This window comes from Platichthys flesus, chromosome 4 (genome assembly GCF_949316205.1).
Source record: "Platichthys flesus chromosome 4, fPlaFle2.1, whole genome shotgun sequence".
Classification (NCBI taxonomy): domain Eukaryota; kingdom Metazoa; phylum Chordata; class Actinopteri; order Pleuronectiformes; family Pleuronectidae; genus Platichthys; species Platichthys flesus.
Window position 1 is genome coordinate 14000996 of NC_084948.1, and position 144179 is coordinate 14145174.

General features: G+C 41.2%; 4 protein-coding genes across 4 annotated transcripts in view; 3 read left to right on the forward strand and 1 right to left on the reverse strand.

Annotated features, from left to right (window-relative positions):
• Positions 1-14029: 14029 nt before the first annotated feature.
• lekr1 (leucine, glutamate and lysine rich 1) lies at positions 14030-87625 on the forward strand. The gene is made up of 11 exons (XM_062386037.1): positions 14030-14132; positions 34182-34699; positions 44942-45019; positions 48587-48750; positions 58992-59073; positions 66396-66473; positions 68211-68414; positions 76121-76196; positions 79457-79621; positions 80980-81192; positions 85813-87625. The coding sequence occupies exons 1-11, from the start codon at positions 14049-14051 to the stop codon at positions 86257-86259; spliced, it is 2109 nt and encodes a 702-aa protein (XP_062242021.1). The 5' UTR covers positions 14030-14048; the 3' UTR covers positions 86260-87625.
• A 6847-nt stretch (positions 87626-94472) lies between these two features.
• On the forward strand, positions 94473-101126 carry LOC133951350 (cyclin-L1-like). Its single transcript, XM_062385236.1, has 7 exons — positions 94473-94797; positions 95048-95122; positions 95760-95869; positions 97637-97757; positions 97922-97986; positions 98437-98450; positions 101027-101126. Exons 1-7 carry the CDS (start codon positions 94558-94560, stop codon positions 101035-101037), a joined length of 636 nt encoding a protein of 211 aa, XP_062241220.1. The 5' UTR covers positions 94473-94557; the 3' UTR covers positions 101038-101126.
• Positions 98466-103734, forward strand: LOC133951349 (cyclin-L1-like). The gene is made up of 5 exons (XM_062385235.1): positions 98466-101126; positions 101219-101323; positions 101524-101777; positions 101847-101945; positions 102041-103734. The coding sequence occupies exons 1-5, from the start codon at positions 100962-100964 to the stop codon at positions 102501-102503; spliced, it is 1086 nt and encodes a 361-aa protein (XP_062241219.1). The 5' UTR covers positions 98466-100961; the 3' UTR covers positions 102504-103734.
• Positions 103735-105447: 1713 nt separating this feature from the next.
• Positions 105448-144179, reverse strand: part of veph1 (ventricular zone expressed PH domain-containing 1) — a 75646-nt gene continuing 36914 nt past the window's right edge. The window contains exons 7-15 of the mRNA XM_062386622.1: positions 142333-142553; positions 140585-140815; positions 139725-140101; positions 136774-136913; positions 135810-135944; positions 127198-127315; positions 117029-117165; positions 113133-113186; positions 105448-112560 (exon numbers count right to left, since the gene is read on the reverse strand). Coding sequence (XP_062242606.1) covers positions 112378-112560; positions 113133-113186; positions 117029-117165; positions 127198-127315; positions 135810-135944; positions 136774-136913; positions 139725-140101; positions 140585-140815; positions 142333-142553 — 1596 coding nt within the window. The 3' untranslated portion in view covers positions 105448-112377. The remainder of the gene's footprint in view (positions 112561-113132; positions 113187-117028; positions 117166-127197; positions 127316-135809; positions 135945-136773; positions 136914-139724; positions 140102-140584; positions 140816-142332; positions 142554-144179) is intronic.

Sequence of the window (144179 nt, forward strand, 5' to 3'; positions counted from 1 at the left end):
CACACGCCCCTGTGAAGGGCCGGACCAACTCCTTATCTCACAGCAAGGAAGTGAGGAAGGAACCATCAACACTCACACAAAGGGTGGGCCACTTGCAACGTGAGACCACCTTGTTTGGGTGTACGCAGTTTTTCCATTAGCTTTGAGGTGTAGAATTTAGGTATATTGCATGTACCTGAATATGATGAAAAATAAATCCTATCAAATGATTTGACATTCAATGAAAATATTTGTAAAAAAATCTAACATGTATATCTGTACACATGAAGTGCATATGATTTCTGTTTATTATTAAAGTGATAAAGTTATGAATTACATACAAAACCTCAATCTGCATTTAGAAACTTTCAATTTATGTTCTAATCATTCCGCACTTTCGGTTAAGATCATACATGATCTGCATATTGGCTTGTCCAATAAACATTAAGTTAAAACAAGGAGTTTGTTTGGCTTAGCTTCACTTAACTTAGCGTTAAGCCTGGGAGCTGCTACTTTAACAGTCCTCCGGCTGTGGCCTCATGAGAGTGGCATCGATCTTCCTATAAAACTCTCAAAAAGTACAGGATGTGTGTGAATGAAACACGAGTTGCAGTTAGACAATAAATATAGAGCAAAAGGGGGAAATATAAGGAGAGTGTGGCAAATGTTTAGGAATGATTAAAAAAAGCATAATAAGAAGTGGGAATAGAGATTTTAAAAACGCTTGTAGGCCGAGTGGTGCTCTGGTGTTGCACTTGTCTTCCTTTCAGCAGGGGTGGTCCTCTGGCGAGATAACTCCAGCCAGACAGCCATGGGTGATAGAGATCAGATTGAGATGACAGACTGGAGTGCTGCCCAGACGCAAACACACACACGCACACGCACGCACGCACACACACACACACACATACACACACACACACACACACACACACACACACACACACAAAGCAATGAGAAGGAAATTAAAAAAGGCATTCTGTAGAAAGAAAAGAAAAATCTGTCATTCTTTCATAGGAGGGAGAGAAGAAGTGAGTGAAAACAGAAGGCCGTAAGTCCTTTGTTCTGACAAACAAACACACCATGTTCCCAGAGCTGTCTGCTGAACCTGTAACATGAGTTCTTATTCACTGCACTGACACATGCTTTTTTTTTTGCTCATACCCACTGTATCTTTTTTAAGTATCAGAGTATATAGCCTTAATCTTAACAAACAATAAATGTCAGTGTATGGCTCATTCCACTAGAGAAAACAGAAAGACACAGGGATGTAATGGTTGTCTTAGGCTTATAGGCCTAGTTTGAGAGTACATTGTTTTCCTTAGTTTACTCATTTCTTATTTCGGTGTGCCCCAGGGTTCAGTCCGTTGCCTTTTTCTTTATGACTGCATATGAGGACATCAGTTTATAAAACCTGCAAACATTACATCTGTCTTCACTTCTTCGCAGATGACAAACATCTCTATATATACAAAATGAGTGACTTCCTTACACGTTACTTTATGTTCCCACAGATCCCTGAGTTCTGCTCCCTCTCTCTAAACTATTCCCTTTTCAAGTAGTAAAGTCTGCAATGACTCCCTGCTTAGTCCAAAGTACCTCAAACTCTGTAAAGCCATTTTCAGACATGAACTCTGGGGTACAGATTTTTCCTTTTACATATTGAGAAAGCAGCCCGATTTTCCAGTCAGATGTGTTCACAACAGTGGAAACATCTCCGTAGCATTCAGGGGAAAGGTGGAGCTGCATGCAGGAGCGAGGTCATAACCGCTTTGGTGATCACATGTTTCTGTTTACAGCATAGCACAGCCAGCTTCGGCCCGTATCAAAAAAGCCTAATTTCTCGTTGTCTGTCCAAGTTGACATCTTTAATCGGTGTCTTGTATGTGTGCGGTACCTCTTTTTTATTTTTATGATAATTGTATGATTAGCACTTTCAGTTCATTGTTCCGTTGCGTGTTAGAAATATATTTAAACCGGGCACCTGCCCATGGTAAATTCTCCGGATAATCTCCTGCTGTGTTCTCACATGGGCTCATTCAGACATTATCTGGAGTTTTCAATAAGAGGGCCGGCAGAAAAATGTCTCTGATTCAGACATTTGCATTTTCACATAGTCCCTCCACATAATTTCATTATCCAATTCAGTACATGCCTGTAAGCAGAGTCTTCCTGTGTTTATGAAAACATGCACCAAACCTTCAATTTTCAACAGAATGCTAACTTTTTGTAGTATTAAATATGAAAGGCAAATTTTTTGTTTTGAATATTTTCATTTGAAATAAACAATGTAAAACAAGCCTCGTGAACAAACAAGGTAAAAAACAAATACAACATACAAACTGAAATTTGTATAATGACATTATTTCTGTAAATGTTCACCTATGCAAACAAATGGGCCCTTGCATGAGCCCTGAAGGACTCTGATTCATCTCCAAGTCTGTGTATATGCAGTATTTTCTGTGAAAGAGGCTCCAGATGTTCAGATTGGACAACAGGGGCGTTGATGACAGATCTCAGTTTCAGTTAGTTCACTTAATGTTGCATTTTCATTGAAGCAAAGCAACTGTCACACCAGATTCACTGGAGATACATCCAGAAACCACATTTAACACTGTAGCAGCCTCTTCTAGCACATGTGAACCATGTGCATGTGAGTCTGAGACCTTACAGGTCCACATCTACTGATGATTCACCAAAGTGGCCTAATTTCTTATCGTTGTACCACAGATGTTATTCACGTCGGAACTTTGCTATACTTCTGGGATTCACAAAGTGACAAACTAGCTGACGGGCTCAGCTCCGGTTGGAATTTACAGGCAGGAGATAAGCGTGTAGATACCTGGTAGTTTTTCCACTTAACTCTGTCTTTTTATGAGGATCTTGAGAAGAGTGTGTGTGTGTGTGTGTGTGTGTGCTCTTAACTCTCGGTATAGGGACCTGTTTACCATATAGGGGGATAAAAGGAAGTCCTCATAAAGCAATTAACATTGATTTCTCAGGTGGAAATTCCGGTTAGGTTAGGCAAGTAGTAGTTGAGTTGAAAGTAAATCTCCAGGAAATGATGTGTATGTATGTGTGTGTGAGAGACAGAGTGCGTCATTCCCAGAGGTCATTGTCTCTGGGTCCAGACGGCTGCGACTCAGGTTCTCAGTGTGGCTTCACTAATCTGCCGTAATTATGTCTCACAGTCAGCTCACTCACAGTCACACCCATACATCGACTCCCTCTCTCTCTCTCTCTCTCTCTCTCTCTCTCTCTCTCTCTTTTCTCTTCCTCACGCCTCTCTTGTGGAGTCGTGATTGCCTCAGGATGGCAGGAAATCCATGTGTGTGTGTGTGTGTGTGTGTGTATGACAAGGTGTAACTGCAGGAAGAAAAAAAAGACACATTCGTGACTCGCCATACAGTGAAAGAGTTTTCCAATCCGCGAGTCATCCACTGCACACATCCTGCTCATCTCCCCGGTCCTGCCACTGTGACGCATTTCTTCCGTGTTTTTCATCAGCCGTCACGCCTCTTGGTGTGTAGTGACGCAGGTCCTTTGTGGGGAGCCTAAATCAAGACTACCTGGCTGGGTTCATGGAGTTCAGGATAAAGGGAATCATCATGGTTCATGGTTTGGATCCAGGATTTTTTTTCTCTTTCTTAAACATTGGGAGTTGGGCTTTTTCGATATTTTCATTAATTTCTCATAGAATAATTCACAGATCTTCAAGAAAAAAAAAATCAGGCGTGTTTTGATGAATGCTCTTTATGAGCATGTGCAATTTGATACAGATCCAAGTAAACATCTAGATGTAGTGAATTTAAATGTGGTCTAATAAGTAGGCTGTCGGGCCTTTGCAGAGGTATGTGCTGTACTGAGTAAAATCCTAGTTTTCATTGGTTTTAAATAGAAAATAACTATTTGAGATTCTGCTAATTTAAGAGTGTGATCTGAAAATGCAGCTAAAGCTAAATCAGCTTATGCTATTCAATCTACACACGAATGACCCCACTAACACTTTCAAACTGTGAGTAGTTCAAAGTCCAAATACAACAATGACACAATTGTTTTAATTGTGGTACAACAATCCTTCCCTGCGTGTACTTGCATTTGGGTGCTGGCAATAGAGACTGGAACCATCCTTTTAAAATCCCATGAGAAGAATACCTAATATGCAGTATATTACTCTATAGCTTTTTCTTTCACTACGTTGCCCCCCCCCCCCCATCTCCCTGCACATTACAATATTTTGCATCATCCAATACTTTTTGCACAATAGTAAGTAATTACCATAATATAACTAAATTACCATGGATTCGTTTGATGAAAAAAAGCTGAACCTGCAGTTTACATCCTCGTTGTCTTTGTGCAGAAACCTCCTTAAACCACTCCCTCTGCCTGACCAGAAGCATACCACCTGAAAGTATTAATCTTTGGTTTTGCAACCGATACAAACACTTTTCACAGTACATTACATCTAAAAGTAGAAAATGCAGTAACACTGCCGCAAGGACAAAAACTGTAAGCATCATAAAGTATGCGAATACACATTTGTATGGCAACTTCCCCACAGTTGTAAGGCAACAGTAAACCACAGCTACGACACAAACACACACTGATGATACGCTTGAAAATACGACTGTCAGCAGACAGGGAAATGAGACAGTAAGCTATCATAGCTCAATCTTGTTGTACATTATTAAATTATCTAGATAGTCCATCCCGTGATGTATCAACTATAGTTTGGTTACCTATACTCATTAAGAACAGTATATTATTTAACACTAGCACATGAGCTTGTTCTAAACCGGCCTGTTTGGTCTGTGTTTATGCTCCGGAGTTACTTCATAATTATTCCTTGTCATTAGTGAGTCCTCTTCAAACTGTTTGACAATATACTGTCACTTCTTTTATTGTTGGAAGTTGGCGAACTGCAGTTGTTTGCAAATCTTTTAAAAGAAAGTAGTGATTGTGTTAATGTGTGATACTCACAGTTAAACATACTGTAGCTAGCATTATTGTCATCGTATCCAGCTACAATGACATTTTAAGAGGCTTCAATCTCCAGTCAAAAATAGATATATAAAAGTGTAAAAATATAGAGAACTATAAGGAAGAATATGGAAACATTTCTGCATGTACATAGAAAAATATAAGCTTGAAATAGAAAACATAAAAAAAGAGAATTTACATGATTTTAACTGACAGAATAGGAGCGTGCAGATAAGTAAATATGACATAAAGTGAACCTGTGTTTAGGAATACAATCCAAAAATAATTAACTTAATTATATCTAACATTTTGTAAGTCCCTGAGTGCACCTTCCCAAACAACAAGTCTCTTTATGACTCCACTGAAGTGTTCTAATTCCTAACTGTGGCTGGCACTCATCAACACTGCAGTGATGTATGCTGGGGTGAACTCTGTTTCACCCTGCGACAGCCTTCATTTATTTACAATCAGATTGGCCTTTCAGGACAAACCTGTTCCTTTCCAAAGCAACTCTGTGGTGGAGTGTTTGGCCTGATACACACACACACACACACACACACAGAGAGAGACACAGAGCTCATTAACTGTTAATATAACTGACTTTATATTCACAAAAACTCATAAGCTACTGCCTGTTCATAGGTTGAAACAACACACACATCCACACAGACACACACAGACCCTCACATATACGCACATACAAAGCCCTGCAAAGCTTTTCTCACTAAATGCGTGCCTGGCTGCTTGCTTAAACACACTCACACACACTCACACTTACACACATGCGCGCGGCTGCAGCACAGCACTCGTATTTAAACTGATGTGAGTGCTGTCACGACATCCGACTAGTCCTATTTGTTCCACAGAAGCCTTGGCGTGAGAGAGCAGGGTCACCCCACTGGCTCTCATGCAAATCCATTCAGTACACACACAGCAGACACACACACACACACACACGCACTTAATAGTCCTGCAGATAAGCAAAAAGACTGGGAGAGAGACAGGCAGGCAAGCAGAGAGCAGTGTAGAGATTCAAGCAGAGAGAGAGAGACAGACAGACAGACTAAAGGACAGAAAAACAGGCAGACATACCGACAGACATACCGACAGACAGACAGACAGACAGACTGAAGGACAGAACGACAGAACGACAGACAGACACAGAAAGAAGGATAAAAGACAGATAGGCAGACAGACAGACTAAAGGACAGACAGACAGACAGACAGACAGACAGACAGACAGACAGACAGACAGACAGACAGACTGAAGGACAGAAAGAACAGACAGAAACAGACAGAAACAGAATGAAGGAGAAAAAACCGATAGGCAGACAGACAGACAGACAGACAGACAGACAGACAGACAGACAGACAGACAGACAGACAGACTGACTGACTGAAGGACAGAAAGACAGACCGACAGAATGAAGGATAAAAGACAGATAGGCAGATAGACAGACAGACTAAAGGACAGACAGACAGACAAACAGACAGACAGAGAGACAGACAGACTGACTGACTGACTGACTGACTGACTGACAAACCAGCCTGAAGACAACATCAGCCACCGCACTCACTAGTGGCCCCTCATGGTAGCAAGATGTATTGCACCTGTTTGACGTGTGAACATAGCAACCACGTCATTTTTAGAAAACAGGCCTTCCCTCATTAGCTGATGCGAGTATCGGTTGCGTCAGGTCAGGGAACAACTGAAAAATACTACCACGAAAAATGTATTTCGGACAGTCACATCCAAAATTCGATTATCGCTCGGATATGAATATCTTTTTTTTTCACCTCTTATCACATTCAACATTCATAATCTTACACTTGTTTGTATATATGAAAAAAGAATGCAATATAAAAAGAAAAGGGCACACTTCTTGCTTGCTGGATCATCTCACAAAGTACGATTTACATAGCGTAATATTTGGGGAATTTGTTTTTACACCCCTCTCCCAAAATCTGCCTCAGGAAAGATGTGAGGACTGATGCCCTTATTTAGGAATATTTAGACATTCACACAAACCATTGACGAGTTAGAATGTGTGGGAACGATCTTTCAGCAAATGTCTCATGAATCACACGTGGGATTTTTTACTAAAAAGGGAAAAACAAAAAAAAACATTTCCAACTGAGGCCCACTGGGTAGCTGGCAAAACAGAAAGCAGGGCACTCCACTCTATTACGCAACATGACAGGTGGACAAGTCTTACATTCACATGGAGTGGACAGGGGCTTGTACAGTAGAGCGTTGCGTGCACAAGAGTTTGGTGCTATCCAAAGAAATACCAAGAAAAACAGCTCTTATCCGAGGAGCACTGTGAAAGTGGAGGGAGGGTGATGGGTCTGTTGGAGGCTTATGTCATAAAAATTGTATCGTAACGCACAAAGAAGAAAGACTTAACATAAATAAAATTCAAAGTCTGTATGTTCTGAGCACCTTTTGTCATCTGTCACAGGTTTGAACTGGTCCTTTTTGTCCAACCTGCGTATTTGGCCATTGGATTTGTCCCTGCATGCACAGCCTACACCAAATATGTCATGCGTGACAATATTAGTCATTTCATTCCAAAAAGAGAATAGTGGGTCATACTCAACCCTCCTCCATCCTCTTAAATTTGTGCATGCACACACGCACACACTTTCGCCCGCCGCCCATCCCCCTCCTTCTCATTCCTCCCTCTCTTCCTCACTCTCTTACACACGCACGCAAGCACACACTCAGCATGCTTCATTATACACTTGCCCACACAGCATAGCGTGCCGGAAACAGACTCAATAGATGCCAAGCTCCCGGTCCCTGGAGGCTCAGTGCCCCTAAAACACTGGATGCACCTTCCCCAAATTAGGTTAATTTGCTTTTGCCACAGAGACTGCCCACAAATACAGTCTAGTGGTTCCACAAACAATTATGACAAAGCCATTACAGTGTGTTTTGTTTCTTTAGCAAATTAAAGCTCTCATTAATCATTAACAGCTGAGATTCAATTAAAACCAGCTGAAATGAAATGGATATGAATGCTGCATTAAAATGATGTTATGATCAGTCTAATAGAGCCAAATCCTTTACATGCAACCAGACTATTTGCAAAGGAGGTTAAGCTTTAACTGTTTGATTTAGGCTCCTTAAAAGAAAACCCAGATAAACTACATGTGACACAATGATTTACAACTGTGACCCAAATACACTGCTTTGCATACGATACTGCCTTAAATGTACAAAATGTTCGCAGCTCCTTCTTTTGTCCTTGCCAGGGGGGTGTTTGAGGACATGACCGATTTCAGGGAGGGAGCGACGCAGAAAGAGGAGGGGGGAGACACAGAGAGAAGGGTTGTCTTCCTCTCTCTGCTGCTCAGCAGGGTGCAAGGTTTGATTACTGTCTCTGCCTGAGTGCAACAAACAAACGTTCACCAATTTCCTTCTTTCTGCTGTGGAGGCAGATTAACTAACACGGAAGGTAGGCTAGACTTGAGTGGGCAAGTGCCATTTGCATCAGAGCGACTGAGTCGGCACGATTCATTGACGGCCCCATAAATAGCACGGCGTGCGTCCCAAATGAAATCATACCAAGGATCTCTCTGTCCCTTGCATCTCTCGCACACTCTACATGCTACATTCAGTCACAGGTTTGCTTTGAGTCAGCAGCAGAAAAAACGAGAGCAATGATATCACGTAGGAGAAGACAAAAGTGTGTCGAGAAACATTTGTTAACAATCTATTACCACAAACGATTGGTCCTGTAAAAGCCCCTGCGGTAATGTCTGGCCGTTATTTCACATTACTTCTGAGGCAATGAATTAAATGCACACTAACCCAAACAGAGCATGGAGTTTGACCTGTGCATGCATGCAGGCAAAGCTTAGCAAATGTGACTTCAAGGCATTGTCAGTCTGCATTTTGTGTGTGCAATATCCTGTTCCTGCTTTATCTTAACAAATAATATATATGTATATATATATATATATATATATTTTTTTTTTGTTATTAACTTGTATTCAATGTATTCTCACCAGCTTTTTTGTGTGTTTCTCTGCAGGCACTGTTATTTGACAACTGTACTTGTTAACATATAGTTGCATCATGTGTAATATAATATAATAAAAACTATAAATGTATAAAGACATACAAAACTCCCCACCTCATATAAATGTCATGGAATAGCTGTGGCCTGTCTGTCCTGGATCTGCTCGCTACGTGACATGTTAAGTGCCAAAGCACCAAATTGAGGTGACTTGCATTAGCAACTAAAGCTTCTCCCCCCCGGAGACTGAGGGCAGCTGAGGCGGTTGTGGTGAAGAATAACTGTTGCTCAAGAGGAGAAAAAGAGAAGCTGCCATACCAGTGGCTGACAGCTGAGATGTTTATATTTTTTGTGTAAGAAAAACATTCTTACACAAAAACATGTGTCTTTGTTAGTTGTGTATGTCATATATAGATCCTTCACTTAGACAAAAGTAGTAATATAACACTATTTAACTACTTGTTAAATAGTGCCTTGGCGTGTGTAAAATAGTCTGTGTGTTTGACATATTACAAACTGTATTATAATATTGGATTATTAGTGACCGAGCAATGACAGAGACTGACAGACAGTGAGGCCCAATTGAAATTGTGAGGATTATTATTTTGTTTTTCAGCCAACTGAATTGGATTTTTGAGATCAAGCTCAAATTCTGAGGTCAAGCTCAAATTCTTACAAAACTTTGAGGAAAATTAGAAAGTGGTGTATATTGAAGTATCCTGGAGGAATTTTCAATTGGAGTGGCAAAATGGCTCAACGGTGCCTCCCGAGACCCCCGGAACGTGTTCACATTGCCAATCTTGGAAATTTAGAAATTTATTTTATAGTGGGTACTTTCAAGGGTTGAAGTATCCTGGTTATTATTACTTAATTTTTTTTTTTTACATTTTGTAAACGTATTTACCTCCTGTAAATTTACCTTGCATCTCCTGTGCAGAAACGTACTGCGCACCTCCTGCGCAGAAGTGGACTGCGCAGGATACATTTAATCTAATTTATTTTAATTTAATTAAATTTTTTAGGGCCCGAGTACAGACTATTGAAATTGAAGGATTATTCTTATTATTATATATTATAAATTATTCTTACCAAAATTAGCTAGTTTTTCTGTTCTATTTCCTTTTCTTTTAACATGTTCTTATGTTACTTCAAATGTGTTCTCTTATATGACATCATTTATTTAGTAGTAGTAGTATCACTGCTTTTATTATTATTATTATGTAGAGCATGTGAGACACCAAAAGACAACATGTGGAGGTGAACATATAATAGCTGTGTGGGCTATTCAGGACACAAAGGTAAACAGCAAAGACTTTACGGCATCAAATATGGCGTCGCACTTTAGCGGTGTGCTGCAGCTGACCGATCTGGATGATTTTATCCCCCCCTCAGGTTGTGGAACTTGTTATAACACATTGCAACGCAGCTAACAGCGGACAAACATACAGAAGTAGCGGACAGGCTTGCTAGCTGTTAGCGGTTGTTGTCGGTGTCTGTTGTGTAAGAGAATTCAAGCCTGTAACTTACCCCCCCCCCCCCCCACACACACACACCACCAAGTGAAGCCAATATAGTTGTGATTTTAACTACTTGGTTCAATTGTTACTGGTATTATGTATCGTTGCAGTACTACTAAATAGTGTACTTAATATACCAATTTTCTATTTTATTTAATATAAATGTCTGTGATTTATATTTAATCTACAGTACAAGAAGATGCTGTTAGTATTTCTACCTAAAATATAATGGTGTAGGCAAAGTTTACCTGGAACTTACTAACTTGAAGAAGTAAATCGAAGCTGCACAGGAAAGCAGAACATGACTGATACACTCACTACCGACAAAAAATCGCACCCATATTCAAACTATATACCATGCTTTTATTTGGAAAAGAAAGGCAACATCCGGTGCTCGCCCTGGCCGTTCCGCTCTACGTGTCCACGTTCCAGTGTTACGTCGTAGCCATGGCAACAGTCAGAGCGAGGCTCACAGCGGGAGAAACGCGAGTTTAGAGTTTGTTGTGAATATTTTGACCTTCAGTCGGATCGATACTGTTGATAATGGGTACGTAAAGATTGATTGAAAATTAATACAGGTCCAAACAGGAAGTAGCATTTGGGACTGTTAGCTTTAGATGCTAAGCCAGCTGAGAGAGGTCTCTCCGATTTGTTGACATGTCGACTAAGTTTCTTCTGCTTAGTTTGTCACAAAGCTCCTGTCCCCCAATTCATATACAACGACTTTAACACATGTAGAGTTTACACCAGGTCATGTTTACTGAGGTAAATAACCAGCGCGACCAAACAGAAGTTAGTGTACAGACTAGTTCAGGTAATGAATTTATGCTTTTAACTTCTCTTTCCTAAAATGCCTGTATAGGCCTACATGTTGTTGTTATGTTTTCAAGGATTATATTTACATGGATAGACATTGAATCTGTATGTTAGAACTTTATGTTTATGTGCTTCAGTTGTGCTAGTGATGCTGCAAAATTAGATGCAGCTACTTTCAGCAATTATGCTCATGAACCTAAATTTAAAATCAACCTTTTTAATCTGGCTTTTATGCAGTGTTTTATGCTTTTTGTGATTTTAATTGCCTGTATCTTATTTAATCTTAATACATAATTTATATCGTATAGTATAATTTATTTTAGGTAGTACGGTAGTTTGTATTTGTTGACTTTACTGCATGCTTACTGCAGCGTTTATTATCTTCTAGTGTTCTCTTTTCTAATCTTTAATGCTCTGGTAAGAAATAGTCCTTAAATCCAAGTGTTTAATTCATTTCTAATTCATTTTTAACATCCCATGTTTCAATCAATCAAACACCTTTAAAACACTTGATTAGTTTGAAAGGTACAACATCTATGTGATTGATCCATACTAATTAAAGTAAAGGAAATACTCTTAGTGGTTTGACATGACCCCAACAATATATAATGCTGCTGAACTGCTTTACTAAAATTAAAGTATTAGATATTCCTCCAGGATGAGGAGGGTTAGGGTCATTTCTGTTTCTTTGTTTCGCCGCTCCCTAGTGGCTAAATGCTTTTTCATCCTGCTGTGCCCGTATTGTAGCTTATGCCAAACTGTTGGCCCTCATGAGTTTACATGTTCGTGCATGTTCTCCTCTCACGACTCAGGCATGCGTCCATGCAGAATAGATGAGTTTCTGAACAGCTTGCCTCTCTCACATTAGACTGATTAATAGTTCAATCAGGGCTAAAACGGACAAAATGTCACAAGGGAACAGTTGTCATGCAAAATCCGCCCTTTATATCTGCATCCATCTAAAGGGATAGGCCTGCTTAATGCTGTCACGGGCAGTTACTAATTTATCTGCGTTGTGTGAGCCAACGGAGGATCTCTGTTGTGTTTTAAGTGCAGGGCCTGGAGACAGTAGGGGGGCAATCAGGCTATTAGTGTGCGTGAGCATGGAGCCTGCTCTTTGATTGGGCAGGGTTTGTGTGCCTGCACTGGTGTGTGTGAGAAAGGCAGAGAGAATACACAAGCTTGTTAAACCTGCATGTTTTTGCATGAATTCTCGGGCTTTGTGTCTGTGTGCAGTGTGTTTGTGGCCAAATTCTTGTGTGTTTGTGCTGTGCATTCTCATGCATGTGTGTCCTCTCACTCTACTTCCCTCAGATTGTCTGCGAGGGCATTTACTGTCTGGCATGCAGGCGTGCATCAGGAACCATCTGATAGGGGTGACCTCTGGCCCTAAGTTAGCCAGAGGTATTTAATCTGAGGTCAACTGTTGAGATGGCGTGATGCTTTCCCCGCAGTAATCGTGAGCTGATAGATAAATGCCGTACACACATTGATAGACAAACAGAGGCTGGGATGGGCTGCCATTAATGTTCTCCTTGCTTGACCTGCTGCACCCATGTTCACATAACTGACTGTACCTCTGTCGCCACTGTTACAACAGAGCAGAAACCTAGAACACATTGTTCAAGTAAACTATCACATCCATCATTACTTAACAACAACACACACAAAAGAGGTTATTAGAACATTGTTCTGTGCAAAGTTCCCTCACTTGAAGGTAGAATCAGACCTTGTTAAACCATCTGTTACCCTGTGGTAGAGGACAAGCTAATGTATGGCTGTGAAGTCAAAATACCCTCAGCTGTGAAATGCCATAATCTACAGTCTATAAGCTTAATGCCATAAGCCTGACTGATTAATCTATTGAATAGAGTGTACAGCAAATGGATTTAATATGGTGGATATCACGCTAAGGGATTTACCCCTTATATTAACCTCAGAGGCTAAGTCATCAATTTAAAAGTTCCACCAGTTTCACTCAAAAGAGTAGACAATATTCCTGGGTATGATATCAGGTAGAAATACTCTGATGAGTTAATTTTAGTGATTATTGGTAAAGTTATTGTTTTTACACACCTACATTTTTGCGTGATATACAGTTTCCCCTCTTAAAGTTCAGTTCATCTCCACAAAAAAACGAAATATGCTTATACAATGTATTTAGCATTTTACACTACCTCCGCCAATGCTTTCATTCCTGTCCATTGGTTTGTTGGCTGGTTTGTTTGTAAACAAGATGACACAAAAAACTACTGGATGGATTTCAATGAAACTTGGTGGTAGGATATGGGTCAGGGGAGAACCCATCACATTTTGAATTGGGCAGATCTGTCTTTTAAAAATGCTCACTGATCTCCATGGGAATCATTCATTGATCTTGATAAAAAAAAACATCAGGCATATTTAGAGATAGATAGTTAGATATCTATGGGTGTGTGCAATTTGGTGCAGCTTGAATTTAAGGGGATCGTTTGGCCTTGGCTTTACTGAGTGCCATTCTAATTCTGAATTAGTTTGAAGTCAAATGTGTCAGAAAAATCAAATACTCGTTTAGCTAAATTAACCTGCAACAATTTTATTGATCAATTGTTGTTATTATAAATTACAAAATTTCTTAGCTAGATAAACTATAACAACATGTATGAAAATAATTGTTTGCTGCCTTGAATGAAATCCCATAACACACTGTATTCTGCTGGACCTCTGCTTGTTTCCAGGAGACAAGGAGAGAATGATGGAGGAGGAGAAGGAGAGGGATTTCACAATGGTTCATCACTGTCCTCCAATGTATCCACTGCCTGAAGAAATAAAGAAGGTAAGCAGTGATGTGAAAATAAATAAAAAAGCACCTAAAAACACTTTGCAGGTACCTCGCTGGTTTTGTATGTATCTGTCATATCTGAACACAAAGAGTCCTCTCTCAGGAGAACCAGTATGACTTCCTATTCAGCACACACACACACACACACACACCCATACAGACACGTTTTTGGCCCATGCTGCACACGCTACCTTTCAAACAACATGTCAGGCCATACTGACACAACATATGTTGCTAAGAGACATGATGGTTTTTTACATCCCAGGAATACAAATGTGTTGAAAAGACATTTGTTACATCTCGATGAGTATGTCAACACTACACTTTTTACATATGCTGCATTAATCCATATGACTTGAATAAGAAACAGGACAAAGTCTCCTCTTTTAATCTTCCATCTGTTTTTCAGATGATGCACAGAGGAAGTAACATGGGAATGATTGCATGTTGCTTCATGTCCTGGTCCATGTCAGGTGGCAGTAACAGATTCCCCATATGATGCTCCATATGGTTTGAATATAAATTAGCAGAGAATATCTTTCGCTTTTCATCTTTTAAAGGAGGCCCATAGCTTATCTACTAAACCAGTTAATATCTGTGTAAAATTATATTACCATTTCCTAAAACCATTAAACTGTGGGTTTTGAAAAAGGAGTTTTGCTTTTACCGCCCTGCAGTATGCTTCCACCAACCAGTGCAGTTTCAGTCCACATTAACTTTTTTTCTAGACACACGTGGAGTCATCATGGCATTTGACGTCTGGCCACTGAAATCTAATCAGTTCATCTTTGAGTCAAAAAGTGACAGCTGGTCCAAATTTGAAGAAACTCCCTTAAGGCAGACATGAGGTATCATGTTCGTTAGGCCACTGTGACCTTGACCTTTGACCTCCAGATATATTCAGTTAAATCAATAGTCTGAGCGGAAATTTATGCAATATTTTAAAGGATTCTCTTGAGGCATTCTTAGGATACAAAATTCATGAGGCAGAAGGTGGTCTAGTGAGGTGACTGTGACTTTGAACTTTGCACTTAGACCACCAGATCCTAATCAGGTGATCTGTCAGTTCAAGGGAATGTTTTAATTACATTTGAAGAAAATATCAAGACGATCTTAAGAGATCTTTCTAGCATTAATATGATGGACGAGCGTATTGCTGACCCAAAATGTATAATGCCACTGGCTGTCGCCGGCGTGGAGGCATAAATATACTGAGCACATACAAAGCAAAGAGAGGGGTTCCTAACCCTAACTGTCACAAAACCAGTTGAAAGAGCATTTCCCCACATTAAAAATGAATTTTGTAGCAGCTGGCTGGCTACGAGAGGGAGCTCTGTGACTGCTTTGTGTGCAGCTCTCCAAAAAGGATGCCAGAATAAGACAATAAATTTCTGTCTTTAACAATCTATCCTTCGCTTGCTGAAGTAGAAGTGCATCTGTTTTTTGCATCTCTGAACATTGATACTATCAAACACAAAACTTCGCAAAGTGGAATCAGCAGCTACCTCTCTTTAGGTTTTTAGCTTTGCTTGTTTCTGCTGCGCAGTTGTGATGTAAATAATTCAGAACTTTGCAAAATCATTAGGATCATAGCATGACTATAATATGAAATATGAATACAGCTTGTTTACAACTTGTCTTTTTCCTCCCACTTCAAGTGCATTGTAGTAAGATTACTGAAGGGATCACTGAGGTCTCTCTCGCTCTGTGTTTGGCCCCCTCTTCCTGTCTGTCTCTGTTCCTCTGTCTGTTGCTCTCTAGTTATCTCTGGAATTTCTCATTGAGGCCAGTAGATGGCTGTAAACAATACACCCAGTGGCATTATGACACACATACACACACAAACACAAACACACAAACAAACACACACAGACACACACACACACTCCATTCTCGCATTAGTGCATTTGTCCATCTATCCTTCTGCACGGCCGACAGACGCAAATGGGAATCCATTTTATTGATTGATTCCTGTAGTGGACTTCCATTTCTCCCCTTTGTGTGTGTTTGTGTGTGTGTGTTTGTGTGTGTGTTTCTGCGTATGCTTCAGTCCGACTATGATTTTACACAAGCTGAATCTTATAACCAGACACAGAGCAAAGGTCAGAGAGAAAGAGAGACAATAACTAAGAATGAAAGAGGGAGGGAGAGACTGACATTTCGATCATAGCACATCTGGTTCAGTCTCAGGATATACCTCACTCCCTTCCTCTTTTCCTCCCCCCTGTCATCCACTCAGATTCAAAAAAAGTCTGTAAAATAGAGGATGTTCTGGGCTTAGCCCCCCGCTGAGAACACACAAGCACCATTTATAAGAGGAGGCTTAGGTGGCTGGGGCTGAGCGGAGAACAAAAAACAACAGAGGCGGTGCGTTAGGTGCTCAAAGCTCCGGGCAGCACCATGAGCAGCAGTCGGTGTGGGAGGCATCGAGGAGGTGGTGTACTAACAGGCCCATTTAAGTGCTGTTAATCCTGGTGTGCTGGGAGAGGGCTGGCACAGAGGTTTAATGGTGGGCTGCTGAGAAGGGGAGCACACACAAACACACACACACACACACAAAAACACCTATTCATTCATTGCAAGACAGTAGTTGGATTAAATCTCATTGTTAAAAATGTTATTATGGGTGTGAAACATCCAAATCACCATTCATCAATCATCATGTCTTTTAGCTTTTCTCACAGATCTCAAAAACATAAACCATCATTTAAAATGTTGAATTATATTATTTGTTAAATGGTTTTGTATTTATATAGCGCATTTCTAGTCTGATGGTGACCACTCAAAGCTCTTTACAGTACAGTTTTACATTCACCCATTCACACACATTCATACAGTGCATCTATAAGCAGCATTTTGTTGTTCTATGAGGGGCAATTCGGGGTTCAGATTCTTGCCTAAGGACACTTGCATGCTGGGGATCGAACTGCCGACCTTCAGGTTGGAAGTCGACCGCTCTACCCCTCAGCACCAGCCGCCCACTGTTACCATTCTTTAATGGTGGCATGGTGGAGCAAGGGTTCTTGCACTGATGCCACAAAACAAAAATGTTCCCACATCAGCCGGGGTCTTTCTGTGCGGTGTTTGCATGTTAACATGGGTTTTCCCTGCATAGTCTGGCTTCCTCCCACATTCCAAAGACATGAAGATTGGATTTAGGCTAATTTGAGACTCTACATTGACAGGAGTTGTGTAGTTGAGAATAAATGGTTGTTTGACTTTGCATGTTGGCCCTGTGATGGACTGGCGACCTGTCCAGGGTGTATGCAGCCTCTCGACATCACTAAACACAGATTTCTTTGAACGGTTATTATTAACTATTCAAAAATGTACATTTACTTCACCTTTGTACCAACAGTCTGCTGCTCTTGCTGTTGTATTGTAGCTTCCTACACACTTTATTAGTAAATTGAGTTTAATGGGATGGTGGGAACCAGTTTCACTCTTTTCTTCCATATTTCTGTGGAGCAAAACCAATGCCCTAATCCTCATGCTGACATTTTTTCTCAGTATTTAGACTGTATGTCAAATATGCTGAGAATGCATGCTGCTTCATACTTTCACCTAGTGTCATCTGCATGCAGTCATACTTCCCCCAGTCTCTCAATTTGTCTTTATCAAGGGCACATGAGCACTTATTATTCAAGGAGGCAAGAGCATTACTCAAACGTGCCTCTCTGAGCAGGTGGTCAGACTAAAAATAGTGCTGAATAAAAAAAAAAGCAAGGGGCTGCGTTGGCGTGTTGCTAAAGGTAACGGTGGGAAGATGAAATATGATCCAGGAGGTCAGTTTGATTAAATAATCCATTAATTGAAGGTTTATAAGTAAAACAAGTTGTTGCTGTGGCTATGAATCTGATTCATCTTAGGTTTTTACATATGATGCCCTCCCAGATGCAACCCGAGTTTGCAGGAGCCAGGGATCCATCTGGGAGAGGCGGTGGTCTAGTGGCAGAAACTTGGACAATGGGCAGAAAAGGTCTGAGGATTCTCCCTACCCTGTCTAGTGCCCCTGAGCAAGGCACCTTACTCCCCCAACATCTGCTCCCCGGGCGCCGAACATGGTCGCCCAATGCTCTGTGTGTCCTGCACCAGATGGGTCAAAGCAGAGGTTAAATTTCCCTACCTGCATGAGTGTGCCTGTGCATGTCTGTGCATGTGCTTGGGACTAATAAATGCATCTTAATCTTAATCTTAATCAAAAGCAGGATGTTGTTAGCACTGTTGCCTCACAGAAAGTCTTTCTGTTCTGGGTTTGCATAAATCCCATTGTTTGCAGAGGATTTCTCCAGTTACTGTGAATGTGAGTGTGACTGGTTGTTTGTCTCTGTGTGCTGGCCCTGTGATACGCTGGTGACTTGGACAAAGTGTGTTCCCTGCCTCTCACACAATGTCGGTTGGGATTGGCTTCAAGCCTCAAAGGATAAGCGGTATAGATGATGGATGAAAGGATAGATGGATAGTTGCAGTTAGTGTATCATGTCAGCAATCATATAATCTCCTCCTTTGACACTAAAAGTAGAATATAAGGTCATGTGATAAAGTAATCTGTGGATGTTTTCCTTGTATTCATTTGATTGGTCCACACAGTGGTATTTGCCCTCTGCTTCCGGACCCCTGCTGTTTTTTAATCCAGTGACGCAGTCGTACTGTCAGTCTGAATGTAGCATAAGGTTTTAGCTGTTTTCAGGACAGACACCGAACTCAGCAAATTATCTTGAAATGTTCTCAGTCAGTAGCTCTTGACGTTTCCCGGGAGGTAGAGGTGTTATACAAGACGCAGATGAAGATCACCTTCGAAACAACCACGCTGTAAACAAAAACATCTGGGGTAGAGTTAGTGGAATTTATAATTCGTGTCCTGCCTCTTGCATGCTCTACCCAGACACCACCCCTCGCCTGAATGTCCCGGACTTTTCTCTGTTGTTGTAAACACGTCTGACCCCATCCTCTCCTGCTGTGTTCCTCATATTGAACAGTGAGGAGTTCATGTCTGAAAACTGTGTTTGTGGATGTTATGCTTGTACTCATTTGATTGGTCCACAGAGTGCACTGCTGGACAACCCTGCATTTAATTTGCCCTCTGCTTCTGGACCCCTGCTGTGCTAATGCAGGGACACAGTGCTGCGTCAGTCTGCATGCAGCCTTTGTCTTCTGCCCCCTCACAACTCAAAACAAAGCTGTTTCACACTCTCTTGACAACTAACAGGATTGGTTGTCAAAGTGACACTCAAACTTAGAAGATGGGTTCCCTCTCTCCCCAGCATGGTGTTCCAGTCCAAATGTGACTAAAGGACTGGTTGTTTTAAGTGCAGCACCGCGAAGAGTGCACCGCAGCCTTTTTATGCAACTGCCGAGCTCCTCTTGTTCTCCACGAGTTGCTGATACTACCTATTCACTCTTCAAGTGTCACCGTCTGTAACAAAGTCAAACACACGGTGTAATAGGACAAGACGTTCACCTCCAGGAGAGAGAGAGAGGGGAGCGCAGGCAGAGAGAGAGAGTGACAGATGGAGAGAAGATGCGAGAAAAGCGAGCCAAGAAAAAGACAGGAGGGACACTACTCCCTGTTAACTTCTCTAATGTTGTGGAATGTGAGGAGCTCTGAAACACAATGTAACAGGACAAGACGTCCGCTTCAGAGATAATTAGAGAGTGAGCGGAGAGAGGGAGGGAGGGAGAGACAGGGAGAGAATTGGATGCATCCCACTGTGTGTGAGAGAGAGATAAGTGAAAGATTTTCTGTTTCATTTTCTTCAGAGAGAGAATCAATGATGAGAAGAGGAGGAGAAAAAACAATAATGAGGAGATTTTCTCACACACGCGCACACGTACAGGCATACACAAACACACACACACACACACACAAACACACACACACACACACACACACACACACACTCTAACTGTCTGACAATAGTTTCATTTATAATGGAGGAGGTACTCAGTTCTTTTAGTCGTTGCAATCAGATTATAGTGTGTTCCAGCCTGAGGCTCCCATCCATACTCCAGTGTCTCAGCAACATGCTGCTTCTCCTCGTTCTCCTCTCCTTCTCTTACTCTCTCATTCCCTCTCTGTCTTTCTATATACTGTATGAGCTATCTGTGGAAAGCTGACAGAGCGGAGATGCAAGGCTGTGTCACAGTTGGGCCTGTAATTCTGGATGACTGCTGACTGTAAAAGTGTGAAAAGGAGGTAGAAGTACATGTATTGTGTGTGTGTACGTGGGTGTTTGTGTGTATGTGTGTGTATGTATCTCTGTGCTCTTATATTATGATATAGTTAAGGTAACACAATGTTTACATAGTCTGCGTCGCATTAGCTGTGAATCAGCAGCAGGTGCCTCATTGGACTCAGGAAGCGTTCAGGGACAACACTGAGTGTATTGACATTTAAATACGTTTTGATTTATCAGTGAATATAGTTCAGACAGTTGTCTCCCCTTTGCTGTGCACACGTGGTAACAAATGGAAATAAGAGTTATTTGCTCCACCTAAACGCCTGCTTGGGAACTCCACGTTTTCGTCAGTTACATTTTTAGCTTTTCCCGACTGCAGGCAGACTGTCATCACATGTGACTTGTGTAATAAATGTAACAGTCACAGTTCCACATGTCCGAGCTGCTGATGTGATCAGAGTCGATACTGTGACCACACTGCCCTCTGTTTGTTGACAATCATCTTCATTACTTGTGTTTCTCAAAACTGAAAAATTACCTCTTTAAGTTACCACTTCACTTCTGGTTGAATGAAGCTCAAAAGCCCTTGAAGTTAATTTGTTGTTGTTTGTACTTCTCTGTGAATAAGATGTTACATTAGTCAGACATTATGTTTACTGTCATTCTGAGGGATATTTTGTTTCTCCACATTCGCCAAATTGGTGCTCATTGTGGGAACTGTTGGCTTTCTCTCTAATGTTTAAGGTCTTGACCTTCTAGATAGATAGATAGATTACTTTATTCATCCCCGTAGGGAAATTAAGTCGTCATAGCAGCCGGTACATTTGAATAAAATAAAATAAAATAAAATAAAATAAAATAAAATAAAATAAAATAAAATAAAATAAAATAAAATAAAATAAAATAAAATAAAATAAAATAAAATAAAATAAAATAAAATAAAATAAAATAAAATAAAATAAAATAAAATAAAATAAAATAAAATAAAATAAAATAAAATAAAATAAAATATAAAATATTGCGGTAGAAACAATAAAAACAGAAACACAAGATAAATGGGTAGATAAGGTGCAGTGGCAGATGATGGTAAGTACTGATGATATGATAATATGATAATGTTGTTGTTAGACAGTATATAAAAATAGTACAGTATATATAGTATATAATATATATTTATATATGAAGGTAATTATACCAATATAATAATAGCAGTATATAGTAATAATAGCAGCAACAGTATATATAATAATAATAATAGTAAAATATAATAATAATAACAACAACATGTACACATGTATAAATGCCTTGAGATGATGTATATTATGATTTGGCGCTATACAAATACAATTCATTCTGATTTACCTTTTTAAAAGGATGTACTAAATACATATAATGTAATAATTGTAGTGGGAAAACAATAAGGAAATAAGGCATTGGGGTATATCTAAATAGAGCACAACCTTTATTGATGTGATTAGTAACACATGCTGTGATGAAAAGGGTCCCTAAATAGAATATATGTAGCATCCCTCATAATGTGGTTGAAACAGGCTTATACACTACTAGCACACTCTTGGTTGTGGAATATCAATTGCTGCTTTTGTGCCAGTTTGGCGACATGGCGAAATCGTAAACTTTAAACAGAGCTGTGTGTTTGAAATACTTTCGGCCCAGCAGTGTGTGTAGTGGGTCTAAAGTACTCAGGTGTTTGAAACCATCTCTCTCAAACACTTAAACATCTTTTGTGGTAGGCGAATTGATAACAGTGTTTGTTATGCCTCGCCGCCTGTTGGTTTCCTTGTCAGAAGGCTTTTATGTATTTTTTTGGCAGAATTAGCATGTTTTGTGCTAGTACCTTAGCTGGTTTAGACCTGACGTTTTTCTTATTCCTGCTGTGGCTCACTTCCAGGTGGTGAAGGTGATGCAGCTGTCTGTAACAACAACCGATGTCCGATATACTTTTTAGATTTCTGTCTTTTGAGCAACCAAACCGCCTCCATGCAATAGAAGTTGATCTCCGTCTAGTAATTAAATCGAATGAAAGACTGCGAGCCCGGTAGTGCCTGTCGTCTTTGTTTGTTCAATAATTTTAAGACATGCAGTTGTAGGGAGCTACAGTATTTTAGCTTTACTTGTGGTGCAGTGACCATGGCTATAGCCCAGTTCAGGTGTCTCCATGGGACACGTAGAATGCAAAGGCCGAACCAAAATGAGAAGATCTGGTCTAAAGAGGCTTTCTGTGATCTGCAGCGTCAACAGCTTCTCTCGCTAGCAACAGAGTTGAAGCTGGCGGTGACGAAAGAGTTCTAATGCCCATTGGTTTTTAAACATGTGTACTGTAGCTGTTTGGAAGAGTCCAAGCATGATGCTCAAGCATTGGATGTCTTGTCACTTGTCACAGTAAAAAAAAATATTTTTGTAATCGAATCAAATGAATCCTTGGATAGGTTTGATGACCCACTGGAGACTTTGTTTCTCTGGGATGAAAGTCACGTTTGCTGAAGCCTCGACAGGAAGCAGCCCAGTCAAACTAATGTGATGCAATCAGTCTTCAAATGCAGTCTTCCGAGGATGCAGGATCTTAAATGAGACACACCTCATCATCAAACAAAGTATAAACAAAAAACTGTGGAAACAAAGTCTAAAAAGTATTTAATTGTATATTGACTCTTAAAGAGTATTTTTGATTTGCTTTTGGTTCTGAGTGACATACCGGACACACTCATTAATGTCAACTCCTACACACGTATCATTAAAAAAGACAATTTTGGAGACAAACTTTACCACAGAACACTACCTTTGTATAATCTGTAGTATAATATGAACATCAGAACAGTGTGTTCTTTTAAACACCTCACCAGAGGCTCAGCGGTTTCAGTAACCAGACAAAACTGACATCTCGTTGACGACTGTAGTGCCTAATTCTGGAAACAATCTTCAACTCTGTTAAGCGTAAACGAGCAAATCGAAATCCTGACTCGTCTCCATCGTGTCTTTTCGTGTGTCTGACTGATGACTGTGGGCTCTCTGCTCCCTGTCTCCCTCTGCCTCCCTCCATCCGTCCATTATTAATGTGAGCACAGCAAAATCTTCTAGAAGAAGTGGAGAGGAGAGACAAGCCACATGTCTCAGGTAGCTACACCGTACTACTCATTTCTCCTCCTTTCTTTTTCTGTCTTACTTTCTTTCTCTCTCATTCTTTCAGTCCCCCCCCCACACTTGAATAATGGATAGTTTCAAACCAGACGCACCCTTCCCTTCTTCTCAGACAATCGGGAAGTCACTTGATAGTGGCAGCACATGTGTTGGCTGTTCACTGTCATCAGTGTATCTCAGACTTGCTCTCGTCCTGTTCCTCCTCCCTTTGCATTCCTTCTCCTCCTAGGTTGTTTCTCCTGTTACCTTTCCTGCCTCTTCTCCAATCTGTTTTCTTAAATCTGGGCGAAGAGAGAGAGAGATTAAACAAGGGTAGGAGAGGGGGAGGTTTCATCAGGTTAATGCTGATCTGCAGTAATTACTGAGAGACAGTGGGGGGATTATTGTGCAATATTGTCACGGGTGTTGTCTGGGCCCTGGTAATACAAAGTGACAATATTGCATGGTAATCCAGGGGTCATTACTAGGTCACTGTTGCTTTTGTGAGATGTTCTTCGTGCCAGCCACTGTGGAAGCTGTTTTTGAATGATACAGATTAATCAGGTGGGCAGACAATCTATCCCTGAACCCAAGACCATAAACTCAAAAACATGATTTATTAATGTTTCTCCTTGCACACTGGTGGTGTGTGACGAAAATACCCAACTGACTTTTATAACACACCATTAAATAAGATCTATTTCTTTTTATCCATGCAACTTTTTGGACTGATTATTTAACAGTCCTATAGAAATGAATTAACTTCAAACAGAGTTCAGGCCAGAGGCATCAGGAAAGTATTATCCATCATATCCACAAAGATATTTGTTTTTAGCCAGAGGTACAAATCTCACATTAAGAAAATTAAGAAATCTCTATTGCATAACACTTCTTCTTTACATCAGAGACTGAAAACAATTATATTTGTACAATATTCCATGTGCAATATTACCTCTCAACATGTACAATATTGCTGCTCATCATAATGGGCAATGTCACTCTTTCATTTTCATATGCAATATATTTAGTTTCATTATTATCATGTACAGTATTATTAATATCTTGTGCAAATACATACTTCTCATTTTACATTTTCCAATAATATTTCTATTCTTATTTTAGTCCAGTTTTTAATTTATTATTTTATACTTTTATATTTTTGGAACTTATCTTGCCTGCCTGAGAGGACGGAATCTAAGCATCTCACTCAACTTATGGCTGATTGGCTGGCGTTGGCTGCTTGTCCCGCTCATCCAAATGGCGGAGGCTACATCCAAGCATGGCCACTGACTTGTTGTTTTATTGATACATGTCGAATTTACCTCTAAATGCATATTTGGTGGAGAAGCTAAGTCATGGGGAAGATTGTGATTATGTGAATATACAGCATATAGCTCGACAGCCATTTATAGTGATTGCTCTGACAAATGCACAAATATTAGTGAAGTAGTCTAATTCATAATGAATTTAGAAATTCAAATTTAATTAAAACTTTTCATGTAGAAAATTGAATAGATAATTGTGGACCAATGTGGGTAATACTGAAATGCAACCACTCACCAACCCATCATACCTCATCTACAGTGAACGTGGTTGAGATTTGATTGTAGACATCATATTAACTTGAACTTTGTGCCTAGCTGAGGTTCAGTGATGTAAAGCTTTAGGTTTTAGTGCATTCAAACTGAATTAGATTGAACCTGCTTAATTCATTCATATGTATCTGATTCAGCACAGAGTTAAGCACCGCAGGCGACAGCACTTGTTTTCTCTTGTTGGAGAAGGTTAAATGAGGTTGCATTTTTCTTCGTGCCACTGACTTTCATCTCGTCAGACAGAATGCTATCTACTTCCACCTGGTTTACACTGCAGATGAAGAATTTAAGAAAACAGCATGCTATTATTCATAAATTGGACCGCAAGTGAAAAATCCACATTTCAGAGATAGACAGGTGGTTAAGCAGACAAACACACAAACACACACACACACAGAAACACGCACAGTTCAGCCGGTGTTACCTCCTCTGGCCTCTCTTGGCTTAGTGTGCCGTGCCATGTTGTGCCGAGTCGCGTGTTGTGATGCGTGGTCTAGTGGGGCTAACGGAAGCACATGTGTTGTCTGCTAACTCTGATTAATGTAACAGACTATACTCCCCCTTCTCTCTCTGGCTCTTTTTTTTTTTCACTGGCTGCCCTGCTGTCCTGCCTTCACCTCTTATGTCTGCACTGTGTTTCAAACCTGGACCATGAGGAACTGTAATATAATATGATATAATATAATAATCAATAAAATATCAACCACTACATTACTTAACTGGTTTACAAAATTAGGTTTAAATCACATTAGTGATGGTTCGGTATTCACTCTTTCAAAACAGGCTTGTGATAAACATTGGTCAGTGATAGCAATAAAACCAATGTTGTGGCTGACTGACATACCGGAGTGTGGAAAGTGAACAATCGAGGTTAAAAACATCAACTGTAGCTCAGATTTAATCCTTCTACATACAGTTTATTATCAGTCAGCACAACTGCTGGGACATTAAATCACGAGGCTGAGGGGCATATTGTGCAGCAGGATGTATCATAGCCTGTGTCAAACTTGTGATTAAGTTCATGGGGCTGCAGCAATAAAACTTAAATCTAGTGAAGACTGTGTGTAATTGGTTGATAGGATTTACCTGCAGCTCTACCCAGTCAAGAATGTAAACAGTGAGTCCCTGCAACACCACCACTACTGCTACTACTACTACTACTACCTCTATTACTAGCACCACTGCTACTACTATATGTACCACTTTTACTTTATTACTATTACTGCTACTACTTTCTCTATTCGATTGTATTGTGTATATTTTCAGTATGATTTTCTCATTTTCAGTGCTATGATTGGTTGAAAAATCATCCTAGCTCTGCTTGTGTTTTGTCTGTTTGCATGAGTTTTCTTAAGCTGCAGTGTGCAGAGCTCTAGGACCGCTGTATATAAAAAGCTAGTGTACCATCAAAATTATTTTCAAGCTGTTAAGATAAAAATAGTTTAATAGTGTTGCTTTAAATAAGTTTGATTTTGCCAGGAGCTAATGCAACCATCTTCATTATGTCTATTGTGGACTTTGTGCAACTGATACTGTGGCGTCTTATTCTTTGTCTTGTGCTTGATGAGATTTGGAGAATGATTAATCACAGAGCTGCCGTAAATGTATTAATCACCCAGTTCTGGAGGCTTAGCTAACTGTGATGAAAATATGTCAAGACATCTAGACTGATTTGTCAGCATACCCCCCCACCCCCCCCCCCCCCCGCTCTTCAGGCTATGTTGTTTGTGTCTGCTGTGCTGTGCCATGCCACACCGCACCATGCTGTGATGTGCCATGCCATGCCTCGCCATGTGCTTGGATGTGATGTGATGCGTGACCAAGTGCCGGTCGAGGCAGCCATAGGTGATTTATTTCCCTGCCACTGCCCACTGAAGTGGGCAGCCAGGCAGACGGGGGAAGGCAACGAAAGAGATTTGCAAACGGGAGGACAGCCAGTGAAGCAACAGACATGCAACCCTGGATAATGCCTCCTGCAAGCTCTCATTTTTTATCATAGTGCCTATTGTCTTTTTACTGTCCCTCTGGCACAATCACTCCATCCAACACTTGGTTGTCAGCTCTGTCGACTTTGTCCTGACTTTTGAGAGACTATTGCTGATCGTTCCTGCGTCTGCGTTGTGCATGTAAAAATCTGTGCCTGTGAGCGAATGGGGAAACCTTAGTGCTACTGCTCCACACAGACACACAGCCCAGACACTGACCATCTCACACACTTTGATTCATCCACCACAGCACAGTATGTCCCTGATCTGTCTTCACCCCATCTTCTTTCTCCTATCTGCTACTAGCACGCCTCGGCTCCCCTTTTAGACTTCCCTTTATCCCTTGTGACTGCTGTGTCCCTGCCCTTTTCCCTGCTCCACACTCACACACACTCACAGAAAAGATAATCTTTCACGCACACCATACCAATGTCAAGGAGGTTATACATGCACACAAATATTCACACACCCCCGAAATCTACACTCATGGTATTATGGGTGTGAGTTCATAAACTCGTAGACGCCTGTCATGTGATGTGTGCTGCGCCATGGGGTCCAGATGAGTGGAATCTCAATGTTGGCTCTCGCTACACTGAGCACCACAGGGGGTCTTTATCGTCACAAAAATCAACAAAGCCGCAGTCACGAAGCGCTGTCTCGATCGCACACACAATCAAGAGCACACGCATACATATATGATGTACACACATGTGCCCAGACATATTCGTACACGCAAAAGGAAAAAAAACAGATCCAAAAAAACTTAAGCTTTAAAATGCGCACGCTACGTGATAAAAAGCTCCAAAAAAACATTCTCCCTTTGACACGCAAACAGAAGAGCACAGCTGGACAGTGTTTTTAGGACACACACACACAAACCCCCACACACACAGTCACGCTCTACAAGCTCTCATGCACTGTCACAGTCCAAAAAAGAAAATGATTTGGGTAAATTAGTGGAAAAAATAACGTGGATAAGTCCCTTAACTACTTAATCCCCTCTTAAATGCTGGCGTGATCTCTCGTGTGTGTGATTTCACAGACAGACGGAGAGAGAGAGGAGTGGGAGCTCAGAGGACAAAAAGAAGAAAGCATTTGTTAGATTGAAAGAATGAGAGAGAGAGAGAGAGAGAGAGAGAGAGAGAGAGCTCAGAATGATCCAGGTATGATGTACGAGGCTGCTCTCCTGCCTTTGTTTTTCCTCCCTAAATCCGCTGCCCATCATCATATCACTTGATTAGACCTAATCCTAATGCCTCCAATCCCCCGGGCACCCACAAAAAAGCCGAAATGCCTTGTACTCCCTCCATAACATCTCTAAACAGATTTCAATGTGCGCTTAGCTGTGCTTCTATGACTGTAATTGTTAGTGTGTATTGTAGTTTATTGAGCCTCCCGTCTCCCAAAATTACACAAAGGCGTTCAGGTTTTTCATGTACTGGGGATTAGCAGAAATAAATATTTTTGTATGTGTGCTTGTGAAGATCTGTGCTGGCCTCCAGCTCCTCTGTATTCTGCCTGCTGTGTACAGTCTGCACACCATCTCTGCCTCATTAGAGGTTTTGACCTTCTGCTGATCTGATAAATAAGATTAAGGGACAAATGATTTTTTTGTCTGATTTTGGCCAGGCTGCTGTGTCTGATAAGTACCGAAGTAAACGTTCACGAGGCAAAGAGAGATTTTTGTTCACTAATCCTCAAAGAAACCCTGTAAATGTAGACATCCCTAATTGGGTTTAGGACAAAAGGACAGGACTTTTTGTGTGACTTTAAGTGTCTGTCTTTCTAAAGTAATGCGTCTATAGCGTCTGTAAAATATGCTATGCTACAAACATGTTGTGCACCATGTGATTTTTGGATGTGTGTTATGCTGTATAGACAGGGGTACATACGTTGTGTGCGCAGTGTCTCGTGTGTGCCGCATGCCTTCTGGGTTTGTTTTTGGTCACGGAATGTGTGTTTTGGTGTGCGCATGGACATGGGGGGCTGGGGGGAGAGAAATATACTGTGCGTGTGTGTGTAAAATGAAGGGTCCGTGTTCGTGACAGTGACCCACTTCTGGTGTTTTGATGAGGCAGATGGGTCACGGCAGCTGTAGCCGAGGAGGCGGAGGTGGACGAGCGAGAAGAGCAGGAAGATGAGGAGAAGAGCGAGGGAAAGGGCAGTTGTTTTTTCGGCAGAGGAAGGAGGAAGGAGAGGGGGAGGGGGCAAACACGAGGAAAAGGGATTCGCAGAGGAAGTGGGAGATTATGGAAAGATCGATGGGGCAGAGAGGGGTGGAGTGATTGTGAAAGTAGTGGATTCGTGAAACTGGGGGGAAATTAGATTTTTTTTTTTGTGTGTGTCTTGTCTGTGTAGCGGTCCACCTCCACCCTCGGTGCATGAGACAATGAAGACACACACGCAGACAGTAAGGGAGCTAAAAAGGCATCACATAAATTAATGATGCCTCTCATCCTGGCAAGACACCAACCAGCCAGAAAATGTCCTCACCCTGCACCCACTCCACCCCTCCTAAATGTTTCACATCAGGCGAGAGGTAATAGCCCAATGTTTAATTGATGGAGCACGGAGGCATTGTGGTGATAACATGGAGTGTAGAGGGGTTCCCAGTCAGAAAACACAGACACACACACGCTCACACACAGAGCGGCCCCGGTACCTGCTAGGTGTAGACACATGCTGGAGCTTCAGTTACAGTAGGAGGTGGAGGATTCACTGTCAGTGCTCTGTGGTTGTTGACTGAAGATGCAGACCCCCCCCCCCCCCTCCACACACACACACACACAGCCACATCGCTGACATACCCCAAGGCATTATACATGTTTTGCATATTTACATTTAGCTTGTTGACGTTATAATAAGCTCTTTGTAATAGATATTTATTAGCTGGATATATAATTGAATCACCATTACCGGATGAATTGAAGCAGTGTGAGTGTAAGAGCCGCATGTGCCTTCAAATTAATGTTTGAAACTGCTTTTGGCAGCGGTTCAGCATACTAATGGAGTCAATCAAGAGACTGACTGAAAAAGAGATAGGAGACGCACAAGGGGAGCCATAGAAGTGGTGCGTGCACTAGAGGACAAAGAGGGTTGGTGTGTAGGAGAGGAGCATCAATTGGATGCTGGCATGCAACATTTAAAGGACAACACAACTCTCCTCCGCTCCCTAATTCCTTCCCTCTATTCCTGGGCACGTCCTTGTTTCATTCAAACCCACTCCTCTTTTCTCTCCTTCACCTCGCAGGTATTTTCTGCAAGCGTGTGTGTGCGTTTGTACATCTGTGTGCGAGTGAATGTGTTAGCATGTGGAGGGGGCTAGTTTTGTGGTTTGAATGCTAAGTGAACCTGTCAGTGCCGAGGGCAAGGGGTCTCCCCACGGGGACGAATTCAGTCACGGGAGCACACAACTGACTGGTGGTGCAGACATTCTGCCCTCAGGGTGTGTATATGTGTGTGAGTGTGTAGTGAAGAGTGAATGACTGTGTGGGTTTTGTTTGTCAGAAGATGCTTATGCAAGTAAACTTTACTTTGTATGTGTCTGTCTATGTCTGTGTCTTTTGTTTGTAATCATGGACATGTTTGTGATTTTAATATGCGTGTATGTTTGTCAGTCTGTCCTTGGGTGTGTGTGTGTGCTTCTGTCTTTGTTTTGTATCTAACCCCTGCTTTTGAGTGGGTTTGTGCTGTGGATTGTGCGAGTGGGAGAAAGGTTCCCTGTGTTTGTGTCGTCTGGACAAATTGTAGTTTGAATCCATTGTTGTGATGACATGTTGACATTGTGAGGACATGCAAAGAGCTGTTTGATGGTCAAGACTTGGCTCAGGTTAGAATATTGTTCAGCTCATCAGTGTCGTCACATTCAAGACATACGTTTGTGAGTGTGAGTGTGTGTGTGTGTGTGTGTGTGTGTGTGTGTGTGTGTGTGTGTGTGTGTGAGTGTGTGAGTGTGTGTGTGAGAGAGTGAGGGTTCTCTATGTGTGAGATCTAGTCATGAAGACAGACATCTAGGGGTCAATACACACTGTTAAAGTGACCAGAGGGCTGAATCGTGCCTCAGCTATGGTTTGACACACACACGCACACACACAAATGCACTTTGACACATCCATAGGGGAAAGGACGGATATACACTTTTTGGGACAAAATATAACCCCCCACTTACAAACAAAGTCTGTCTCTATCTCTCTCTCACACACACACACACGGACACGCACACTCAATCTTTTTTTTTTTAAGTCTCTATCCCTGCAGAAACTACATGGACATCTGAACAGTAAACATCGAAACCCCCTGAGCCCAGTCCTAAATATTACACACTTTTGCACGCACTCACAATCAGTCTCTTTCTTCCGTCCCTGCTGCCCCATTTTTTTCCTGTACGTCTCATCAGGACAAATGTCCGACACAAAGGAATACAATACCTTACTGTATAGTGAAAAAAACCATCACCATCTAGATGACTTTATTTGTTGAAGGTTATGGGGACATCAGGAGGGTTTCAACAAAGAAAGAGACAAATTACCAACCCTACCTCAACGTGCAGCATCACATTACCACTAATACACCACTAGTATAGCCTCCATTCACTCTTGTATTTAATTTTCCTGCACTGGATCCAAGTTTGCACAGCGTTCTCTTCTTCTTTGTGAGTGCAGCACTCTGTCTCTCTGTCTGTCTGTCACGGCTGTGGGAATACGGACTCCCGCTGTCCTGAAGACACAAAACAGACATGATCTGCACCTTGACCTGACACAGAGAGACAAGATGCTAACACAGAGTAAGAAGGCACCGTGATAGGTGGGAACACAGAGAGACAGAGATAGACAGAGAGAGACAGAGAGAGAGAGAGCCGTTATCTTCTTGAAAGCGTTACCTGTCCATCATTTGTCTCATCAAAAGCACTTCCAAGTAATGCTGTGTGTTTTGTCTGTCTGTCTCATTTACCGCCCGTCACTTCTCTCTAACTCCTCACAGAGGGGGGAAAAAAGAGCATCTTTCAGGAAATTGACTTTGTAGGCAATAGCTGCCATTCTCTTGATCCATCTGTCTTTTCATGTTGAGGCTCTCGTCAGTATTTTTTCAATCTGTTTGTAGATTGTCAGAAGGAAGAGACAAAGACAACTTTCAAACAGTATTTGACATTGATCTGAGTATAGATTTATGTTTCAGCTCCTGTTTTTAATCTATTAATGTATTCCAAATATCAAAAAATAGTCTATATTTAGATTTGTATTTTCATTTGCTAGAGTCAGAGAGCTTATTTGTCCTCTCACATTTGTATTTAGGTCAAGGCTGACTACCTCAGGTCAAGGCTGGCTGCTCAAGGTGACCGGGCTTTCTTTGTCAGGGCCCCGAGTCTCTGGAACTCCCTGTCTGACGAGATTAGGCTCGCCAACTCACTGCTTATCTTAATATGTTATTGTTTGGAGCTTAAAATTGAATTGAATTGAATACCTTTTATTTTTATTCATTAATTTTTTGCCATGGATTTTGTAAAAACTTTATAACCTTGTTTAGATAAGCGTTATAAAGTTATTATTATTTTAAGAAGAACTAATGAACTTATATAGTATACTGTTAAATCTCCTTAACCTGCGTGCTTCTTTTTACTATACATTCAGCTGCTGTCATCTTTTATCCTCTCAAAATAATGAGTCCCATCAAAAACTCCATATAATCCACCATCAGTATATAGCACAGTGAGCCTTGTGGAAATAGAGAAAGAGGAAAGACCATGCAGGGCCAACAAAATTATTAGGCCCCAACCTGGTTTAACCTCTTTTTGACTGTTCAGATATGACATTGGCCTGAGCAGGAGAGAGCTTGGGTAAGGAGAAACTGAATGACAAATAAAATATCATTATCATCATTATGTGATGAATAGTGTTGATATTGTGGCGTGGGTTGCAACCTCTTCAATGTATGTTTACTGAGAAGGGCAAGAATATTTGGTAAATTGGGAATATAGCAGGTCAGAAGACATCAGCAAAGTAGATAGTCCTTTATATGAGGCCTAGGATGCATTTGCGTTCACACAGTAAAAAGAACGATTTGCGTCCCAGACCACCTGCACATCTCTCACACATTGTGGACGTATTTGGTTGCGTTCAGACCCGAAGTAGTTTGATCAGATGGGATTAACAGGTCTGAAATGGCTTATGGTTAATTTTAGATATAAATATCCACAGAATGTCCACATATATAAAATGACTTGTTAGAGTGTGGAAAGGGAGAAAGAGAAAAAGGCTTCACCAAAGTCAGTCAATTTCACCATTCAATTCACTCCAAACTTCATTGTATGATATATTCTGGTCACACAAAGGCGATCATATGATTCCTGTGCGAGGATGGCAGTAATTATATGAACTGAACGGTTAGTTTTTGTCTTCTCAAGCAAGAGAGCTTTGTTTGAAAGTATATTTCACCTTGTTTACATCATGCAGCAGTCTATTTGTCTGTTTGGAGCTGTTTTGAAACAGGAGCTGTCAGCATGCCACACAAATATCATCTGACACATATTATCACAGAGATGAAAAGCTTGGGGGATGTGATCTCATCCCCTCATAAGCCTTAAAGAGGTGAGAACAGCTCAGAGAGAATGCATTGACATGCACAGAAAAAAAGAGATAATTTGGGAAGATGTTTTTTCTCCTAACAGAAAGCAGTAAAAGCAATATCTGTAGGATTAGAGGTTCCGTGTTCTTCTGCTGTGAACTGCTGACAGATAAAAGGAAAATGCCTCTAACATCAGCGACTGAAACAGATTTGGATGGATAAAGCGGGCCTGTAGTTGTCGGTTTAAATGTTTTTATAGACAGCTCACCGTTTTCTCTCCTCGTACAATGCATCATTCATCCAGAATATGTTTATCTTCCTCGGTGACATTGACGTGAACATGTAATTTGGACTTAAAGTTGTTACTAAGGGACGAAATGATAAAAAAGCTTAAAAGCTGATGTATAGCATAACAGAGAATCTGAGATTTTCTGTGTTTAAACCAGAATGGAGTAGGTCAGGTGGGGGGGATTTAAAGCTCCTTAAAGAAAGAGATGTGGCTGTGTATGTGCCGAAATGCTAAGTTGTTCCTCTGTAGCTGCTTCTTAACTAATATATTACAACTAATTGTATGCATTTCCCCCTCAGATGGATCGCAGTGAGACAGTGTGTCGTTACTGTGGTGTCAGTTACCTCATTTACCACGAGTTCCATCAGCTCAACACCCAACTGGCTCAGTTGGAGACAGAGCTCCAGGAACTGAGAGAGGCCGGCCAGAGAGAGAAGGCCCAGCGAGAGGCCCTGGAGCTGAGCAGGCTGGAGTGGGAGACGGCACTTCACCTGGAGGTGCAAAGGAAAGCAGAGGAGCGAGAAACCAGCATGAAAGAAGAGCTGGAAGAGAAGCGCAGAGACACAGAGAGGCTTCTGAGTCAGGAAAATGACAGGAGGAGGAGAGAGATGGAGGAGGACTTTGATAAAATCATTGAAGACAAAGAGAAAAAACTTAGAGTCGAGCTGGGAGACTTGGAGGTGGAGAGACTGAGAAGGCAGAGAGAGGAGCTGGAGAGAAGGAATGAGGAGAGAGAGAAGGTTCTGAGTGACGCACTTCATAAGGCCAATACAAATTTAGACGAGCTGAGAAAATACCTTCAAGAAGTGGAAGAGAGGTGAGGTCTGTATTTGTTTGTCTGTGCTTCCTTTCCCTGGTGTGAAATGGTCTCTAATGCCAGCCTTCATGTGGGCAATTATCCCATGAGTCATGCTGTTCACACAAAAACACACAAGCTCACCCAACACACAAATCTGACCATCATGTGTTTACCATATGTGCACCGATACAATAACCCTCCTGTGGTTGAATGCCTTTGCCAACCAGTGCAGTTTTAGTTTACATACTTTTTTCTCTCCGTAGGAGGTCACCATGACCTTTGACCATCAACCCCCGAAATCAAACCTGTTAATCTTTGAGTCCAATTGACAAATGGTCAACAATTTTAGTTTGAAGCCACTGTGATCTTGATGTTGGACCTTTTACCAACAAATGGGCAGTATTTTTCTGCCGAATCTGTCCGAGCCCAAGATAAAAACTGACCCAGCACGATCCAGTTGAAGTAGAAAAACTGAATTCATGAGGGGGCAGGCTCTCAAGTTGTATATGTAGTGGAGGAGAACCGCATGGTGTCATAAGATTGCAATTAGAAATATATATCATTCAGGAACACTTTACCATGATTTAACCATTTATTACACAAATGGGAATTCAGTTATGCTTGGCGCTGATGGCTCCTTTCTTTGGATGTTCCCTGGATTAGTCAAGCAGCATGCTAAGATAAACCAGGGAACATGTGCAAAATCCCCCAGTGGGCGTAGCAGGCAAGATACATTGTTCAAGATGAATACAATTTACTGCAACCATGTTTGGACTCAGTGTTAAAAGGTGGAGGCTGGGGTGATGGAGGGCAAATTGCCGGCAGCAGGGCGTGGGTGGGAGTGTAGCTTGGCAGGGATCAGTGAGGAGGAGGTCGTATTTAAAGGAACCGCTTTTTTGGGAGAATGGGCTGTGATTGTTGAGTGACTGACGAGCACCCATGAACCTGTAACTGACACATAAATCAGTAGCTGACAGCTTATGACAGCTGAGCATCTCTGTGTCCTGCATTAACTAACACAATGCTTCATTTGTTGTAGGATTTTTATCCTGAACTACAATGGGTCGTTTTAACTCTTTAGTCATATAAGGAACCTTTTGCCTAATGGTCTCGTTGCTTTTTAAGCAACTAAAGTGTTTTACCCTTCGCAGATCATCATGTTGTGTAACCAGACTGTCTTGTCTACTCAGGCTTATGCACGACTCTAAACTCTTCAAAACACCAACACACCCAACAGCACCTGCATCTGTTCATCACTATGACCATAAACCATAACCAACCCATATCATAAGTTAAAGTGGATATGCTATTTGATTTGGACACTATGATTCAAAAAGCTGGCAGTCTCATGTGTTTAGTATCATCCTATTGTCGGGTACATCAAAGAAAAACTGTGTTTGTCTCAAAACATACTTTACCAGATCAAAATACTGCAGTGACATTTGAACAGTGACAGAAAACAACAGTCTCTTCCGTTAACGATATTAACAGCCTGGAATCCAACAGAACCCTGAGACATGTTTATCTTTAATAACGGATTATGGTTGCCATTATTGTCTTCATCACCATGCCATCTTTTTTTTTTTCTAGTCCTTTCTCCACCCACACATGTACTGTGCTTCCCCTCAGGTGAATGCAACAGGCTCAAGCGTGTTCTCTGGGGGCTGTTGTTATCTATTTTGGGGAAATCAGTGTACAGAATAAGAGTTATGTCAAAGGTATCAGTACAGGTCAGGTTACTGATGTCAGAGCAACCTTATACGTCAATAGCACATTTATTTATTCACATTTGTGTGTGTGCTTGTGTGTAGTTAACCACTTTAAGGGACATATGGTGCACAAACACGCACACATTCATACAGGTGGTGAGGATTACTGTGTCACTAACATCACCTTTAAAGTGTGTGTAATCAAATAGCAGGTGTCTGTATTCAATCAGCCATTAAAGGCCAAGTTAGGTTTTTGGGAAATATGTAGGAAATGCTTGCTTGCCATGACTCATGAGAGTACTATGAATAATCTGAAACATCTAAAGACTCCCCTGTTGAAATGCAAAACAATAGCACCATTCTGAAACCAAGGATATGAAACCATACACACGCACACCTGCACACACACTAAACTGTAGCTTCCCTTACAGTTTCCTACTGTACACCGCAAACACCGCCAATAAAAATGTTCCTGAATATTCCTACCACTAGTGTTGTGATAGAAAATGTTATTTGTTGGGGAATTGAAGTGAAGTGTGCAGCCTTTTTCTCAACCCAGTTGCAGTCCTTCCTCCTGTGGTTGTTATTTGTTATAGAGTTACAGTTTAATAAAACACCAGGGCTACACTCAAAAGAACAATAAACAACTTTGCAGAGAAATGACGCATGGTCAGCTGAGTAGGGAAAATAGGGGCTGGGTTCGTAGACAGGAGGAGATCAGTGTCCGAAATCCCTCAGCATTCAATAAGTAGTATACTATATGTACTATTGTTTACATTTTGGGGGAACCATATAAGTGAGGAATTTGGATCAAATAACTGTCAAATAACAGTAAATAAACACTTTAATATGAACGATACAGTAAAGAGGGTATGATGCCTTCGCCTACATGACACAAAATGATGACCCCCAAATGTCCAACAACTTTTTTAGGGTCGCATAGGAAGTAGTGAATGAGTCAATTAGGAGGGCAAGGAATCTTCAGGCAGAGATAATGATGCATTGCACAGTGATGTGAGAGAAGAGCGTGGACCAATAGCAGTGGAATATCCTTCTTGTCCATTCTTTTCTTTTTAGCCAACTTTTGACTCATCTTTGTTCATTTGCAGTCAAATGTGCAACATTTCTTTGTTTCATCCGAATGAAATATCCCTCAGTAATTCTGTCAATTACATTCTCCTCCACTTTGCAAACTAATTTGCTCTTGGTTTTCTTTCGCTCTTTTTGTCTCCATCATTTCCGCAACACTTCTCCATCAACACTTCTACCAGCGGTGTGCCAGCACATCACATCGCTCTTGCAGGTGGTAGATATTAAAAGGCAAAAGATAGCATGCGAGTGGGAGTTAATGAGGATGTTCTGAATGGCTGGCTACACAGCAGGAGTGTGAGTCTTTAGTGTAATACGTTTGTGATTGACAGCACTCCTCTTCTACTCTGAGATAGTCAGTACCTGTTTTTTTGTCTGGGATTATGTGATTTACCATGAAAGAAAAAAAAGATTTTCTGGCCACCATTTCTTGATCAAACAAGGCTTCTAATCTCTCTTGTATTTTTTTTAACTTGAGCCCCTTTTTTAATGAACATAATTCAAATTAGATCCTTGCACTGATCCACCGCTGCACACCCATCACACACACACATACACACACAGGTTTTCTTCTTCCAATTACATGCTGTCGCTTTGCTTCCAATATCTGACTTCTGCTGTCTGATCATGTGTAATGCTGACATTATGAGAGAAGTGATGTGTCAGTGTGGTATGGAGAGCCCGACCAGTGGCTCGGTAACAACACACAAATCAAATCTGAGTAAAATGTCACCTGTCAGACAGTGTGTGTGTTCATGACACAGGTGTTTGAGTGCCTGTGTGTGTGCGCATAAGTCAGATGTATGACAGATGAAAGTGAGGCGTGAAGAGGGGAGTAATGTGCAAAGTGCAATTATAGCTGATTTTGAAATGTCACCTGTGAGACAAGTTTGAACACAGATGAGCAGCAGGATCTGAAGGAAAAGAGCAAGGAGTGAGGAGCTGGAGAGGCAAATGCTAGGTTCCCGTCACGTGGGACTTTTTATTTACAACTCTATGATTTGTCAAAATTCTCAAAAGAAAATCTACAACCACACGCCATGCTAAATCCATCAGTCAATACAATTGCACTCAACTGTTCACATAGCTATTAAAAATAAATGTAAAGACTATAACTGCTATTACCCCCATGCGTGCATAACTGCATACAGCTCATTAACAGATTACTCTTTATTCGGGATGTGCATTATAGTCTTTAAAAGTAACATTGACAGTTTTACGTCTTAAGTTGACTGATGGCGCCAATGTTTGCAGGTAATCAGGGTAATTTATTTCTGTTGCAGCGTCCATCCCACTTCATTGGAATGCGGCAAAACAGATTCATAGGGCAGACCTATGAGATTAATTTGAGAATAAATGAGAAAGTATTAGCATGTGTACAATTTGGAGCCAATACTGATATTTAAAAAAAAACACAAATAACACAACATTAGGAGGCAGCTGTAAGTGACAGGGTTTAAGGTCTGATTTAAAGAATTTGGGCAAACATCCTATACTCAAGCAATTAGTTTCACTGGTTATAGTAACTGAATGGATAGTCACTGCCCAAATTTGCAACAAGCCAATGACTTGTAGAGGATCCAAGAGATTTTGTTGTTTCATATTGTACAAGCAGGCTAGTCATATGCTGTATACGACTCTCTTACCCTCTCATTGGCAGTATATTGGTAGAACCAGATTACTAAGCGAAACTCCAAGTCTACACAGAATGCACATCAAAAGATTTATTCGGTCAGCCATCTGAGCTCAGACGCACTCGAAAGAACAGATATTATTTCACTTCATCAATGCAGAACTACATTTTTCACTGATGATGTGCTAATTTTGCAATTCTCTAGACCACACCTGCTATTTCTAGGTTTCTGGCTTCCCAGCCCACAAAATTATTACAGAAAAAACGACATCTCATTAAATTTGATGAAGATATTTAAAAACAGTCACATTTTGTTGAGCTGATCCCATATTGGATCGGTCAATTGAAAGTTTGCTATTAGACTCAACTCCTACATTTGGCATAGGCTCATTACTTGACCCTCCCAAATACGCCAATTTCAGGGTATAAACTATCGCTGTAAGAGAAATCGGGTATGGACAGTCAGCTCGTCCAACTGGAGACAGGTCGAAACATATCATGAAACTTGTGCGCTTGCTTACACCGTTGAGAGAACTGTCTGGGAACTTAATACGCTCCACTTGCTTCCTCTTGGCTGGCTGCTTTCAGTCATGATCAAAACAGTGTCTCTAGGTGTGGGTTTGTTTGTGACTGTATCTGTATCTGTGTGCATGTGTATTTTCACCCGTTTGTACACCTGCAATTGATAAAACACTCATTCTTGTGCATAGTAAAAAAAATTGGACTTATGAAGAATGATTATAAAAATGTGCAAGCACACACACACAAACACATACACGCACACACAAACACACACACAAACCCACACACACCTGGGGGCTGGATTGTAACAGTGATAAGATGTCCTAGCGGGAAACAAGGAGAGACAAATGATAGATCACGAATAAAAAAGGCATCCATTTGTAACTAGGAAGTACTTCACAGCAAATTAGCTGTGTATATGTGTGGTTCCATTTCAACGTCAGGTTTCCAACCACAGAAACAATACACAAATATCCCCCTCTCCTGGTGTGTGTGTGTGTGTGTGTGTGTGTGTGTGTGTGTGTGTGTGTGTGTGTGTGTGTGTGTGTGTGTGTGTGTGTGTGTGTGTGTGTGTGTGTGTGTGTGTGTGTGTGTGTGTGTGGGTAATCTGTCAAGTCAACTATGTACAGAGTGAAACAGCCTTCATTGCCAGCATGAGAGGTATTAGCCCAGATCCAACTTCAAGTACACGTTACTACTTCAAACAAGGCATCCATTTGTAACTAGGAAGTACTTCACAGCAGATTAGCTGTGTATATGTGTGGTTCCATTTCAACGTCAGGTTTCCAACCACAGAAACAATGCACAAATATCCCCCTCTCCTGATGTGTGTGTGCGTGTGTGCGTGCGTGCGTGCGTGCGTGTGGGGTAATCTGTCAAGTCGACTATGTACAGAGTGAAACAGCCTTCATTGCCAGCATGAGAGGTATTAGCCCAGATCCAACTTCAAGTACACGTTACTACATCAAACAAGCAGAATGAGTGTGAAGCATTCACGCACACACGCAAACACAAAATGACAAAGTATATTTGGTAATCAACAGCAACATGTCTGTGCAGTAGCATAGCAACACACATATACAAATGAAACAGAGATGCGTTAATCTTCTGAAACAGAATTAAAATTGACAAGTTGGAGGACAAATTAATTTTCATATCCTCAGACTTAATTCAGTTAGTCATAATATGATTTCTTCTTATGGTTGTGTGTGTGTGTGTGTGTGTGCTGTTTTGATGATCGCAATCATTGTTATGGCCTCCCTGACATGGTTACCAGATAACTTGAAAACAAAATATACAAAAACAGGTGTCACAGTTACCCCACAGAAACACACACACCCACACACACACACACACAACATTTTCCTGTTAGTAATTAATGAAGCACTAACTGATCTAATATTAGCGCTTAATGTTTTCCTTAGAACATTTAAGCAGCCTTTTAACTTGAGAAACAAGCTGTAGATTCGCTGCTTATGACTGTGCGTGCTTAATGCATCGCTTGTTAGTTGCAGGGGTATTTTGTTCTGTGTATGTGCTTGCTCCTTTTTGTTTAAAGAAAAATGACTCTCAGCTTTGAATGTCCTGCCAGGGTGTTGATCAAAACACTCTTTTAACTCACACACATGCCCGCACACAGTGAGTGAGCAGATGACACTTTGATATGGGGAAGCTTTTATCTCACTTCTAATGATGACAGCAAATGCCAGAACAAACACACACAAACACATGCACACGCACAAACACACATACATGTGCAACCACATTTAAAATGAAATGCACTCACAAGCTATCAGTTAATAGCTCTGTTTCAAATTTAGCCTGACCGATGTCAAAAGGCCTACAGCAGTAAAACATTGACATTGGTAATCATCGGTGCTGCAGTTGATTTGGCTGCTTGTTTTGATCTGTGACTTGCTTCGAGAAAATAATAGAAAATAAAATACGTGCCTTGATACTTACACAGTAAAAGAGCAAAAATCTGTAGAAGTGATAAAACAGCTCTTTTTTTTTTATCTTAGTCTCGTACAAAGTAGAAGGATGTTGCAAAATAATGAACAGCGTTAGCAAAAGTACCATCCCCCTTGAGATTTAATAAAGGGACAAAATGGTATACAGAAAAGTCACACAAACATGTTGTCAAGTGCTGAAAATAAGTCCACAATGGGAGCCGCAGTTCAGGCGTTGTACTGTTGACCCTCAGCCCAAATTAAAAAATATATGAAGGAGCACAGAATTAGTAAGCTCCTAGACAGATGCACAAATGGATAAAATGAATGACTCGGTACATCATGGACACTGTGGTTAGCAGATCAGTATTGTTGACATGTGTGCATTACTGTGAGTGTGTGCATAACGTGCCTGAGAGTGTGTGTGTGTGTGTGTGTGTGAGACTTGTCCTGATGAGGCGGTTGATTTGGCCTGCTGGTAGGGGGTACTCTAATCTGGCACGCACTCACTGGCACTGCGCTACCTATTATTCCACTGACAGCCACTGCCCTGGGAACAGAAGCTCAGGCCCATGTGCACACACAGATTTGTATGCAAAATACACACACACACACATACACACACACATGCAATTCACACACACACACCCGCCAAACACCCACACCCCTCTCGAGGCAGTGTTCTTTCTGATCTCGCTTTGGGACTGGTGGGGACAGATGGGTGAACAGTGGGAGTCTGGACTGCCATCACTCGAACAGCGAAGGCACGCAGGGACAAGTACACAAATTTCACATGCGCACAAGATCACAGGCGCTGCCAGAGTTGGTCAGAAAGTGGCAAACATACAAATAGACGGGCTAAAATGCTCACGGAAAAGTCCCTCTCTCACTCTGTCACACTCTCTCTCTCACACACACACACAGAGATAGGAACACACACATCAGCTAAGCCACAGTAACACGCAAAGTTATTTACTTGTAAATACACTCAGACTCAAACATGGACACACACACACTCTCTCTCTCACACACACACACACACACGCACATGATTACTAGAAACATGCATACTTGCTCTATCCATTCTCACCCCACACTGCTCTCAACCTCCCTACTGTACATTAAGTTCCTAATGACCCCATATATCACACACATGGAGAGACAACACACATTTCTTTTATTTGACCTTAATTAAGTCAGGATGTTTTTTGTGAAACAAGACAACTTATTATTCCAGTAAATATGTCACATGAAAGAACACGGAAACAAATTCACAGAAGTAAGACAAGAAAGGTATAGAAAATAAAAATTATACATTAATAAATGTGTAGTAATTAATTCCAGTCCCTCCCCCACTAATACAAATAAAGATTAAAGAAAACCACCACCTTCAAATGAAAGAGCTGCCTCTCAGCCATCATTATCTGGGGGAAACCTCCTATTCACTTTCAAACTGGCTGTTTTACAGTGTGTTGTTGCTAACCTGGCTGCTTTAATTCCATTTCCTCATATCAAGCATGACAAGTATCTCAGCTGCAAAATCCCTCCACACTGTAGCCTGCTGGTACTGTGGCAAACTGCATGTGATTATAAGATTATTTAGTTAACATTTGAACATACTTTATGATTGAATTATTTTAGTCAATTTGTTATGTCACCATAATATTGAAAAAATAAGCTATAACTAATAATCATATTATTATTTCTTGACACCTGATGAATACAACTTTTTCTTAAATTTGATTTGTAATCAAATTGAATAGTACCAAGTGTCCATTTTGGCTCAAAAGTGAGTTTATCATTTTAATGTGTTCATATGACATGTTGATATAAATTTTGACATCGATATCAATTTGAATATTCATCTCCCTTCTAGTTTTTTAAGCGTATTTATTTTGCTAACTCATCCAGCTGCTGTCCCCACATAAAGGGAAGAGGTTTGTTTTTCAATTAGCTGTCATGAGACTACAGATCAATACCAACCACACACCCACTTCACAATCACCACACCCAACACACCTCAAATGAACAGTGCAATCCAAACTTTGTTAATGGCGGAGGGAAACCCTAAGGGAAGGGCATCTTTCTTACTTACTGCTCATAAAACATGTACTGGACAGGATGTACTTAAACTCATTAAGAATAACAGGGGATGGGACTTTTATTAGGGTGTTGGTATAGAGTGGGAAAGATATTACCAGGTATTTTATTAGCTTACAGGGACTGTATGAGGCAATAAGCAGAAAATCCTCTGGCAGGATCCCCGCATCTCAATGATATAACACTTCTCGATCAAACTTTGTAAGTCATGATTATGAGCCTGCTTTGAGTCTCTGTTTGTCTAGTCTGCTCTGTGCACTTACTGCTCATAATGTTCGTCTCTGTCTCGCTGTCAGTTTTCATTTTTGGTGTTTAAGAGAATGAACACGATGTGTACGGGTAACACAGTCTCAGTTTTCATATGGAATCTCTCTGTCAAGGTTTGATTGGCTCTGAAATCAGTAAATCAAATAAGGCGGAATAGCTGAAGGGCAGTGCAGGGAAAAGGACAATCTCCGAGCCCAGTCACAGCGACAAATTAGCCTCTGGGGACTACGTTCGATATTTTCAGGCTTCCATTGTAGACTGTGGATATCCGAGCCCGGTCTCCGTCTTCCATTCACCATACACTGCTAACAGTCCGAGTCCAATGTCGCTCCACAAAAAACACAAACATTGCTACGTTTCAAAGATTTGAATGCGGAAGCAGCTGTAAAGCAGATAGCTGATGCACTTTGGTCAAGGTGTTCCACCTCTTTTACTCTCCACACAGAATGTATACCTGTGGGCAACCAAAGCCTGCTCAAATGTGATTAGTCAAACTACAAACAGAAACCAGAAGGCTTCCATGCCCAAAACAGAACTGTTTGGTTTACAATTGCAATTAAATTAAATTACAAATACAGGATTTTGTGCAGGTACCGGTCAGAGCCTGTTATTAACCCTCTCCCTCCGAGACTTAATTATTTCCTATGCAACCTATCAGTCCTTTGGAGCTCAATCCCATTAAATATTTGCCATCATGCTTTGCTGTCTCTGCTCATGCCTCAAATAATCATTCAGTATGTATTGAATCATGTGAAACCAGAAAGACGAGCCGACGAGGGAAAACCGTATCTTTATATCAGTTACCCCACAAGGAACATTACATATTTCATCACTTTCCATTTCATCACGATCAACCTCTCCTGTTATTAAAGTTGCATCATCAGTAAGCTCATTTCACCCCATGGGAATACAGTGGCATTAGGCTCTCTAATTAATGGATATGGCATGTGACTTTTCAACTTCACTTTGTCTTTGTCTTCTTCCTGGACAGGCTGGCAGTGGCAGCTTCCAGGAAGAAAGAGGCCGAGCAGTTACTCAAAAAAGAGACACAGCAAGGAGAAATCCTCAGGTAAGGAAACAACCAGACTGAGAAGTGGAAAAGGAGAGGGTGTTGGTTTGGACAACATGATTAAGATTTAGTCGAACAACTGCAGTATGGAGATGAAACAGAAAAACAAAAGATTAAAAAAAAAAAGTATTGGTCTGCATCACCATTTTCTCCTTAACCAGATGCATACCAGGAAGGACAGAGGGGGAATAACTGTGCCAGATGATAGAGAGCGATGAAGGTGAAAGGGAGAATGGAAAAAACTGAGAGATAGTCAATTGAGGTGACCTGCTGATTATTTCCTAGAGGTAAAGAGAGATTGAAAAACGCCGTGAGCAGTTGATGACAGTAGAGGAGCAGGTGAAGCCAGTGGGAGGGAGCAGTTGAGAAGTCAGGGGGAAAAAAAGCCTTTCAATTAGACTGCTGACATTGACAACTGCTAAATGAGTAAATCTTTGGCTGAGTGAACGCATGCGGTCTCCTTCTCTCTTTCTCTCCGTTTTTCAATATCTTCGCCTTATCACAAGTGACAGATCTGCCCTATATCTGTTCCTCCATTTGGCTCTGTCAGCCTTATGATTTATGTCATCTGATATTATAAAACTGGCTCTCGTGACAAGCGGTGCCCATGCTCTGCTCCACTTCGCACGCACACACACGTGTACTCACACCCTCTCAGGCACCCAGAGTCTCCCCTCTCATCCCGTCTCGTCTGAGACTCCGTTCATTTTTGATCATCTTAAGCCACAAACCCCGAATACGAAAAACAACAACCACTCAACCCCGCTGAGCTCTCAAGAAGAGTCACATCACTTTGGACGCAGCCATGCTCACTAGGTTTGTCAGTGAGCATATAAGCATGTGTGTGGGTGTGTGTATAGGTTTTGTGCAAGTGTGTGTGTGTACCTGGGCTGTATCCAAATATGTCATGTGTCTGTGTGCACCTACCTCTGTGTGTGTGTATGTGTGTGTAAGAAAATGGGAAGCTCAGTGTGCTCTCACCCAGATGTTCCTTCAAAAGTGTTCTTGGAATAACAGAATGTTCTGTTCCAGCACTCTAGTTTTCCACGTCCATGCTTTGCATGACTTTGTGACTTGATTCAACCTGTGTGTTAGTGTGTGTGTGTTAGTGTGTGTGTGTGGGCATGTGCACGTGATGAGCTAGTGATCTTCCATGTTGCTTAAAGTGCTTTTCATCTGAAGATATTTCTTTGTGAGTGAGAGAGATGGAGGAGAAAGAGGAGACGGAAGAGTGCTGTGAAACATGGCTGTGGCCTTTTTTAAGGACAGTGTAGTTAAATCAGTCCTCAGTTTCCCTCTGTCTCAGACAATCTATTTTTATGCCCCACCCTCTATATCGGCTCTGTTCATCTCTGTTAATTGTGTAATTCTACCTGTCATTCATTCACTAGATCTGTGGAGATCAGGACAAAAGAAACTGACTGATCACCAAACTATTCAGTCTGCAAGTCAACATTTGACAAGCACAGATTTGTAAGAGCAGAGTTTTTGTGCGATTAACGACAGAATTGTGGGTGTAACAGATGTTGGGAGCCTACAAGAATTGTGAAACTACATTTGATTGAGCACTTAATAGATCTTCCCTAATCCCTAATTATTAAAGGTGCTCGCTCTCGCTCTGAATCCCCAGAGACACAAATTCAAAGTGAGAGTATCTTCTGCTTTGTGTGATTCTGCAAGTGTTATCCTGTTACACCCCTCTTCTAGATTTCACAGTAAAAGCTTGGCTTTTTAAATTGCCTCATGGGGAAAGAGAGCAAAATCTGGTGTAATAATTTACTTAAAGATCAAAATGTGTTGATACCAAATTATTTGTATTTGTCGGCATATCAGGAAGTTTTTGGGCAGCGTGGCAGGGTCAGTTTCTTAGTAAAATTATTTCAAAGTCATCTAAAAAAAAACAACGTCTACTGAGTTTTACAGCCATTTTAATCAAATCTGTTGGTTCCATGTTTAAAATTGTTATTTTTACGAATTATTTAAGAAGCATTTTTTTCTGTGAAATTAAAGTGGTTAATGAGATCTTATGAAATACTTTTCACACTCTTTATGTTTACAAACTAGCGACATCACAGATTGCATTGTATTTGTAAGAAAACCTTTTCGCTCACAGACTAACTAATGTAACACTAACAGTAAATATGCCAGAACGTCTCTCAAGTGTGACATTAACAAATTTATACAGCTCTTTTCTATGTGTTCAGGCAATTCATGTAAGATTAAGGTGCATCCATAACATGACCGAGTTGGATCCTGAACCCAACATCCAGATGTGTGTGAGTTTGGTCGAAGCCTACTAGTCTGAAATAGTTCTGGTTTCAAAGTCTCAGAAACTGCTAAACAGGGATAAACCGAGTGCGAACTCAGTAACAATCCCACAAAGGGTCAGAACTGCACATGCAAAACTGATCCTGCTCTGGAATCTGTGTCTACATGGTCTTCAACTATGATTTGAAGTCTTGCATGTTATATATAAACTTCAACAACAAATGTTGGAACTTTAAATGTCATGGAATTCATTGTAAGGTCAGTTCCTGTTGGAGCGAAATACTACACAAAATCTGAAATAATGACCGTGTCACATTGAGTTTGGTCAAAACTCGTTTCAATGAAAGACCAGCTGCATATGACAAAGATCTTGATCTTTCTAAGGAATGTGTAACCTAACTTTCAGAAATAGTCTGCATCAAAACACACCAGTTATGTTATTCCAACCAGGCAGCAGCAGCCATAATCCTCTGATAAAATCCACTGGTGCAATTTGGAGCCATCGTCAAAGTGTTGGTGATGAGGGAGAGTGGTGCAAAGAATTTGGTCGCCATACCTTTATTGATTTACCCCCAACAGCACTTTTTAAACCTGCTACTCATTTATTAAGGTGTGTGTCCATACAGTGTTATTTGAAGGCAAGCATTCATGTTTCTTCACTTGCTCCCAGTTGGCAGTCACTAAGAGAAAAATGACTGCACCCTGCAATAGAGCGCTTCACCTTTTTTGAGAGTCCACTCTGATCTGCTGACTTTTCAAACAAGTGCTAGTTTTGTCACTGTAGCTCCTTGTCAGACAGCCAATCAGATGGTGTGGGACTTGGTAAGCAAGAAAATAGAGAAGTTTGTTTTGGTCATACCTTTCTATCCCGAGTTTTTTTGATACGGCAAACAAAATGTAACACAACAAAAACAGAAAAGAAAACCAAGCCTCGTACCTTAAACTTGTTGGAATGATGCTGTAAGGGTCACTGGTGCAGGTGCTTGATTTTATTATCCCTTTCTTTGACTTTGTGGGATATGGAAATTCATAAATCTTGTTGAAAATAATCAGGCATGTTTAGTGGTCTGATATTTAGCTGTGTGTGTATTTGGGTGTGTGTATTAGCTCTATTTAGGGCAATTCTAGTTTCTTGAAGCGTTATACAAATACACACCCTTTTATGATAGCTGTCATAGGACGTTCCCATATTTTAGACATCTTAACAACATTCGATGCTGTCATTTAAATTGTTCAGCTGTTATGCATTTTAACTGGATTCTAAAGCTGTTATTTTGTGTTTGTTTGTCTGTGTGTCAGAGTGGCGTGCGTGCAGCAGGTGAAGGCCTTGCGAGCGACTCTCATCGTGCTCCTCTCCTCTGCCAGCGAGCTCACTGATATACGGAGTTTTCTCAGCCAGCTGACGGGGGCCTGGCAGGCCTTTAAATCTCAGATACTGCAGCACAGCACACAGGTGCTCTCAGGTAACACAAACATAGACACAAGTGCTCACACATACACTAAATTAAGCTTCACACTTCACACTACAAACAAATATTTAGACGCAACAAAACTTTAAATATAGACCTGGAACAGACCTGAAGAAGAAACTTGAACAAATACTCACAGCTAAAGTAAATATAAGTTCAAGCGTGGTATGGAGTTATTTTTTAGTTTTGAGGTCAGCACCCATAATAGATGACTGAAATGTGTGCGTTTGTGTGTGTGTTTACAATCACTACACACATACCTGTTAACAATAAAAAGACAGGAAAGAATGAATGTGGGTTCATGCGTATGTGTGTGTAAGCTGTTAACCAATGAAACTCGTACTATAAATTTTAAAGGGGCTGCAAGCCAAAGGGAAAAAACTGCAGGCTGTGTGTGTGTGTGTGTGTGTGTGTGCGTGTGTGCGTGGGTTTGAGATTATAGTTGACAGTAAATGCCTCAAGGAGAGCTAACCTCTTACTCACCTCATGGGTGGGTCTTTTTTCCTTTTTCTCTGCACGTTCCAGACAGCTACCGTGTGTGTGTTTGTGTGTGTGAGTATGTGTGTGTGAGTGTATTGGTTTCTGTCCATGACTTGATAAAAAGGGAGATAGAGAGACTTAGGGAGAATTGAAGAAAGAAAAGTAGTCTTCTGCTGTTTCTGATTCCGTGTGACCATGTGTTTGTTCAGTGACGTGAGTGCCTATGGCAGCTGGCATATGAACCAACAGATGTAATAAAAAACACACCAAGGAATGCATACACACACATACACACACACACACACCACATGCGTATATAGGATATATGGTCACAGAAGCCTATAGCTTCTCTCCAATCCAATCCACACATTCATGTTTAGAAACTTCACTTTGGGCATATATCAGACTTTATCTTTGGTTCTGTTCCACACATTGTTATGTCTTGTTTTGTGTTGCATGGAAAAAGCAACAATTTGTAGAACGGCAGACAAAGTGAAGATGGTGATAGTCGTCATGATGTAACTTACATTTTAATGTTGCCTGGATAAAATACAATTGTTGGTTTTGTATTGTAATTCATTGTGTTTCCCCTTTCATTTTTTGGTAATTTTGCATTTGTTGTTGTCGGAGAGGCGGTGGTCTAGTGGCAGAAACTTGGACTATGGGCAGAGAAGGTCTCTGGTTCGTTTCTGGTTCGACTCCAAGGAGAGACAACAAAAGACAAACCTGGATTGATCTGTCCAAAAATCCAAGAGTCTCCCTACCCTTTCTAGTGCCCCTGAGCAAGGCACCTTACTCCCCCAACATCTGCTCCCTGAGCGCCGTACATGGTCGCTCACTGCTCTGTGTGTCCTGCACCAGATGGTTCAAAAGCAGAAGTTAAATTTCCCTACCTGCATGAGTGTGCCTTTACATGTCTGTGCATGTATTTAGGACTAATAAATGCATCTTCATCTTAATCTTAATCTTTATTTGTTACATTTTGCTTGTTTTTTTCTTTGTGGGGATTTTGTGTCACTTTTATTTGTTTGATTGACTTCTCAACAAGAAATCTTAACAGTAAAGATCCGAGTAGGCCCATTGTAACTCAACTTACATCTGACAGACAACAATTTTTGCTATTTACACTGATTTGTGATTTGTTTAATTTAGGTCAAACAATGGCTATAGTTAATTTCTAACTCTTAAGTTACACTTGAGTTAACATTTATTAATTTAGCTGAACTCTCTTTCATGGCACTGTGCAACAGTATACAAAGGGCGTGGAGAGGACAAATTCGATACACAACAGGACACAAAGCAAGATGACTAGAGGACAGGAGACACGACAGTACACAATTTAGGACACATACTCAAATTTATTGAGTTTACTTCTGAAATCATCAATGAGTTTCAACAACTAGTTCAATGGAATTGCAGTTCTGAATAGTTCCAATTCAATAACATTCAGTTTTAAGTAACTGTTCATATTGGGCTTTGTTTTAGGTATATATAGTTTATGTAAAGTATCAAATGTAAAAATGGACCATGAGCCTCACCGTGTTCAGAGTTGCAGGTCTCTAAAGAGCACACACCTTAATCAGTCACCTGCATATCACTCCAAACTGACGGGGGCGTTAGCTGGCAATTAAAGTATGCCACTCGTCTATCAACGCTCTGTGGTCAGTGTCAAAAGGCAGAAGAAAGGAGAGGAGGAAGAAAAGGAAGACAGAACCATAAGGAGGTGGCCTAATGTGAACATATGAATGTGGTTTATGGCTAGATGGAGACGAGAGAAACGACCTCAAGGGGTGTGGAATTTTACAGAGAACCAGACAAAGATGAGCTTTTGAAGAGCAGCGGAAGATGAAAACATAATAATTCTCAGATCAGTTTTGTGCGGATGTCAGCAGATGACTTGTACAAGTTGATGTGAAGGTGACGGACGGAGACTTTTGAGTGTGGGAGGTTTCATTCAGCATTTTGGGAAAGAGGGCAGAGGGTTGACAGGGAAATTAAGGGAAAAGGCTGTGACTAAGCGTGGCTAAGAATGTATGAATCACGGTACTTGTGTGTGTGTGTTTGTGTGTGTGTGTGTGTGTGTGACCGAGCCCTGAACCGCAGCCATCTGCCAACACCCTGGGCCATCCTTAAGATTATATGGTATCTATTTCCCTGGGAGCCAACTTTTTATATGTGTGTGTTGATTGTGACAAGCAGCAAAAAAAATAAAAATGTTCTAAGACATGTTAGAAAAGATTTTCCTTCCTATCATCTCAGTCCAGCAATGTTCCCCCATCTGTCTGTCTGAGTCTCTTAAAATTTTCCCCATTTCCGAAGTCGCTACACCACGTTTAAGGTTCCCTTAGCACTTTTATAAAAAAACAAAAAATAGCAGTATTCCTCTCAGGAGACTGAAATCTCCCTGGAGGACTGTCACTGTCTTAATAAAGGAAACGTTAACATGTGTCTCAATCTTCTAGCTTAACTTCTGATCAACACACATTACATTACATGACATGCTGTGATGACATGAACCTGTCATGTGATTTGCTCCTACCTGCATGATGGCTGAAATCGTGTGTCTTTTGTTGCACACATAGCACCACACTGTAGGTTTCTGAGTATAAATCCTGAGAAATAAGAAATAATCTTTAGGTTGAAACAGCTGCAGTCCTCCAGCTCTGTGGAATCTAACACTTCCAGCACAGACTTTTTTCCATGAAGCTGCTGTGGTTTAGCCTTTATTGCTCACTATATACCGCGCAGACAAACAAAAATTGGTTTTGGTATACAAGCAGTAAAGAATTTGATACTATAGTAACATGGACTTGTACGAATTCCAGGCTGCAGTTGTGTGTGTGTTTGTGTGTGTGTGTGTGTGTGTGTGTGTGTGTGTGTGTGTGTGTGTGTGTGTGTGTGTGTGTGTGATAGGTGACTAGCTAGTCAAAGCAATATGTTCATATGTTGTCATATGTTTCTGGTATGCAGTTTAATGTTACATACTGTTAAATAGGAAAATACTGTACATAGAAATGAAGTAATTCATAGTCTGTTACTGATGAACATTGAACATAACACCCTGATGCACTGCAATCGTCCAGTAGCCCCACACTAGTCTGGAAGCCAATCAGAACCAGCTGCTTTTTTCCGGGGGGAGGGACCTTAAAGAGACAGAAGCTAAAACTAAGCATTTCAGAATGAGGCTGACGAGAGGGGCTGTAGCAGTGGTCAGCTTGAGGAACATTACTCTTTTTTTGTGATATTTGAGTATATAAACCTTTTCAATTAATAATCCAAATGATAATTAAGGACCTGAGTTTGAGCATATGTCTCCTTCAGTGACACTGAAGGCTTAGTAGCTGGGTATTGGACAAATAAATAGGTGTTGTAACTACAGCAAAGAAACCTCCAAGAAAAAATGCTGTTAAACTGTTACAGTGACAGTGTTGGTGACCAGCCAATGGTGAATTGCTGTAATATTCACAGCCATCTAATTACACTGTGTGCGTCTGTGTGTGAAAGCAGTGAGACAGATATTAGAAGCACTGCTAAGAAAGTCAGATGGGCTGGTTCACTTTCATTGCAAAGCCCTTTCTGCTCCATCAAGTACTTATAAAAGTACTTTCGTTTGCGAGTGTTTCTGTGCCTGTTTTGTGCAGCAGTGAGTGTGTATTAAGTGGTTCATTGCACATGTGTTCTTTTGTGTTTTGTGTATGTGTGTGCTCAGTGTGTGTTGCTTTACCCTGGAAGACCCTGTCATGTCACAGTGACCAGAAAGCAATTATTGGTGTATTGGACAGGACCTCCTACACGCCCCTCTTCCTGCTGAGTGAGACAGGGAGGGCAAGATGGAGAGGGTAAGAAAGAAAAGGGGGAAACAGTTGTGGAAGGATGGGAAGAGGAAAAGCTAAATAGATCAAGAAACCCAGAGGACAGACAAAGTTAAGAGAAGAATCATTGAGACAAAAAACAATGTAATAGAGTAAGGAAAACAGTCTCAGAGGAAGAGAATGTCAGGCTGACATTGCTGGAGAGGTCTGAGAGCTCTTCAGTGCCACAGCCACTGTGTCCTGCCGCAGCGCTCTGAAGGACCCTCATAGACACCTCACTCAATATACAGTACACACATGCATGCATGGACACAGACACACACACACACACACACACACACACACACACACATGTTCAACTTCTTTCACACACTGCACTGCCCACACTGGTAGCCTGTGAGCAGTGCAAAAACCTAGCCAAGCTATTTACACAGAGCCATTGCTTGTTGGGATTTCTCACTGTACAAACATTTATTTGGACTCAAGGATGACCTGATTTGATTTTGGTAGTCAACGGTCTCGGTCACTGTGACCTCTCTAAACTTTATCTTAAGAACGCCTTGAGAGAGTCCTTCCAAATTTGGTTCACATGTTCACTTATATCTCTTTTACACAAAAATTAATATGTTTACATAAAATATGCATCATGTTTGACATCAGGAACATGCCAGGAGAGGGAGTGAAACCCAACTGCATCCACTCCCATTGCAGGCAAATTCCAGATGTTAGAGCAGGGGGGGCAAACTTTTTGACTCGCGGGCCACAATGGATTCTAAACTTTGACAGAGGGGCCGGGCCAGGACAAGATGGATGGAGTGTTTTTGTGAACTAATATAAATGACATGGAAAAATCATTACATGAAAGGATTTACCCATGTCTGAGCATAACACTCAGACATGGGTACCTCACATACAAAACAGCTCTTCAATTTCGTTAAATGAAACTTTATTCTCTATTGTAATATGCAAAAAATCTGTTGCTGCTGCTTCTTTGTTCGGTTCATTGGCAGATGTCATCCAATGTCAGGATGCCTTACTACTACTTTATCCCTTATTGCCCTATGTGACGAAAGCTAAATAATTAGTTGAACCAACAAAAGGCCAGACTGGCCCCTCCCCCATGAATGTCATTCATGGGGGCGGGGCTTATCTTTGTGTGACTATATAGTGGCTCTGATCTTTCATATGTTCCTATAAAGTTTCCTTTGACCTTTTTCAAGTCTTTGATGAGGTGTGGTATAAAGACCTTGGTTTTCACCTGACTACAAACCGAACTACCAACAGGATTCATTAAGAAGAGCTTGCAAGACTTGATCAATAGCTAAGTGAAAAGACAGATTTTAGTTTTCGAGTTTACGAGTTTCTGATTCAGCTTCACAATGGGTCCATCTCGTGAATTAGAGCTACCCAACATAACATTCGAAACTATTCGCCCGCACATTGACAATGTCTTCAACCACCTAATTGCGGAGGACTGGAGGCAGTTAAGATTAAGTGCACCTAACAATCCCACAAGGTTTCTGTTGGCAGAACTTGTCATAAACATGACATCGACTGTTTCCTCCAAACTGTTAGGGACTCTTGGAAATGAAGGCATGTCCGTGACTGTAGAAAATGTCAAGTCCAGTCTGGTAGACGCCCTCTGTTTTGCACTGGGCAGCTCAACCAACTGTGAGACTTTGGATGAATTCACAGAGTTGTTTGCAGAGGAGGTGACAGAGAGGATCAACGCCAGCCTGCAATCCCACTCCAACAGCACACAGTCCAGCGGACCAGCACGGTGTCAATGGACCACAGCCAACAAAGTTGAGGAAATGGTCAGTTGTCTTTGCAGAGTATTTAGGGATTCTGTTTTGGACATCAAGAGCGTTTCCAAGTCAAGACTGCATAGTCAAAAGACATGCAATCTTTTAAATAAGCTTTCTCAGGGAAGAACAACCTCAACCTCTTCAGACTCTACGTCATACAGTCGTTACTCTGACAGAGCATCATCCTCAGGATCAACAGTCAGGGACCCTGGGGAAAGTGAGGCTGTCCAGGAAATCCTTATGAAGGAGTTTAGAGACTTATTCGAACTCCTTGTGGATGAAATGTCCGAATCGGACCTGAGTGGGCTGATATCTGAATCGTCTCAGGAGCTTAGATCTACTGCAGATGAAATCTATCAGAAAATCTGTAAAGAGGAGAGGGTCAAATCATCTGATTCATGTAGAGGCTCCAAATTCACAAAGAGCCCCAAAGGGTTTTGGAAAGGAGTGGGGCAGAAGATCAGGAAGCTTTTTGCAAAGCTTTTTGCCACAGCATCGATGCTGAAGATGGGGACAGAAGTCCGGAAGAAGTTCTGTAAGGGGACCCAAGTCCACAGCAGGGAGTCAGTCAAGTCTCTGATGGACAGTGTGGGGTCTCTGCTTCTGACAGAGACCAAGAACAGAGTTTCACCTGAAAACGCCCCCGTCCTTTCCAATGTCCTCTATAGGTACATCACATATGATACTTTCGAGGCGAATCCACTTGATGTGACGAAAGTGTCTGTTCCTCAGTCCCACAGAAAGATGTACAAGGACATAAAGGAGAGAGTGAAAAATTCCCTGCCCCTGATGAACTGGTGGTTCTCAAAAGAGGCCGGTGACTACACCAAGAGGGTGAACTCCGCTTTAATGGGGATTGAATCAATCGTAGTGCCTCGGGTCTCAGAGATCGACACTGCGAAGGAACGAGAAGAGACCCGCAAAAAGATGTATCTCAGTCTCCTCATCGACCAGCTCGTCACTCGAGTTTACTCAAAGTCCAAGGTGATCCTTCTCCCTGATGAACCAAAAGACATCTCTCAAAACCTGTTTGAAAAAACATGGTCCGAAGTCAAAGATATTGACTTTGACATGTCCCCAAAAATCATCGATAACCTCCACAAGGTCATGTTCAAGGACCTGTGTACAATGTGGGGCTCTCCAGAGATGCTGCTTCTTTCCTTTCGTCAGAAGGAACCAGAGGTCGAGAAAAGAATCGCCACCTGTGTAAAAAGCCTCCTGTCCAAGAAACCCGTCAGAATCTCCAAATTCTGCTCTTGGTTCAGCAGATTCTTTAAATGGTAGGGGTGGGGTCGATGATGCCCTAATCCACCATGTTGACGTACTCTCCCAACATGGCGTCGTAGCCGATCTCATCAGATGACTGGAGGATCTTCTCCACCACCAGTCAACCATCCACGCCGGCGTTCTTAGCGATGGTCATGGTGAGGAAACGCAGCGCCTGCCTGATGATGTCAATACCTGATTGGAAGGAAAGGAAGCAGATTAATGGAATTGTTTTTCACAAAAGTAAAATCAATGTTTTCCTTTCAGCTTTGTTTAACTCTAGTTAAATCTCTCGTAACTATTTGGAATGACCTTGTACTTTATAAACATAATAAACTGAGGATTTGAAAACGTACAACATATACATGTGGTTTTTTGTTATTTCTGCTTTGTTTGACACCAGTTAAGCTGCTCCTCATGATTTCATGTATAAATAGCGGAGTTAGTTAAGAAAACAAATGCATGTGAACAGCCTAAGTCTACATGAGTATTTGTTTTTTAACTGTTTACCTTTAAGATCTAAATTTGACATATCATGGTGTCACACACCCCGCCCTTAAAATCCCCACTGACCCCTCACAGGACCTTTGTGGAGCCCAACTTCTGAAAATCTGTCACAGAAAGTTAGAGTTTTACTTCATCTGAGTGTGTGCATGTGTTTCACTGACCGATCTTCTGTCGGAGTTGGTGGTTTTGATGCCATTGAGACATGGGATGTAGCGGGTACTATCCCCTCCTTCCAACATGGTCTCATGAAATAAATTTTCATAGAAAATCCTACGTAATGGGCCTGCGCAGACCTCTGATCAAGCAAGATGGCGATGATGGCTTTATTCTTGGTGGAAAACGCTATATTTTAGCAATGTTTTTAATAAAAATGTGTTTTGATCATATTTAAGTCTAGATATGTGTGTTTCAGTTTCAACATTTTCATTCATGTTTAAAAAAAAAAAAAAATGCTAATATGTTTTCTTAACCCTATTTTCACAACCCTAATCTCAACCCGGAAGAACCATACAGAGAACTACAAATTGACTGGTGTTCACGTTCGTGTGTTTGTGTTGTTCCCATCTTTTGTAGTTCTAATGTGTTTTTACTATATGTGAGTTTGCGACCTGGAACCTTGCATGCTTCTTTATGGTTTTTTGGTGTGAGAAAAACACTTGTTTAGTCAGATTTGTTTTTCTTACTAATAAAATGGCAAAATCTAGTTTTTTCAAGGTTTTGGCCTTACTTAATGGCGCCCCCCATAGTTTTGCATTGGGCTATGGTAGTGGAGTTCAAGACCTTTCCAACACAGTTCATACCATGTCTGTTGCATATTTAGTTTCCATCCTGTAAGCCATCAAATCTGACTCAGGTGCAAGGTTCATCCCTGAGGAGCAGGAGCCAACCACAAATTTCCCACTTCCGACATAATGTTACTCCAAACCTTTACGATGATGTCTTTGCTTTTGTCCTACTACAAAGTTTATATTTCATCTTGCTCCAAGCACAGGCCCTCTGGGATGTACTTTCTCAGACCCCTTCGAGGTCCAAGCTGGATCAAATCTGTAAAATATGTTTTAAGTGGTATTTAATGGCCAGATATGATCAAATATGTATGTTTGCTTTATACACAATCCTGTGTTTCCCTTTGGACCAAGGTAGAGACACCTTTGTTTAATAACCACCAAATATCTCACACCCCAGCCTCAGACTGTTTGCCCTCCTCCCCTCTGGGAGGTGCTACAGGGTCCTCCGTTCCTGGACCATCAGGTTCTCATCAAGCTTATCAGTGAGCAGGACTCCTGATGAAGCTGATGAAATTAACGGTGGTGAAGATTATGGTGGAAGTAAATGCATGTTGATAGTCATTATGCTGATGTGGAGACTCCAGAAGGAAAAAAAAAAACGATGGTGTCTGGATATGTTCACTATTCAGACTTGAAACTTAAGTACTTTTCTCTTGCGTGATATCCACTCCTGCCTGGAGCTGCAGTGAGTCCAACGTCTCAGTCTGACAAGTTGTTGGCCCGACATGAGGACTAAATATTGCAGCGAACCGTTTCTCCCTTTCAGTTTTTTAATAAACGTGGTGTACTTTCGCAGGATCACAGCAGGTTCAAATTCAAGCAAGTCAAAATTAAAATAGATGACAAGATCCTCACTCAGATAAAATGTCTTCTGTTTGAAATCTTGAACGTATTCATGTGCTCTGCTCTGTTGTGTTATCTTTTAAGGAAGAATTTGTTATGTGCATATTTGTATCCTACTTATGATATAATACTTTCTTATTATAGCTGTCATGGGGAAACCGGACAGACAGTGAAGGGAGGAAACAGTAGCGCTGCAGCAGCTACTTTGTATCAGACACTCTACAAAAGACTGCCAGACTGTGGTGTCCTGTTTCATGGGCTCCCCTGAGCACAGACTCCCTCGTCCTCCTTTCTTCACCACACACTCCCCTCCTCCTGCTCTCCCTTTCACTTTCAACTACTTCCTTGAGCCTCAATTTTCTCCCTCTGTATTTTTTCCCCCAGACCTACTGGTTTTATGTTTTGGGTACTCTCATGTTTCCGTCTGGAACTCCTCTCATTCTTTTGTGTTCCTCCTCCTCGTCCATCTGCCCTTTTCTTTCTCTTCTGCCATCTTGTCTTTCTTGTAGATAGTTTTTATTTGGTGTAGGGTTACCTCTTTTGCACAAGTGTGAGCTAACAATATCATCCTTCTCTTTACTCTCCTCTGTCTCCCTCTTTCTGTAAGTCATACATTACAGCCTCTGGTAACAAGCCTGGCTTCGTGCCAGCATTATAAACACACTGCATCATCATCCTGTCAGGTCACCTAAAATGTGTGTGTGTGTGTGTGTCTGTGTGTGTGTGTTCAGTGCTGAAAGAGGAGCTGAAACATTCCAGTGAGGAGTTACAGAAAACGACAGAAGTAAAAGAGAAGCTAACTCAGCAGCTGATGTAAGTCTCAACTATATATGGTAAAACACACACACACACACACACACACACACAAACACACACACATACACACACACAATAACATGCGCTCAAATGAGGACACAGGTGGATTTTGGTATTTGGACTATGCCGGGTGAAGAGGAGGTCACTATAGGCTCAATGTATGAATTACCTTAACCAATCGAAAGCTGCTATACAACCCGCTCAGCACTGCCCAAACCAGGAAATGCTCATGTTCCACATACCAGGCGTGCTAAGCTGCATCAACAGAGGATTTGACTCGTATACACTCACACAAAGGTCTAGTCAAGGAGTTAGGACTTGAGAAAAATATGCCCCTGTGGCCTCTGAAAATATTTTGGTGATCACTTCAAACATGCTGCAGCCCCATTGACATTTCCCCCCTTTTCCGTCCTGTCTAATAACTAACACTACAGATAAAAATGCGTATTTGAGTAAAAAACATTTTTTGTTTCACAAGTATAGCTGCAATCAGTCAGCCCAACTAGTCCTTCAAAAAAAAAACTTTAAATGTACAATACGCAACTTAAGCCTTTGGGTGTCTTTCAATGAAAACATTAACATATGATCTAGTTTGATTGCATCAGGAAAACGTGATAACTGTGATCCAGTTCGACCGACCAATATAAACGGTGTAAGGAAAAAACAGCCGGCTGGCTAACACGCTAACAGTGGGTTTTTCCTTTGTCATATGTCGTTTATTGACTGATGTCATAGCAAAGTTGGACAAATCCACAGGAGAAGTGAAAACAAAGCGATTAAAAGGCAAAATGATGGCAAAATGAAACTTCCTGTTACCTTGGATAAGTTGTGGAATTCTGTGGGTTTGAGTGTGGTTGGAAATCAACAAAATCTATAACATCATTTTTAAACATTTAATGAAAATTTGTTACACATTATATCTTTAAGCAAATAACAGCAGGGGAGCATTTAACATGTTTTAGTTTACAGACAGATATACTTATTCCACACATGCAGTATGTTGTGTTTTCTGCTCACTACCAAGTATTTTCACAAACACATGATTGCTTCACTGTAGGGCAGGTCTTGCTGCCATTTAAATTACAAGGAGATAAGGATTAAATATTTGGCCAAGATATCTTGACACTGGTTTGAACTGTAGAGTGGCAACCTTTTCAAATATTTAAACATGTCCCACATTAGTTATAGTAAGCAATACAGAACACTGTTAATCTTTTTTTGTAACGTCATTCATAGTATTTGAAAAAACAACCACTTCAAAGTTATACACTTTGACCCGTACCCACAGCAACACACATGCAGACACACAGAGACACAAACATTCCCCCACACACTAAGGGAGTAAATGTTAAATGTTGCTTTCTATCTGATAATCAAAGCATTAAAGGACTACTTGACCTGACAGACTACAGATGAAGCACTCATTTATTCACTAATGTATCCTCCTTCTCCCTCTAACCTCCTCATCAGTCTCTCCTTCTCGCTCCCACATTTCTTGGCCATAAACGTTGTTTTTGACCTTTAGAAATTACAGCTTTTGCTCGGGTTTTCCTTTTCTCTCATTTTCCTAATCAGTTTCAAAGTGCTGTCAGCTTCACTTACTGGAGAGACTGTCTCAGGCGGTATGTGTGCTGGATTCGGAATGTGTGTGTACTTTTAGTTTGTGTCACTGGTTAGCTCCACACAAGTGTTTATTGAGAGATATGCACTCAGATAAATGTAAAGACAAATTTTAATATAATTATTTTTTAAACTTAGTATTAAGTATTTAAAACTGTGTATTTCTTCCTGATTCTACATCAGAGTTTTGGTACAACTATATTGTGTGTTGCAATGTATCCTCCTGTGTCGCTGACAAAAACAACAAATAGACATTTTAAATATTATATCAAACTAATCAAACGCCTGGTTTTTGGTATAAGCACCATAAACATTATGGAGTATCAACATAATACATTGTTCAAGAAAACCATTAAACAAGTCAATTTGCTCTTCAAATCTCATCAAACCAATCAGAAGATCAGCACTCAGTTAAAACTCTGTAACTTTCAGCGGGAAAAAACGTTGTTAACCCCCCACCCTCTTACACAGATTGCACATACCAATGTGTGCATGTATCAAACCCAAATTAGACCTCATGTGTTTGTGTGTGTATATGTGAGTGGAGCGTGCACGTCCATCCAACACAGGGATCAGGGCTGAGACGAGGATGTTTGCAGTCGCACGCGACCCACCCAGACATGTGGACATATGGACGTGTGGAATCAGCCTTAAGGCCATGTTGCATGATGAGGTGTGTGTGGACGAGCAGGCGGCGCATGTGCTCAAGTCTGAGACTACATCGCATGAGAAGGCGTGTCTGCATGTGTATGTTGGAGTTGGGGGGGAGGGTGCCTGTGGGTCCAATGTGTGAACTGAGTGAACTATGTCAAATGTAGAGAAATATTTCTCTTCTATCGACGGTTTCATATTTTCCAAAAGAGAATAATTACTAAAAACAGATTTAGAATTTTACATTGATATAGCCTATTTGTAAGAGTAATCTGTCGGAATTTCGATTTACAATTTGGCAACATGACAGCCTCTCAAAGACAAAGTGTTATGACCAGTCATGACATTAATATTAATCTGTTTGGGAATATTGATTCACAAATGCAGCAGTTTTGGAAATATTAAGATCCTGAGTGTATTACTTTTAAAAGTGTGTTACTTTCAAAAACCTCTTTAACACTTTTATATATTAAACTATCACATCACTCATATAGACCAGTAAATATGTTAGTAGAATTCAATATATTAGTTTTTATTAATTTCTATTTAGCATTTCTTGCTACTTATTATTACCTAACTGATGTCTTTTTTTGACTGCCCTCTTGCTGCTGTAGTGTTGCAAGGTTCCACACTGAGGGACGAATAAAGGATTATCTTATCTAATCTTATTTTATCTTATCTTAAGTAGCATGTCACTGTATTTAGTCGTCATTAATTACTGGCATGGTTTAAACTATATCCCTGTATGGCATCACATACATGTGTAATTTGAATATGACAATCTTTCAATGACATATTATGTTTTGTGAAAACACATTTTTTGAGTAAAATAATGTATGAAAATATGAAGTAGTACAAAATAGAAATACCGAATCTTTACATTAATAAATGTACCTGCAATAATCAACCAATTGTAAATTGTAGTAATCTCAGCTGTTAAACAGTAACTTCTCTCCCTGTCCCTTGTGTGGCAGACGTCTGGGGACCAGATGGGTAATCTGAGTTGATCGGCTAACCTTCCTTTCACTGTCCCCCTGATGCTGATTGGTCGCCTGTTGAGACAGGCTCTGTGTGTGTGTGTGATCTATCTTCTCTTCAGTATCACTTTGCATTATATGAGCTCCAGAGCCTCCAATACCCACGATTCTCTATTTTCGAGATCCAAGGACAGACATTACCAGTTTGTTTATCAACAAGAGCTGTTGCCCGTGACAACGGCCCAACCGTTGACCCCCTCCTCCATCAAGTGTCAGTGTTTCCGCACCTGCTGCATTTCTGTGGCGCCTTGGAAATGAGCACATTCACATGTTTCAAGGGTGGTCTAAGGACTGTGAGTGGCGGTGGAATCCTTCTGATCCCAGCATGCAATCTGATCAGCATACCCGAAAAACACTCAAGGGTAGCTTGTTTTACACACACACATACACACACAGGCTTACACACTATTCAGTATCCTTTTGCTTGTGTTCCGTTGTGACGGTTTCCCCTGAATATTGTTTTATGTTACACTTCAATCTTTAGTGCACTCCCGACCAAACAGTGTTAAACCAAAACTAACCGGATCAAATGTTTACACTGTAATACAAGACATAAAGCTTGGCTCCGATCTTGGTTCTGATTTTTCGGATGTGAACACACCCTCAGATGTTTGCGTGACGTGACGATCAGCCTTAGATACCTGGCTAACATCTCAAGTTTCTGGCTTCTGAAAGAGCCAGTAGGACCAATAGGCAGTTACAGAATGCACTTTGCCCCAGGGCACTTTGGCAGCATGAATCACACAGATCCCCTCCGCCCCCCGTATGACACGTATTTAAAAAGTGTGGGGAAGCTTACTGCTGTGCTGTGATTGGCGGTAGATGCAGAGCTCATCGTTTCATCAGAGGATGAACACATGGATCATCCGGCACAGACGCAGGCCAGGTTGAAAGGATGGATTAGAGAGAGAGATAGAGAGAGAGAGAGAGGGAGAGAGAGAGATAAAAGACAGGATTGATGCATTGAGCAAGGGAGGAGGGATGAAAGAGTGGATGATGGAATGAGTGAAGGTCAAGAGAGAGAGAGCAAAGGATCGGGCTGTGATTGATGTGATACAGCTTGTTTTTATAAGGCTGAGGCACACTGACTGCTCTGCGTGTGTGTGTCTGTGTCTGTGTGTGAGTTTGTGCACGTCCACCTATCATGTGTGTGCCAGTGGGAGTGTTGGAAGTAAAATAACTATTGATCTCAGGGTGAACCCCATTTCACATAAGATTTTGCTCTGACACATTCATGTGCACACACACACACACACACACACACACACACCCTAACCCCCATCTCTTTTTTCTCCTCTCTGACCTCAGTCCTCTGTTTATCTCATATTAGATAAGATCAGTCACTATCTTTTAGGAAAGAGGAAGTCTTATTTTTTTCTTCTTTGATTTCAAAGAAATATACTCTCTCTCTCTCTCTCTCTCTCATTCTCTCACTCTCTCTCTCTCTCTCTTTTCCCCTCTTTCATGTGGATGTTTTGTATTTTGGTTTTCTTGCCATACACCACAGAGGGAGGGAACGCTCAGCATGTGTCAGTGGTACGTTACAATTTTGGTGTCAAGACTCATCCCTATTGAGAACAGATCAGCTGAGGACCATCCACAGTTCACTTTCAAATTAAATACATAGAAATATGCTTAACTATTAAATAAAATAGAATAGAATAACTCCTGCATAATTTCTAATGACTGCTTCTCCTTTGGTAGACTTTCCCTGGGTAACTCTAGCACTATTAAGAGTCTTTAACAGGTATATGCTCCATCTGCAGTGTTTAACTTGAGTGGGGGGACAGGCAGGTTAAAGTCAAAAAGTTATTCACTTACGTTGGACAGGGTCCCAGCCAGGGAGAAGGAATCAAGGCGAAGGAGCAGGCAGGAAAAAACAGGTCCAGGCAAAGGTCAGTATCAGTTTGGCAAGACTTCATTTGTAAATTCCAACTCATCACGGGAGATATATTAGATGAAGATATTCATGTCCTGGGATCACATCCACACGTTTGTGCTGCTATTGTTTAAACTTTGCATTTGCTTCTATTTATTGGGGACAGCCTAACCAAACCCTTATTCATAACCTTAACCATGACCAATCTATAATTTACTTATCCACAATTCACATCCTGCACCTAACCTTAACCAGGTGCTCAGAAATGATGTTTTGCCTCATTAGGACCAGGGCTTGGTTCCCATGAGGTCTACTGGTCCTGAAAGATCAGTGCTGAAAAGGTCCTAAAGAGGTTACAAAAATGAGTACACACACACAATGGTTAACCAAGTACCATTCACAATTCTATGACAATTAACAGATTTCCCCCCATCTTTTATGCTGAAGCCCTTCAAGAGCCCTTGTGCTATCAAAGTAATCTGCTAACATGCCCACTAACGTATAATAATAGATGAATCCTAATGTCCTCTTGTTTCCACCAGGACACAAGTTTTCACTAGTTTATACAAGTACAAGTACAGTACTGCAGCCACAAAAATACCCCAACAACTCCTCCACTCCCATGGTGCACTAGACCAAAAACCCTCTGTCCTTCTCTCTTACATTTTTCTATTTGGCGACTCCCTTTTCACCTCTGAAACAAAGGCAAGAACAGCAGACCAGAGGATCAGGTATAGTGGAAACAGCCGCCGGGAGTCAGTCATCGTGTTATCTCTGACCTCGAAGACAGCAAAGGAGAGTGAGAAAGAGGAACATGCAGAGCGGACTGTAAAGTATGCTCTGGTAAATAGGCCCGGATGTAGGAGAATGCAGGGGCCTGCTCTAAATCACCAGTAGCTGCAACAGCATGAGAGGAAAAGAGGGATAAAGAGAACAAACGAGCAGAGAGGGAGAGATGCAGGCAGAGAGAGAGAGAGAGGGGGGAAGTGGATATGTATGATGAGAGGTACAAAGAGAGGCAGGCGCAGCTGTCTGTGTTTGTGTGTGTGTGTGTGTTTGTTTGTGTGTTTGTGTGTGTGTGTGTGTTTGCGCATGGTTGGTATCAGACAAATACTTGCAAACGTTCTCACATGGGGCATACAGTGTTTGAATAAATGTTGTGCCATTACTAACACTAAAAAGGAACAGAAGTCAAGAATCTGTTATGATTCAGATATAATGAAGTATTTATGCAACTGGCTGTTTAAACGAATCCTCTTTAGTAAAATGGAAGAATAATTCCACACAGTTGTGAGAGAAATCTGATGTAGATTGGCAGTGAAAATAGGCTGTCTGTCTGTGAGCCCAGACGTGTGAGCCCTCTTACTCTGTATCCTCATTGCGTGTGGCTGCAAGGTCACAGGGCTAGACAGACAGCTACACACACACACACGCACAAACACACACACACACACACACACAAAGACATTAACTGATCATGCCGCCAGAGAGGGGATTAGGCTGAGAAGTCGACAGGGTCAGGAGGGTTCAGGCACAGTCTGTGTGTGTGTGTGTGTCTGTGTGTGTTTGTGTGTGAGTGTGTGTGTGTGTGTTTCACTGCATGTACACAGGACTTTGGAGCACCACATACTGTCATGGCACGCTGAATCAGAATTAAAACTGATTTGCAATTTACTTTTCAAGAGCGAGGCAGCAGCCGCACATGGTCTTCCATGGTGATCTAAGAATCACAGCAAAACACATGCACATAGGTTTTCATATAAACTTAACAACTCAGTATAGATTTTAATTCAGTATATCTAAAAAACAAATCTGTTGTATACTAACATGTAATAGAGGATTCATTGTTAAGCTTGGCCTCCTTTATGCTGACAATACAAATTAGGAGTACACAGAATACTAGTTGGATTTGGTCTCTTGTTCAAGTACTTTTCAAGGACACTTGGGGGTGTACAAACATTATCTGAGTAAATATTTAAAATGTGATATGCGCAGATTCAGTTCATGGGAAATTGGTTTTATAGCTACAGTATTTTATTTTCAGTGAAAGTGTGTCCGTCTAGCTTGCTCATGAATCCACTGACTCAACAAATTGTGAAAATGCAACAGCGCCATCTATTCTGTGTCTCCAGGCAGCAGAGGAGGCAGAGTGAGGAACAGCTGTCCCAACAGCAAGACTCTGAGAAGGAGCACAGAGGAAAAATACTCAGGTGAACTAACCTCTTCTGTCGTTTGAGTTTTATCTCTTCCTTTTCTCTATCATCCCCCCCAGATGTGCTGAGGCTTAATCCACACTATAATGTATAGTTTTATATGAATGCATCACTGCTGCTACGTTTACGCCTGTCATCCAAACTACTCCATTGTTCTGGAGCAACTAAAACCGAGACATTTGGCAAGGCTGTTTCAGTTTGAAAACTCAGAGGCTGTAGTTCTGACGGGCCAAGTACAGAAGAGAAACAAGTCACCCACATTTACTTCCAGATTGTCAGTCATGACTCGACCACCAGCGGTGAAGGCAAAATGTTATTAACACGGACAGTTTCACCTCGTTGTTGGTCCATTGTTCGTATTTTCTGTGACTAAGCAACCAAATCCACGGTAGACAATCTGCTTCCTGTTTACACCACCACACACATGCCCAGGATACATGAATGGTCACGTGATATATGTCTTTTTTTTAGTATACAAAGGGATTATTACTGATAAAAATCTGTTTGTATAGATGTAGCCTCTTTCTCCTCCATTCATTCTCATCCTCTGCTTCATCTCTCTCCTCCATCTCCTTCCTCCCAGAGAGAGGTGAGGATATTAGTGTCAGTTGAAATCTGTTCGTAGATCAGATGAGGAGATCTTAGGCTCTATAAAGTGCCAGTGACACAGCAGAGAGTCTCGTGTGAGGCTGGCGCAACAGATGGAAGCACTTCTTAGTTGGCGCGGAGTCTTGTTTCTCACACACACTTATCTGTGCAAAGACTCCCATACACACTGCAGATATGCAGAGGCGCGGTGGCACTTCAATTTGAGTGCATCACATTAATAGGCAGGAAGACACATGTGCGCCTCCACCCAACCCACATGCGTACACCCACAGACAGACACACACAGGGGGCCTCTCATCTTTCCATGCAGGCGTTAGATGTATGTAGGGTGTGTATTTTTTCACATGCTATCTGCTGGTATTCTTTGTCTAAGCCCCTGGAAGCCTGGTGTGTTCAATTACACTGTCGATTTATTTCCCTGCCCACACAGCAGTCTCTGATCTCACCCTCTGGGTCTTATACAGCTCAACATGTGATAGCACTCCATTGGGGGGTTGGAGGCTATTTCAGCAGGGATGAGATTTAAGTAGGCGGTTGGGGGGGGGCAGCCTCCCTCATAGCTGACGAAAACTGTAATGGGAGACAACAATTCTTCAAATTGTCTGAGAATTGAGACCATACGTGCTCGATGATAATGTTTACGTGGTTGAAAAGCTTTGGTTGCGGCTGAAAACTCAGATGATATCGGAAATTACTGCTTTTGAGTCGAATGGATTGTGAATTTGTTCACTTTCACCCTCTTAGAATGGTTTCAGTGAATCTCTCTGTTTATCTTCATATAGTGTGTCGATCTAAAACAAGCGTACCAACTACTAGAATATCAACCACAAAGACACTGATACTGTATTGGTTCCAACAAATTTCCTCTTCATCTAGTTTTCATTGCTAACGTATGGAGGAGAGATGTGATAAGAATTCATCTCTTTCTTTTACTTTATACAAACATGTCCCTATCGCTTTCATGTCTTGTGATTTTACACAGGGACAAACCAAAATAAATACAAAACAACTGTACAACTACAACAATACTACTGTATTAGCCTGCATGCTTTCACATTCACCAAGAATTTTAATAAACAAGGTAATTTATTTGTGTGTTTGCTCTCCTTTCTTGCTGTTCGACAGGTTAAAAGATGAGTTGGAGGCGAAACACGAGCGGTGGTTATCATGCCAACAAAGGAGCTGCACCATACAGGAGCAGCTGTCATCGTGGCAACAGAGACAGGAAGAAACAAAACGGAAGTACTGTGCAGCAGAAGAAGAAGTGGCACGACTGAGGGAAGCCCTGGAGAAAGTCCAGCAGGAAATGAGAGCGCTGAGGAAAGAAAGGTAAAGATTTTGACATCTGTTCTTCTCTGTAACATCCTCTCTAATTTCTTCCTTTTTCTCTCATGTCAAATCTTGCCAACATGTAGAAAATGTTTTTTCAAAACCACTCATCCAAAAAAAAACATTAAGCTACTCATGCCCAGAAAAGTGGTTTAACCACAGAATTTGTATGATAAAAGACTAGTAGACAAACCAATGCTTCCTGAAGGAATTGAAACAGCCACTAATTTGTAAAACAGTTAAGGATGAGACGGATAAACTGTGAGTCACCAGTGTTTCAGTCACTAATGGAAGACACAGCTGAGTTTGGTGTACTGGACATCTACAAAGAGTGGCTCGTAGAGAAACAGAGGAGAATGAGTCAATTTGAATGAAATATATTTATTGTTAACAAGAGAACTAGACTTTGTGCTTGGACGCCAGTGGGAAGCAGAACACCATGGAAACAGTCCTATGTCGTGCCATGAAGGCATCTGATAAGACGATTGAAGGGAGATGACACAGCATCCAGAGTTGAGGTGGTGCAGGGGTGAAAGCGGGTCTGTCAGTGAACTATTAGCTGAATGACGGCTTACAGGTGATTGGCTCAAGGTGAGTGTGTCAGGCCGTGATTGGATGAAAAGAGAGAATGCTCAAGTGGAACCTAGAGAATAAGGAACAGTGCATTTGACTGAACTTTCACTTCATTTCTCATAGCCAATCAAAACCCATCTCATATTGGGAAGATACTGCAAGGTTTCAACTAAAAATGTCACATTTACTGCTTTGGGTTGATGTACTGAACAGTTAAAGCTCACTGGGAACCAGTATGAGTGCAGTTCTGGCACTGCTTTGCTTTTCCTAACAGTGAAACGACAAGCTCAGACTGTCAGCGGCCTAAATCCCTGGTTGGGAAACAGACTGTTTTGTTCTAATTCTAAATATTTACAACCCCTTTGTGTCTAAGAGGACATGGGGTGAGTACAGGCAGGAATCCTGTGTATGTGTGCTTGTCAGTGCAAAGCCAAAGGCGTACATCCTTTCCATGAGTGCAGAGGGAGTGTAGATCTAATAGAGAGTTGGGAACTGCGCCCAGCTTGCATTTATGGTTGTTTATCCGTGTCAATACTTTATCTTGTTGTTTTTTTCATCCCACTGACTCAATGTCCCTGATTGGACCTCAGGGTCGACGGTGCTGTTATATACACACCTTATTTGCGTTTAAAGCCACATTCAGCTTTAAATACAAAAAAATGTGTCTCATTGTATCACATTGTTTTGTAACATCTGAAAAAGACCATTCTGAATTAGTCAAAAGGGGGTTGTCTCTCCCATGTGTGTTTTCATCATCAAAAAGACCTGTATCGCTTTGTAAAGTCAAAGTCACGATTCCGTCTCCTTTCTGTCACATTGGAAGACATTGAAGATGCAGGGCTGTAGCCAATCTCAGCAGACATCTGGCGAGAAGCAGGGTATACCCTGGACAGGTTGGCAGTGAATCAAAGGGCCAACCTGTAAACAACCATTCGCACCCCTCTTCAGACCTGCTATCCATATTTACCCTTTTAACACCAAAATGGGTGGGTATTTGCAAGCCGTTTGAACGCTGGGAAACCTGCTAAAAAACTGATTGACTCCATTCCCATTGCTAGTTTGCCTTTCAGTTTTTTTCCATTGGTGCGTCACTCTCGACGTCACAAGCACCCAAGAAACAGAGAAGCCCTCGTACTTCGTTGTCTTGCCAGTGTTGTGTGATACAAAGACAAAACTATCACTGTTGCATGCTGTTCCCAGGATGAAAAAAACAATAACTACACAAACCTTCATGGATATTTGTGCAGCAACGCCCGGGTGTCACTGCGGATTGAAGCCGGAGCCAATTAAAACCTGTGTCTGCTGCAGAGTCATATGACCGGGAGTGAATGCCAATTCCCATTGCAGACAAAAGCCAGATGTAAGTGGCTGTTAGTGGATTTTTCACCAGAGGAAAGGGGGCTTTAAAGTCTCCATTTCCCCTAACTCCAATCTGTATATCTCTGGACTGTGGGAGGAAGCTGGAATACCTTGAGAAAACCCACACAGACACGGGGAGAACATGCAAACTCTACACAGAAAGACCCAGGTTGCTGGTAGGTGTTAGTACCACTGTACCACCGTGCCGCCCCCAGGCTGAAATAGTTCCATTATTCCATTTGATCTCATTATTTGAATAAATATCGGTGGTATTGTTGGACACAAAGAAACACCCAGGCCAGCTGTTACTGTGGAGCTTCTATGAGGCGTCCTCAGCTGAACTGAGGTCAGCTGTTCATCTAATGGTCAGTGTATGTGTGTGCGTGTGTGTGAGTGTGTGTCTAAGTGTCCTTTCCTGTGATGTTCAGAGAGGCTCAAAGAAAATGGATTACTGACTCGACTGTACTCACTATGTGTCCTGATTACAAGCATTCTCACATACACACATATATTCACACACGCTCGCACATAATGGCTTTTTTTATTCAGCGAGCATTAAGTTTAGAGATTTGACCGCTTCCACTGATCTTCAGTGACCCATGAAAGGATTGTCCCCTCGTTCGTACACTTTTCTTTCCGACACACTCACACAGATATACTTCTACAGCGTGTGCCTTCTCACCACTGTTCCCCGGGCTTTTCCTCTCTCTCATCTCGTTCTATCTTTGTCCCCTCCTGACCGCTGTTGTGCCTTTTGTCACAGAACCCCATACACACTCTCTGCCCACTGTACCACCCTGCCACTGATCATCACCCTGTGCAAACCCCTCCGCTGCAACAACTCGCTAAAGACGAGCACTGTCTCTGCGACCTCAAGGACTTTGTGTTTGTGTAATACCACTGTAACTGTGGTGAATTGTTTTGCACAGTTAACAAACACATTTCCTGCGGAGGATATATCACTTGTGTAATAAGCCCACTGCAGGGTTAATATGGGTTAACATGGCTTTAAAGCTGTTTTTCTCTAATAGGAGGCTCTGGGAAGATAAAGTATAGCTTTATTCCTGCTCCGTGCTCATGTAATCATTAATCTAGTCTATAATTGTTGCTTAAGTCAGGTGTTTAGCCAGCCAGATAGTTGTAAGTTGCTGGCAAAGCATTCACAATAGCTTATTCAGCATGTGCTAGGTTAATGAGGTAATTCAACACTTTATAATTCCACTTTATGTTCTGCTATAAAGCAAGTATGTTAAGTCCATATAATGAAAGAATAAGCTTTAACACTATATTCCTTTTAATTAAAAATTACCACATACTATTTTAATTTCTTTAGCTGAATTAAATTAAATTATGGGTTAAATCAGTTTTTCTGGATGGATGTTTTTTTTTAAATGAGGGACAGTTGTATAATACCAAACTCAGAGGTGGTAAAAGTACACACATTCTTTATTCAAGTTAGGACTATACTACAAATACTAAGGAGTAGTTGTAAAGTCATACTCACGTAAAGTACAAATGGCTGAAGAATCTACTCAAGTACAGAAACAAAGTATTTGTACTTCATTACTTCCCCTCTCTGACCAACTTTGATTCAATTAGCTGACTGCTGTGAAAAAGGTCCCTTGGTTAAAATAACAAGTACAATTTCCCCCATATAGCTCGACTCAGACGCGCAGTTATTAATATTGATGATTTTTATGAAAACCAGTTAAGAAGTGAAAAGACCATCTTTGTGTCCAGCAGGCGATACTTTCCCCAGGTCTGTGTGAGAGTGAGGTTTGGTGGGGTTGTGGGACAGAGGAAAAAAGGAACACATGAGGAAATGGATGGAGTGGGAGGGAGAGGAAAGGAATAAATGATGGTCAGAAAGAGGGATAAACTTGAAGAGATCCAGGCCGGATCAAGGGATTGTTGCAGGGAGGAGGGACGGAGACTGTTACTGTGGTTGCAGTGGTTATTTCACACACTGTCTGGCTCTCGTACGCACACAGCCCGGGTCACAGGGGCCGCACATGATCCACACACACACACACACACACACACACACACACACACACACACACACATAGAGGCGAACTTGATTCAGTATAACTGACACAAAGTTAAAAACAGAGAGACCGAGCGGGAGAGTAAAAGAGGGGGAAAAGAGTGAAAGTGGCAGAAAGTGGAGACAGTAAAAGATTTAAAAGTCAAGAGAGGTCAGGAGTATCTGTGCGGTTCCTCATCCATCTGTTAAATGGGAGAGGACATGTTTCAAGTGGTTTCAAGCAGCGGAGGAATGTTATTTCGTGACAGAAGTTATGATCTCAAAAACTCTCCCTTCTGTCTGTCCCTATACAGAGAGGGGTTTAAGGCCTGAGGCTTTACGCTATTAAAAACTAATAAAAGAAAAGGAAAGACCAACCATTCATCTATAGGTCACTTCCCTCAGCTTTGTTTACAGCTCACTTTTTTTCCCCCTATCTTCTGTTCCTATAATTTCTAAATTTTTCTATACTTTCCAGAGTGGAAAGTAGTATATCATACTCATCTGGATCTTTGCTTTTATTGTGCCTCTCGGTTGTTTTTATTCACTTGTCATAAATTGCCTTTGCTGTAAATTCACATGTCAAAAGAAAGTTCCTCCCTTGAAAACATGGTAGAGTGTGAGGAGATTACTGGCTTTAGAATCCTGATCACCTCTCCAGGTGGAGAATCGTGGACGTCAGCGCAGATTCCTTCCACCCATTGATTCTAATCATAAACTGTATATAAAGATGAACGATATGACAGCACTCCAAAAGTGAAGTCACCTCCGGGCTTACTGCAGCGTGACTCATAAACCTGGCCTCCTCCATGTTAGTGGATGGGACATGGACCAAATAAAAAAAATCGAAATATACATTAAATACGTTTTTCTCAAAGATTGATGTAGGTGTCCTTTTCGCCAGTAACTTTGGTTTTAATTTGTTATTTGATGTCATCAAAAACAGTATAAAACATTATGATTGACAGCTGTAACTGACTCACAATTGGTTGAGCACATAAATTGGCAGGATTTAGACACCGCTGCTCCATTTGTCCAGACTGGCTCCAAATCAGAAGATGGCAGCGTTTGTATTCAGGATATTATGGCTTCATTTCTGGACAGTGGGAGGAAGTGGAGATGTATACCGTTTATGATTCATACACAATAAAATATAATTGAAGTTGCCCTTGAGCTTGGCTGTAAAAATCGGACATCATTTGGATATATAGAGTCAGCCGCCTCTGTCTGCGTGAGCACACAAAGATTGTATCAGCATAAAGTGGAAAAATGGAATGTGAGGTAGCAGCCTCTCACGCTGCACACACACAGACACACAACACACACTGTGCACATACACACTTGTCTGTCCCTAAAAGCAGCCTGGCGTGTGAGCGAATGAGAGAGTGCTCCCAGATTTTCCCATCGTTCCTCCCTGTAATCCCCTCAGACCTCCTTCTGAGGGCTGAATTTGCACGCTCATGCTCCCCAGGGTCACACAAACACACACACACACAAACACACACACACACACACACACACACACACACGCACACACACACACACACACACATGCCCACACACTCATACACACACACGTGCACACAGACAGGCTCAAAGTTGATGTTAAACTTCTGGTACACTACCTTCGCAGGGGTCTACTTTTTTGATAATCAGAGAAGCGGAATTATATCTGACAGTGGGACACAAACACTTAAGCACTTAAACACACTCACACAGACAGACACACACAAACGCTGTATGCATCAGCAGTTTGTTACATATTAAAAAGGCTTCGGCTTCATAAAAATAATCCTCACTTCCTGGGTTTTTCACCAGCTAAGTTTAACTGCAAAACCACTGCTTAAGAGCAGTGTGGACTCAAAAAACAGAAATGTGTCCCTATCTCCGTCATGTGGTGGACAAACACATCTATTGGACATGTTTTCATTCTGGTGGGTAGCTTCATAATGCGTGTTTGACAGTGTCAGCCCTTTCTATAAGCTTATATCTCCTCACCAAATCCGATTCTTTAACAGGGCTGGAACACATTTAAATGAGCTTTAGGAGTCAGATCTTGGCATCAAACATGCAACTCTTGAGGAGCATTCATGCATGGCTGTCTGTCTGCATCTATTTTTGTGCTTCCCCCTCTATGTGTGTGTGTGTGTGTGGTGAGTAGGCTGATGTGATTAGCCAGAGCCAGTGGAGTGAATAATATTGTGTCTGCCCTGACTAGGAAGAGATGGAATGTAGCTGCTGCTCTTTATAATACTGCAGATCATCTGCTCCAGCATCAGATTCACACAGAGTCAGAGTCGTAAACGCACACACGGCTCACACAAACTTACACATTACACAATTATATGTCTGTATCTTTGTGTACGTTTTTTGCTTGTATATACCACTTTGGTGTATAAGAAGGGAATGTTGATATAGAAATGTTAAAAATGCTTTTAAATGCTTACAGCGTTTTTGAGCCTGTTCTGCCTTCTTCAAACTCTTGGAGCCCATCAGCTATCACCCCAACAAAAGTTAAAGCTGATAATCGATGGATTTTTTGTCAATGTGTTCAACCTCTGTTTACAGGCAACCAAAGTCTGTTAAATGTGGTTGAAATTGAAACCAGAAGACTCCAGATCCACAAATCCTGTCCCTCGCCTTCACATTCTGCATATTCACAGAATCTGCTTATAGAGATTATGCTCTAAACTTTAACTTTATAAAAATTTGTGATTAATGGTCAGTTCCCCTTCTTGTCTCCAACTGGACATGGTTTTATTTTATCCTTCACATCTTATCAGTCAGACCAGCTGCTGAAATAAAATTTAAATTTTTGACATAGATTAACAAACAATAAAATATTCCCCTTTTAGCTATCTCGATGTCAACTACTCTTTCTTTCTTTCTCTCTTTCTTTCATTTTTCTGTCTTTCTTTCTTTCTTTCTTTCTTTCTCTCTTTCTTTCCCCCTTCTTCTTTACGCTCTTCCTTTCTCACCGTCTCAGATGTTTCCTATTCCTTCCTCACCCGCCTCTCTGCTTCCCCAGGGGACTGCATGGAGTTTTCTTGTTAAATATTCGTTACGCAACCTGACATCCTGACAGGATCATCAAAAAAGAAGCATGTGTAAATATTATCAGAGCTTTTTAGATCGTGACAGATATCGATGTGATGTGATGTTGGGGCACTCACTTGTCTATTCAACTGCAAGAAGTGCTGCGCTGTTGAAATGGTTAAAGGCGGTCTAACGTGTCTCGTTTGACGCTACAATTTCATATCTGTCTGTGTCACTGCTGCATTTTTGTGCGTCGGTTTCTCTGATTTTGTATTTGGCGTCAGGATATAGTGATGTTTTTTGTTTTTTTTTATGAATTTCCCTTTCTCTGCCTGTGCCTGGGTCCTTTCATTTACTCCAGAAGCCAACAGTGACTTAGCGTCTGTCTCATATGGACCAATCAATTACAGCAGAGTGCTAATGATTCTAGAGACAGATGGAGTGTTTGCCTCTGTTGTAAAGGAAAGGAGTGACTTATTCAGCCATAGGGCAGCTGCTTTTTAAACATGGTTTCAGTTGCTGCTGTTGACCCGATGCCACGTTTATCTTCCCACTACACAGGGGAAATTTGATGTCAGGTTTATTCAGATAAAGAGATAAACATTGAAGTTTGGGGCATAGCACATCAATTTCATTACAAAACAGATCCGAATGAATGAATGCTTCAGTGTTTGCGCCCCCAGTATTCACAAAGGTCCCCTTGTGTTGACAGAGACATATTGATAGACTCCCAAGGCAGAACCCTGGAAAAGATGGAGGACGACTGCAGGCAGCAAATGGCTTTAAAGGTAATTCTTTACAGGTATCAACGTTAACATTATTACAACTAAATAGAATATAACTGTGGTAATAACAACAATAACAAACTCTGAGAGTATGCCCCCAAGCTGATAAATACTTTTCAGTTTATACTATTGACAGGATGCTTGATCTATTCCAACGCTTTATTTACCAAGATTATCAAGATTATGCAAAAACTACTAAATAGATGCACGAAACTGCAACATACGCCAAGATGAACGTTTAACATAACGAAATATTGTATTTTGTTGACATAATTATACATGGCTATTGTTGAAAAAACCTTGTCGTGGACTGATATCTATGAATGTGTGCAGTTTGGTGCGGCTTAGTTGATTTCAAGTGGAATGTTGGGCCTTGGTGAAGTTAGGCCCTCTTCCCAGCTCTAGTTTAAAATGTTGGTGTCTGTCAATATTTTGTGCTTAAAGTATTCATACAGTTACAATAAAATAAATATTGGCCCAGACTTTAAGTCAGCCCAGACTTTAAGCCCAGACTTTAAGACTTGGATCTTAATAATTAACCCAAAGTCTTCTGAGCATCATCTACTCGCTTTGTGTAACTAGATATCTGCTATAGTGTGTAGATGTCATGCTTTAATTATGCATGATGAACTCAAACAAATCAAAATGCAACTCACAAGCTCAGTGTCTTTGGGGTATCGGTTTACGACGTTTAGTTCCAGTGTGCTTATGTAAACAGACGTGTGGGACAGAATCCAAACCATTGTCACAGTTCAGAGGAGTTTAACTGGGAGGATCCCGACACACACAATGTGGATACGATTATGAGGCTCCAAAACCACCAGTCTGTTTAACACCAGATACACTAAATACACACACACACACACACACACACACACACACACACAGTCAGAACCAAGCTGTCTTTTATTAGTCAAACTGTGTGGTAGTGTCTCTGACTGTCAGGCGATAAGAGTCACTTAGATTTAGTTGAACATTACAACCGAAAAATAAATCAAATGAATCACTTTTGTTCCTGTCTCTTTTCTACTTTATTTTTTTTATGAATTAATTTGAGTATAAGAAAAGGATGTTGAGCTTTATTTGTAGTTAACCTATTGGTAGGTACGTCAGCATAATTGAAACGTATATAAACGTTCAATAAACAATCAGAGAGGACTTAAACTAAAAGTCATTAAATCTACACAATCCTCAGACCCAATATAGTTAAATATCAAAATGATCTGGCAGAAGTTTTTGAATCATTTGCCGACCACTGCTGTAGTTTATCGAGGACGCACAAGAAGACATGTTTAACTCGGTCCACATGATGAAGACACACTGCCCTGCCCCTACTGACTGCTACACTACAGTATTGAACGTATTGCTTTTCCAAATCACACCAAAATCGACACTTTACTTTCTGCGCCAATTTAACATGCTCATGCTGTGTGAAGCCGATAGGATGAACGGTTCGTGCACCACACGCAGACACGCAGACGTTTGCTGAATCAGTAGATACATTACGGTGCCAACTTAAGAAACAAGACTACTCTGTCTGCAAGTATTGTCAGTTGATGTACCCTCAATAATTCACTGACGTTTTTTACATTATGCAAACCACAGTGTAAGGAATCTGTGATACTAGCAGGCACAAGCTATCAAGACAGTATGACTCCCGAAAGCTGAGAGAGTAAAACCTGTCAACTTCAGTTCTGTTTGAGCATTACGTTTTTTACGTGACATTGCACTTGATCTTAACCACTGACCCAGTTCTGCAAAAACACATTTAACTTTAACCCTATTTACACGATTTACCTCACAAACCCACCATGTCATCCAGCATTTTTGTCACCCTACTCCATTCTATTATATTCCGGATCAGAACAAGTACCAAACATGCTGTAATGTACTCCCAGTACATGCTGTATGACAGATGAACACACACAATAAAGAAAGTACTGCAGACTGATTTATGCACTGGGACGTTTTCCAGACACACGTCCATACAGGTTATTGTTCAGTCTGGGCTTTCTGACTCATACACATAGAAAGGAAGTGGTCACTCTTGTGTACTTTTCAAATATAAACGGCAGCTGTGTTCATACACACACACACACACACACACGCCATCCATGCTCCTCACGCGTACATTCACCCTGCGAAGAGGAAGTTGTGTTTTCTCATTTGAGCCGGCGCACGCAATCTTAGTCTCTCACACAGTCCCTCAAACGCTAAACACACACCCACAGACACACACAAAGGCACAAATACACACATTTTCACACGCCATTCGTTTTTTTTTTTCTTCTGACACCCACACCCATTATTTCTCTTTCTTCACACTTGCACGCATAACTGCACTACACGCACACACACACACGCACAGATATAAACACATTTACACAGCCACAATGATCCCAGCCACTGGCACTAACTCTCAGTTTGTCGGATCTGTTGTGTTGGTGGAAGGAAAACTGGGTGGCCCAGGCCAAGTCTGAATGAAAATATGTCACACGCAGCTTCGGCCTCACTCTTGTAAGAGACGACGCGGGTGATGTATTTACACAACAAATTCAATTTTTGACCGTGACCGTTTGAGTGTGATGACAAGGCCAGTTGCACCGCTGGCATTGTCCGTCTCTGATAAAGCGTCACATAAACAGCTCATATATCATAAAGAGGGTTAAGGCTTTTCTATTTGGAGCTCGCACCAACAATGACATGTAATGCAACATGGAACAATAACACATTTGTCAAGTGTCTGGTTGAGGTTAGAGCTAGAATGTGGGCAGGACAGCCTTTTGCTTCTGAGATAAGATTTGTTTACACAGGCACTGATGTGTTTTAAAAGTGTCGGAGAGCAATGCTAAATCATTTTATTTGTTAAACTACGGCACAGGTTTTCATTGTTGACATTTTCAGGTCGCATGAGCGTTTGGTATCCAGGGGTTAGAAAAGACGCTGCTGCATCCTTCTGTCTTTCTCAGCACTTCATGTTCCACAAAACGTTGTGACCTTCCTCCTTCCTGTTTATATCATGAAGAAATCAGCACTTCACAGTCTCTTTTAGGATTCAGAATTAGAGACAGACCTTAGATTGTGCGCCTGACTGCACTTCTGCTTTGAGTTTACTTACCATATTAACACAAATGTTTCTGATGATGAAAAGTGTCATTTGTATACGATTGTGGTTACATTGTCAGTACCATGTGTGAGAATGAACACACATACTCAGCCTCATGTGTTAATGGATCTATTTTCCTCATCTTTTGATTCTCTAGCTGGCCGCTACCCTGGAAGAGCAGAGGACCCAGAGTGCATTGCAGCTGAGGGAGCAGATGGAGGAGCTTCGCAGGGAGGTGGAGCTGGAGCTGACCACCGACAGGGAGAAGAACCGACTGCTGCTTCTACATCACCAACGAGACAGCGCGCGGCTTCAGCAGAAGGTCCATACCTCCTAGTGTCATAATGTGCTTGACTTGTTTGTTTCTCTTCTTTTATTTTGTGGTCTGTCGCACTTCCCAGTTCTCTACAGCCATTCTAGAAATGCACTGAACTCCAGACATTTCCCTGAAATTATCTCGAGGTGCTGAATGTGAGAACGCAATGTACGAATAAGTAGCCGCTCCTATTTTCCAGTCTTTTTCCTGACAGCCTCTAGAAATAGCCCGGTTGGCCCATTATAAAAAAGCAGCTGGAAAATGTCCAGAACATGCGCATTTAGCTAATGGGTTTGTTGATGATGTTTTCAAAACATAACAGACACAGAAGGGGAAGAATACAAATGTTTTGAATATGAAAAAGACGCAGACAAATAGGTTTTTTGAGACCATTTTGCGATACGGGCTGATGCCGTTGTCTATGTGCTGCATGTGATTTCCACTGCAGAATGTCATGTCCTGCCTCCTGCAGGCTCTATCCACACACAACCCCTCACCTGAATGTCCCGGAAATGTTCCATTTGTTTTTGTCTGACCAGCATAATGTCCTGCTGCCTTTTTGAGAACATTTTCCGGAGTTCATGTCTGAACACAGCTTATGGCTTATCCTGTCCGTGAAGTTCTGCATTTTAGTTTTTATGTGTAATACCTGTCTGATAAGTCTGCATCCGTGTCTGTATTTCTGCCTCTGTATATTTGTGTGGTAATTCCTTTAAAGACCCTTCACATTGTTGAAACCACACACTGAAAAAACACACATCCCTGCAGACAGCGTGGATGACGCTGTGGTTTGTCTCTGTTTGTACTGAGGTGATGAAGAAGGAAGATAGACAGAGAGAAGTTGACATTAAAATCCAGACAGGGGATGAGACAACAGAAAATAATGACGCATTCGGTGAAACGGTTTCCTGCTGGTATCCACACCCTGAAACATATATCCACCCACAGTATAATCGCTAACTACATGAGTAACAGCCAAAACACGGTAGGGACGGTTGACACACTTTTGAGATTGAGATTTCCCATTCAGTCTCAGAGTCTGGGCACTGCATGACTGTCACTGGCTTTCTGTATGAGATGTAGACGAGGTAACAGAAAACATGTTGCATACAGAATATGATGCAGAAACTCTCGAGGTCTGATAAAGTTTTTGCTCTATTCAGGTCTGTGTAATTTTGCAAAAAGTCACTGTAAAATTAAAAAGCCCAAAAGCATAATTACTGGTGGTATTTAGATATTGTGACTTTAATACAATTATGAAAGTCTCAAAACATTTAACAGCTTCGGCAAAACACATTAATAGTTACGTAATTAAATCTTTAAATCAGAAGTGTAAAATATCCATATTTCTTCTTCTTCTCCAGTTGAGGCAGAATGAGCAGGAGCTGGGAGGACTAAAAGAGGAGTTGCTGCAGGAGAGGAGGAGCAAGGAGAAGGAGAGGAGGACACAAGTGGAGCAGAGGAGGAGGAGAGAAGAGGCGACACTTAAGCAGCTACAGCTCTCCCAACGGCAGGAGGTGCTACAGCTGAGCGAACTTAAGCTGACAAATGAGAGGAATGCTGAACTACTAGAAGAGGTGTGTGTGCGTCCAGATGGTCCTCAGCAGAATAAGACAGACAGAGAACTTTGTCACTGTAAAAGTTGGAACAGGGATAGATTTGCATTTGCTCTACATATTCTACTGCCAGCGCTATTCAAGCAGAGCTGGATCAAATTTTGTACGTATGTGTTTGTGCGAGTGTGTTCGCTGCAGAAGTAGGCGAGTGAGAGAGTCTGAGATTACGAGAAAGAGGGGGAGACACAAGAGACAGACAGAGTTCATATTTGGTTTGGCTGCAGAGTGTGTGCAGTGGTGGATTTCTGTGGCTGCACCATCCAAATGGAGATGAATTAAAGAGGTTAAACAAAAACGTGAAAAGAAGGAGGCCGTGCACAGAGAAGCAAGATGGGGTGTATATTTGTAGAGACTGGAGGAAGGAAGCAATGGACGGGTGGCTCAGTGTGTGCGTGCGTGCGTGTGTGTGCGTGTGTGTGGGAGTCAATGAAATAGAGTAAGAATGCACATTTTGTGAGCAAGACTCAAATTGGGACAGGAAGGCCAGCATCACAGTAATGACCATGAGTGACTTTGCCAATGAATGTGAATAAATGAATGTTTATTACTCAATGGGTTATTGTATGTTATATAGTATTGTAATTATTTACGTGTTTTATATATGCATTATTGCAGGAAGTTAAAATAGATTTGTTTTATTTGATAAAGGTTACATTTTGAGGGAAATAAGCTGTCAACGCCACGGCTGAGTATTTCCACCTGAATATTGTGAAAAACAAATGTCAGTCTGAAAAAATGTATTGGCCAGAAGAGTTTGTGATGTCGCAAACCTAAGAAACCAATCCTGTCAACTTGTTGGTAGTACTGAGTAGCTGGAAAAAGCTCCTCAACTGCAGGTGGCACTGTGAGGATGGGAAGACCAAGAGCCATATTAGCATATTCATAGATCCAAGTCATGTCCTGAGTAACGAAGGTGTAGTTACATTTCAGACATTTTGAGAGCATGTGTTTGAATATGTAATTTTGAGGGACAAAGAATATTTTAAAGGGTTTAATAAGCTACTTAAGTGGAACATTAACTGTAAAATGTGTGAAGTGGCTAAACTAGTGGACGTAGTGTGTCCGAGGGTCCGTGAATGCATCTTGTAGGCAAGATAACAGCGGACAGTTAGGCTTATTTTTAAATATTAGTTTTAAATCTGAAATCTGTAATAGAAGGTGGATGTTTTGTCAATAAACAAGTCAATCAGTACAACAGCAAAGTCAACTCCACCGAGATGCGAGATGGGAATGATGAAGAGGCTAGAAAAGGTCACTGAGTCAGATCAGTACCTACCATCTAATTCACATCACTCAATCACCTCCTCCTCCTCCTCCTGCAGTGAGACAGGCCTCCCTTTTGTCCACGCTCTGTCTCTTCAACGGCCTCAGAGCTCATGTCCAGGGAGGTTGACCATCAAGGTGCCCTGGTGCCAATTTCACAGCTGACATCCTCTTTTATGTCATTCATGGACCTTCAACATGGCACCCTCCTCCCCCGCCAACCTTTTCCATCTTTTCTGTCTCAACTAATTTAAAGAGGCCATTTTCTTTACCGCACTGCCTCTGTAGTTTGAGAGCCGATCAATCAGTATAATCCCTATTATCTTTCTTTCTTTGTATTTCTCTGTCTTTCTTGTTCTTCTTTTTCTGTCTTTTACTATCTCTCTTCTTATCTAATTCATTATCTTCTTTATAAACGTTGTATGGATCTGTGTGTGTGTGTGTGTGCGTGTGCGTTGGTTAGAGATAGTCAGGTTTTGATCATGACCTTGTGATATCCCTCTGTTGCCAGGATACCGTTGCAGCATTAAAGCCTTTACAGTCAGGTTTCAAGGCAACAAAGCAACAATAAAAAATTGTCAAGAATAGGAATTGCTAAAGTATTCTGTAGTTAAAATAAATGTAAACAATATTTTTACATTTTTAAAGAAACTACCGCACAAAGTACCACACCCCCATGTTTAAATTAGACTTTTGCTTTTTCTTTTTATTCTTGTCCTTTAAATGTTGTATCTCATAGCACGTCTCCCAAAATAAATAGTGAACCTGACAACATTGCATGGTCTCAGTTTATAAAAATCGAATTCTGTCAAAATTGGTCAATTAGATATCGTCTTCAAGAAGGAATGATCTTACAGCTTCTCTACAAGTGATAATGGCATCTCTGTAAAAACGGTACTTATACAACTACATTATGTTGTTATACGTATTGTGTTTGAATTATACATCATAGTTTATCTACAGTATTTCCTAACATTACCTTCAAAAGGTTGAGTATATAATCTTGTAAAAGGTTTTCTTAAGCTGAAAGTCTTTGTGGAGATTAATTTAGAAATTATGTAAACACACACACAATGAATGCAGTGAATGGTAGAGCCCCATTCATTCTGAAGGACTCTCTACTCCCTCAGTGCTTTTTTGTTTTCTTCTCTGCCCCACCCAAAGTCTTTCTCTCTGTCTCTCATTCTTTATATTCTGTCCCTGTCTCTCCCTCCCTCTCTCCTTATCTCTGTTACTCTCTCCCTCCCCCTCTCCCTGTCTCGTCTTGACTCCCTCCCCCTTCCTTCCTCCCTCTCTTGCTTTGTAGCAGATGAAGCGAGACAAGACGAAAAGGTCACTGTGTCTGACGGAAAAGACGCCTGACCTTTAACCTCCTGCTAAACTAACCTGTGTGTGTGTGTGTGTGTGTGTGTGTGTGTGTGTGTGTGTGTACAGGAGATGTATTCACTGCATTTTGCTGTGCTGCGTCCCTTTAAATCCAAGCCTCTAATCATCTCTACATACATGTACTGTATGTTGATTAGGGTTTTTGGCACATGTGCATATAGTTTGTATGTGTGTGTTGCCAGTGGACTGTGGTTTACAGTGTTAGATTCAAAGTAGGGTTTGTGTTGGTCTGCGTGTGACTTCCATCTAATAGCCCTGTAATCCTGCTCTCACTAGGAGCCCCTAATGATGACTGTCTCTCTAGACTGGCAGGCACGACATCGCACGCATGCACACACACATACACAGAGACTCACATCTTACACATGCCTGCATAAAAAACAGCAGGAAGGAGACTCCCTCTCCAAGTCTTTCCTACACACACACTCACAATAATTGCATATATGGCACAAGGCGTGACACACTCCACATGGAATGGATATAGTGGCATATAGGCCCCTATTAAAACATACACATGTTTTGACAATTACAGGCGCACATAGGGAAAACCCTACACAAATCATAACTGCAAAACGCGATCGCACACACGTGCTGTATGTCGTCCAGTACTGGGAATTTCCCTGAAACCTCAAACATACACACACCCACAAGTCAAGTGCTCTTCCAACTAATAATGTGCATGCAGTGCTTTAGAACCTGGCAGTAGTGAGATCAATGTATACACACCACCTTCAAAAACTTAACCCACGTTGAGTGAACATGGTTGTGGGTCCTCCCTGAACCTATAATCATTCAAGATGCCAGTGAACAGGGACTCGCGTCAGATCAGATCTGATGAAGCAGGTGGCTTCATTAGTCTGGCTTGTGAGAATATTCAAGTTGTTTTTATCTGCCTCATAGCATTTGATTTAATTTACCTTAATGCTAAGCTATGATATTTTATTGTTTTTTTCATCTGACTCTCTTCTCTTCAAATGTGATAGAATAAGAATGCAGTGAAGCCTTTATCCAAGCTGAACTTGTGAGAGCCAGTGATTTGAGCAGTGTAATTGTCATTTGGTGTCCATGGAGACTGCCAACGGGGATCTGTCTGTATCTTCTATAAAGCATCTGTTGAATTCCCAACATTTTGGGATGCATACAACATATGCGTGTAATCAAACAGCACATGGTTGGAATAATGTCAACCATGAAAAAGGCATGTGTTTGTAATTAAATGATCCAGTAAGCATTATTTATGGCCGTGCACCATATTGGTAAGACATGGATGAAAAGTCACAAGAAAGCTAAGAAGGGCATTAGTGAGAGGAGTTATTTACTTTTAATTCTGGTTTGGGACATGAAGTGAACCGTTTTGCTATCTCTTCTGTCACATAACAAGAATATTGCTTTAATTAGACTCTATTTAGTGAAATAGGTTTTATTCCTCAGCAGGCTTGAAGATAAACCAACTGTTCTCCCACGGACATTTTTGATAGAAGGTACATCTGATGTCAAACTGCAGATGTACCTTATGTGTAGCTCCCAGTTCGAATTGATGGCTTCATGTGCTCATGCTTGATTTAGACGGGTTGCTGGTGTGTGTGTATTTGTTTCTTTAGTGTATCTATCTAATTCAAACCCAACTTTCTCTCCTCCTCTTCTTGTGGTGATGCTTGTGTGTGTTCCTGCACTTATACAGATGTTTGTGAGCCCAGACCTTACAGAGTGGGGACATTTTGGCTGATCCTCAATTTCTGACCCATTTTCAATGGACTGTTTGAAGGTTAAGACCTGATTTCAGGGTTAGAATTTCGGTTTTGGTCTGGGCAAGGAACCAGGGAATGCTTTATACCAATGAGTGCCTTTGAAAAAAAATTGAACTACAAGGTTTGTTTGAAACAAAAGAGAACTTTATTGTATTTCTTCTCTGTCTCTTTTAACTCCCTCCAGGTGGCGTTACTCCAGGAGACAGTGAGGAAGGAGTGTCAGGAGAGGGAGGAGCTGACCGCGGCTCTGTCTACAGCTCAGGTGGAGCTCCTTGGTCTGCGCTCCCCTTCGTCTCATCAGGCCTCCACCAGGTCTCCTCCAAACCCCACAGAGAGACATACACCCCCGGGAAACAAGCATTTCCAACTCCAGAGTCAAGGCCGGGCTCCTCTTTCCCGCTCTGCGACCTCCCCGAACACCCTACGACCCTCCCCTGCCCGCACAGACAAAGGCAGGGGCAGCACAGATGGAGGAGGAGCAGGGACGAGTGGGGAGTCCTGGAATGGTGGTGGGTTGTCAGGGGAAGAGAAACAGCGAGAGGGGACCTTACCCAGACTGAAAGCAAGCAGCACAGTGAGAGAAGGCAAGAGTAAGGTCCCTTCACTGATGTGGAGGAAGGAGAGACAGTAACAGGCTAAACAAAATCATCAGGATAGACATTATTATAGTGTTATTTCAAAATAGTATTTATTGTATTATTTATCTTATATATTTAATAAAGCCTTTTAGACAAATATCCCTCAAGATGCCGTCCTATAAAAGTACATACACAAACAGTACGTGCGCATTGCCACACACTTGATACACCAGGCACAACTGCTGAGTCCTGTTCGCACAACCAGCAAACTCCCAGGACGCAGAGCCTCCGACAGACATGCACTTGTTTTCTCACAACCCGCCTCACGCAGTCTCAGTGGCACGCACATGATTTCACAGACAAACGCCCGAGCACGCACAAAGTATCCACGCACACAGACATGAACACACAGTCTGTCACAAGGGCAGCGCTGAAGGAGCATGACAGCATGTCCCTTGCCACCCATGGACACACACAAAAGGCAGGCAAACACAAAAGAAACTGTAAGGCAGCAAGTGCACCCCCCCCCCCCCCAGACACACACACACACACACACGCGCATGACAATTACCCAGCCCTCTCCCCTCAGGCATTGTGTGTTATTGACATCATTCACTCCGTGCAAGGTCTTTCCATCCCTCCCTCTTCCTCTCCCTCAACATTTGGGATGAAATGGCATGATGGGAGAAGAGTGTGTGAGAGTATGTGAGAGTGTGTGTGTGAGAGTGTGTGTGTGCGTGCGTGTGTGTGTGTGTGTGTGTGTGTGTGTGTGTGTGTGCGTGTGTGTGTGTGTGTGTGTGGGTGTGTGTGTGTGTGTGTGTGTCTGTGTGTGTGTGCGTGTGTGTGTGTGTGTGTGTGTGGGTGTGTGTGTGGGTGTGTGTGTGTGTGTGTGTGTGTGTGAGTGAGACATGTTACTGATTTCCCCACTTACTGGCACACATGGAAAGCTTTTGGTTTAACTTCCCTGCATCCTCTCTTCTAATCTGCCTGCGAGACAATGCCCTTCGTTCATGCTGTAAAAACTTGGATGAAATGATTTTATTCAGCCAAAGTTTCCTGTTTGCCAAAACACACACATATCTGCTGCGTCTGTGTGGAGAGGACACGCCGTAACGCAGAACAAGGAACATTCTGTGCCATCGAAGCCTTGTTTTCTACCTCCTCTGTTGTTTCCAGGTGGGGAAATGGGAAATTTCCTATCGCACATAAACTGATTTATGTTTTCCTCTTTACTTGCATTGCTGATAAAAAAATGAAATGAACTTTTAAATGTCATTGAGTAACGTTTTGAAATTAATCTTATTGACACCAGAAAAACCTTCCAGATGCTATGGGCTGTTGTTATTTCATTGAGATATGGAATGATTCTTCATCTTCAGTTTAAAGCTTCAATACAGAGTGAATCACTTTATAAAAATAAACCGTACATATTCCCCTGATGTGATTTACAGTATGAGGTAACGCTAACATTTGTTTTGCAGCTGACGTCTTGTTGCCTTCCGGTGTTTGAGTGTGTGCTGGTGTGTGACCTTGTGTCTGTTTATTCATTGCACGACACTTTGCCGCGTGTGTGTGTCTTGTGTGTGTGTGTGTGTGTGTGTGTGTGTGTGTATTGCCGGTGACTGATTGTTTCTGGCCTAAAAACATCACTGCTTGCTTTCTTGTCATCATGTACTGCCAGTGAAGGACATCGATTGTGTGGTCGACATCACAATGCAGATAGTTTGCCCATTTGTCAAAGGGGAAGACATCACTTGTAAGGATGTCCCCCTTGGGAATAGAACAATATCAATAGCTATCACAATATCATTTCAATCAACAGCATTATGACAAAAGTCCTATATATTGTATATTGTATATACGTATAAGTACAATGAGGAGGTATAACATAATCGATCTTCCTCAAATTTGTAAGAGTTTTTTCCTGTTTATCAAGTGATTGTTATTCCCGGCTCTTGAATCTGAGTTTAAAATCACAACCTTCACTCAGTGGGTTTCAGTGGGCAGCCAGACCAGAGCCATAGTGAGGAGTGGATTGCGGCAACCAACGCAGACGCGTAACATAAAGACGTATCCACACAGGTTCGGTTGAGGCAACAGTGGAGCTCAATGGCTCTGGGTTAGATGTCTCAAGGTGTATAAAAGGCATGTCCATTAGTTTAATTTTTTCTGACCAAGCTACACTGATTTGCAGGCAGTCTTGCGGGCCATGGTCAAATTCAAACGGCCGCTAGTTAAATAGGCCTGCCAAAGACTGTATATAGGTATGGACATATGGTTGAGGGTCATATTTGACTGTTTATTCTTGACCATCCAATCAGCAGCTGACAAAACTTCCCATGGTCTCCATCACCTAACGTTCCATTATTCTGAGCACTCCTCGTCCACGCTAGTGTGACGGTCTCTGTTTTGCTCTGCTGCTATTTCTATGTACTTCACTGGAGCCAGGTTTAATGGAAGCAGTGTAACTTTATTCTGCAACCTGCAACATATATGGGACAAACAGCCAGTCATCGATAGCGCGAGCACCTGCTTCTCAGTAACACGTGGTCGTATAGTGGTAGACAATTTACATTTACAACATACCTGCAACATATATGGGACAAACAGCCAGTCATCTACAAAAGAAAGTTGCATATTACTTTACAGGTTTCATACACTAACCATAAACTAACTAAAACACTAACACGAAAGAAAGACAACCTACCGATAGCGCGAGCACCTGCTTCTGCGGTAAAAACAAAGTGCGCCAGACTTAATCCCCCAGAAGCTCCCGCGATAGGTTTTCAAAATAAAAGACACGGCAAAATAAAAGAAATACATAAAAACAGTGACTGCTGTCCCACATTGAACAGGATTTAACAAACAACATATTTACACCGTTACACTAGCTTTAAAGTTTGACTTGGAATACAGCACAAAAAGAAGGTGCCGACTCTGTCCTGTACAGTTGAAGGTACTTGGTGCCGCGACGGAGGCCCAGGTGGAAATAATATCACGGAGGATGGCTGCATCTCATTGAGGTGCTGGCGCCCCAGGCCTCCTGTCTTGTGCCGGCTCACTGACGTGGCTTCGTGGGGACACCCAGTGGAATTATTCACACCTGTACTTTCCCTGCTTTTCACATGTCTGTGGAAGAAACGCGTCGGTGCCAGGCGCTCGCATCTGCCTTTTCTTCACCACTGCTCACTTTGTCCCTGCTCCAGATGCTCTCCTGACCCTCAACCTTTTTCTCTTGATCCCCTGTTATACTTCCTTCCCACCGTGACCTGCATGTCCGCCTGTATACATAGACAAAACGTATTCCTTGGCCAGCCAGAGGCGTTAACTCACTGTCCCGGCTCCTGCTCTATCCCATGACACACCCTCTCCCTGTTGCCACCACACACACTTTCCCTCACAAACATCTCTCTACCTCTCTTGCTGCGTCCCTATCACACATTCACAGTCCTATAAATCTGTCTCTGTGTCAATACTCGTTTAATCTCTTTGGCCTCTCCCTATCCTTCACTTCACCTTAGATGTAGTCGTCACTCTCTTTGCTACACCCCTCTGCTCTTTTTACTTGGGCTTTTTTATTTTGCTTGTGCCCTCGCTTTGTAGTCCTTGACCTGCTGTCCTTCCTGCATGGTTTGTGTGTGAGAGAGAGAAAGCGCCTTGGGACGTGTGCATGAGAGAGATCTGCCGTGAACAGATACAACTCCTTGAAACATGTCATACGATTTGAAATATGCATAACAGGCCCAAAGTCCCATTGCAGTAGCATGATGGGGGACGTGTTGATCGCTCCTAAACATTCGGGTTTACTCACGCTCGGCAAATGTCCCCTGCACACAAACATTCATATGTGCACACATCCATGCCAGGCACCCACACATCTGGAGCGTGATCGCCTTGCAGTAATTATCATTGCAGGGCAGGCATGCACATGTGTCCCTGGGGAATCTGTGCAAGTTGCTCGTAAACACACACACGCTCCAGGGAGTGGCGTGCGTGTATAAGCCCTTGTTCGTCACTGGGCGTCCCTGAGCGCCTCTCCCCTGAGCCGTTATGGTCGTTCCGGAATTCTGCCGTCCTGTGAGCCCTCCCACACCCTGTAATTAGTGTCACCCGGGCAACTGGAGAAAGAATGCTTAGCATTCTTGTCGTCGTGGTAACTGCGCAAGTGCAGGGGGCCATAGGTGCTGGTGGTAGGTGTGAGCTAATGACAGGGACAATGAGTCCTCAGTCTGCCCCCTCATGTGGTGCATTAATGCCCCTCACACCCTCATAGAGCTTCAAACAGCTTATGAAAATAGACCTCCATGCTATGTTTCCATGATTGCTTATAATAGCTTCAGACGCACACAGACCTACACATGCAAATACATAGAACCTCAGGAAACAACCAACCATGACTGGATTAAACTGTGAGCGGGACCCGGGGCAATAATTTGCTTTTGGTGTCCTGCTGACGCCCCCATTTCCTCCCTCTGTGAGCTCTGTGTGTACCCTGTTGTTCACATGAACACAGCACAGACAAAACACGACATCTTTGATCATAGTTTCCTCAGAACCAGAGTATCTTGTCCCTGGAAAACTCCTGGGTCCCAGAACTGCTAACTGTCAGTTACTTTGTAATTTATTTAAAAAACAACTTTGAGATTATACACCATTAAAGGATAATGATAATCAGTGGGTCACAATCTGAAAATTCACAAGGTTTTTAAACATACATTAAAACCTTAATAATACTATAGAGAAACGAAAAACCGAAAAATGTGTCCTTTAAAGGGATAGTTCAACGAAAAATGAAAGTCACTCATTTTCTATTCACCAGTAAGCTGATGGAGGGTTTGGTGAAGTGATTGAGGCCACAAAACACTTTTTGACGTTTCAGGGGTAAACAGTGTTTCAGCCAGGGTGAACTCTTCTTCAGACAAAAAACACTTCACTCGTCCCTGCATCCACATAGTGATGAGTAGATGATGAGTGACCTATCCCTTTAATACTGGATTTTTAAGGGGGGCCTTCTTCTAAACAGGGCTTCAAGCTTGGGTATTGCCACAGATGTTATTTAACTTTCAGTGGTGGAAGTTCCCCAACAGCTTTGCACTTTAAATCAACAAATACCAAATTACTTGACCTGGTGTTCGGTGGTTTGATCCCCCAGTCCCGAGCGAAAGTCTCCGTCTGTGAAATACTGAGCAAGACAGTTGTGCTGGCAGTGTGTGATAGAACGACTTGATCAACTTGGCAACAGATGCAGTGCTGCAAAAAGTCTGAACACATGCAAATCCAGAAGCGTGCTGCAAATAGCGACTCAGACATGTTTCCAGGGGACCCCAAAAAGCGATGAACCTGGCTGTAGTTCAATGCTTTGTGAATCTCCATCGCCACTGACGAGGAGCAGACTTCAATAACTTCACACACTCTCGGCCACCATATACGTATCAGTGTATAAATACATTTATATAGCACAAAAAAACAACCGAGGCAGCAAATCAGCATGAAGATGTAGATCCAACACGACCCTTCACAGACGCACTGCAGCTTTAAGAGATTGTTGGCAAGTCAAACCGTAATCACACGTTGCAGTGAACTGTTCTGCAGCATCAGGTCTTTGGACAAGGTCAAGTGATGGAAACCCGCAGCCTCATCGAGGGCTCCGCGTTTTCAGGAACGCCCTTCTGCTGGGGGTCTGGCTCCCTCTGACGGCCATCGTTCTTACTGCACGGCTTCCGGCTGTAAAGCCCTGGGAGCTGAACAGTGACTGGACAAAAGGTTCTTTGTACTAGCTGTTCTCGTGGAGCTGCGCCTTCTTCGGCGCAACTTTAAATTAAGTTTATAATTCGTCTGTAACCATTTTGAGCTGCTCGTCCTTCTTTGATTGATGTATATTGAATTGATGACACAGCATTAATAAGTCGATACTAACTGTTGTACATTAAACTTACTATCACCGGTTCCTTCATTAAAGCCTGCTGAGTTGTTAATAAATGTAGTCATTTTAGTTTCTTCACTTTTTTTTTGAATTGGCGGATGGATATGTTCCAAACGCAGCGGTGACATGTCCCGACTTTCCCGTAAAATACGTCACAGAAACCGTTGGTGGAGAGTCGCTTACTTCTGCTGCTTTAGGTGCCGTCGGAATTTTGACAACTACATCAAAATAACAGTAAGATATGACAAAATGTTTGTATTACTAAAATGCTATGTAGATTTCAGGAAGCAAAATGACTGGATGTTGTTGACCCTCCGTGTATTTACTATTATTAGTTGCTTAATTTAATTGGGATGTTATAAATACTTCATTCTACTTTTTTGTTGACTCACATGCTGGAGGACTCTTTTAGAACATAGGACAAGATGGTGAATAACCCTTGTACATTTGAAGATCTCTTGCTTAAATGAAGTTACCAAGAAACAAGTAGATGTTAGCAGGTGTTAGCGGCCATCAGCAGATGTTAGGGACATAACCTCAGTTTTGCACTTTAGCGTTATCAAGTGTTTTGGCCTTGTAATCAATGATACAGGCCGAACCTCAGGTTCACTGAGGCTAAAGGTAAATCTGACTGGCTACTGGCTTGTACTGCAGTACTATAAAAGCCATGTGAACACTCAGTAGATCAAGGGGCCATTATCTCTATGCCTCTATGAGCCAAACATGGGCTCAGGCTGAAAAGAAAGCATCACAATTACTAGAGAAGGTGCACATGAACACAGAGGTATTCAAAACTTTTAGCGAGAAAATTAAGGAGAGTGGATTCCAGCAGACTGTTGAAGTCTCGAGTGAAAGGGAAAAAAACTGCATCAAAAGTAGATCAAAGAATGCAACGTTTTGCAGATTAGTGGTTGCTATGCAGATGTTGAGGACAAATTAGTTCCAGATCAACAATTCCAGATCAATGCCACCATAGACAGAACCTGACAGGGCTCTGTGATGAACCATTTGCAGCTACAAATTAGGGTGGAATTGTATTGTTTACCTGCCCGATTGAATGACTGATCATAGAACGACCTTCCCTCCTCATGCTTTCTATTTACACTTTCTGGGCCGTTTGAGTTTTGGCTTTGTGAACACTATCAGTTGGATAATTTAATCAATTTATCATTCTGACACTGTATCAAACCAGGAACCAGACTTTTTGGTGTGAACCCGTCCGCCATTAGGGAGCTTTCACATATAGTTCTCTTTAAATGAGCCAAACTCAGTCCTCTTAAAGTGGAACAACATAAAAGAGACTCAGTTGGTGGTCCACTGTTGTCCATTTTTTCTCTGAAGGGGCCTCCATTCTCTCTCTGTTTACATAACACCTAGATCACAGTTACACAGATCTTTACTGCTTTGAATTATGGGTAGGCTGCCACACTTGTCGTATCCTCATTTATGTAGTATTTGGTTAAATTAGCCCACAGAGATGGAAAAGGCCTATTTATAAGGATTATAACATTCTTACTAAAGGTCTTCACCAGACTCATGATTCTTTGATGAATCGCATGTCCGTGATTTGAGCATTATTTACCGGTTCATGATTCAATTCGCCATGCATCTCAATGCATCACACCCTAGTAGCCATACACCCTAGTATATGGCTGTTTTTTATTCTATTAAAACAATCATTGAGATAAATCCGAAGTCCCTTTTTATTTAGAAAGGGCCCCATACTTGTCAAACGTCTATTCACTCGCTTCACTGCTGTGTGCGTCTTGTCTTGTTTTTGCCAATTTCAACTGCGTTCACACAAAAAGGTGGACTTTTATTCAGAAAAACTTGACTCATAAACTGAAGAGTGAATCAAATAAACAAAGTGACTTTTTAAATATTTCCTAGACACTGTTGGAATGGGTTCTCCTTAGATGTAGAATCTATGATCTGATGTCTCACATTTGATGACTGAGAAGCTAAAATGTTTTATAGCTATTTTGGCAGCAATACGTTTTTTTTAAAGGTTTAATTTATCTTTATTTGTTCTTTTTTGATAAAAGGGCAGTTTTTAAAGTGAGGTTACGTGAAGGACGCATGAGGCAAATAATGGGGACATTATCTCATATCAGCTAATCATATTGGATGATGGAAGTTGTATCTTATCTTAAATCAGTTTACTTATTAACTGTGCACGTGTATAATGTGTAGTTTGTGTCTCTCAAGAGTGGCAATATAAGGAAACCAACAATTAATAGTAATTTAGAAATAATAATTGTAGTGTTTTTAACGACACAATCGTTTGTGGGACTATTTTAGCTCCGCGGATGTGCACACAGCTTTAGGGCTCGATAGGGGTGACGTCACGTGCTTTGTCAGGCTCTCTGCTCCACCGTCCTTCCGTCGAGGCAACAGGCTGAGCGCTGCTGTGTTTTCTCGGGTGAAGATGGCTGCGGGTCCCCTATCGGTATCTTCCAACGCGTCCACTAACAACGATGGCATCCTCATCGGTGACAAAGTGTACTCCGAGGTTTACCTCACCATCGACAACTCGCTCATACCGGAGGAGAGACTCTCTCCGACGCCGTCGATGCTCGACGGCCTTGACTTGAACACCGAGACCGACCTTCGCATCCTCGGCTGCGAGGTGATCCAGTCCGCGGGCATTCTTCTCCGCTTACCCCAGGTAAACACCCGTGAATAGTGAACGTGACGAAATAATGAACCAGCTGGTGTGTGTTTAATCCGCAACATGTTATATGTATGGGGTCTGAGTCCTCCGCTAACCTCGGCCCGGCTGTTAGCCTGTTGTAGCTTTAGCTCTTAACTGGCGTGGTGGAACTAAAATGGCGGCGGGCCATTGTGTAATGTTGAGCTAGCTCTCACGAGACAAATGATACACAGGACAATTTCCATCTACGTTGTGTTCTCCACAGGTGGCGATGGCGACGGGGCAGGTTCTGTTCCATCGGTTCTTCTACTCCAAGTCCTTCGTCAAGCACAGCTTCGAGGTGAGACGGCGGGTTATTGTCAGGCCGCTGTTTTTATTATGTTAGCATAGCATTACGTTGTGGTTGCGTTAGTGGCGGCCATGTTGTCCATACGTTCGCTTCCAATTTGACAAACAACATGTGAAATGTTAGACCTTAAAGCTAAGAAGGGACTCAATATATTCGCAAAACGAAAGAAAATGCAGGAAATTAAGGCAAATCAGTAGCTGTAAATCTACTCCTAACAATTAAATGTCCCAGCTCTAAATGGTGGTTTGCTGTCTTGACTATTGGGAGTAGAATTAAAATATTGGTAATATCTTATGTATGTTTCTAATTATAGCCCCCTTGTGTAAATATTAGCAATATTAGCATAACAACTATAATGGAGGTTTTTTTTCGATGCAGCCTATTCTGAGAAAAACAAAGCTCACCTTAATTGTCTTATACAGACATTAAACCCCCTCTAGGGTAAAGTCTGCATTGTTTCAAAATGTACGTCAATCATTTACACTGTTTTCCACCATGTTTTGTTTTCATGGCAAAAACTCAAGCCACATGACTGCCTTTCAATCACTGATATCTGCTGTATCCCTGATCACGTGTCTCACCTTCCAGACCTCCTCCTTCCAACTCTTTGCTGTGACTGTCTCAACAGATTGTTGCCATGGCCTGTATAAACTTGGCTTCCAAAATAGAAGAAGCGCCACGACGAATACGAGATGTCATCAACGTTTTCCACCACCTGAGGCAGATGCGATCCAAAAAGTAAGTTGTCTCACTGTGGGAAAAGTTCATGTATTTAAAATTGTATTATTCGTTATGCTGTGAAAGTGCTCTTCTGTTAATCTATGTAACCTAAACCATTTTAAAACTTTTCAGTTTCCACCTCACTCGTAGTTTGAAAAGTGTAATTGTCTACATATGACACCAGAGTTTGACATTACACTGAGAATTATATCTCAAACATCTCACTGTATAAATTCCAGTGTTTTGAAACAACAAGGCGCAACTGCTTTATTTTCATGTGCCTTTGTCGTCATAGAAGTTTGTTCATGGCACTAGTAGCGACTTTGGCATTAACTTGGATTCTTTTTTCCCTTGCAACCAACTAACAGCGACCAGCTACATTTACCAAAGCCTGGGTGATGTGGAATGGTACGTAAGATGAAGCAGTCGGCATGACAACCATGATGCGAGGGGTCTATCTCCTCCCACCCCACCCCTCCTCTGGGAGATGCCCGTGGTCTGACCCACCGCGGGCCGCTGGGATCGGGGATGACAGGTTGGCCGAAATTCCTGGGCCCCGGGGCGCATTGAGGACTCCTGTGGTTCAATCTTAAGCTTTGGGTATCTGTCCGTCAATCTGCGGACCATTGGGTAACGTAGTCCTCTTCTATGACTGCTCCTCCTCCTCCTCACCATGCATTTTGTTTGTGCTTTAAGAGCAAAACCCCATTCACCAACTGCAATCCATGGCTTTTATAGAAATATCACCTTGTTTGTTGAGGCAGAATATATTTTAACACTTAGTCTGTCAGGGTTCTGACATTTATTCAGGGCCAGTGCATGTACAGTAGCTTTCTAGTTTGGCATTATTTGCCGTAAGTTTGGATCAGCATTAAAGTATACCAGAGTCTGTGGTGCACCTGTAGGAAAGATATCTTTGAGACATGGTTAAGGACTATAACGTGACAGGTTTATTAATGAGCTTATTTTCCCATGCATGACGTTTGTAGCATGACAGCGTTGACATTTATATTTCTGTGTTACTTAAAAACTTATAAAGTCCAGAATCAAATTATTGATTTGAGATATTCCGTTAAAAATTAGACACTCCACTCTAAGTGAGATTAGAGGGATGAGGAATAATTAAATTAATGGCACATTTTTTTCTTAGGTCCATTTGATTGTTACATTTATCCTTAATCGTAAATATTGGAAGAACGTTATTAAACCCCCCCCCCATGATGTACGAGAATGAAATAATCAGTTATTTGAATGATTGATATAAAATAATTTGATCCCTGTCCGTATTTACAGTTTTGTAAATTATGGGCTGTGTGTAGCCAGCAGATGATGTGGTGGTAGTACAGCATTGTGTTTGGAGTTCAGGGGAAATGTAGTAGTCTGACAAAGAATACTTTTATATATTTTTCTGGTGCACAGACAGCAGGAGTAGTAGTCAGTGGTTTTGGTTACATTACTGTATGTTGGAGTAGTGCTCATTTAATTTTTTCAGTTTTCTGAGTTTACAGTTCCGGTCACAGATGTATTGGGTTGATATTTCTGTTAAAGCTATGACATGGTGTGGTTGAGGTTGAGGCCCGTCTAAAGAATCCCATACGCTTTCACTGGAACCACAGGAGTTCACAAACCCCAGCAAACTGTCAGGCATGCAAACAGATGTAGCTGTTGCTTGAAGTTGGTTGAAACGGAAAAAATAAGAAATTAAAAAACAGAAGGCCACTTTCTTTTTTACAATTGTATACAAGGGGGAGCCATTATTTTATTTTGATTCCTTTCATAAAATAGGATGCCAAGTTCACTGATACTTGATCAGAACTACATAAATACCAAAAACCAAGTCATCAAGGGGGAGCGGCGGATCCTGAAGGAGCTGGGCTTCTGTGTGCATGTCAAGCATCCACACAAGGTGAGTTAAAAGCACACAAGCATTTCACATTTGTAGTTATTTCAGGTTTGAGATTTTCCATGCAAATGTGCCCAAACAGGAAGCTGTTTTTAGAATCTCCTAAAAATGCCACACCTGCAGCATTTTTCAGTTTGTTTTACATCCTATCATCTCTACGATTCCAGATTATCGTCATGTACCTTCAAGTCCTGGAATGTGAGAAGAACCAGACGCTGGTCCAGACAGCCTGGTAAGTTCCTCTCTACATCTCCACAGTCCCTCCCCCACAGCAGCAACCTGTGTCATGTCTGCAAGAAGTGCCCCAGACCTGGGCTAAAGATGAAATTGAATGAGTTTCAAAGGTTGAATTACTTGACGAGCACTCTATTGATCTAGGGACAAACCCATATGGAAACAACACCTGTCAGATAAGTGATCTTCAAGTGCCCTGCGTGTTTTAAATACAAACGTGAAAACCATTCGACATCCATTTTGCCCAGGTCTGATTGTGACATCCCCTCACTCCATTTAAATCCTTCCACCTCTTTTTCACTGATGGAGCAATTTTAATTATTGCAAACCTGTTTCTTGTCTCACTCTCGTCTGCCCCAACATGGCTTTGCTGTAAAAGTCTGTTTGATTTGCGAGGCCCAGGGAACTTGGTTTAACTTTGTCCTTTCTCTCTACTCTTTGATTAAAGGGTAGTCCATGCTGGTAAGTCACATAAAGAACCTCTGAACTCTGCCTCCTCCAACCACATGACCTCAGGAAGCTCCCCCTATTGGCTGGTTGTCCCTCTCCAGACAGCCAATCCCAATGCCAAGATTCACTGAAGGGGCGGGCGGGCCTTTCCCAACAGCCAACATCATCTTGTTTTCTCTTGGGTGCCCAGAAGGATTTGTATTGTTTGGTCTTGTTACAGAGGTTTCAACTTTAATGCCTATTTTTGCCAAGGAGCTATTCTGTGTTTTTTCTAGTTTACTTGCATCTAACAATGAAGTAAACCTAGCCAGAACAGAATAACTTTTTTGACCAGCTTATCTGCCTATTTTTTTTATAATTACAGTAAAGTACTATATCCTATCCCCGAGTGACGTGGTTTTCAGACATGTGTCTGTCTTTCAGGCTGATCCAGTTCTAAGGATTTGCCTCCAGGGACCTGTCTTGCCAAAGCAGCAGTCAGACTCCAACGGCCACATATTAACTGTAGTAGCAGGAGCTCAGAATGACTTACTAAACTGCAGGTCTGACTGTTAGTTGAAGGCAGGTTAGACTGGAAGTAATCCCCCCTGAGGCAGTTTTTTTTTTTTTTACCCTTGACACACTTCCAGTGGAGCCGTTCTTTGAATGGTTGGAAATTGTAACACAGTGTAGGGATGTCAGGATTGGCGGGTTTTACAATAACCACGGTTTCATAACGTCAGTTTCATAACCGTGAGTATTATAAAACCATGATGTCTAGGTGTCCTTCCTCTCGCGAGTCACGTTGTTTGTGCATGCGCTGCGCTTGTTTGTGTGAGCCAATTAACTGAAACATAAGGTGAAAAGAGGGAACTGACGTAACAGCCTTGTTTCTACAAAACTCCATCGAAGGCAGTCACAGCGAGAGGAGAAATCCTTGTTTACTTTCAGTGTCTGACCAGCGCCTGCCTTGCGACTTAAGACTCTTTTCCATTAAAAATTATGAATGCAGCAGAGAGTTTAATTAACATATACTGAGAAGTAGTATAGGACACAAAGAATGTGTGCTTGAACCTTTAAAATAAAAGAACCAAACAGAAACACTGCTTAAGACCGAAAACACATCGTCTACAAATCTTCCACAATATGGCAACTAAATAAAATAGCTTGCATAGATTCATTGTAAATAGACAAAAGTTGTTTAAGAAAAAGTTACTGGATATAGTGGACAATAATGATAATAGTTATGTTCATAATCCTTATTATTATATATATATATATATTGGATCTCTTTTCTTCCCTAGTAACGATAATTGTGAAAACACTGATATTTCCTCTTACAATAATCTTGCACCAAAATTTCATCTCATGACCTAACCGTTCATGCAGATGGTAAAGTGTCACCGGAAGAAAGGACGTTGCACGGCTTTGTGATACATTTTAGTTCTTTGCTTTGCCTAGTTTTTCCTTTTGATAATCTGAGTGGGAACAGTGTTGCGGTAGCTCATCTGGAGTTTTGGTCCTGTTTCTGTCGTCATGCATATTTTTGTCTTTTTGACTTCTATGTTTCTGAAAGACATAGATGCTCATATCACCCTGTACCTGCCTGATTCACATTCCGGCCATTGTATCCTCTCTAATGCTCTGCCAATGGCTAATGTCATTTATCCATTGTCATAGACAACCTACTGTAACACACAATCAGTTTCACTGCACAGATTTCAGTGGAGAAGAATCTCCTTCCAATCTAATGTCTCTAGATCAGTTAATAATCCAACATAGTTGAATGAGTTGAGGACAAACACAATCACTGGTCTTTATGAAGGTTGGTTTCAGCTCATGGCTAGAAAGTATAATGGGAAGTTGTTGTTTTTAATTAATATGAAGGTCACATTTTTGTTTTGGTTGCTTCAAGTGCAGCTGTTTAATCATGATCACATTATCATGCCACTGAAAACTGTCTTCCATGCCACCATACACTTTGTACTTCCCTATTCAAGAGCTAACATTGACTACGTAGTGACTGCATTAGAGATGAATGCTCATCTGTATGCCTGCATGTCCCCAACCTTACTAGGCATATGTCCTTGTTTTGATCATCACTAGTCTTAATGTAGTTCCTCCAGGGTCATGTCGGGGTACAAAGGTCTTCAGTAGAATATTTCCCATCGGTCTTCATTCTTTTCCTGTGACATACAGCACTCTGCCACACGACTGCCCCAGAGAGAAATGGACAAAGTTAAACTTTTATTTCCAACTTTAAAATGTGTAGCTGGTATCGTATTAGCCATCAGGGCTCAAATGTCATTTGAAAAGCTTTCGCTGTATCTGAAGGTCAGATCCCCAGTTTCCTAAGACTAACAAGTAAAGTCAGCGACAGTTAAGGTTCACTTCTTGATCAGTAAGAACCAACCGACTGATAATATTTTTCCAGATGTAAGAATTAGCTACTTTTAATCAGAAATGAAAAAATGGAAATGATTATTTGAAAAAATCACAATAATTTGCTTGATTGTTGACCTGCAGCAGTAACATGAGGATGTTATGTGTGATTTCTTGTGTAGAGAAGATGCTATGTTTTTGTTCCACTATTCTGTTTGCCTCTGCAGGAACTACATGAACGACAGCCTGAGGACAAACGTGTTTGTGAGGTTCCAAGCTGAGACTATTGCCTGTGCTTGCATATTCCTCGCTGCCCGTGCCCTGCAGGTACGACAAAGGTTCCTGCATTGTTAATGCACCTAGCTTAAAAAACATAGCACCTTGTAATAATGCATAACGTGGTGCATGTTCTTTCTCAGATACCTTTGCCATCCAGACCTCATTGGTACCTACTGTTTGGTGCCAGTGAAGATGAGATTAAAGACATCTGCATCACCACCCTGAAACTGTACACCAGGAAGAAGGTATTTTTTTTTCTCCATTTCTTTTGATAACATGCGTCAACTAAACTTTAAACCTCAGTGTTAAAGACTCCTGCTCTGTTTGCCACAAGTGAAACTGCCTCATAACAAATTCTATCAGCTGGGTGATGCTGCTTCTCACTCACAGTAGCCAGTACTGTGTCTTCTCTGTAAACTGACAATGTTGAATTGTTTTTCCCCAGCCTAACTATGACCACCTGGACAAGGAGGTGGAGAGAAGGAAGATGTTTTTATCAGAAGCTAAGCTGAAGGCCAAAGGCCTGAATCCTGATGGAACCCCCGCACTGTCCACAATGGGCGGCTTCTCCCCCGCGTCCAAACCCTGCTCTCCAAATGTGGTCAAGGTAGAAGAGAAGACTCCCAATCCCCAGACTCTCAAACCAGTTAAGAAGGACACAGAAAACCGGGCCCAGGCCAACAAGAGTCCACACAATGGGTAAGCAACTATTGCATTGGGAAAAAAACAAACAATATCATGTATTATATATCCAAACCTCTCTTCCAGGTTAAGGAAAGACGTGAAGATCGGGAGGAACAGCAGGAGCGGAAGTCGTTCTCGTTCAAGAACGCGATCCCGGTCTAGATCCAGATCCCCTCGCAGACAGTAAGTTCACTTAAAATATGTAAAGGCAGTTTACTGATCAATGATAGTATGAATCTTGGCTTAATCCCTTATCGTTCTCATTTCTGTTTCCACAGTTACAACAGCAGACGCAGTCGCTCAGGTACCTACAGTTCTCGATCACGTTCTCGCTCTCACAGCCGGAGTCCTTCGCCTCGGCGGCAACCGCCCTCGCCCCTTCTCCCCCACCTCAAGACCAAGACTAGTCACCACAGCAATAGCGACTCCAAGCCTAGCGGACGCCATAGCAGCAGTGGTGGATCCGGCCACAAGAGGAAGCGCACGCGTTCTCGGTCAAGGACCCGCACGCCTGTCAAGGCGGAAAGGGACAGAGAGAGGGAACGGGAGAGGGACAGGGACCGCAGCTCGTTTGACCTCTCTTCAAAAAAACACAAACATGAGCGAGGAGGTCACAGAGCAGAACGGAGGGAGAGGGAGAGGTCTCGTTCCTATGACAGGGAAAGAGAGAGGGAGCGTAGCCACAAGAGCAAACACCACAGCAGTAGTGGACACTCAGGACATGGTCGTCATCGGCGCTGACACACACATGAACACACTCCCATCCAACTAGCTGTGGAGCAGATAATCCCTCAAGTGTTTTCAGTTTCCTCAAAACAAAATTAGATCCTGCAAGTTCTCTGAATACTGATGAATCCAATTAACTGTCGGTTAATAACCAGTGTGACTCTGATCATTTAATGAAGACTAATCTGGAAAGATTTAAAAAGTTACACTACAGCTAATATGGAAGTAAACCAAAATCATGTCAGAATGCTCGATCACTAAGAACCAATCAGAAACAGTCAATGCCAAACAACACCCTCGCCAGGTCTGATTTTATTTTGTGTATAACATCAGCCCACCAGCACCGTTGTGTTTCTTGGTTCCTCATATGCATCCTGAAACATTTAAACCATTTAATTTGTAGGGATGTAGATTCTCTCAAACCTGGTTTAGCCAAATAAAGGTATACACTGACTCCTACACACAGCTTCTGTATTCATACACGTCTAGATGATGGAACATTTATCCCCTTGACTCTCGCTGACACAGCAGCCGCCTGTAGCTGATACTTAGCAGAGGTTGTGTTGGTGTAGAGTGAAGTTACGTATCAGACGAACCTGCTGCTGTACTGATTACCATTATGGCATGTCTGTAGGTGTCCCAGTCTAGAGCCCTTTTCTCTTTCTTTTTTTACCTGGTTGATTGTTATTGGTGATCGAGAAGAGGATCAGTCGAGGACCTGTAGGTTTTAATTTGTATTTTCCCATCATGCCCTCCTCCACACAAACACACCTCGAGCATCCCTCTAGCCTACCCATATGTCTTTGGTTTTACATGTAAAGTTACGGACTCTGGGGAGAGGAGACTTATTTACAGTGTAAAGATGGATTGATGATCCGCTGGCAAAATGTGAACGCTTTGATTTATAAAAGCAAAACTTGGCCGTGGAAGGATTGAATGAATAATGTAAAATACCAGTGATCATTCAGGAAAGATCATTATGTTTGCACATAAAGGGACTGGCAGGAGAGTTTTAGTTTACTTTTGCTTTGTTTTCTTTTTGGACAGGTGCATGTTGATAAAGCTGTTGTACAGTTTCAGAAAAAGCAAACTGGGTCTAAACTTCAATTTAATTGTCTTTTTTTTTTTCAGATGATGCAGACTTGATTTCATAAAATTTTAGGGTTGTCAATTTGTTACACTGGTTTTTAGTCTGCACGTGTTCATGTCCAATTTTTATTCAATAATAAATGAGTTATGCCACTGAGCTTTTTCCATCTTTATTATTAAAATGTTACATTGAAAGTGATAACTGCACAAACAATACCAGATTGTGTGGTGTAGCATCTACCTTTACTGAATATTTATCAGCTTTCTTGAATAGATGTGGGTAATGTGCTGTTTTTTCACATGCTGAATATTGCATAGGGATAAAATATACATTCGATATATCTTGTCACAGCTAGAGGGAGCTGTTGGTCTAAGTACTATAAGTGGCTACCTTCACTGCACTTACCTCATTTTGAGTTATGTCGTGTTTAAAAAGAAAATGGGTCTTTAATAGTGCACAGGTAGAATAAAGGGGAATTACTTTAATCACTTGAATATTCAAAATGGAAAAACAATAGATTCAACTGATGAAGTAAATGTATACATTTTGTTCACTTTTAGTTTACATGCCAAAATTAGAGGTAATAAATAAATGACCATGGGAATACTCCGTCTAACCCTAAGTATTGAGGTTAAATTCAAAATACATTAATGATCCCACGTGGGGTTGTCCATCAAGCAGTGTTAAAATTAATGAATCATACTATGAGCTACTGACAATATTGTACAAAGGCAGCTGTCCTTCTTAACCAAGTATAAATAATTTACTGAACACATAACCGCTCCAGACCTCATCGGTGTTGTGCTCGTCCTCTCCATGTCACTGCTCCATCTCTGCCATTAAGAATCTCGCTCCGTCTCAGAGTTTCCACAGCCTTTAACTCTTAAACACTTCATGATGTCGCTGTCAGACAATAAAGTGATTACATCTGCCAAAAAGCCCACTGACATGAAACACATGCACACTAATTCACAAATTGTGCAACAGGAAGGATAGTGCTGCCGCCAAAATGTTGTGTAACGCAATCTCCCATGAGGCACCTTCGCAAACAGGTCACACACTCCGGTGTTTCCACAGTGTAACCCGGCTGCTCTCTCAGATCTGTAACTGGGGTGAAAGTCAAGTTCTCCACAGACAAACGCATGCATTGAGTGTTAAATCCCACGTGACAAACCCAGCACAATGAGTGTGTGAACGTCAGCCCCTGTCCCACCTGATAAACACAGTCGAATGTGATATACGGCAGTGTTTTAAATATCCACCTCTCAGATACGATGGCCTCTTACACTTCAGTATCGTATCAGTGAAGATGTTAATGTTGTCTCTGTAGTGACTCTCCCTGTAAAGAGTAAAGCTCCAGGAGAAGGACAGATTTAGGGTCCGTTCCTGCAGTATGAGCCTGACACTTAACCCTGATCTCACTGTGCACCGCCCGTAACACATTGTATTTAACTACATGTCATATTTTGGCTTTGTGACCCAACCCTCAAAGGTTAAGCGCTATAGATCATGGATGGATGGTGTTATTGTATTTGGTCAAGTGGAATTTGCATTTCTAAATGTTCCGTCTAAGCTTAATCTAATGGCTGGAGGTTTTGTATATTCTGTTGGTAAAAAAAACACTGAAGTTTTGGACCCTAGCTGCTTCAAGCTACACAACCCTGCTCTTTGCTACAGGATTCTTAATACTTCACACTGAGCCATCACTTCTGATTGAGGTGGTCGAGCTCCCTGCTCCCTGCTCCCCAACTTCTCCAGCCTCGGTCCAGCTGAAGTATGAAGCCGGTTTCTGGATGAGAAACATCTCCACTGAATGACGGCTACAGGAAGATCCCATCATAAGGTCTTATTGGGGCCAGGGATGTTCCGTGGTCCTCAGTGACCATTTTTGAAAACATTTTGGAACATTTTCTTACTTATACCACTGTGCGTGGCTCTGTTTAGTTTTTAGCTCTTAGTCTTTACACTGATGTTCCACTTCTGATTTACATTGTAATGATCTCCAGGACATTAGTGGGAGATACTGGGTATTTCTCAGTGTGAGCGACAGATCGCTGTGGGGAAGACTTGCTGAGGCCGACTCAATAAGGGACTTGTACTGGACAAATTAGCTAAAGCTGGAATCACGCAGAAACAGTTCCCCACTTTGTTCAACTAGTTTTACCCTTGTGAAGATCCAGGAAATCATTTTTCAGTATATTCAATCATCGAATTTGTAATATTTCTTAACTTGATGAGAGCTAAATGAAATCCAGTTTTGAAAAAGACAGAGAGAGACTCATTGATTTCACTGTTTTAGATTTATTGTACAATTCTGTCAGCAAAAAGTGTCAGAGTCCCGACATGCAAAATGTGCAACAGGCAGATATAGAATCTATAAGAATATCAGTTTAATCCTCATTATAATACAACAATAATCTGTGTGCACTATTAATTCATAGTAATATGAAAAAAATCAATGGTAAGACTTTAGTATTTGTCCCTCACATGATTGAAGTGTAAAAAATAAATATCAAGCATACATCAAAAATCAAATGTTATTTAGCAACACTACATCTACTACTATTATTTAGTTTAATATTAATGCTAAAAAATGCTTTGAATACATTCATAGACTTGAATAGTAAGTTTAATGACATTCACATACAAAATAAAGTATGTTTCCATCATCAGTATCTGCACTGTATGTACTGCAATGTAAATATTATATAATGTCATTGTGCTTTAAAGAATTAAGAAGAACAGCTCAATGTTCTCCAGTCTGAGATGAATGATCTACAGATAGATAGATAGATAGATAGATAGATAGATCTGCATCTTTAACTTCACACCCAAGCATCGGCAGATTGTTGCAACAGTAATCATATCAACAGAAAATATATACATTTGAAATGTAACATTTGTTTGTGTTGGATACAAATATCCAGATAACATTGTAGAGTTTATCTTACGCTATGTTTAGTGTGAAATATTACTTTACTTTATCGCCAGAGAGAACAATGTTAACTCTTAACCCAGGAGTTCGTTGAGTTGATGGAAACATGAATGTATTCAGATTTTACCTTTGTTCCCTGTGATGATACAAAAAGTAAAAATATATACGTTAGTTTGTGTGAAATTGGACCTCACATTCCAACAGAACCCCACAAATGACCAATGACCCCGTGTGGAGACAAGAGTTTAGATTCTGTTGAGTTGAATCTTATTGAATCTTCTAAGGAGCTGCTCTACATCTTGCCTGAGATTTTGCTGAGGTGTAGACTGGAGCCCACACTGGTGCAACAACTAGCGAGCTGCCTACAAATGCATTTCATTAAGAGGAATGTACCCTCAAACAATAGCTTTTTGGCTCGAGATGTTTGGCCCCACAGGCCTGGAAACTTGGCCACCACGGCAGCATGACAGCAGACAGTGTTCCCATTGTTACTGTGAGAAAACTTTGACATTCACATGATCAGACATTCACTTCCAATAACAAAAAAAGAGGGTAAAGTCAGCTTCATGGTACATTCACAGTAGAGTGCGTGCCAGAGCAGTGAAGGATGGGAGAAGATATAATGTTACAGCAGCTACACATGAATTGCGTGTGTTTGGAGATGTATGTTAGTAGTTATAGTATACAACTATCCCCATGTGTGAATAACAGTGTCTATTAGTGACTTAATGTCCCGATGATCTAAATTAAACTCAAGATTTAAAGCAACGCTATGTAACTTTTACTGAGCAGCAGCGCCCTCTGCAGCCACAGGTGAGGATTGATTCTGTTGGGCCCCGTGCTGGAGAGATAAGTGGTTTTCATCTTGAGAGAAAAGAATCTGTTGAGCGTAGTCACCGAACTGAAACACCACCGAGTGGTGGATATTACTTGTGATTCCTCTGCTGTAAAAAATACACCAAACTCTATTTAGAATTCTTCATATTTTAAAGTTTATGTAATTAATTATGATAAATGCTGTTTTTTAATGACCTGTCTGTCTTTGTATCTGATCTACAGCTCAGCATCACGTGAGGGGTCAGATTCTGCGACTCCCAGTCAGCTCCACACTTCTCACTGGAGATTGTACTCACTCACCAAAGTTACATTGAGCACAAACAGCCGTTCGGGTTGAGGAGTGGGAATTCAAGCAAAACCATTCTCCCTATTCCAAGTCGACGTACCATCAGACCAATTTCATAGCTGATATTTAAGGTAAAAAAGTTGCATTATGTTGTTTTAAACCAGAGGCCGTGTGGCTTGGACTTGATTTCATGACAGATCATCCAAGAGATTTCACTAAAAAACACAAATATCAACTTCATGGTGGTGTGAGAGGTAAAGTCGTCAAAGTCTGTAAGATTCATCCTCTGGGAGCAAGAAATATCAGGAAGGAATTAAATCCAGCCAGTGCTCGAGTTGTTTGAAGCAGATTTTGGTTCATTTTGTTAAAGATTTGATTGCAGTCATGCAGGAATTCCCCCTGACTTAGGGGTTCACGGCCAGTTGTGTATTTAGGTCATCCATCCACATAAAATGGGAAGGAGGGACTCATCTTGCAGAGAGGCTTTATGTAAATAATATTACATTGTTAGCAGATGCAGCTCAGTTCTGAAGTGGCAACCTGACCCAGTGGGAAAGGCTGTGTAATGACTGTATGTACACAGGGTTTCAGCCAGAGCACAAAGACAATCTGCTTTCCCATCCACAGTTGAGGTCAAGACAACCTCAGGCAGTTTCAAAACACTCTGAACATTCATGCTTCTTTACATATTTATCCTAAACCAAGAGCATTTCATTCCAAACAAGGGGAGTTACGCATTCACCTGTGGGCAGAAACACCTCAGATGCGGATCCAGATAAGGATCAAAATCAGACGTTGTGCGTCATAATTGATTTGCCATGGCCAACCATGACAGTTGTGTTTAACTGGGTCAAGAAACGTTTGTCTTCGGCCTCGTGGATAGTGAATAACATAAGGGACTCGTAGCTTTACACACAGGGGTAGCAAAAAGGCAGATTAGTTCAAAGTTGTACTCTCATTCTCCACATCCATGTCATCCGAAGAGAAAAAAAACATTGGCTTTTAATCTCTGACCTCTGTAAGGGGCTTTTAAAACGACGGATCACCTTCAGTTTCTATCAAAACAGAACCCTCCAGTGGATCATCCTAAATCAATACGAATGAACTGGCCCAGTTCCTAATACCACAAGGAAACCACTCATTTACTTGAATGTTTTCTTAGAAATCTCCGCTATTAAGCAACAATCATGCTGACATCGCTCAACATAACACACGGAGAAAATTGCTGCAGACGTTTCTCATTTTGGAAAGACAGAAATAGGCCGGACCATATAGGACAGATTGCAAAATCACAGACATCTGATGACTGCACAGACCCTGTAAGGGGCTGGTTTCACAAGGGAAATTGGCTCATAATATCTTTTTAACATGTGTTGGAAGAAACGTTTATGAACCCCCAGTAATTTATCTTTACCTGCTGGCTACCAATACGGAATACAGTCCAAGTAAAGAACATGATACAAATTGTTATTTTGAAATAACACTGGATTTATACATCACATATTATTTACATGAAAGAAATATCATGTGAGTGAAGCTAATAAAAGTATACTAACAATTGTGTCTTTCAATCCATGAGCTGATCGAAGTCTACCTGTAAACTCTGGTATTTACTGTTGATTGGCTCCCCAGACTCCCAGTTGGCCAATCAACACCCAGGCCCTCAATATAAGGAGCACACCCGAGGAGTTTGTCTGACCTGAGAAGTCTGTGCTTCTCTTGTAATGTTTTGGTGAAGTTCTTTTTTTAGATCGGCTCTGCCTTTTGTTTGCATTTTGGTTTTAGTGGTGGAATCGGTTAGGCTTTGTTTTTGTTGTGTTAATTTCAGTTTATTTGACACTCAATCACTTTGTCCCTCCCTCGCCCACATGTTGAGAACCTTCTGTTGTATTCTGTGAGTCACAATAGTCAATAAATCGCTTACTCTGACTCATCATGATTGTTATTGTGGCTTTCCTTTTAACAGTGGACCTATCAACGCTCCTGTTAATAGTTAAACATGTGGGAGATGCATTTAAATGCTGGCTGAATTGGAAAACATCTGTAATGTTGTAGGGAAACAAAATCGTTCATGACAAGCAACCAAACTAGAGGCTGCATTTAAAAGGCTTTAATTCACTTTGAATAAAAAGATGAGGGGTGTTAAAGCAAAAGAAAACCAAAGTTCTTCTTAGGAGACAATCTACTGCTGCACAAGTGTCTTTCTTCTGTGACACTTTAACACCATAGCCTTCTTAAATGTTCTGTGGACACGAAGTATTCCTCCTTCAACAAACCATCCAATGGTGTTTCCTGCTGGACTCCTTTTGTCCTGTTTCCCGCGAGGACGTCACTAAACTGTCCCTTGACGTTCTTCCGTCATCTTTGTTTTTAAATACTTTAATTCAATTGGCTCGACTGTTGTAGCCATGAATCAATACTCCCTCCTTTTACACTGTGCTCTGTCCTGAGCCAGGTTAAACATGCTATAGTTTCAGTCTTTGCTTAGAAATATCTACATCCCATCCTGCCAATGAATAGTCGGCCTATTTCCAAGATGCCTCTTGTGTCTGGAACCAGTTGTCGTCATGCAGCTTATATCTGTTTTGGAAACACACAGCATGTATAACCTCTTTCTCTCAGGTTGTTCATTGACTGCATTCAACAGTTTGTCCTAATGTCATTAACACTGATAGGATGATGGGAAATGTTCATTACTGGTGTTATTTTGACCTCAGCACAGTTTTTTTGGTCTCATGTCAGTGACTGTTTTTCTCTTTGCAAGTCAAAGCACCTTCTTTATGCTGATTATATTCAGTTGGGTCTCTGTTTAAATCCTAATTGGAGGACCAGCATGTCCATGAATGTTTGGAGGCTATTGCATGACACACAACTGCTTTCATTTAGTATCAAACAATGACGGTATTTAAGTCCACAAAACAAGCAAAAATACAGAGTCAATAAGTTTTAGAATTCAGAATAACCCTTAAAATGTGGATGTCATCTTTAACCAATGTCTCTGATAACCATGTCGGCTAATGCACTCATGTTTATTCCCGATAGAAGTGTATTGCTGAATTAGGATCTGTGACCTAGACCAAGGTTGACATGGAGAGGATGAACAAGAAGCCCAACTCGAGGACAGACTGACAAACACACTTGCTGCTGGTCACTAAATAGATCACAGGTTTGATCCTCGATGGGCACAAACCTGTTGCCCTCCTCTTTGTGTGACAAGCACCAGATTTTTTCAACAGGACACGAAGTTGACAGGAATGATAGATGCAACAGCTGTGTGAATAACAATTAATGCAAATCAACAACATGTGCTCCTTAAAGGGACGGAACACAACTGCATAGAGATATCACTTCTACTTCGGTCTATAGCCACTTTTTACATTACAGGAGGTTAAGCACAGGAAACATGTTGAACTTAAAATGGTCGTCTCAAACAAAACATAACTGTGTCTATACGGCATCATTTTGGAACAAATTTAAATATATGTTGTGAGATATAAGAACACAATGTTTTGCTGTTTAAGTCCTAATGATTGTGATGCTGCTTCACTTTATTAATCTTTATTTAAAGATTATTGGCAGTTGACAAACATTTAGGAGTTCATTACTGCCACCATGTGGACTGGAGACCCTCTAATTAATTGGCTAACCCAGTCTCATTATGCTCCAATCAGGAACCCCTACTGAGTCGGTGGTAAAATACAGTATCAAGTCCAGTGTTTGGCTCAGTGTTAAATGTTTTTACAGCAGTCCATCCCCCCACCAAATAACAGGATAGTAATCCAGGACTCTCTAATATTTGTACATATACATTAAAATCTTTTAATGCTACTCAAGGGGCCGTTTGGGGAGAACCAGTTGGCTTGGACTTGGTTTAAAAAAAACTGACGGGCTGACATCTGTCAAAAAAGTAGAAAAACTGTTGGAAAGCTAGCTTTCAGAGATTTGTCACACAGATTGTTTTTTACATTTTAGTCTTGAAACTTTGGCCACAGTTAATATGAACATCAATGTAACATTATATATATGTATATATAAGACAGAAAATAAAAAGCTTAAGAGGTATTTTTTAAGACTGCATCATTCTCTCTGTCACACACAATAAATTCCAGTGTCGTATCTCCTTCCCATTGGTCCATTAGGCTCCTCTCCAGCATCTGTTCAGTCTCAGTGTTGCAACAAGTCTTTATTGCCTTGTTGAAGTTTGTGTAGATGCTGATTTGTTTGGTTGTTGCGTCTCTCAGCAGTTCAGCAGTCCCCGGGTTCAAGCAGAGGTTTGAAGTGAATGATCCAATCTGCTGAGGATCTCTTTCTTAACACATCAGTCTTTAACACTGTTATACTGTAACATTCATTTATAACCACTACACAAGTCCAGTATATGATTCTCATCATGAGAAGGTTACTAGTGCAGCAGTAAAGTATTGGGAGTCAGTATGTTTAAATATGTAACAACTTTTTAAACTGCTGGTTGAATAAATCTTATTTAAACAAAATACTGCATTTGATCGGAGAAGAAATTCGATACCACCAGTTACACATATGAAGTTATAGTGCTACTGAAGTGCTACTAGAAGTATTTATTTATATATATGTATGTATTTGTTGTGTGTTGTGTTGTGTTTCCCTCCTCAGAGACAGCTCTGTTGGTTGTTTACAAGTGCTTAAAAAATGACAAACCGCTAGAGAACCACACTCGCCGGTGATTGATGTCTGCGTTTGACGTTGTGTCTGTGTGTCGGCCTCACAGGTAGGTGGTAGCCTCTCTGTTCTCCCTCTCTCTGGCCTGAGCCACGGCCACGTTGATGCACTGCAGCCACTCCTCTGTGTGCTTCTCATCCTGAGCTTTGAGCACATACGTCTTGCTGTCGGTGAAGATCTCAAAGGCCAGTGGCAGACCCCGATCCCGACGCTTCTTGGCCACAACCTGTGGAGAGAATTACGAAAAACGACTGATTAAGGAAGAGATGATAATGATGACAGATACCAAGAAATGCTGTTGTCTGGTTGAGCTTTTCTCAACAATGTTGTGAGGTCTCGATACTTGTGGTACTATATCTATATAATTGAATTAAAATACAATTGTTGACATTTGAGATTGATGCTGTCTTATTTACTAAAAAAAACGATTGTAGATTTAAAACAAGCCTGTTCATAGCTTAGACTTAACCAAGATAGACATCGTGGCTCCACTTCCTCTAGAAATAAAGCCAACAATTACCAAATACAAACACCGCCATCTTCTGCATTTGGAGCCAAAGTCTGGGTCGGTGATCAGGAGATGGAACAGTGACTCTCGACAAATCACAAGTCAGTCCCAGCTTTCAATCATGGCCTTTCAGCATGTTTTATAGCATTAATAACTAACTAGGGCTACGTTGTTAAAAATTAATATGGCGTCCATCATATTTCTTAATATACAGTCTATGTGTTTGGGATGTGATGGGCTTGGATCTTAAAAACTACACATTTCTGTGAGATGACTTAGGAGCTTCTCACCTTGACACTTTGCACCTTGCTCAACTCAATAGGAATATCCTCCAGCTCATCCTTCTGTGCAGAGGACAGACAATGAGAGAAGTAAATGGAATAAATACAAATGTAATGTCTACCTTTACATCATTTATAGCGTATTGATGTTACGGGTAATTTGAAGCCGTACAAGCTCACTGAATAACAGTTTTTCTCCATTGGTTTGGCTCATTTCACGAAACATTGATGACATTCTCAAAACAACATGTGCAAACCTCCAAACCACTGGGCACTTGTTCACAACAGATTGGAATATCTCATTCCTTTAATCAAATTGCAATTGTATTAGCACATCCTTGCAATGACAAGTACAATTTCGAACAGCTTGCACAAATTTCAAATGATTTAGCACACCTATGCAAACGGTTAGGTACAATTGCCTTCAGTTAGCCCAATTACCAATTGAATATATATTGCTGGTCAAAACTGACTGTCGCTTCTCAGTCAAGTGGTTGTTCTCTGCAAAACATGTTGGCATAATTTCATTGTGTACATCGACACCTGCACAATAGTTCACTCCACTGTCAAAATCGTACAGGCACATAATACCATGAAAAACATCATGGTATATGCTGTAATAAGGATATCTCTGATCATCGGCTTAATTTTCAGGTGCAACTAGAGCTTTAGTAATCAAGGTTGAGTTTCACACATCTGATCACCAATCACACAGTAAGTTTACAGTTTTTCTCAATCGCTTTGGCTCATTTCACGAAACAGAAATGACATTCTCAGAGCTCTAAGTGCAATTGGCAAAATAGCCCATATGGTTCAGCACAACTACATAGATCACCTTCAAAATTTCTGCCTTCCAAATGTTACCTAAAAATGTTATATCATTAATTAATATGTTAACAGATCATTATTACTGATGCTTAAAGATATAAGTAGCACTTTAATGCTGTAGTTTGTTGACTCAGAACTAATTTTGTTTTTATGATCTTGTTTTTATATCGTGTATCTATCTCTCTATCATAGTTAGAGTTAAAGTAATATAAAAAGAAAGTGCTCATTAAAAGTACAACTATATCAAAAATAAATCTTACTTCAGTAAATGTTCTTACGTTTTACAGATGGCATTTTTAATGCATATGGAACATTATTATGTGAAACATCACAAACTAATGAAACAAATGAAAAAAACACACTGTGGATAAACCAGTCGTAAAACTAGTTTACTTCTCTCAAGATTTCACGAGGAATAATCAATTCATTAACACGGTAGTTATGCTGATGATGTTGAATAAGTACATCTAGAAATCTATCTTCAGCCATGACACAAAGCTCTTTGTACATTTCAGACATAAGAATATCTCTTGTTCTCACCAACAACTCACACACACAGAGCTGGTTCCAGGACATTCTCCTTCAGACCAAACCACTTACAGGACGGACAATCAAACTTTATTGTTCTGCTGCTTCTCCAGGGCAGGAAACAAGATGCTTCAGCTCTGCCGAGCATCACATCTGGGATTAGAGGGGGTTTCTGAATGTTAGTGTCTGTAAGTTAGTCTCGTGGTTAGAACCACATAACCAGAACTATCTGCAGGACTCAAGGCGACTGACTGACCACATCCTTCAGTGACGGAGGTGGTCAGTGAGAAGATCCGAACTGGAGAAGACGTGTTCTACCTCCCGGTCGGCTGTGCTGAGGGTCTGATTCCCACCAAGCTTTCATGTGAACTTTGATACATTTTAACTTTTTAGTAAAACATTTCCACTTTTGTAAAAAGTCTAGCGGTGCATTGCCTCAGAAGGAACTGGCCTTGGCGGTGTTGTGTACCAACACCCTCCTTGTTGTTTTTATGATGTTTGCTTTTTGTGACTCTTTGGCTCTGATTTTATAACTAACGGATGAGATTAAAACTGCACAACCTGCCAAATTGAGAAGCTTTCTAGAGCAAGTGAAAGCACCACGAGTCAGTGACGAGCATTTAAACAATACCTTTCACTGATGAAAATAAAACAATATAGATATACTTTTAATAGATATTCTCCTCATAGGAAAGATCAGTGTCTAAACTGTGAAAAACTGAAACTAATGCCTGGAGAGAAGTCAAACGACGTTTGGCAGATTTAAAAACAAATCCGACTTTAATTAACCACAGAAAAACAAACTACAGAGAACTACATGTCGAAATATCCCAGTGTTAAGAAATAGACACACTGAATCATTTACTCTCATTAGTCTTTTATTTCTCTCTACTTTATATCCGTACTCCGCCTCAAAAAATACAAGTTTCATTTCAGAAAGTTTTATATTCACGAAAGTCTGATATTCTTAACATATTTTCATATTATAATATATATTTTTTCTCATAATATTTCAAAATGTCTTGACTTCAGCAACATCTAACAACTTTTATAGCTTTATAGAGTTTTTTCTTTCTAAATTGATGAACTCAACCACCATCTTTTCTCCTCTGGGTCCAGACACGTGTAAATTAAAGAAAATTGGTCTCTTGGCATAGACGTATAGTAAAAGGAAGGACACCCCCCCCGTTGGAACCCTGACATTTCTGCGTGTCTTTGTGGTTGTGTTCTGACGTTGGTAGTCTTTTAACTTTTAAAAGTGGGTCTTGTTGTTTGTTTTCCATTACTCTTTGAGCAGGGACAACCGGGAGAAAGGTACTGAATGTTATTCTCTTTGGTGATATACAGGGTCTCTAAAAGTCTTAAATTCACTTCAGGAACAAATCGAATCCCCAAATGGAAGCGGAGGCCTGGATGCAGTTTGGCACCGCTGTCTGTCTGGACCCAATTAGAGAGAACATGCAGAGTTCTGAGGAGGGCACAGTGCGGCTCGGCAAGCAATCGGATATATATATGCATTCTCCTTTGGAACATATTTTTTCGAGTTCTAAATCAGTGCTCATGTGAAATAATCAGAGTGAGATGCACGTCCCTGCTCTGTGTGGACTCTGGGAAGGTTTCAAACCTCCATCATCCGATACAAAGGAACAACACAACGATTTTCACAACCTACCATCCACCTCCAGAACGCGCTGGCAACACACAAACGGAGCTGCGAGAACAAAGAGGCTAAACCTTTCCAAAATGTGGCTGCTGTAAAAAAAAAAAGAAAAAAGGGAGAGGAAACCATTATCGTTTGGATGAGAGCACAGAGGCTATTGTTTCCAGTTTCCAGAGGGGGCTCGACTCTACTCAACCACCACTGGAGAACATTTCCCTGTTCCAGATATTCTTCTGGGATAACCCTCTAGGTTTTGGGAGCACGACACTGACCCACTCTTGTAGACGACGGCGGTCAGTCCGATTTTCTTGACTGAAAACGTTTTCCTTTTATCGGCTTGTTGAAAAAAAACTTGACTTGATCTCAAGAGCAAACTTTTTCAAACCTCTGACCCCGGGTGTATATTCAATCCTGCTGTGTTTGCTCCCTGTCGATGAACCACACTTCGATAAATTGCTCAATGAGCCTCGGTTCAACCTGAGAGTGGAGGTGTGCTGTATCAAACTGGAAGAGGAGAGTATTCAGTCTCTCTACCGCTCACACGTTCTGTGAGAGGCAGATCCTCAGTCTGGGTTTGCTACTTGTGCGTAATCGTGTCTGCTTTGAGTTACACAGAGTGAGAGTGAGTCATGTCGTTGCTGCGTCATTGCTTCGGCCCCGCGAGTCCTCACTCCTAACAACCAGATTTCCCGGACGCTACCGAGGGAGAGTTGAGCTTATCAGGACCTGGGATTTCCACAGTTTCATGCAGAATGTCATCACGTTTCAAAGGACACCCAACATTTAGATGTTACTGAGGATTTTATGAGGGAGAAGGCGGAGACGCTGTGTGTGTGTCTGTGTGTGTGAGTAGGTGTGTGAGGAGGCTTCTCTCTCATTGGCTACTTACTGATTTGCCTCTGCGGAAGAGGAGCTGGTTCCCTGCCAGGGTGAAGTAGCGGGTTTTCCAGCGCTTGATGAACTTCCAGCGGACCTGCTTCTCCTTCAGCTTCCCCTCGATCAGAGGCTGTCCCTCCTGGTTCACCACTGAAGGGCCACACAAACACAAGAGCAACAGATGGAGAGTCAGTTTTCCTTAGTTAAGCACTATTACATGACAGCTGCTCATCAGAGGATCAATGTGAAACATTTGTTACTGCGATACTTTTCATGTTCATGAGCTATCCAAAGCCAAGTTAACATAAAGAATAAAAAAGAGGATTTTAATTATTAATTAAGTTATATGTCTAGCTGACCCACTGACCATATGTCACTATGATCATTACTCCTTCGCCAGCAGGTTTCAAGTCTCTATAGGTGGATTTTCATGCAGTTAGGCCGACAACATAAGTGTGTTAAGACTCTCTACATGTATCTATGTTTTTCTGTCAGTTAGAGTGATCAGACAAAAATTGGTTGAAGGATTTGGTATAGTTTTGGGAAGAATTCCATAAATTCTGGATCCAGATTAAAAAAATATCTTTAAAATTGCATTTTTCATTCATTATATACAGTATATATAGTTATTGTGCAATTTGTCAACATAAACTCTTGTAAATTTATTGCATGGGGTTTAATGTGACTAAACATTCTGTCACCAGTGCAGTGAGAAACTGTCTTTGTCAAGGAAAACAATCTGTCCTAGTACTAAAATAAAACAATACAATTTGTGGAGCTTTGTCAAAATAAACTAAAATGAACTTGAAATGACACAACATCTAAAGAATGTCTCGCCTGCTCTGACACGTCCATCACTGACTTACTGTAAAAACAGCCACTTAAGAATTCCCATAATGCTGTGGAGTAACTGTTCTGTTCACTATTTATTTACCTTTACTTCTCTTTGTTTTGCTTTAGTTGTTTTTGAACTGCATTTGCATGATAATTTTTAAACATTTGTCCACTTTCAGTAAACATACATGCTTTTTTCAGTTCAAAACACACCAGACAAAGAATTTATCTCACACATACAGCATATGTGTGTGTATGTGTGTGTGTGTGTATGTGTGTGTTTGTGTATGAGTGTTTGTATGTAGAAGAGAACCCCAACAGAGTTGAGTATGGACTGGTCCGATTAACCTCCTGGACTGAGCTAGATCAACTGAGATTTTGTGTTTGTGTTTGTGTTTGTGTTTGTGTTTGTGTTTGTGTTTGTGTATGTGTGTGTGTGTGTGTGTGTGTGTGTGTGCGTGTATGTGTGTGTGTGTGTATGATGATGGTGATATGTAAAAACACAAATAACAACAAATTAAATCAATCAAATTTAATCTCAAAGCGATCAGACTCATTTTCCATCAACATAGGAATGAGTTATTTCTGCGTGTGTGTCTGTGTGACTCTTACACTACAGACAAAATGCTGACCACCAAACAGAGCGGCTCATTGTATCCGTGCCAATGGCTGAAACAGTGATAAGAGTGTGTGTGCATGTGTGGGCTCGTAGTGAAGGATGATTCACAGAGGTCACTGACGCCAAACTAGACAAATCATTAAAGGTCATCACAGCCCCTGGAGCGCAGAGGAACCACTAATGCGGTATGTAAAAAGTATGTAAGAAGAAAAAGCGACTTAACTGATTCCCACTAAACTTGGTGGAGGGATGGGGGCCGGAAAGAATCCATTGCATTTTGGTGCAGATGCAGATTCATGATAAATTTACTTAATTTTTCCATTGTAAAAGAACATGGAAGCACTGGGAAGTTCTTTTATGATCTGTCCAGGATTTTGTTGTTGTTTGTTTCTATTTATTTTCAAATTTCTCTGAATTATTCCAGGTTTTTATGGTATTTCTTTTTGAAAATTCAAAGAATTTCGAGGCATTATTTTGCAAAAAAATTTGCAGATGTCAACTTGCCTAACCAACAATTTTTAATAAAGCAGAAACACATCTTGGATCCTGCTTTCAACCAAACAAACAAACAAACCAATGAAAAAGGGCTAAAACAACATCCTTGTCCTAGATCTATATCACTACAGGTTATGTCCGCCCAAGTCATGCTTAAATTTATGGATGTGACTGGTGAGTCTATTTATGCAGATGATTCACCCTGATACCAACCATCTGACTACGACATTCACATTCTTTACAAACAACCACACAACACTCGTACTTCCTGTCGGCCCTTTTACAGAGAAACACAGCTCATTTACAGCTGGACACACGCCCGTTTCTATTGGCTGCTAGCTCCTATGTGTCATCTAACAAATATTTTCTTCTTTTTTTTTTTGTGCAGAAATAAACTTGTCCGGTGCATAACTCACGGCGCAGCGTGCCGTCACTCTGCTTTGATGTACACACCTGGAAAATGACCCCCTGGATTTGTTTTCAGCCTGAGGCAAGTGCTAAAGTTCACAACCTCTGGTCCAAGACACACTGACGTCAAACAATCAGACTTGGTTGCCAAACATGTATAGTCCAAACAAATATTGAGGATGCCGGAGCGAGCAAACAAAACACAAAATCCTTGTGTCCGACACCCTGCAGGTGAAATCAGGAGAGCTGTGTTAGGTCAGTCACATCGTATTCTCAGATTTCACGCTTTTATTCACTGCTGTCAACATGGGGTCACATGACCTAGGATTCAGATTATTCCCTAAAGCTAAATAGCATTTTTATGACCAACTAATAAAGAGAACAAACCGATTCCGAAGATATGAATATATCAATCAATAGGATTATTCAGTGTAAATAAGAGCAAACAATTATAAAAGTTTTTACAGAAAGGCAATTCATTGTTACCTCTATAATTAAAGTCCCTGAACTGTGGATTTTTTAATATAGTGGGAGTAACAGGATTTCATTACAGGAGTCAAAACCCAACAGATTAGCACAAGCAGCTGTACCTAGAAACAAGCCACATTTCAGCCTCAGGTTCAAATCACGCTTCATGTTAGTTTGGGGTTTTTATAACATGAGTGTGTGCATGAGGTGGTGAGAGTTTCTGGCTGGAGAATAACAGCAGCGAGGCGAGGTGTGAGGAGGACGTGGAGAAATGAGTGCTGAAAGAAAACAGAGGGTGTGAACCAGCCGACAGCGCTGCACTCTCTCACCCCTGTTAAATATCAATTATAGGAATAAGATGTGGTTGGAAACAAGTGCCCCGCCCCCCTCCTGTGTTAAATGTGAAGTTCCCCCCCTTTGAGTGACAGTATTTCATGAGTGGAATGAGTGCAGAGTCATTACCACGAGAAACGTGTAACAAGTTTTGCAAAAACAAGTTTTACAAAACAGTTAAAGCAAAGCAGATACAGACACACACCCACACACAGGCACGCACACACTACTGTATGTGCTACTGCGGTTTACGGATAGATCATTTGTTCACTGTTAGGTCCAAGGAGATTGTCACTAATGCTAAATTCACACAATGTCGGCAGAATGAAAGAAAGAGGAAAACATTGGTTGTGTTGACGAACTTGTGTTTAATACTTACTCTAACCTCATAGTAAATAGGAGCCTGTTCTCTTTAACACCAAAATTAGTAAGTAAGTGCAAGTTTTAGTCTGAATACCGGGTCATTGAAAATGTCTCTGCATGAAAAGATGAAGTAAAGTGAAGCCAAATCATCTGGATTGCCCCATAAACCCTGTCTTCTCCATGTTGGTGAATGGGACATGGACGAAACTAGTCCATGGTAATGGAGATTTTGGATGTGACTGAAACCAAGTTAAAATTATGTTAGTATCTATGCTGCTGTTGTAGTAGTTTTTTTATTTGCTCACAAATGATTAATTGTTTAACTTTTGAATCCACGCCGATTAACTGCTGCACTTGACCTGAGTTTTCTTGACCTATAGAAACTAAAGTTTAGAAACAAGTTTCATTTTTTCTGAAAAAATCTATGAGTACAGGTAAACAACATTCTGACTAGAATCAAATACAGTACAAGAAAGCAATAGTACATTTAAAAAGATCTAGTCATAAAAAAGTAGGCTATAAAACCTCAGACTGCAGTGAAACTTTCAGTCCCACCAAGGTTCACATGAACATAATGGTTCTGAACTCATCTAAGGATGGGCCCTGTTAACATGTAAATGAGTGATGAGATGTAAGACGGAAGGTTTGTCATTAGATAATAAAATGAATATCCATTCTTGTCATTAACCGGGTATTAACTAACTATAATATGTAACTGCCTCAATGATAAATGCCGTCTTAATTTTTTAAGCAAATGTCTCTATAACCCTTGCACTCATGACACTTGCTTCAACTCTGGTCCTGTGTGATGAATTTATCTCTGTCGCAAGGGAATCTACTGAATTTGCAGCATAATTGCTGGAGGTGAGAATTTATGTCCAGTGTGTCTACAGTGATTTATGGAGGAAAGATGGAGAGTCCTGCTTCGGCTTCTCCATCTATTTTCCCGACAGAGGATCTCTCTTACAGAGCCAAGTGAACGTGTGCACAGACTACACAAGAAAAGAGAGGCGCAAGCAAATTAAGTTTCATCAGCATGTTTTTACGTATGATGCCCGAACATGTCAAACCCGTGCAACTTATTCTAGCACGTATGCACGCACACACACGCATGCATGCTCATTACCACTCACTACAAAAGCATTCCAGTAGTTAAACTCAACAGTACATCATAAAGTATGATGGAGTTGCAGTAGCCACTGACTCCACTTTGGCCTTCACAATGGAAAACACTTCACCTTTGTATAGTTACTCCTTTACCATTAAATCCATTAGAGCAGCTTGTGTGTTTGTGTGCATGTGCGTGTGTGTGTGGGTTGCAAAGCAAGCCGCTCAGGCAAAGTGAGCAAGTTTTTACAATAGTGAGGCAATATAAAGCATGATAAAGAAAAACTCTGGCAGCTAATGTTAACAGCGTGTATATATATATATTAGTTGTTGTGTGCTGCTTAAACTGGCTGATAAATACAAGAAGTTGGTCATCTGAAAGTGCAACGTCCTCATCTATATCAAACTGAGGTCATGATGGGTGTCGGTGAGATTAGTCATCACTGTCACTTTATGTAGCGTGAAAATTACACTGGATATAACTGGGCAGAGTTCAGCAGGAAATCTTAAAAGTGGAAACTTTGACATATTTTATGGACATTTTAATTTTGGTAAGAGACCTGCACGAAAAGAGAAGAGAGAGAGAGAGAGAACATCTCAATATCTACATTTTACTTGCCCAGATACTGTATAATAAAATAAGATTTTTGGTAAAAAGGGAGAAGTAAGCCTTGACATTTATAGACAGACACGCAGAAGGAGCATCTGAGCCCACAAGGACACAATTGCTTTGGTAAACACATGAATCCCCAAGCACACAAACACATCACTCACACATACACACACACACACACACACACACACATCACACACACACAAACATACACATGACAGTAATTTTCCCCTCTAAATCCTCCTGTGGTGAAGGGAGACTGGTGTGAATACGAGAGGTAATCATCCGGCTTCCTCTCCCTCACTGATTACACAGGAACAATGGCTCTAATTTGGCGGCTGCACTGTCGGATTGGGCACACTGGTGTATCTGTGTGTGTGTGTGTGTGTTTACTTCTCTGTGTGTGATTGTTTGTGTGTTTGAAGACATGGATGACGAGACAATGACAAAGAGGAAAGAGAAAATGAAAAGCTGTGAACCTAATTTAATGACAGCTTCCTTCTAAATGAACTGTGTGAGGCCATCTGACGTCCTGGGTTCTGATTACTGAAAAGTGAACTAAACTGTGCTGTGTTATTTTGTTATATTATTAAGTGAGCTCAAACCTTTAAAGAGGTGTTCAGTAAGTTAATACGTTTTCCATATATTTAACTGTTTAATGTTTTGTAAACTTCTGGATGTCGGATGGTGCGTAATCGAGGGGAAGCTGCAGTGTTGTCCTCAGTGGTAACTTTCAGATGATTTTTACTTTCTAACAACATGGAGCTTGTTAAACCGATTATACAACTCTGTAACAGGATGTTTTATAATGATAAAAGTGATATGTAAAAATGAATTTGTCATTTATTCTGAACACATGGTTTAAACGAGTTGAAGTTGCTGTGATGAGAAGAGCCAGTGCTAACGGGACAATCCAATCAGGATTTTTTTTTTTAATACAAGAAGTAAATACTAGGATATTCTTACAGGAGTGTGGCCTAATCTAATTTTTAGATTTCGTCTGATGCTGCAGTTTAACAAAACATTGATAAGCTTGGTCCTGGTTCTTCAACCAGGACCAAACATTTCACCGGACTCTTAACTGTTCCTATGTTACACCAGTTTAGTTTGAATGTAACCATGTCAGGTTAGAACTGGGACCATGTAAATGTGATGTTGAGAAGTGGATTGTGCCACGATAATAACACACTATATACATTTACAAATACACATATTGTACAGAGCAAAAACACTCTCTACATTCATACTTGATGATCATTAAAGAGTGATTATTTAGTTCCCGAGAAGGCAAATGCAAATACAGAAAAATGCAACAACAAGGGGTGGGAAAAGGTGTTGAAGAGGACACTGATTCTCTCACCCAAAGCCAGCTGGGATTGGCTCCAGCCTCTTTGTCATGCCTGGAGGATAAACATGTTTGCAAGGCCACAAAAATTGTTTTAGAGATTATAAATATAAATTTGTGTCCAGGAAAACTAAGTTGAATCTATATAAAGTATCACAGTCCGTGTGTCATTATTTCTATGTTGTATCGCTTGACAATAAAGATCACAAAGTTATTATAATGTATGTTAGGACTTTCTTTTATAACAAAGTTAAATAGGCTGGTGTTGGCAGGCAATTCACAAATGTACCCCAAACTTCTTGATTTCCAATGGGGGCCATCAACAGTGGCCGAGCAGAACAACAACCAATCATAACAATGAAACGTGTGATGAAACGCAGGGTAACGCAAAAGTTGTTTTGCTGTTTTTCTTCGGCAAAATGATTCAGTGGCTCTCCTTTGTTATTCCTCGAGTCAAACCCACCACATTTTAGATGAATGGTTGTGATCGGCCCGACCGGTTTTAGAGCAGATGTAAATCAGTGTGAATCAGAGCGGCGGTAGAGTGAAAGCAAATGTTCTGGGTTCCAGGCGAGAAATAAAATTCCTTGTTTTCTTAAGATGTCCAAATGTTTCACCAAATGTTTACACACGATCTTTAGTTAAAACCTGTGTGATGTGGTCATTCTCCCTACAGGGCTTATAAACAGAAATAAAACATACACCCACATGCACACAGTAAACTTTAACTGCCTCCCCTCCGCCTGTTTCCGTCCCGTGCAAACGATATCCTGCCTCTGGTTGTAACTTATACAAATACCTGCTGGGATATTATTGGCCATCAAACAACAGCGTGCTCCTGTACGGTAAAAAGGCTCCATCTACTTATTAGTGATACCTGACTTTATTTTCACTTGCCCCAAAGCTGCACTCCCTATCACTCCCCCCCCCCCCCCCCCCCCGTCCATATTTCCTCAGCAGAACACATGTGCCACAAACTGGGCTCCTCTTAAATAACTAATAACTGCTTTCATGTGAGACTGACAGAGAGGCGGCCATAGATTTAAGCCTGTTTCTCTACTGTTTGCTCCCCGTAAGGCTGGAACTGTCTCTCACTGATTTACAGTAAAGACTAATTTACTGTCTCATCCCTCACCTACAAACAATTTGTCATTTGTGTGGCGTCAGAGTGGAGCAACAGTAGAGAAGAGATGAGCAGCAGAGGAGAGACGCTTACATAAAGCATGAATGGAAGCCTGAGTAAGAAACTTTGAAAGACTGTATAAAGATGAACGATGGATCTTTACTTACTCCCTCTCTCCAGAAATAAGTCAATTACATCCTGGATACGAATGCTGCCATTTCGCACTATAACGTCATTTGGAGTTTGCTCAATAGAAGATGGAGTTGAGGTGTCAAGGAAGACAAGTCCTCATAAAGTCACTGTGTAAAAAACATGAGTAATACCTGGACTACTCACACTCACACACGCACACACGCACACACACACACACACACACACACACACACACACACACACACACACACACACACACACACACACACACACTAATCTAAAATAGTGATTTAAAGACTTGGACACTTTCCTTGAGTGACTTCATCAGGACAGGTTGCTCATCAAAGACGGTCACTGGTCCAAAGTCAACACATCATGACTGAGTCACGATGGCAGCGACTGACTGATTACACTGGCTCTTCCTACTCATACACTCTAGAGACTGAGCGAGAGCTGATCATTGCCCCGTTTCCCCGCACTGTTCTGGGAAAAGATTATTTGCCTTGAAGGTATTTTGAGGGAAAACATCTCATGGAGCTCTGCAGCAGCTTCTCCCATCAGACCCCAGAGGAACACAAGGAAGCAAAGGGCTGCAGGAGTGAAGCCACAGTGGAACGCAGTCTGTTATTTAAAGTGTGTAATTCAATGGTTGTTAATACGTGAGGGTGCAAGTTGTTTTAAAGATGGAGGGCGTCAGTTTAAAAGATAATTACAGCTCATCCCTCCATTCCTTCCATCCTCTCTTCCTGTGTTTATTTCATGTTGAGTTTTTTCTCTACATCTTGGTTTATTACCTTCAGGTCATATTATATTGATATACTATACAGGCACTGACTTAATGCTTGCTTTGCTTGTGTCTCTTTGTGTTAAAGGTCCAGTGTCTAAGATTTAGGTGAAAGGGATCTATTGGCAGAAATTGAATATAAAGTACTCGTTGTTTTCTTTACCCTAGAATGAGCCTTTTATATTTAAATACTTTATATTTACATCAGGAGAGGGTCCTCCCTACGGAGGCTGCCAAGTTTTTTTTACAGTAGCTCAAACTGGACAAACTAAACATCTTCTGAATTTTAATGACAACTGACGGCTGCCACAGGTTCTCTCCCATGTTTGGAAGGGAAGAGAGACGTGACGGGTGTTCGGCTGTAACATGCCACTTCACCAATAGATGTCACTAAATTCTACATTTCTAAACCGTAAATACATGTATTTTTAAAGCTTAAAATAAAAAATAAGTGTTGACTTATCTATTCATCCCTCTATTTATTTATATCTTAGACTATTTTACAGATAAATTATTTTATTCTATTTATATGTTTATTTATTTATTTTCACCTTTACAAACCCTACTTTCTATCTCTGGTATTACTTCTGTTTTTGTATTGTATTATGTTATCTTTGTTCTTTTCACGCCTCATTAAGAATACTAATTATGTTTATCTTCATCATAATATCTGTCTTTGTAATCCTGCCTTTATCATTTCCTCATTTCAAATGAATGATTTTTGCATTAGTGTTTCCTCAGCTCCTGTAAATAAGTCTTGCTCTGTGTGTGGTTGGGGTTGTATGTATTGATTTTATTGCTTTTCTTCTGTAAGCACTCCGTGTTCCATTGTTTGCATGAAAGTATTATGGCCATGGAGATCGTATGGAGATCAGAATCCAGGTCACAGGTTCCCCAGCTCGTCAGGACCACTGGGATGCATGTGGGGTCTCCCTCAGCTGGTGGCCATCAGCTGAGGCTTGGAGGGTTTATAAGGAGGTCTGGTTTCCTTGTGCAGTTGGTTGTTTGCGGTCAGAGGGACAACACCTTCAGCTGCTTCTCTGAGTCTCTGTTGTTGTTTTGGGGTCTTTGGTTCTGCTTATACTATTAATTGTTGTTTGCCCATTATTATTCAGTCCATTGGTCCTATTTTTCTGTTCTATCTTTTTGATCAATTTAATGGGTGACGGATTGGAATATTATTTCCACCATTGCCACCATTTGCTAGTTTTGTTTTGTTAGTTACCCCAATAGTTGCCTGAGTGTACCAGGTTTTGTATTTCTTAGGGGGAAACTTAACAAGTGCTGTACAAATAAAGTCTGATTGATTAATTGGTTGATTGATGCCTTCTCTGTAACATGAATATCTCAGATCTGCTTCCATTGAACCCTAGACTCCTCTGCTCCTCAGTATTACACACTTTGTGCCTGTGACTCTGTTTTCATGTATACAAACCATAACAGCTGCTGGTGGAGGTGTCCTGTTTTTCACAAACAACTTGTTTACGCATGTTCACTCAACACGGTTCTACTCAACTATCGTGGTATGGGTGTGTACCTGTGGCCTTCTCAGGGTTGTTACACATGAAGCAGAGCCAGCCTCCTTCCTCCTCACTGTATCCAAACAGGTCGAAGAATCGCACCTCATCCAGCTGGATCTGAAGACTATCCAGGTCCTGAGGACAAGAAAAAGAGCACAGACAGAAAACAGATGAAATATAATTCAATTTAAATCGGTTCGAGGATGTATTATAGTTTTACATATCTTTTTTCAAACTGCGTTTTTATTGAACAATGTCATAGCTTTAACACAGGCCTATTTAAGTCATTTAATTACTATGTTTCTATGTATGTTCGTTATTGTTAATTAGTTTGCTGTGTTTTTGTATTATGTGTGTGTGTGTGAGTTTATTTGAAACTGGTTGTTTTAAACTTTTTTACTTCCCTGCTGTCCACCTTGAGACAGTGCATCTCAAAGGGACTTTCCTTAAATAAAGGATAAAAAATACCTAGAGGGAAGTCATGATCCAATATCCCACACATGTGCACACTCTCATATATAACAAGTTAAGGTTATAGGGCTCCAGAGCTGCAGGAAGGCCTGCTCTTTGTTACAAGGAAGTTTGTAAGTGAGACCCGAAAGCAGAGAACATCATCCCAGAGGCTGGGAAGATGTTACCACAGACCACAACAGATGGAAGCTCTTCATCCAGAGCGGTGAAAAAAGGAGATAGGATGTGTGGAAGGAGAGGACAGAAAGCAGACCATAGAAGCCAGAACACCTGCAGGAGGTGTCACAGAGACAGTTACTCAAGATCTAAGCTGTTAAGCTACAGTAGGCACTGCAACTCAACCACAGATCGACAGGTTAGGCCTCTGCAAAGGAAGCCCATGGCACCAAGTTTTACTTACGCTACATACACCGACCTAATACCACTGAAATCATCGTAAAAATAAAACTTGCAACCCAAACCCTATGCAATAGAAACATTTCAAGAAGTGCAAAGTGGAGTTTCTGACACGTAACATACCAAGATGAAACAACCTTGACAGGTCGCTAGCGAATCACAGGCTCAACATAGAGAGACAAACAACCATCCAATAACCCTAACCACAATCTGCATATCATAGGACTGTGGGAGGAAGGCGGGGTAACCCGCAGGAAACCCATGCAGACACAGAAAGAACATGCAAGCTCTGAATAGAATTGAACCAAGATGACAGTGTTAACTGTCATCTTTGTGGTGTGGCATCACCGTGCCACACCACAAAGTATCCTTTATGAAGATGACACTGATGCATCAGCCCCAATCCTGATCCTATTCGTCATAGTTATTAGATAAAACACATTAAATCCATTTGTGAGCCTGACCAACACAATCACACAAAACATCAACTGTGCATCTGTGTGTAAGAATAGAAAGAAATGGAATCCAACAGCTCCCCAATACAAATCTCTGAGGAACTCCTACACATGGCCAGATCTTTACTTGAAATACACACCAACACACTTGTGACAATTACACCCTTGAGATAAAACATTTTCATCTCATGTTTATGGTTTGCAGAAAGACCGAAACATTTAAGGAGATGATGGATTACTGTATAGTCCTCCATGACAAGAAGCAGTTTTATGCATGTGAACGTCCATCGTTTATTTACTTACAATTCTGTATCCATATCTTCACCTAATACCGACAGTACATACCTCTGTGTGGTTGCTGTAATGTGGTTCACAGTTAAGATATCCTGTAAACAGCCGCTTCATTATTTCTCTTAACTCTGACTCCGCTGTGGTCCTTTCACATTTTCTGATGATCCGTTTAAGAACATGAGAATTTCTCACTGCAAAATCAAACCCACAGGAAACTGCCCTGAGGGAGTTCACTCTAAATGAATGTATGAAAAACAGGTAGCTGTAATGCCTGAGCCACTTGTGTGTTTGACCTTTTGACCTGTTTCCCATGTGTCCTTGATGTTAATGAGCAAGGATATAAATGTGAAAGCTGGTATTTAAGTGTGTATTCCCATTTGGACCAATGAAACCTGGACATAAAACACAAATTCCAGCATGCACACACACAAACACACACACACACACAAACTGATTGAAAGACTGATTGTGTTGTTACAACTTAAATAATTGAGGCGAGGGAGCTCTGCCTGAGGATACCGATAAATCAGGACCATGTGAGGCTGAGGCTGACGACCATCTGTGGGTTTACATGAACGTTAACAACCTCCTCCAATGAAGATCAAGTTTCTAACCTTTGTAACATGCCCATATGTTGTGTTTATATGATACAAGACATATCATTAACAAAATAAGATGAATTAATACATTGGTTGATTTCCACTTTGGAACTGCAGACAGGTCTCATTTGTTACTTAATGAACCAATCCTGTCAACAATCGTGGTGGGGCTTTCTATATCATTTCACTATAGCATACCTCCGATACCCCTTGTTTCAATGGAGGCATCATCAGTGGTATTAGAGGAGAAGGTGAAGTGAATTAGCTGTATTTAGTCAAAATATCCTGGACACAAAGCCTAAGTGATGATCGAGATGTGTAGGCTTCACCGTCCATCGTTATATAAAGTATAAGATAAGTTATCTAAATCAGAGATGGTGATCAGGACCAAGCTTTATCTAATATTAGCAACATGTTATAATCTGTTAGATAGTAGTCGATTCACAGGCTCATAATCAATCACTGTCATGTTCCTAATGCCGACAGTGATACAGAGAATATACTCTATTCTGGTACATCAACATGCGGCCGTCTACATTTTGCCTGATTTTCATCTACAGCGAACAGTACACAAGCAGTGTTTTGTGAGTTTGTTTAGTTGAAGCTACAGGGGAGTAGTTGAGGGAGGCTGAGATAGATGCTGGGTTGGATTGCATATTTATAAATATTTGAATATGAAGTTACATCCAAGCTATTTTAAGAAAAATTGAGAAATCAGAGAACTTCTAATTATGTAACTGTGAGGAACAGAGGGAAGTTTTATGGATATAATCAATTCCAGATGGGAGGGAGGTTATGACAATAAAGGGACAGAGCGGCCATTCAGAAGATACATGTTGCAAGAGAGAGAAAAACCTGTTTGTGATTATTGGGCAATACAGCCGATATGAGATACAAATGAACATTGATTGAGAAAAGACAACTAGAGAAAGTAGAGGGGAGATGGATCAGAAAAAGGTTGGACAGAGAGAGAGGCAATGAGTTATTCTAGTGGTACATTTACTCAAGTACTGAAATTATACTTTACATGGAAATGTACTTGTTGCCTCTCGACATTTATGTGAAAGTTATAATTTGCATTTTGCATAAGAGGGATATAACGAGTTTATAAGGAATTCACACCAACTACAGCAACATGGTTTTTGTATTCATTTCACTTTGAGAGGAGCTTTCCAAAGTCTGTAAATGATCCAAATGCTCCGTTCAATTCGAGGGGATAGAAAAAGGGATTTATCAGACATAGGGGGAATATTGAAAATCTGCTGTCAAGTTGCATTCTGGGAAGTGACTTTTTTCTGGTGTAGCTGAACCTAAAGGCAATTTTTTTCACGTTAAGAGACAAGAGCTAAAACCAAGTTTTTCAGACAGAGGCTAAAAGGAGGAGCTGCAGTAATTCATAGTTTGAGGAAATAAGTTTGTAAACCTTTTCAAGTAACAACTTCTAACAAGCCAAACAGCTTTATAGAAGTACTATAATAAATCCACTAATACTTTTTTCTACTCAAGCTGGATTTAAAATTTTGAGACGTTGAATAAGTAACTGTTAGTCAGATGTTAAGCAACATTGTGAAGAAGTGAATGCAGTACCCAAATCTGAGTCAGGAAAAATTAGAAAGATAACACACATTTGTTTCAGGGGTCCTTTACTAGAAATCCTGTAGCCACTGTCTGTGTGGTGCCAGGCTCACCACACTGTATAGCTGACAGCCCATAATGCACAGGGTGAACGACTTGTGTATGGTTTGAATAAACTGTGTAGGGTTTGAAAAGAAGCCGTGTTTAGAGCGATAAATTAGCAAACGAGCAACAGGCTAATGTGGACAAACGAAAGCCCGTATTAGATTGATCAGGACCAGAGACATGGATTCAGCAAACACACAAAGAAACAAAGGACGGACTATGTGAGGCTGAAAATAATCTGTCTATCCTCACGTAACCCCTCTTCAATTTCAAAATGCCCCCCACGTTCTCTCGCTACAACTCCCTCTATCACTGTTTTTAGATCGTAATTATAATTTGATCAAGATGCAAGAGCTGCTCACGACTGAGGAGGAGGGAAGAAAAGGAGGAGGAGGAGGAGTAGGAGGAGGAGGAGGAGGAGAAGGAGCAGGCGGGCAGAGAGACAGCAGGAGGTGGAGGCAGGAAGAGAGACAGGGGGAGGGTCAACCAGGAGAAAGGTGAGTGGATGAGAAATGGGAGTGTGTGAAGGGGGGGGGGGGGTGGAGATGAGATGGATAAAGACGGATATGGACATCTGCATAAGTGAAGATTTATCATTATTTATGTCTGTCTCTCTTGTAGCTAAGCTGTCTCGCTTTCTTCTTTCCTTCCTGTCCAGTAAAGACTTTATCTCATCTTATCTCAGCCTCAGCTTTACTCTCTTGGTTTTTTAAGCCTTCCTCCTCTTCCTCTGTCCTCCTCTTCCTCCAGCAAACTTTATCTCCACCACAGTTGTATAAACAAATGCTCTCACTTGGAGGAACAAAGGTGAAACAATACTTGTGAAGTATCTCCTCAGTCTCAGGCTTCCACTTTAGCTCAGTCTCCAATCATATCTCGCACCACGTCTTCCTTCTTTTCCTTTTTCACTTCCTCCTCTCTCGCACTGCATCCTCTTTTCTGCAACAGCTACTCCGAACTCTATGTTCGTCCATTTTATTCTACAATTTCCCAATCTTCCTATGTGTTGTTTACACGTGTTCGGCTTCTTCCTTATGCCAAAGCGAATCTCAAAATCGGATCATATTTTTCATTCCTCCAGGTTGCGTGTTACGTAAACACTTGTTGGTGGATGTGTCATATGCTTGTTGCTGCTGCGATCATCCTAACTAACAGGGCACATAGAGATCAAAACTTCAGCAGAAGACCACCAGTCCCTTATAAAATTGAATTTATATTCACTAGCTCCAGATCTTATTTGGATCTAGAACAAAATGTTGAAAAATTGTTAAAGAAACTGAAATGAAAATCCTGGACCCGCACAAAACCTTAATGGGTTCTTTCTTGAGCGATACCACCAAGTTTCATGTTTAACCACCCGATGCTCTTTGCATAACATGAAAACATAACCCTACTTCATGGAGGTAACAATCAAAGTTGCATGCTCGGGACACACAACATAGCAGGCTTAGATGCTATGTGTCATGCTTCTGTTGCCACATGAAAAGTTGAGTTCTGCTCAACTTCAACCATACGTCACATGACACAACAGAGACACAATGCAGTGTGACAACGAGATCACCCCATTCAACTCCAATTGAATGACTTGCATTTCAACTACCACCTGCAAAGCGTGTGAGACTTTTCTTTCCCTTTTTTGTCATCTTGTTTCTTTGTGTAATATTTAGCAGGATTATACAATAACCACTGGACAATTGACCATGAGACATGGTGGAAGGATGTGGAATGAGTCAGGGAAGTCTCATTCAGATCCGGATCAGGATATTTTTTTTCACTTTCCTTAACATCCTGAGAGTGAGTGTTTCGACATTTTCAGCAATTCCCCGGGGAATAACGCATGACTAAGGGTGAAAAAACAATCGGGCATGATCTGTGAAAGTCTGTGAAATTCGGTGCAGCTTGATTGAATTTAAGGGGACTGCTGGGCCTTGGCAGAGGTATGCGCTCTATATTGAGTGCTTTCTAGTTTCACCCTGTATCTTTATCACTCAATATCTGCATGTTTTTGATTTCAATTTTTTCCATTTTACCATTAATCTCCTTTTTATTGTGATTAAAAACATGAAAATGATTCAGCTCTGCAGATCTTTGTCTTCATCACAAAACCCCTGAAAGACTCTCCAGTTCTTTTTTATTATCCCTGAAACTTTTTTTTATTGACACTGTAGCTTTATCAACCTTTTTATCCTATGCTTTCTGTCCTTCCCTCCATCTCTGTCTTGCAGTCTTTACCTCCCTCATCCCTCTTATCTCCCCTCACACCAGCTTTCTATTATCTCTGTGTCATAAAACTACTAAACAGAACTCTCAGAGGCCAAATATGAATCCCTCTTAAACTTCTGAAGCCCCATAAAGCCCCTGTAGGCTCCCTTTAAAACTCCCTGTCAGTACAGATATAATTGGTAACCTTTTCAGACTCGTATATGTTATAGCCTTCCACCTTTCGCATCTCTACTTTCCTCGCCTTCCACTACATGTGTTTCTGATTGGCTGACGGTGCCAGGAGTGAAGCTGGAGGTCTGATGGTGGGAGAGAGAAAGAAAGAAGAGAGGAAATGCGGTGCATATGGATGGAGGGAAAGGTTGTGACCTTCTTCCTCCCTCGCTTCTGTTAAATCTCATCCTCTTTGTTCTGTGGTTTTTCTCTGTGCTCCCTGGAAAATGAGACCAAAACTTATGCTTTTTAAAGGAAAAAGAGACGTTAAAAGTCCTTTCCGTTTAGACGACTGGTTATATATGACTTATCTTTACAGTCTTTATATATCGCTCTTTTAGTACACAGCATCATTTAATATAATAACTATTCAGATGGAAAATGTATTTGTTTGTGTTTATCTGAAAGCATGTTTCATTCATTCATAAATATCAGTCCCCTAAACATGCCTGTTTTATTCTTCAAGATCCATGAAATATGTTTTTAGAAATCAATGAAAACGTTGAAAAAGTCCTGTTGAGCAATGTTAAAGAGAGTGAAATTCCTGGATCTGCCCCTTGATACAGACTTGCAAGGAAAATGGGTCATGGGTTCTTCCTTGGATCATGCCCCACACCTCCAAAACATTTCATGGAAATTTGATGAGTCTTTTTTGCTAAATACCTCTGGAAAAAAAACAAAACAGACAAAAATAGAATCTCCTTGGCAGAGGAAAAACATCTGCTCTGCTCTTCCACTGAGTTAACAATAATATTAACTCTTTGATTTTGGGGAAAAGCTTTTATGATTCCTAAGAATGTTCAAAAACACTGCCTGTGCAAAGCTTCTCTGTGTTCTTGACCAGTTTGTGCCTCACACATGGAGCTCCTGGTAGCATTAGCAATGACTACATCGTACATGAGTGAGATGTCTTCCTCTTCAGTGGCTGTTAACATAACACACGGGCCCAAACATCTTTTAAGTTTTTATGTGTGTAAACTTAACACTGCTAGAGTTAAAAACATATATACTGTTGAGCAGGTCAGTTGAGGTTTAGGAATAAAATGTAGCAGGGTGTTATAACACAGAAAAATGATTTGACTATTGCATCATCCCAACACTGTTTGTCTAGAATAAACCAATTTTCCACAAAGATTTTATTGTGTGTTGATAATGTGATGATGCAACTACATTCTAAAGAATCAACTACAACTCAACACTCCACTAACAAACTTTACTATAATTGAAGATAAGGTGAAGTAGCCTTATAGAGAATAAGCCTTGAAACTCCCTGTTATCTCTCAAACTAGAGGCAGACAGTAGATATCCAGTCTTTGTTAAGGCCAAGCCAGGTGTACTGAGATAAATCCTGACAAGGGGGTTTGTAAACTTTATACGTTTAATGATAGTACATATACATGAAATAAATATTTGCTGTAAGTCTGATGGAATTAGCATTAAATGAAATGTAACATATTAAGACTTAATATATTTAGGAACCTTTGACATAATATTTTAACATATCTATTTAAATCCTAATATTCCAATTGAACTATTCTAAGATGCAGCAGAGACCCAGCTGACATTAACACTAACTCTACCTTACTGATGACTTTAACGTTTAACAGATGTTTACGATAATGTTTGAGCCATTAGACGTCACACACTTTGAGTCATTTCCATTTGGGAGAGGGATACAAACCGTACACATCTACACATACTGCATAAGTAGGATCATTATCATCTACGTTAGATGTGTGCATGCGTTTGGTTCTATGTCAATGTGTGTGTTTTTATGTTCTGGGCCCATATGGTAACCATAGATCATTGAAGCTCCGATACACCTTTTTTAGAGAAAGACAATCGACAGCTGTATTATCTTTGCAGGTCTAATAACTTCCCAGCAACCACTTAGCTTGTCACATTGTGAAGGGGCGGCACGTGAAAAACCACCCACATCCACGCATTTACAAAAACACACTGAAATAGGCACCAGTGTCATCGTATATCCACACCTACATACCACACACACACACACACACACACACACACACACACACACACACACACACACACACACACACACACACCACACACAAACACAAACAGACATGATGAAGAGTCAGGGTGAGCAGAGGCCTTGTATACAAAAATGTCCATTGAGAGTTTTGCATATTTACACAAAGTGGATGTTTAACTTGGAAACTCTCCTTTGTTGGAGTTTTCTTTTTCTTTTTTCCGTACCAATGACTTCATCCCCTCTGCGGGAGACAGATAAACACACACACACACACACACACACACACACACACGATGGTCCTGTACCGTCCTGTGCAGGGTGCTGTGCTGTGTCATAGCCATGGGGAAACTGTGAGCCCCCTTCAACTGTGTCTTCTCCCAAAGTGAAGCCAGTCTCTGGACGCACTCGTCCCTGGAGCACAGAGGGACACTCGACTTACTCTGGTGGAGAGGGAAAACACAAATATTACCACAATAACAACCATAAATATTATGATGACAGAGTAGGAGGGGAAATGAGGACAAGATGGAGAAAGTGTGTGTTTGTGTGTGTGTGTCATCCGCTCCTTCCTCTTTCCTTAGCTGGCATTACAATGTTTTCATCCCTGCCCCTTAGTTTATTGTTTTGTATTTAAGCATTGTTACTAAAAACCAAATGAACAGGTTACCATGAGTCAGGGAAATGTTTATGTGGTTCCAAGAATTGCTTTTCATGTATTTCAACTTTGACACTGTTTTCCTGGGGAATGTTGATGACATGGATCCTGATTAAAAAAAAAGGCACATTTAGGGAAGTGATATCTATGAGTGTGAAATTTGGTGCAGCTTAATTGAATTTAAGGGGTGTAGGGCTTTGGAGGAGGTATGCCCTCTACTGAGTGCCACTCTAGTTATTTAGTAACTATCTAAATAGTAGTATGATAGACAGTATGGAACATTTCAATGCGTTGGCAAGGAAAGCTAGACAATTGTAGGTAACATACTGTATTGTATTCTATGGAGGTGGTTGAGCAGAGTGGGAGAGCCACAGGGTGACAGACAGAGATGAGAGAGCCACAGTGGCAAAGTCCTCTGCCACTGTGGATCTCACCGGCAGCATACGTTTATTAACAGAAATCAGTACGACAAACATAATGTAAACACTCAAATTCAAAAATCCGCCTGGCTTCTCTCATGCACAGACACTGGCGGCAGCTCTCTGTCTGTATGTGTCTCTCTGTGTTACTCTGCTGAGACACCTCCACTTTGTAAGTTGAATACGTGGATGCACCTGTAGATGCAGCAGCATCATGCGGATCCAGAGATGCGGCTGTCGGCTGGTCAGGTTGAAACAGGACTTGGCGTACAGGCAGTAGTGGCCCTTCAGAGGACAGGAGAACGACAGCTTGGCCACACAGCCTCGATTTGAATCTGTCACACAAAAATGATGAAATTATACATTTTAACATGTTGCTCTAAAGTTGCACTGAAACGTGAAGCTCTGTCGAGCTGTTTCTCTCCTTGCTCTGTGTCTTGGTATCTCTTGCACATATGGACTTGTGTAACATAGCGTGATTCATTCAAGGGCAATGCCTCTCGTAACCATCAGAAAAACATCTTCTCTTCCCATCACGCCCCCGCTAACTTCCGCCTCTTTGCCAAGGAGCAGAAATGAGAGAATAGCGCCTGTGGTTCACATGGAAATCCTCTGCTAGATCAGAAAGAAGTATCATGTTAATTATTATTGAAACAATCTGGATTTACAACTGTATAAATTACTTGATCCATACTCTTTCAAATACAAAATTGCCTTTATGATCCCTTTGTTCGTTGGCTTCTTTGTAAGTAATTACCAATTACCAAGTCACTTGGTGAATGGATCAGAGGGCGGATCTAGGATTTTTTTATCCACTTATATCAACATTGCAAGGTAGAGCATTTTTTAAATTGGTCACTTTCTGGCTGAATTTGGACAAGAGGATTGATGGGACTCAAATCTCAGGAGGTTGACAAAGTCCACATCCAACCTCAATTCAGCCTGTCAAGCTGTTTCCCCCTGTTACCATTGTTGTGTGTGTTTTTTGTTTTTGCAAAGCTAAGCAAACTGGCTACTTGCAATAGCTGTTTATCTACCAAAGGGATGCATGATCTCAGTCTTCTCCCTGAGGGTACTTCCACAAATGGTTACAGGAAACAAACTTAACCTTTTAAAACTGGAATCATCGTCGTCTCAGTTCACTGTGAAAACTGTTACAAGTTTTGATGAGAAAATGAAACCCACTTGGCTTTGGATCAGAGTAATTTACAGAAAATCTCAACATTCATTTGTTATTCTACAAAATTAGTCCTAATTGTCAAAGAAAACATCTGGTTCCAAAACATATTTAATCTCTCAACAGAGTGAGTGATATAATACTGTGTATAATATATCTGTTAGATAGATCTGTTCCGTCCTCATCTGTCGAGATCCATAACAGGGTTCACATGAAAGATGTAACATACAGTATCATGACACATCCATTACTCAACACTGTCAGATCATTGGGATGAACTCAAACATCTGCACACACGTATGAGCTACAATATGCGCGTGTTTATACTGTTTCACTCATTAGCACAAGGTTGAGTAAATATGCGCATGTGCACTCGTCTGTGTTCTCCTCGTACCCGGAGAAGAAGAAGGGTCAGCGGCTCAAGTGTAAGTCAGCCAGCGGTGTGATGACATCATCTAGTGGAGACCGCATGTGACATCATATTATCCCGAGTGTCTTGGGGTTGATTCTCATTTAGGGGCAAAGCACCAATTGGGAGATGAGGAATGAAATGTGCATGTGTGTTTGTGTGTGTGTCGTCCAGTTTGCACTGTTGTGTATTGTTGAATTGGTGCTTGTGAACAACTGCATCAGAATTCTTGCTACAGACAGTGGTGGAGGAAGTAAATTAGTAATTTTACTCAGGTCAAATATACATTTTTTTATTGAGCAAAAGTATGTACTTGCTTTAAGTCTACTAATAAGCACTTGCCAAATGTAGCCTATTCCCTATGAATGCAATAGTCATTATCTCAAAGGTTCAGTGATGGTTTCCTCTGAATCCATTTCAGATCACAGTCTATAGCTGCGCTCTGCTAAAGTCCCTTATTTGATTACTTCAAAAAGTTGTGAATGAAAAGCATTGTAAAGATATTGTGGAAGAGTACCCCAAAATTAATCTACTTAGTTACAGTACAAGTATATGAAAAGTTTACTTAGGTGCAGCAACACAGTACATTTGCTTGGTTTCATATTTAGTGGAGGTGAAATTGAGCTGAACAAGGGTTTGGGAGTGGCTGGATGGAGTTGGTCAATATGGTTATAAATAATTATTTGTAAAAAATGTGCTGACAGGCGTTGCTAGATATGGTTATAACATCTTAACCTAAAATAAGCAAATCAAATTGAGAAACTTAAAATGAGCGGAAAAATCATTAGACATGAATGAAAATAAAACATCAAATCCCTGAATATGAGGAGAAGGAGAGGGGGGGGAAATCTGAAAGTGTATTACAGCGTTTTAGAAAATGGATTAGATTAGATAAGTTTAGAGACGTAAGAGGTTTTTTATTTCATAGTTCTTCAAATGAACTGCCTGACCTTTTGTCTGCGTTCACTGCTATGAAAGTGAGTGCTGACAAAACTGCACCCATATACACGACTGTACATGATGTCCACCTGTTTCTGCTTTGGACCTTGCTGTGTTGTATAGATGTAACTGACTCCAGCAACCCTGCCCACCTCAAAACAAGTAAACGCCTCTATACCTTGATTAATCTTTCCATTAACAAATGAGTTCCATGACAATGCCACGTCAAGAAGTACAAGTTGATCAGGTCTGCAGCTCAATTCTATCCCGTAAGTCTAAACTGTTGATAGATGTAAAGTCTGATAGAGTGATGTGTGCTCAAGCTCCAACAACTTATGTATAAACTATTAAAAACAAATTGGTGAGTCACACTGTTGTACTGAGTGACACGTTCCTTCATTCCACTAAACATAAGCTGTGAAAGGATTCCTACATGGTGCTCCAGAGATCTCGCCTTCATGTGGCAAAACATTTGCATTGTGATGTCACTTTGACCTTTGAACCTTTAATTTTGACCACCATAAATCTAAACAGGTAATCCTTGATCATCCACCCTGGGTCATCAAATCATCTAATGAATTTCAAGACAGTTCTCAAAGACGACAAAGCTGCGGTCATTACCTTCTATCACACACTGCTCTGGTGCTGGGATCTGCCGCACCACGTCTCTACAGAACGCTCTGATCGTCTCCATGTTGTCTCTTAAATGGACGAAGAGTCGGTCGGCCTCGTCCTGCTCCTCCATCTTTCCATCCTCCTCTCTGCCTTCACCTTTCCCTGCCTCTCTGACCCCTCTCTGGACCGCGGGGGCGACGGGCACGGAGTCTTCAGGGGTCCGCTTCCTGTCGGTAGGTGGCGCCTCCTGGTTTCCTGTTTGCTGATTAGTCAAAGTATTGGGAGAGATGTTGTCCGTACTTAGCTCCACTCCATCACCGTCCACCCCGGCGTCTGAGGTGATGGAGCGTGAGTGCACAGCGTGGAGGGCCAGGCTCTTTGACCTGAAGGAGGAACGAGACAGTGGGTTAATCCCACAGCGTTGACGATCTGAACAACTCAAAGTCTGTCTGTGTGTTTGACACCATGTAGTGCAGATTGGTTTGGTTCAAGAGTTCTGTCGGAAAACCACTGAGGCAAAAAAATTTACTTGTGTGAAGCGTCTGATGTGAAATCACTGCTGTCCTTGCCCTTACAGCTTCGTCAATATTGTTAATGATGTAAATTACACCGAAAGGTTTGTTCACTCCAGTCTGCCAAGTCTTGGAAGGAAGCTACTCTAGCTACCTCCAATATCATCCGGCTTTTAACCGGGAGTTTCGGGAGGTTTCTGTGTGAGTTTTGGGACTTTGTTTTATTATTACAGACTGTGACATAGACAGGAAACATTTATAAAACACTAGAAAAAGAGAACAACTTCAAAAGCAAGTTGTGTTTGTTTCAAGCAGTTCTCTGCAGGGCCGCTTAAATGACACAAACCAACCGACCTGTTGAATCGCATCTCTCGTCTCTCCTCCCTGACGGCTTGGCTCAAGCTGTAGCGTCGCAGGGAGGCAGGGGACTCCTCCTCCAGCTCCTCCTCTGCCCTAGCTTCCCCCATCTTCTCCTCGAAGGCCTGGATCTTCACCTGAAGCTGCTGTTCCGCCCCCCGTCCTCCCCCACCTCCTCCTCCCCCTGGAACCGATGCACAGGGAGATGGCAGACACGCTTCGTCCAGCCTGTAACGCATGAAACCCAAACAGAAAGGGTTGGTGGGCACGTGAGATGGAGCCTGACAGACACGTTTGGATGGATTTCAGCCTCCTCATTCTCTTTCTCACGCCAACAGGCTTTATTTCCGTATCCCTCACCCGCTGCGGCCCCCTTTCTCCCTCTCGTGCTGGCTACATCTCACCTTCTCCCCTCTCTTTTTCCAGCTTTGTTTTTCTTAGTCCCTCACATGAATGTTTCCTCCCATTTGCTCTCCAACTTAACAATTCCCTCCGTCTTTCGCTCTCTCTCTCTATTTTTGTCCCTCTCACAAGCGGCCTTTATAACCCCATCATACATTTCCCTTGTTTGCAAACAGAGGACTTGTCCCATTGTTGCTTCTCTTCTGTCCTCACCCCCCCAACCCCAGCCCCTTTCACTAATAAACCATCCTGCCTCTCTCGATCCCTCGTTCCCTCGATCTTTCTTCAAGAGGACCCCAAGCAAAGCCTTCTGGAAACCTCCATTCCTGCACACAATGTTCTCGTTTCGGGGAAAAGCTAATGTGTGTCATTCCCACAGTTTAGCCAAATGAAAACTTGTGCACATTAACACGCAAACAAACGCACACAAATTCAAACATATGCTTATGCCATCTCCACATGTGTTTTCGAAACAAGTTTTATGGCTTCAGTTTATTGTGACGTATGGAAGTCAGTTGGGACAGAATCAGATATGAAGCAGCAGGAAGATTTTTATGTTTATAAGTAAAAAATAACCCAGATCAGTTAAATGTGTGGGTTTAATGTGCGTATTGTCTTGGATTTTAACAAGTTTCAAACAAGTTTCCAAACCTTTGACTTCTCGCAGTGACATGAAGATGAATCAGTCTTTTTGGGGACAAATGCAATGTGTTTCAAAGTGCAATCTATACTGATTATCATTTGAGGGTTGTGGGGGGAGCTGGAGACAATCCCAGTTGACATTGGGTAAGAGGCGCTGTACACGGTCACCAGCGTATCACAGGACCAACATACATACACAAACAACTAGTCACACTCGCACTCAGAATTTAGAATTAACTTAACCACAGGTTGCCTGTCTTTGGACTGTGGGAAGAATTCAGAGAAAACCCACGCACACACAAGGAAAACGTGAAAACTCGACACGGAGAGACCTTTGCCAAACTGGGATTTGACCAGGGCAACAGTGTTAACCACTGGCCCACCATGCCGCCTGAAACCTTAGCCTACTGTGAGGGACTTATATTAGGAGTAAAACTATAAGCTCTGGATAAAGAGAGGAATGTGGACGATGCCAAATCAGAGATTTAACTAAACCTGGCCTTATTTATATAACTTTCTTGGTGTCGTGCGACTGTCTGCTTCAGGTTTAATTGCTGTGTTTTGCATCACCTCGTGAACCTCTGCTGAGGATGCGTGTTAAACAAGCTCACTAACTTTCATACTTGAAAATTCAAGACAACACCAGTCAATAGATACCTGTCTATTGGATTAAATTATTAAATGAGCTTTACTTTCCCAACCTGCAACGCATCGCCACGCTCTCCTCCAGCCGCCTCCCCAACAGTCTGGCTATGGCGGTGAAGGAGTTGCTCATTCTGTAGATGTCTTTCCCGCAGCCTCCCAGTAAAGAGGGGTGACGGTCAGTCAGAGCTCTGATCTCCAGCAGCAGGGTGTGGTGGAAGCTGTGCTCCATGCTGCCCAGCAGGGACACGAGGTAGACCAACGAGCTGTGAGCATGAGTCTGGAGAGAGGAGACGACAAAGAAGACAGAAAGATGATTACATCATAATGTCTGGGGTGGTGATCCAAGCAGACTTCAAACTACAACAAAAGAAATGATAAGATTAAACCAACAAGTTGCTCTTTTGTACGAAAAAATTGTTATTTCTCTCCAACTGAAAATAGGAGCAGTGTTGTGTTATAAAAAGGTTTGTATTACAAGTATTGTTTCACTACATGTGTTTTGGTTGAGAAAGAGGGAATTTGACTCTTGTTGGTTTTACACTTCCAGGCAGTTTCAGGGGTAGTCGTAATTTATTTTACTTCTAAAGCACGACAAACAACATTAAATACTATCACATGCAGCTTGCTCTCTGCAAAACTGAGAAAATATAAACTTCTTCCCCAACTGACTATAAACTGTTTGGAGTATAGAAAACCTGCTCAGCTGTGATACAGAATATCACTAACTGGGGGGGCAGTTAGCCTTAAAAGACAGGATAAGAAGAAAGATAAAATGGAAGGAAAACAGTCCTGTAAATGCAACATGTTCTCCTGTTTATCCCTATACAAGGTTTTAACCCCGGTAACATTGGATCACTGTTGTGATAACAGTTGAACAAAAGGCCAAATGATTCAGGAACAGCTCTCTTGCAGCGTTTTATGGCCGAATAAATACCTAATAAACTGAATAAGTCAAATCTGTGTACAAAATCAGAAACAGGACTCTTTGTCAAATCTAAGTCTCTAAGCTTGTTAAAAAAAGAATAATCACACAGCTTGGGAATAAAATGATACTGCCATTAAAAATTCTCCTTCTCCTCTGACTGACAAACCGTGATCGAGCGATTGTTTGATTGAAAGGACAGAAAGACGGACGGAGACAAACTGAGCTCAACAACACCTTGTAACGAGGAGAGAGGAATGCACTTACACAGTGTGGGCATGTTTCACAAGCGCTCTCTGTAGGATACTGAATTTATGAGGACGCTATAAGTGCCAGAAAACGTAGACGATGACTTTGTACTGTAACAACACCCCGAGAAAGTTTTTAGGAGTTTCTGAGATCCAACACAAAGCTGAAACAGGAGCCTGGAGAGACTTTATACCAAGTGTTTCTACCAGGCTTTAATCTACCTACTTATTCTGTATGTGCAACACATAGCTCATGAACCGTTCATTTAAGAGACTTCACACTAGGCATGTGTATAGTCAATGGACAGAGGTGGAGCAGTGTCTAATTTGATGCCATTTGGACACATGATATGTTCAACATATAATACAAATGTGAATAAACAGGGGATTCTGTAACAGTCAGTGGGGATGGGGCAGTAGGCCAGCAGTCTCTTGACCGAGTTGAACATTAGCAGTGGACGGTAACTACGTCAGGCCGTGGGCCAAAATCGCCACAAGATCATTTAAAGTATTTCATTTTACCATATCAGACTGACACAGACAGTAACAGGGGCTGTGGGTGCTGATCTGAATCAAGAAAACTACTTTCATGGAATCACTTTAGCGACTTGCCTTCAAAGTAAAAGCACAACATTTGTTTTGTTGCTCCGATGCTTTTTATCAAGCTGAATTAAAGAGGTTTTATTTTGAAAAGTTGGGTGCTAAGATTTTGTCTTAATAGACCTCTGAAGTA

What these genes read in the sequence shown, in the direction of transcription:
- lekr1 (XM_062386037.1), top strand. Translation starts at nt 14,049, where the DNA reads ATGATGGAGGAGGAGAAGGAGAGGGATTTCACAATGGTTCATCACTGT. An exon ending in CTTCAAGAAGTGGAAGAGAG is followed by an intron (nt 34,700 to 44,941) that starts GTGAGGTCTGTA and finishes CTTCCTGGACAG; the next exon opens with GCTGGCAGTGGCAGCTTCCA. An exon ending in CAGCAAGGAGAAATCCTCAG is followed by an intron (nt 45,020 to 48,586) that starts GTAAGGAAACAA and finishes TCTGTGTGTCAG; the next exon opens with AGTGGCGTGCGTGCAGCAGG.
- LOC133951350 (XM_062385236.1), top strand. Translation starts at nt 94,558, where the DNA reads ATGGCTGCGGGTCCCCTATCGGTATCTTCCAACGCGTCCACTAACAAC. An exon ending in TCGTCAAGCACAGCTTCGAG is followed by an intron (nt 95,123 to 95,759) that starts GTGAGACGGCGG and finishes CTGTCTCAACAG; the next exon opens with ATTGTTGCCATGGCCTGTAT. An exon ending in ATGTCAAGCATCCACACAAG is followed by an intron (nt 97,758 to 97,921) that starts GTGAGTTAAAAG and finishes CTACGATTCCAG; the next exon opens with ATTATCGTCATGTACCTTCA.
- LOC133951349 (XM_062385235.1), top strand. Translation starts at nt 100,962, where the DNA reads ATGTGTGATTTCTTGTGTAGAGAAGATGCTATGTTTTTGTTCCACTAT. An exon ending in TCGCTGCCCGTGCCCTGCAG is followed by an intron (nt 101,127 to 101,218) that starts GTACGACAAAGG and finishes GTTCTTTCTCAG; the next exon opens with ATACCTTTGCCATCCAGACC. An exon ending in AACAAGAGTCCACACAATGG is followed by an intron (nt 101,778 to 101,846) that starts GTAAGCAACTAT and finishes CCTCTCTTCCAG; the next exon opens with GTTAAGGAAAGACGTGAAGA.